Source organism: Panthera leo, chromosome C1 (assembly GCF_018350215.1).
Source record: "Panthera leo isolate Ple1 chromosome C1, P.leo_Ple1_pat1.1, whole genome shotgun sequence".
NCBI classification, from domain to species: Eukaryota; Metazoa; Chordata; class Mammalia; order Carnivora; family Felidae; genus Panthera; species Panthera leo.
Window position 1 is genome coordinate 55,947,532 of NC_056686.1, and position 144,179 is coordinate 56,091,710.

Here is a 144,179-nt window from a genome sequence, read left to right on the forward strand (position 1 = left end):
AAAACCGAAGTGCAATCTTATCTCTGATTCTTCGGCATCTCTCCTGGTTTTTAAGGCCCCAGGAGGTCACTGCCTGTGGATAATCTGCATGGTCCAGTTTCTTCAACTCTAATTGATCTAGACCAGCATGTTTAATGAAGCTAAATGTCTAATCTGCCCTTTATCAGTTTCTAGTCTCCTCTTTCTAATTCCTTGACAGAAAAGTTGGAGGAACAGCAGGAGCTGAGGAGTTCTGCTCTTTCTGCAATCTGTTGAAGCATCATAGTTAATTTACCTGATAATATATTGTCCTTGTGAGAGGTAATAGTTTAAGATTTGGGAAAAAGACTTCCCACCTGAGTGTCTATGTTTTGCATAGTCTTCTTACATTGTCTAGGACTGCTATGCTTAATTGTTTTAACAAAGAATTCCAAGGTCTGTTAGAATAGACACATTTGCTAAATTCTCATTCAGTTCAATTACTCTTCTGTAAAGTCAAGTTTAGATTCCACAAAGCCATAACCAAGGTTTGCCCCAAGAACCCAGGAAGAAATAAACGGCAATGTTGCAGATTCCAAACAAGGAAATGAAGGCAGAAGTCGCTACTGTCCAGGGGTCCTGAGCTCCAGGAAATCCAAATTCCAGAGGAAAAGGAATCCTAGTTTTCTCACTGAACTCTGCTCAATATTTACTAGGAAACTAGCTGCCATGCAAAACTAAAAATCCAGAAAAGACATATTTCTTGGAATGTAGAGGTGTGAGTAATCTCAGCCTTAGAGTAAGGAGTCAGAATATGTCTGACCTAAGGAAATAGGAGTGGAAAGATAGATTTGGATATATGGCTGCATCTGTGGAAATATATTAGTTCTGTACACTGAAAGCCAGAGGAGTGTGCAAAAAAGGGAAAAAGGAAAAAAATGCTTTCAGCCCCTAATGAGAAGAAGGGGCATGGGCTTGGTGTTGAGGTACCAGGGGTGAGAGAAAAGACAGTAAAATACCATCATTTTTCTACTCTCTTCTTTTGGAATAATAACCTTAAACTTAACATTGGTCACTGCAGTCAAAGTTTTATTATAGGAAACCAAGTATATGGCTCTGAAATTCTAGAATTCCTTGGTGCAGATTTTGCCTGGGAAGAATCCCAGCTAAAAACAACTAATGGTCACTCCCATAGCAATGCTCTGTATTTGAAATGTAGACACATCAATAATATATACATTCTTGAGTGGTTTATTAAAAGGCACTTAGAACTATTCATAAAGAGAAAATGCTAGTGTGAGGCAACATGCCCCAAGGGGAGTTAGGGGAGAGTGTTCCAGCAAGATGCTGAGTCTGCATGGGCAGGGCTGGCTGCAAGGAAACCCTAAGGGATCCCTGAAAGTATGTCTGGAAGATAGTGTCCTCAGGGATTCCTAGTCTCTGTGTGACCTCTGCAGCTTGACTGTACCAAAAGGGAGTGTGGAGGATAAAGATATCTCTCGGCAGCAAGTAAAACCCCAGGCCCAATGGCCTCCTGGCCTGGGACTCACACCTTGGAGCTGGGAAATTGGGCTGTGACTTGATTTCACCCCGAGGCAAATAGATCTAAACTTGATTCCAGAAACCTGGTGAATCTAGGAACTAATCACCAGATGTTCAACAATGCCAGATTTCAGGGCACAAAGTTCCGTGTTCCTCAGGCACTAAATGCCTGAGGCCTCTATACCCATGCAAACATATGCACACATGCACACACACACACATATACACACACATTATCACAAAGCAAACAAGCCTCACTCATTTCCTGATGCACCTTGGGTGAGGGAACATTTAATGCTCATGGCAAACCTATAAGGCAGATACTATTCTATTATCCACATTTTATACAGGAGTAAAATGGGACAGGTACACAATCTACCTAATCATAGGCACAATGCTGAGAGTGGCAGAACAGGGACTCGGACCTGGGTTTGCCTGACCCGAGGCCCAGGCTCTGAGGTGAGCACAATGCAGAAGAAGGTCCATCCCACAGTTTTGCAGAAAGTCAGCTCTAGAACCCAGCTCTCTGGGAGATGAATGAAATCATTGGTGGAAACAACCCTAAGGCCAAAGTGGTCCTGACAAGCCCTACAGCCTAGGCTCAAAGGGGGTTTTTATCAATCTGAAAATAGGTATAATAATGCTTATATGTACACAACACCTGTACACTTTAAAGCTGTTTGCTTTACATCCTCTCCTACGGTCCCACTGATAGCTCTGTGCTGTGGCTGAGGTAGGTATCTTATAGGGCAAGAGTGGCTTTTCAAACCTGACACTATATATTTGGACAGAGAAAACTCCAGATGGCCGGTTCCCAAATCATTTGAAAGGGGCATGTTCCCAGCTTCCTGGACGAGGAGCTGGTCTTTATTTTTCTTTTTTTCCGCTTCAAATTTTTATTTAAATTCCAGTTAGTCAACATATAGTGCAATATTGGTTTTAACAGTAGAATTTAGTGATTCATCACTTACATACAATAGCCAGTGCTCATGATAACATGTGCTCTCACGGAGGGCCCAATAGGCCCAGTCCTCCCTCCTCCCTCTAAGGCAGTGTACCCACCCACCTCTACCACTCAGCCCCACATGTTCTCTAGTCTAGACAAGGTTCCCCCCTCCCACTTCCTTCTCCACTATGATTGATTGGACCGAGGTGGGCAGTTAAGTTAAAGAGAAGTTAGCTGAACTCAAAAGTGTCCATCAATATACTGAACTGAGTCACTTAGAATCTCCCTTTTTGAGATTTTTATTTCACTGATACCTAAATTTTTATTTTATTTCATTTTAATTTAAATAGCCACACGGAATTAGTGGCTACCATATTGAACAGCTCAGGTCTATAGGCTTATCCTCTGGAGAAGGTAAAACAAGCCGAAGGGCTGGAAAATTGAGGGGAGAATTTTGTATCATGGGAATAATTAGCACACCCCAGAGGCTGTGAGTTCAGAGAAAAGCCAAAGGATTATAAAGAAAGGAAATGGTAATGTTTGAAGATATTCAAGCACTGATTGAGAGGCAGAGATGATTGTGAAGATCAGATAATTTCTGTCTTGAACATCTATACCAAAATCCCCATGTTAGCGGAATCCAGTAGTATTAAAAAGCATTCTGGAAAAAAAAAAAAGCATTCTGGCACTGTGGAAAACTATGTATGATGGAGTGCTTGCTACTATAAGACCATTACAACCTGATAAAACATACTTTTAATTTGATTTCCAGGCTTGCAGGAAGAGATCTAGGACTCTTCTGCTCCCACCCTGACACAGCAGCAAGTGATGAGTAAAGGTGAAAGCAGTTCACCCACAACTCACAGCAGTTGGCCCTGCTGGCAAATGCTGATGGTCAAACCACAGTCAAAAGCTAAGTAACAAGGTGGACAGATTAAGCCTGGGATTCTAGCAGGGGGCTGAAGTTTTTAATAGGTGGGTAGCACCCTCTGGCTCTGAGCAAAAGCAAATGCAAATCCTTGGTAGAGGAAAGCTTCCTCTCTTTGACTCTCTAGGATTTTCACTGATTAAGATGAAAAATATAACTATCAGCTTTCAGGAAAATATAACCAAACACATGAGTAGCCAAACCACTGTGAGAGAGAAGAGGAAGAAGAAATAAAGAACACCATAGTTAGATCTTGAAGGACTTTAAGTAGTGGAATAATCATATATAAGTGCAAAATAACTATGTATTGAATCCTTAAAGAAATAGAATATGAAGTTCTAGACATAAGCATGCAATGCCATAAAAAATTAAATGGAAGATTTGAAAAATAATTAAAGTTTATAAAGGAAAATTATTATTATTCAAATAAAACCCAGCGGGTGGGTTAAATAGAAGAAGAAAGACGTAGTGAAATGAAAAATAAGTTGAAGAAATTAAACAGGATGCATCCAAGGGAGAAATAGATGATAAATAAGATAGATTAATAAGCAATGATCATAGGTTCTAGATAAAGACAGCAGATTGAACACATACATCTAATTTTATTCCTTTCCCTAAACCCATTAAAACTATAGCAAAATGATTTTTCAAAATGATATAAACCCACAAAGATGAGCAGAACATGAGAAAAGATAATAGCAACAAACTTTTGGAAAATGGAAGGCAGATGAACAAGGGACAGTAAACTTATTAGAACGAAGAAAGCCAAATCCTAAATTGGTGGTGAGGAAAGTACAGGATCAACCTGATTTTCTGGTAAAACAAACAAAAGGAAGGTAGAAGCAAGGATATAATAGAGAAATTAGTATAATAAGAGACAAAAACACAATACAGAAAAACTACCAAAACAATACAGAAAAACTACCAAAGTCTTTTAGAAGACTATAAAAATGAATTAATCTCTGGTAAGATTGAGAAGAGACAAGGTATTAATACATATGAACAAAGGGCATGTCCACAGATAAACAAAGGTTTTAAAAAGGTGGTAATAAAATCTTCTGAAGTATTTATACCCATACTTTCAAAGAAATAAAAACAAATTCTTGGAAAAATATTGCTTATAAAAGTAACTAAGGAAGAAATAGAAAATATAAATAGCCTTATTATTGTGAAATAAATTGAAGCAGTAGCCCAAAATCTTTCCGCAAAGAGAAGGTTCAGATGGTTTTATGGGCATATGATTATATCATTAAATGGAAACGCTAATGTCCAAAAAGAGCCAAGTTATGTTGAAGACAAACAGGATGAAGGAACGTGCATCACTTTCCAGACTGCATGACTTCCTCAACAGTTAAAGTAATTAAAGCGGGATAGCCAGGACAGTCAAATTGGTCTAAGAAACAGACTATAGAACAGAACTACATATATATGATAAGTTGCTAGATGAAGAAAGTGATGGTGTAGATCATGGGTGGACCATTCAATAAATGGTGCTAAGGTCACTGGCCATCCAATAGGGAAATTAATAAAAGTCAATCCTTATTCAGATATCCAAAAATTAACTTCTGATAGACTAAAATCTTAAATATGAAAAGTGAAGCTTAAAACTTTGAGAAGAAAATTTGAATATCTTTATAATAAACCTTGGGGTTTATCAAAAGACACATGAAGTACCCCTCCCAAAACTGATAAATTGACTGCATTGACACCACCAAAAGATGCCATAAAGAAAGTGAAAAATATCAAACATCTTGGTGGAAGATATTTGTAACAGATATAACAGATATAACTGCCAAGGATTTAACATCCAGATTGTATTTCTTAAAATTCTACCAATCAGTTAGGACAGCTCAGTAAAATATGGAAACAATACAAATAGGCATTTTACAGAAGAAACAATACAAATAGCAAATACACATATAAAAACATGCTTAACTTCAGTAATTGGGAAAATGAAAACTATGACCACTGGGATGCTATTTTACACACCAGATTACACACTATTGGGAAAAACTAATACAATAGCAAGTGTTTATGAGGATGTTGGCTAATGGGAACGTTTATACACAGCTAGTAGCAATGAAATTCGTACAATCACTTTGTAAAGTGATACCATATCGTAAAGTTGAAAACCTGCCTTTTCTATGAGCCATAACTCCATTCCTAAATGTGTACCTAGAGGCACTCTTGCATATGTGTGCCTGGAGACACGTCCAAGAGTGTGAAACGCATAGAGTGCAGCCATGTGACCAAGTCAAACGCATCTCACATGGTTTTGAATTCTAGAAAAAAGTACCTCATATAGCATATTATCTTTCTCTAATGTTTAAAACAAGCAAGATGAAACATTCATAAGTATGTGATAAAATATAAAAATAAAACAGAAGAACAGTAAACAACCAAATTCAGAAAGTGACGACCTGGAATGGGCCAAGAAAGTGTGGGGTAGGGCACCAGTACCTAGACAGATACAAAAACCACTGGTAATACTCTAATTCTTTTTTGTTGTTTTAATTAATTTTTTCTTTTTTTTTTTATGTTTATTTATTTTTGACACAGAGACAGAGTGCAAATGGGGGAGGGACAGAGAGAGGGAGACACAGAATCCAAAACAGGCTCCAGGCTCTTGAACTGTCTGCACAAATCTCGACAGGAGGCTCGAACTCTCTAACCGTGAGAACATGACCTGAGCCGAAGTCAGATGCTCAACCACAGAGCCATCCAGGCTCCCCGGTAATAGTCTAACTCTTAAATTGTTGGTGGGCTTTTATTTCATTTAATTGCTTATATAAACATTACATACGCATTTTTTATTATTAAGTATTACATACTAAAAAATGTTAAGGAGGAATATTTAAAGTTCTAATAATAACATTTTTTGGCTATAATTTATTACAGTTATTAATGCGAGGAGCACAGGAATCTGCAAAGGGCCTTTTCTGAGTTCTGTTTCTAGAGTTCACAGTGCATAAGTTTGAAGCCCATGACTGGTTGTGAGCCATGTAGCCTCCCCAGGTCACATGCTGGGTCCAGGTAGAGGCCCGGGGAGGAGGCATGTGGTCAAAAGCTCCGGGCTGGCCACTGGCACTGCCTGCCCTCTGCCTCACCTCCTTGACGAGCAAGAATGAATTTCCCCTTCTCACTGTAAGCACAGCCACGGGGCAAGGAGAGGGGAAGGTTCACCTAGTACTTATCAGCGGGGTGAACAAAGTGGTGAATTACTACCCAGCCTGAGAAGGTTGTGTGGGAGATGCGGGTCCGGCCCAGGGGAAAGAGAGGGCACAGCAGGACCACGTATGACCTTGGAAGTCAGGCCCAGCCTGCAGCCCCACTCATCTGTACTTATGGGCGCCCACCTCTCAAAACAGATGGCTACGGGCCAAAGCCAGGGACCTAACTGTTCTCTTTACCTTTTCTCTGTTTAGCTGTTGGGAGCTTGAGGGGACCATGGGTGAACTTGGATCAGTTGGCTCCACTATGTTCTGTGGTCTCAATTCACAGATCTAGATAGAGAATGAATAAGACTGGGGGGGAAAGAAAGGCAATCGTGGTGAGTGGGGAAAGCTGGTGAAAAGTGGTGCAGAGCAGGCAGCATGCACGCTAACCCTGCTTTGCATCTTCTTGTCCGTGAGAGGCTGGACACCTTACTACGCCTGTTTTCTCTTCTGTCAAGAGTGGGGACCAGTTGTTCTCATTTGGGGGTGATTCAACCCTCGGGAGAGGCCTTTGAAACCTGGAGGGGGAATTTTTTTGGTTGTCACCAAAATGCCAGCAGTACCCTTAATGGGAAGCATTGGTTCTTACAGCCCTTCAAGCCATCCGCATTTCTCTGTGTCATCTGCATCCGTGATATTCCCTGCTGCCAGCAGGGAAACTGTGGGGCACGTTCAAGTGTGTACATCTCCGTCCAACCCCTTGGGACAGTTAGTTGCTGGTCCTACCTTTACGACCCTGAGGGCTACAGATGCTCTGTTCTCATTTCCTGCTTGGGAGCTAAATCATTCTTTTCTTTTCTTTCTTTCTTTCTTTCTTTCTTTCTTTCTTTCTTTCTTTCTTTCTTTCATGTTTGAGAGAGAGACAGACAGAACACGACTGGGAGAAGGGCAAAGAGAGAGGAAGACACAGAATCTGAAGCAGGCCCTAGGCTCTGAGCTGTTAGCACAGAGCCCGATGCAGGGCTCGAACCCATGAACACTGAGATCATGACCTGAACCGAAGTCGGATGCTTAACAGACTGAGCCACGCAGGTGCCCAGGAGCTAAATCGTTCTTGAAGAAGATTTAGTTGAATTCAGTCGAAGAGGACAAGTACAGATACTACAGACCATGCTGGCTTGTTGGGTCAGTCGGCAGCAGAAGAAAACTGGTTTGCTCCAGTTCTAACTGCATTCTCAGAACACCTGTGTGAAGCTGAGCAGCGCCCTCCTTGGGACACACTGGGAATGCATATGACTGGCTATTTGAGAAAACACCAAGTGGCTGTGACTAGAGCCCATCAGACCACTGCCAGCCGATGCAGGTGCCTTAGTAAACACAGAGGAGTGAGAACTGGATTTCAGTGCTCTCTTGCTCCCTTGGCCAGGTGCTTTTGTGCAGTGCATGAGCTATACAACTATATTTAGTGGCCAGACCCTCTCATTCCCTCTCAATCTGGTGATCCACCCCTGGCTTCACTCAGGAGCCTCTCTGTGACTGCCTTGTGGCTGCCTGAACCTAACAGCACATACCTCCCAGACTCTAGTTCTAAAGAGATGGACCCAGGTGTCCAGCCCCTATGACCTGACATTCCAAGGTCCAATTTGCTTTTCTACCCAGCACACCCCTGACCTTCTTCTAAGCAGGGTAATTTAGTCCTTGCCTCCCAAATAATGCTTATGAAATTTCACCTTCACAGTCTCTCACACCCATTCTTGTGTTCCCCTGTTATCCAACTATTTGAAAGCTTGGCTCATTTTTGCTTCTCTGGGAAGCCTTTTGAGATTGCCCCAGCATAGGAGTCACTGAAAAGCACCCACTGCACCTCCCATTGGTCACTGGCTATATAGCTCATGCATTGGTAGCCTTGCTCCCCAAGAAGATTAGAAGTTCCTGGAAGGAAAGAACTGATTTGAGGGAGACTTGGCCTCCAGGCACACCTACTTAAGAATCTCAATGAGAGGGGCACCTGGTGGCCCAGTCGGTTGAGCATCCAGCTTGGGCTCAGGTCATGGTCTCGTGGCTCGTGAGTTCGAGCCCCAACATTAGGCCTTCTGCTGTCAGTGCAGAGCCCACTTCAGATCCTCTGTCACCCTCTCTGTCTGCTCTTCCCCCCATCAAAAAACATAAATAAACATTAACAAAAGAGAATCTCAATGAGCAGTTACCATGGCAACAAAGAGCTTCTCTTCCTATTCTCTCTGATCAAAACAAACAGACAGACAAATTGTTGAAGAGCAAGAAAATTGGCTCCCTGTCTGGACTGGCAATGAGGGCATCGGGACAAGGATAAGGCCAAATCTGAGAACCTAGTAAGTTGCCCATGGACTTGCCTTGGAATGCTTTGGTGCCATCTTAAAGAAAGTGCTTCTTTCTGGAGCCACTGGCCAGCCTGTGACACACCCTGAATGCCAACCCAGGAAGCACCCTCTCCGTGAGACTTGGAGACCACAAGGTCTGAGGCTCCCCTAACAAGAAAAGCAGCCCTGTCTTCACAGGCAGAGGCCTCACATAGAAGTTGGCTGAGTCAGATTTGCAAGTTTAAGAAAGACTTGCTTTGGGTGGTTTTCATAATCTTTGGTGAGTTTGCAGCAGTCTTGGACCTTAAGGACTCAGATCCACCACAGCTCAGCAGAGCAAATGTTTCAGAAAATGCTAGGAAAAGGGCAACTTTGCTAATTTCCCTTGCGATGCAATCATTGCGCTGGTGTTTCCTGACCATCTCTGTGATGCAGGCACAGTTCTAGCCTCTGGACACGCCGCTGGGAACAAAAGGGACAGAACTCCCTGTCCTCCCAAGCATCCACTCCAGCTCAGTATCCAGTTCACTTTTCACATGATCCAAGCACAGCAGACATTTGGACTGTGACAGGGATGTCACAGGAGTCCTGGGGAAGGGAATCAAGCAGACAGAACTTTCAGAAATTTTTCTCAAACGCCACTGTTCAAAGCTGTGGTCTGTGGACCGGCAGCATCAGCACCACCTGGGAGCGTGATAGACATGCAGAATCCCAGGCTCCTCCCAGACCTTCTAAAGCAGAAACTGCCTTTCGGAAACTGTACTTCAGTAAGCTTCCCAGGTGAACCATGTGCAGGTGAAGGTTTGGAAATATTGCCATAGAGCGCCAAGTCCCCTAAGCTGTCCCACAAACAAAAGAGAGCCGGATGGCCAAAGAAGTTTGAGAAGGAGCATACCCTGGCCCTCCCTTGCAGACTCAGAAAGCCGGCATGTGAAGGATGAGGATGTCCTCAGAAAAGAAACTTGCTTAAAACACCAATGCTTCTCAAACCTAATTGACAGCCCAATAACGACTCAACAAATGTAAGCATTTGATGGAACTAGTATCCTGTGAAATGCACCCTGGGAAAAACTGTATTGCCCCCCTGGCATTCATAGATTCAGTTTACTTGGTTTAAACAGTACCAGGTGGAATGAGTCTATAGCATGATAACTGGCAGCTTTGCCAAGGCACAAATTTGAATCATGCCCACCGGGCAAAGTTCTCAGTTCTGGGGGGCAGGCTAGGGGGATGGAAGGGACCCAGAGTCCGCTCCTTCATGTGGCTGGGTTCGTCTCTGCCATGACTGAGTGAATCTATGGCAATGCTTATGGGGTAATAACAACACAGAATCTCCATGAATACTGGCCACCCCATGAGAGATAAGCCTTCACTCTGATTTTGCTAGTTAACTTACTGTGAGGATATACAGGGGAAATACCGCATTCTAGAAGGCACATGCCATTTGGAGAAACTCAGGGGCAAATATAGCATTTCTTGTTTGTCACTGAGGGAATTTGAGAAGGTCCAGAGCCATATGTAGCCCACAGGCGTCAAGAATTCATGATGACGACGACAATGACGGTGATGATGATGATGATGATAGCTAACATTTATTGATAGTTCCTTACACGCCAAGCACTGTCTTAACTCATGTTTTCCTTATAGCAACCTAGGAGAGGAGCGCTGTTTTCATTTTACATATGAGGAAACAGAGCAACAGGGCTGGTTCCTCACTTTAATTCCTTTTATGCTGAATTGTGACTTCTCAGATCTAAGTGCCAAGTAACTGGTGGAGACCAAACCTGCCAGATGATGAAGTGGTGCCTCGTCCCCCCACCCCCTCATCCAGCTCCCCAAGAGCTGAGAACCTTGACCAGAGACCCACCCCAAGGTGAACATGATTCAAATTTGTGCCCCAGCCGAACTGCCAGTTACCATGCTATGGAGCTCATTCCTTCTGGAATAGTGTAAACCGAGAAAGTTGAATCTCCTTTGAGAAAAAGTCTCTCATGTTCCAATTTAAGGGTGCCATTTCAGTGGGCAAGTGTAGACTAGAGTGGCCTCAGTGGTGAGCCCAAGGCTGGGAGGAGATGCCAGGTTTGTTTGAGATTCTGCATTTCTATCATGCCGCTGGGCTATCCTGGAAGAGGACAGGGTGCTGGATTGCAGGTAGGATTGACCTTGCACTTGTAAGGCCTGGGCTGTAGTCCCAGCTCTGCCCCCCAGTGCTACATGGCCTCTGGTAAGCTTCCTCCCCTGGGACACAGTCCCTTCTCTTTAATGCTTGGATAAATGGTACTCTCCACCCCCACCCCCACATAAGGCTACCGAGAGCCTCTCACTAGCGTAGGGGACAGTCCTGGCACTTCATATTTCAACTCACTGCTTCCTAAGAGGTCCCTTCCGGGGCTCTCTTGGGCTTGTGGTGGCTCCACACTGCCAGATCTGCATCACGTGAGAACAGACCTACCCACCCCTCTCTCAGGGACACACAGATCTGTTGCCTCCAAATCACACCAATGGGTCAGACAAAACCCAGGGATAAATTCTCTCTGCTTCTTGGGATGATTCTTCAAGATCTCTAAGACCTAGAGGCGGGTCACTCAGTTTATATCGCTTCCCTTATTTTGGGACATAGTATAGAGTGGTGGTAATGGGGTCATCCAGGCACAGCTTTGAGTGTTGGCTGTGTAACCCCAGGCAAATGACATAACCTCTCTGAATTTCAGTGTACTCATCTCTAAGTTTTGTAAATAACAGTATCTATTTCATGGGGCTGCTGTGAGATGCTGGCACATAATCTGTGCTTCTTAAATGGCAGCTATCATTATTGCTGTTATTTGGACACTGGTGACAAGAGAGGATTCTGGGGTATACCATAACAGAATACTTTTAAAAACTGTCTTAAAAAGTCAACAAAATTTTTAATGAAATTAAAAAATATGTTCTTCTCTCCCTATAAAATTAATATTTTGTATGAGGTTGAGCACACAAGATTTAAAAAATAAACAAATAAAAATCAAGGGCTTCTAAAAATTCTAGGACTCCGGGGGCACCTCAGTGACTCAGTCGGTTAAGTGTCTGGCTCTTGATTTTGGCTCAGGTCATGATCTCATTGTTCATGAGTTCAAGCCCCGCACCAGGCTTCAAGCTCACAGCCTGAGGCCTGCTTGGGATTCTCCCTCTCTCTCTCTCTTCCCCTCCTCTGCTCATGCTGTCTTTCTCTCTCAAAATAAATAAATAAACTTTAAAAAAATAAAAAAAGATAAAAATTCTAGGACCCCTTCACACTTCCTGTGTTCTGTCACTTTCCACCCGCTCCCTCCTGGCAGCAGCTGCTGGCAGTTTACCGTTTACAGCAGCCCTCTCTGGAGACTGGCAGGTCTCCACCCCCCACGTGCAGGCAGGTCAGTAGATGCCAGCTTTCCCCGGAGCAGACCCGAAACCCTCTTGCTGTCTCTTTGCCCTGGAGATCTAGTCCAGGCAGGGAAGACTTTCTGGTTTCATCAGTAACTTCCAAATTGCCTCCTACTCTTAACGCTGAACTGCAGAAGCAAGAATCACAAAGACCTCAAGACAGGAGCAGCTGGTCAGAAATTCAGCTCCTCCTGTAGCTTCCTTGACCTTCCCATCCAAGGGCCAGCTTCTGGGAGGGAGGAGAATGGGGAAAACACCTAAAGACCCCTGCTGGGAGCACGCACTTGCCATGCGTTAATCTTCTCACAACTACCTGGGGTAAGGGACCGGCTTGAGGCTGCACAGTGGCAGAGATTGATGACTGGCTGAACCAGATGAGCAGAGCCGGTGTTTGCCATATAATAACGCCGTTGTCTATACAATATTTGGGGCAGGAAGGAAAGCCTAATTACTAGGACATAACAGTAAAGAGGATGTATGGAGTGGTTAAGAACAGGTCCTGGAGCCAGATGGATGGATTTAAATGAGGCTCAATTACTTCCAGCTCTGCGACCCCAGCTGAATCAGTCAACCTCTCTCTCTGCAGCAATTTCCTCATTGGCAAATGGGAAAGAGTCATACCTAACCCATGGGATTGATTTGAGGGTTAAAATGAGTTGATAAAACCAAGCAGTTAAAATACCTGGCACCTACATGGCCAGGACTCTAAACGTTAGATGTTATAACTGTTGTTACTGAATTAAATACTGTGAAGGTAGGAATCTTTGTCTATTTTGACCACTGGTCTGTTTTATTTTTTTTAATGTTTATTTATTTTGAGAGAAATGGAAAGTGTACATGTAGGTGCACGTGAGCAGGGGAAGGTCAGAGAGAGAGAGAGGATCCCAAGTAGGCTCCACACTAGCAGCACGGAGCCCAACCAGGGCTGGAACTCACAACCTGAGCCGAAATCCACAGTAGGACGCTTAACCGACTAAGCCACCCAGGCGTCCCCTGGTCTGTGTTAGAACGGTGTCTAGTACTTAATAGGAGCTCCATAAATATTTGTTGGGTAAATGATTATTATTGCCATCAGAAATATCGGTTTTTTGTAATGCAGACATTATTTATTTTGGCCAGCAGAGGTCAGCAAATAGCTATGACTGACACTGATTCTGGGAGAGGGTGGTTTTCAATGTCAACTTTGAAGGTTAATGGGACTGTCCTTCCTGAGCTGGCTGGCAGGTTAATAGGTCATTATTGCACCTATATGACCTGTATAGTCCCTACCCCTCTAACTCGCACTGTGTCAGTTGGAATGATTGGCAGAAATTTCAACTCACAACAAATTTTGGTGCAATTTTTTCTCACAGGCCCAACTTATTTTCAATTTCCTCCCCCACCCTCCGTCTCTTCTTTCCCTTCGTTGTCCTCTAAGGATCTGTTTCTCACACACACACTCCTCCGCATCAAGTAGAATACTGTGCACACTCCCAAATTTTTATCAGTATAATTGCAGCCTGTGCTCCAAACCATGCAATCTAGGGTGCATATCCTTATGCAGTAATTCTTCCCAACTAATGACGCTAAATGTGACATAATAAAAAAGAACATCCGATTTGATCAAACTCGACCCAGAGAGGTACTGTAACTTGGCTGAGGACGCACAACAATTAGTCGCAGAGTGAGAGGGCTAGCCAGGCAGGGCCTTGTGTTCTGCCCACCGCACCAGGTCACCACTTGGCTTTTTTTACCCACAGAGGAGGCTCAAGTAGTCCCTGGGTACTGTTCTAATCAATGCAGCTGTCAGCTTCTGGCCCCAGATGCTGTTGCCCTGGACAACAGCACAGAGGAGCAGATTGCTCTCCAGGGCAGCTCACTCAGAGGTCCAGGGACGGTGGGCAGGAGACCATCACTGCCTACTCACCACTCAGCTTGCTCAGCCTCTGCCTACAGCTCCCACATTTCCTCTGTGACCCAGAGCAAGTGGATCTTCCCCAGATGGTGCGTTTCCTTGGCACTGACAGGGCCCATACCGCCACAATCAAAGGTGCTTTTCTTGGGAGCCTCTGGGTAGCCCCTTGGATAGCAGAAGCCAGAATGCACTCCCCGCTGGCAGCCTCCAGCAACAGCCGGCAGGGGAATGGTTCCCCTGCGTCAGCCTCACGGCAGCTCCAGAGTCTCAGCTCCGGTGGCCCACGGCCATGGCCTCCCCATTTTAAGATCCTGCCTTTCCCAATTATTATCAAAAAACTTATGCCACGATACCTATTTGGAGAAAATATTGAATTGAGACTCCTACAGAAAACCGAATCTTCGTGAATTGATGAGTTGAAGAAAGAAAACTAAAAAGAAAAAAATTAAACCTAGAAAAAACAGGGGTAACCCACTCTATTACCTTGCATAGCTAGTGAAGCATTTCCATTGGGTCAGCATGTGAGGAATGGCAGCCAAACGTCAGGTGGGAAGATTTCATGTGGTGGCCACTTCTGTCTGTTCTTAGTCTCTCAAGAGTTCCTGAACTGGAGACATTCTGCTTAACTGGGAGTAAAGACCATCCCCACCTGGGCTCACCCAATGGAAAGAGCTGCTGGATACAGGAGCCACCTGAGGGAGCTCAGAAGAGCAATGACAGGTGTCTATGGGGCTGCAGAGCCAAAAACTGGGGTCTATTTACATTAGCACCCCCACATGGCGATGTCCAGTGGATTTGGATCAGGCACCCTATATTACTACAGGACATCATTGCACACAGCCTCCTTTATGATTCTTAGAATCAGGGCTGGTAAGGACTTCAGAGATTACCTAGGTCAAAGAGGGTGGTGGTGCTCGGCTGCCCTGGGAATCCCAGAGTAAAGTTGTAGGCCAAGCCAAGACCAGAATTCACTAAAAAGCAATAATATCCTGGAGCAGTTACATATTTCCCAGATTCCAAGGTCTGACTTTTGTCCTGAGGATTTGCTCAGTCGTAGCTGTCATCCTCCCTTTGGCCAGAGGAGGGCAGACACTTGCCATTGATGGAGGTAGAGAGCAGGCAGATATTTTTTTAGGCTGGAATAACATCTCCCTAATAAGGTCATTCTGCTCTAATGAGAATTCCAACTCAAAAGAAAATTCTTGATGCTTCTGCTACAAATATGCTACTCAAAAGACAGTGAGGTTCAGGGACTGAAAATCTCTTCTTAGTTCCAAATTAATCACTTACCTCTCAGAGCCTCATTCTTTTATTATCTACTATGTGACTCTGAAGAACTGATATTAGGGGGAAAATATGTAAATTATAAATTTCCTTATTACAGAACACACAAAAAGAAAGGGAGTTCAACAGCAATGGGATATGTGTTTATGTGTTGTGTCTGAAGCAGAGTGAGAGCTGGACGGGGGAGAGCGGTCCAAGCTGTTGGGAGGGTTTTCTGGTCGTGGATGAATATATTTCTAAATTCTGTGGCAGTTGAAACCAACCCATTTTGCACTTGGAAAGCACTTTACTACTTGCACTTACATTTCGAACTGTGCTTACTTTAAAACTTAAAGATGTGCCTTACCTATTGAATCCGTATAAGAAAAGTGAAATATCACAGGGATACATGTAAAGTCCAACAATTAAGTTGAAAAATGCTGCTGAATACACAAGAAGGTATTGGTGATATTTGTTTTTGAAACACCAAGTGTTTCAGTGGTTACGTGGTCACAAGAAGCAAAAAAGTAAGACGTAGATATTTTTAAAACACCTAGTGCCATTTTCTTAGGATGTCACACCCCAGTAGAAGTATTATTGGCACGCTAATCTGTGCCAAATACTGCAGTCTGAGTATCACATTTTGGAACAGTGAGGAATTAGAGTGCAGTTAACAGGCAAGTGGTCATAAGGGGAGGGTCGCGAAACCATGTCTGCAGAAAGAGCTTTGGAACTGAGACATGAACCTGGAGAAGTGCAGCCCAGTGTGGGAGAGGACCTATGGGAAGGGATTCAGTAAGAGGGTCAAAGCCACAAAGAAAAGGCTGGTCTCAATACTTAAGGGTCTTCTCAACAAGTAAAGCTAAGTGCATTGCTACAGACAGGCAGCTGCGTATACTGGACAGTTCAAGGAGTGCCTAGAAGACCCTTCTGATGTCCAGAGAAAAGGCACTGCTGATGTAGTCTTGGAAACCAAGTTATCTCTATACAACCAAATCAGTCATGTATCAAAATATGGTGGGTGAGAGCAAGCTTGCAGAAATCGGAATTGTTCTTGTAGCCCAGCAGGACGAAAGGACCTTGAAATACAGGGGACAGTGGTACAGTCCCATGAAAGTCAGTTTGCACCGGTAAGTTTGGCCAAATCAGGAGCACCAACATATCCTGAAAGGAGCAAAGGTGGCTTGAATCAAAAAAGGATAGGGGTCCTAAAGAATTCATGTTTCCACAGCAAACCGAGATTAGGATTAGCCAAGGTATGTTCACCAACCCTCCCCGATGGAATTCCCACATTATGCTAAGCACTTTTGAGGGAGCTGTATTTTCTTTGGAGGCTCAGGGATGATCCCTCAGACTTCTTGTGGTTGACATGTTATCCCTTTCTTCTGTTTCCTCTTTCAGCCGCTATGGTTACTGGACAATGGGATGATGGAGCCACAGAAGGTGTGTGTATGCTGCATTGTAAAAGATTGCGTGGGAATCGTAGTTTATTGAGATTCCCCAACATGACCGGTCAGTCTCTGAGAGCCTGATCAGTTTGAAAGAGTTGATAAAACATAGTTTCTAGAACTGCCAAGGTGTGAATGAGACCCAAGACCAATATTCCCTCTGAACTTCTTTCAACCTTCTCAAAGGTACCTGCCAGGGGTGTGACTTCAAGGGCCCCAGCAGATCTGAGAGATGCACCGAGGGACTCAGGCATCAGAACTGTTGCAGTGATTTACCTCAGTTCCGAGAAAGGTTAAAACTACCTGGAGGTCATGTAGGGAAGCACTTACTTCATTATTATGGACATTTTCTTCCTGGAAGGGAAAAATATAGGAACACCTAGTGAATACTCAGTGGGACTGAACTGATAAAACTGATTTTGTTTTCTCTATTAAACAGTAACTGTATTTTATTTGCTTGCTGAATGTTGGTGAATTTTCTTACTGTTTAAAACCAGATAATTGGAGAAGCTTATACTTCTTTTCTATAATACTCTTGAAAGCCACCTGCAAAATTCAGATCAACTTGTAAAACTGGTATACATGGCCAGTAAATAATTTTTTTCTCTAGGTTTCTAGTCCTTAATAAAGGCTTCTTCTCACTGCTTGAAGAGTTTCTTGAACTTCCACTGATGGAAAATGGTTGTGTTCAACCTGCATTCTTTTTTTAAATTTTTAAATGTTTATTTATTGTTGAGAGAGAGAGAAAGAGAGAGGGAGTGCAAGCAGAGGAAGGACAGAGAGAGAGAGACACAGAATCTGAAGCAGGCTCCAGGCTCTGAGCACTCAGCACAGAGCCTGATGCGGGGCTCGAACCCACGAACTGTAAGATCATGACCTGAGCCGAAGTCAGACGCTTAACCGACTGAGCCACCCAGGTGCCCCCAAACCTGCATTCTTGAAACTGAGACCTTCTTTAGTAAAACTCCAACACTCATTTCATGTTTGCAGAGGAGACAGAACACCCAGAGAGAGAGACAGGCTGCAAGTTTTTCTCTCCTTTGGACTTCAACTTTCTCCTCCAACATCCATCTGCTATTTCTCTCCTGTCTCAGGATGAAACCTTTCACTTTTTTGAAACTAACCCACGAACTTGTGTCCTTGATTCCAAATCTCTGAACTTCCTTGGGGCTTATGTTAGCTCATCGTCATCTTGACTTCATGGCTGGCTCTTAAGCTTCAGGTTTACAAACTCAGTCCAGTTCTCTCCTCAGACTAAAACATGCAAGCCCTCCCTTTATTCTGGTTCCTCTTGTGACAACAATCCTACCTCTTTCCTTCCCAAAATGACCACCTATTAATTCTGCTCCACCTCTAACCTGTGTCCTAACCATTTGAGAAAGTCACAGACATCCAAACACCAAATCCAACAGGTTTCGTTCCCTAAATGCTGTCAAATCTCAGGATTTCTAACTTCTTCCCCGGTGAATCTGGTTTTCTTTGGCTTTTTTGACAACTTGCATTTTTCTGGGTAATCCACCTCATTTCTTTCTTTCCTATATTAATGAAGCTGTGCCTGGTTCACCACTCTTGCCAGTTGTCTTCCCCAATGCTTTGATGCCCTGCCCCACCTGTACTTATTCCTGATGGTAATGACCGCCAAACCTCCTACCCCAGGTGGTCTGCTTCACCTTTCATTTCCAATGGTTGGCTTGTCAATTCTTCCAGAAGATGGCTTTTAAAACTCAGCCCAGGCAAATCCAAGCTCATCATCCTCATTTTGGCATCTTTTCTGTTTGTCCAGCTCAAAATGGATTCTCTGGAAACTAACCCCAATCCACAGGGTGAGCCACTAGCAGCTATTTGACTTGACTTCCTGAACACAGTTGATTGGCGAAAGGACAGTCACCTGCCTGAGGCAGAGCCACTCGCATACTCCCTCCTAGTTTTGCAGTGAGACAGAGACTTGGACTAGTTGTAAATGGTACAGCTTTAGGGGAAAGGTCCGTGAATTCCTAGTGCTTGGGTCTCTTAGAGCCGTCCCAGTTGCTCATCTTTCTGTTTAATACCACTTTTTCGTGGATCCATGAAATACTCTAGGAAAGTGCTAGTAAAGTCCTTCTTTTGGCTAAGGTTGCTAGAGTTGTCTTCTACTACTTATAGACCTTTAAGTAATAGACCCACAGACACATCTCTAGGTATCTCCAATTCCATCAAGGGCCCTACCATTCCCTCACACAGCAAGGGCTTGAGATTGGACTCTGCTCTCGACTTTTATAAGACTCTCATTCAGAACACTCAAACCATGTCAGTTTTATCTCCAAATAATTCCCTGCCTCTCCATGTCCTCTACTATCACCCTGGTTCTGGCCTTTGTGATCTCTTTGCTGGGCTTATCTAGCTTCTCCACACTCTGGTGTTCATTCTGATCTTACCACTTTTCTGCCTAAAACCTCAGGGTAGGGCTACAGCTCTTACCACAGCACTAAAAGCCCTTCCCATTGTGGCTCAAGGTGCATGGGGCTCATCTGCTATTTACTCCTTCTGTGGGCCAGCCAGGCCTGAGGACCAGCCTCATCCAAACATTCTCTGTTCTTCACATCCTCTAGGATTTTGGTACTGCTGTTCCCTCTGCCCTTTCACCTTGGTGAAATCTTACTCCTTGAAGGCCTATGTCCTTAGAAGATACTCTTCCTCCATCCTTTTGGAGAGGAGACCACTAGTCACATTTTATGTTCATCTTCCCTTCCAGACCACTAGGCACAAGTTACACTGAATTCCTGGCACCACAGTGGTTGATCAGAAAGTGCATGTTGAAGGCATTGGATCATACACCATCCCTTGTTTACCAGGACAGGAAAAGGCCTGGGAGAAGAGCCAAAGCCAAAGTATATTTCTTTCCATCACGGCTCAGCATGACTTTAGCCAAAATCAGGGTATGTTAAATGGACTGTGCCTCAGACCTGCAGGAGTGTGTGTCTGAAAAATACTCACAAAATTGTTTTTGGATTCCAGGAAGAACACATTTATATGGCTTAGAGTTTAAGAGACATTTCCATATACTTTAACTCATTTAATTGGCACCGCAAGCCCATGAAGCAGTTAAAGTTTATGAATTCCAGCTTGTAGGTGAGGGAACACCGAGGTCAGGTGGCTTCAACCAGGTCACATTGTTAATGAGAGACCTTTGACAGGAAACTGAGCCTTCTAACATCAGATCCAGTATCCTTTCTCTCTGCCATACCATGCTGTCTCTCGGAAGGCAGAGGTAAAATACAATGAAACAGGCTACTGGGGAAGTGAGAATAAGGTGGTGGGGGCAGCTGTCTGCTTGTATGTCCTAGAACTTTCCTTCCCCGCCCCTGTGGCCACTCACTGTCCCGCCGGGGTGGGGGAGTGGGGACAGTGGTTAACCACCCAGCACAGAAAATATTACCCTCTTTCCAGACACAGATACCATCCCCAAGCACTCTGATTTGGTGGCAAAATATTTTAATTTTTCATAAAGCTATTTCCCCACCCGTTCCCCACCCCATAGACTCAGCAGGGAAAAGAATCTGTGGGCATGTGTGCTGGTAGGGCAGGAGGGCGACGTGTGCATATACATATGTGCGTACATGTACAGGTTTATTTAAATGATCAGATCTACACTTTTGGAGGCTGCTGGAAGCATCTTATCAAAAGAAAACACATTTTAAGCAAGAGGTTAAAAAAGCTTTTCAGACCCAAAGGCCATTTAATACAGTAAATCCTACTTGGGTAGTTTAGCAAACATTTTTTTAAAACCCACATCCAACAGACTGGTTAGTATTGGATACACAGATTTGGTTTCAAAGCTGAAATGCCCCTGGCGTAACAGACCTTCTCATGAGATTCAGTTATTTTATATTATGCCATAAAAAATAGGGACACATATCTATCGACAACTTAAATATTAACTCAATAGGCTACTTGGTGATATAAATAGAAAAAAAAAAACACAAGTGGTCACAGACTAGGATTGAGAAGACTATGACATCAGCCTATCCTGGGCTGCAAAAATGTTAAAATCTATCCTAGAATCTAAAACAGGAAAAAGAGTCAAATAATTCCACTCCATATAGACCCCATCTGGCCCAAACCATCCCCCAAGGAAAACACCCCCAACACATGAGGTTTACTAACCACCTGCTACAGATGTTACTATGTCACTAATTAACAATGATCACAGAAAATGTGTCATATCAGAGGTTTTGTTATACACAATGCATTAGTGGCTGCAGGAATCCTCCTGTGAGAGCTACAGTCAGAAGGCAAGCTGACAAACGTCCATGCCGCGGATCCAAGAAGAAACCCCAGCTAAGAGCCTCAAGCATTCCTTTGCACCTGAGCTCTCTCTGGCACACTCCCCGCTCTAGTTAGAGGGGCTGGGATGTGGGGGACAGTCCCAGCCAGGTGCTGCAGCCTCTTACTCCTGGGCCTCTTTGCGGGTCAGCTTGTAGATCTCAGTGGGTCCGTCCACATGGGTGATGGTGGTGGTGAGCTGGAGTTCTTCCCCACTGTGGACACCCAGATCACCTGAAAGAGGGTTTTGGTGTTAGATGTGTTCAGGGAAGAAGAAAGACAGGATGCACCTCAGTAACAACTGCCCTGACCCCAGCCCTCTTTCACATCCTGAGCTTATAGAGACAACCAGGGCACCCACGCGTAGGGCTAACTCCTAACCTTTTTCCTCAAGACTCTGCAGTAGTTTCACAGCATTCTTCTCCCAGAGAAGAGATATGAATGATGGATGAGTCAGCATAATGCTTATTATCATTTGTAGTAATTATTAACATTTAATGAGAACTTACTTTGTACCCGACGCTATTTGCAATGTTTTATATGTAATCGCATTTAATCCTCACGAGAGCCAGCCCAGGTGAGCACTCTGATCATGGCAGCTTTACAGACGAGGAAACAGGGAGGGAAGTAAGGTAACTGCCCCAGGTAAAGGGGCAGACACATGACAGAGCCGGGAACTAGGCCAGGGAAGGAAAGTCTGACTCTAAGGTCTCTGCTGTGGGCTAAGCCAGCACCGCACGCCTCCCCAGTGATGGGGAGGGAGGCACGTACCCACTCCATGTGAGTAATTGACAAAGCAGCTACGCCACGTGAAGGGAAACAAGACCTGCCTATATTTACCAACAGATTGGGCAGGGAATACACGTAACACATTTAGAAACATTTAAGAGTTTTCTTCTCCAGGAAAAAAGTACCAGAAATGTGTTCTGAATTTTCTGCTGCCCCCAGGATTCCGTAGACAACACCAGTGTTTTGGACTCATCATCAGTGACAGAGGTGTTCCTCTGCTAAAATGGAATAATGTAGTGTTTTCTCCACCAGCAAGAAAAAGTAAGTTTCTGTAAATTAAAGTGTTCTCCTACCTGCCAGGACACAAATTAAATGAATGTATAATTGGCAAAGGGAAAATGGAAAACATCAGGACCTAACTGTTTAAGGACTGTTGTCTGAGGGGCATACACGTGGATTTGGGTATTTACAGAAAGGGGTGCTGGTTATGTCTGTGATTTTTATATTTATACCATGTACGCACGATTTCATATTTTGGGGAACTAAAATGTTTCCTAAATCAAACCACAGAATTAAATAAATAAGTGCTGTTTTCAACTGGGACTGAAACTTAGAAGCGACTTTGGCCCTACACTTACAGCTAATGTCTTATCACTAGTCTAAGAATTGCTGAGCATCAGTGAATCTCATGGTCTCAGAACCCCAGGAGTCACCCCACACACTGGTCCCACAGGCTGCATGGCACCTTTCACATGTGCCATATGTATTAGTTTTTCATTGTAGACCCATTTCCCAGCAGCTGTGCAGATCAATCGGTCTTATTAAATGCTAGTCTGTGACTCTCTACCTAAGAGACCCTACTTTCAGCAGCAGTCCTAAGCTGTTGCAGAGGACTGCTAATGGTTATTTGGGGCTACTGAGGTAAGGGTCCAATCCACAGGACTAGGGGCAGAGCAAGTAATAAAGGGGGTATCAGCCCAGCCTCCGGCACATCCAGCTTCATCGTCCTTTGGGCAAGGGCACAGACCAGTTGGGTGCAAAGGCTGCAGACGCTTTACACAGGGCCCCCTGGGGTCATGCTGAACCGTGATTTGTACAACAAGTATATTTCCCCAGGTCACTAGCTTGCATTCTCACTACTGCAACTTCTAGCCCACTTCTCAGCCTACCATAATGCAGAGGCCTCAAATTTCTTGGTCAAAACTAGTTCTTGATTTGCATATCTGGGTGAGCCATCAGAACTTCAAAGCCACTGTCAGATCTGCATGTCTGTGTGAGTGATCAAACTTTCAAAGAGAGCCCCGCCCACCCCGGTAAATGCATTAGCATCTCCTAGTGTTTACCTAAAGAATCCCTTTCACCAAAGACTTAAAAATAGACACTAGAATGTAATTCTACCGAGGTTTTGAACCCAAGATGCTAATTCTTTAAGCTTAGAATGTGATTCTAATTAGCATGTCCTAAAAAATGTATATGATTCTACAGATCACTTGAGCCAAAATAACTTTGGCTTCTTTATTTTTTTTAAACTTTTTTTAAATGTTTATTTTTGAGAGAGAGAGAGAGAGAGAGAGAGTGTGAAAGGGGGAAGAACAGAGAGAGAGAGACACACACACACACACACACACACAGAATCTGAAGCAGGCTCCAGGCTCTGAGCTGTTAGCACAGAGCCCAACGCAGGGCTCGAACCCATGAACCCTGAGACCATGACCTGAGCCAAAGTCGGATGCTTAACCAGTGGAGCCACCCAGGAGCCCCTGGCTTCTTTATTTTAATGAGTACCCATGTTATAGTGTTTTATCATGTACCTGACACTGTTCTAAATACTAATGTATTTAATCCTCATACCAGACCTTTGACAGAAATACTGTCATCATTCTCATTCTACTGATGAAAACACTGAGGCACAGAGAGGTTAAGTAACTTGCCCAAGGGCCAGATTAGTAAATTATGTGGGATTCAAACCAGAACAATAAGGCTCCAGAATCCAGGCTCTCAACCTTTAGGCTATGTTGATTCTTTTGTAAATATTCTAGTTTCCAACAGCCAAAGAGTCTGCCAGCAAAGTATGAGTCCACACGTAATGTGTTATGGTCATAAATATATACACGCAATAATCTGGATGAATTGTTCAGCATATTAATTTTACTTTTGCGTTTGATAAACAAGAATTTATAGTACACAATATCAGTGCACTGATAGTACGGAGAGTTGTTATTTATGAGTATTTATCGTATGCACTATTAGGGGCTCAGCATGCCCTGTATTTCTTTGTAAGACAGGAAGGAAGACACTGAGGCTCAAATAGGCGATTAGAGAAATTATTCTCTAATGTGGCCCAGTTTGCTCCTGGTAGAGCTGGGATGAGGACCCAGCCAGTGGGTCTCTGGCTAGAAAACTCTATGATTCACATGTGCTTTTATTGTACCCTGAAGGCTAACCCCGCCCCCCCTCCGCCTTAGGGAGTAAATGTGGGAATATGGCAGTAACATGGCAGGAATGGGGATCCCTCCATTCCCTCCAAATTCCATCAACTCCTACTTCTGCCAAGGTCTTGCTCCATCTGTTATTCTCCTTCTTTCTTGGCTCCTGCTACTCAGTGCACAAACATGCTCGGAGTCTCTTTCCATCTAAGACAAAAAAAAAAAAAAAAAAAAAAAAAAAGCCTTTCCGAAAATGCAGTATGTTACATACTTAGTGGGGAGGGGAAGAATAAAAGGGAAAAAAATACATTAAGAAAGGTAAAGAAAAGAATTCTTCAGTTTGCAGTAAGTCTCTTTCCCTGGTTATGGTGTCAGCTCCTCTCAGATAATTAACAAGGAGATGAAGGCTTGTTTGTGTCTAGCCGTTGCAAAATGAGACCAGTCTCTGGCATTGGATTTAATCACCGAGGACTATCAACAGATCCATATTTGTGATATTGCACCCACAGGTATGTAGCTGCTTGCTACTGGATTCTAACTGGCTGGAATGCATCCTGGGGACACACAAAGCTATATAAACTGCACTATAACGTGACAACAATAACCACAACTCCCTACGACTGGCTGCATTTTAATGCCCATCCCTTGCCTATCTGTGGCTACTTTAGTATAAAAGGAAGGAAAACTGCTAAGATAATTCCAAGATTATTTCACAGAATCTGGGAGACTACCAGTCTTAGAATATGAAAGGGGCTACTTAATTCTAGCCTCACAACCACCACTAAGGCAAATGAACACCCCATTACCCAGATCCAGAAGCCAGAAAGCTCCCATACCATGAGTTTATATTTCTTTAGGTCATACTCAGTACATACTGGAGCCAGGATTCCAAACGGCCTATGTCTACCTCCAAACCTTATGTTCTTTCTGTAACACTCTTGACTTCATTCTTTCTTGTGGAATTTTCTCTAGTCCCATACCTACTGACCTCCTATTCTTCAGAGCTAAGCTCAAAAGATAACTCTCTGTAATAAAGTCCAGGCTGGTTCATGGCAGAAGGAGAAAAACAATGAGGTGGTTTATAGCAAGCTTGGGATGAGCCATTCCCCACCCACCTCCAAAGTGCCTCCAGATACCAAGTTCTGGGCAATTGCAAGAGGGTGGACACAATAAAACCTAGAAGCTGTGAGTGAAATCTTAATGTTATAGGCTGAATTATACCCTCCCCAAATTTATGTGTTAAAGTCCTAATTCCCACCCACTACCTCAGAATGTGACTATATTTGGACATGGGGTCTTTAAAGAGGTAATTACGTTAAAATGAGGTCATTGGGGTGGGCTCTAATCCAATATGACCTATGTCCTCATACGAAAAGGAGATGAGGATACACATACACACAGAGTGAAGGCTACATTAAGACGTAGAGAGAAGATGGCCATCTACAAGCCAAGGAAAGAAACTGCAGAAGAAATCAATCCTGGGGATACCTTGAACTTGGACTTCTAGCCTTCAGAACTGTGAGAAAATAAATAAATCTCTATTGTTTAAGCCTCCTAGCCTGCAGTATTTGTAACAGCAGTCTTGCCAAACTGATACATTTAGGAAGCAGAAAGTTACTCCCCCAAAAGTAACTGAGGGAAACAGTGACTGAGGTACCTCCTATTATAGTGGAGTGATGGTAATTCTAAGCCCTGGAAAAAATGATCTACTTTGCCTGGGAAAGGAGAGATCAGGTCACTGGAGGGACAGCAACCTTGGGAGAGGCAGGAGACAGAAAGTGCCCAACTACAAATAACAGAGCAAGAGGTGCTAGGCTAATGATGGCTTGTGACCTGCTTGCGAACTTCATTAGAAAATGGGAAAAGGCTACTGAGACCCGCTTCCAAGTCTGAGCCCAGCCCTGGTGGTAAGACCATTTCCATCACTGCTCACAGACATCGAAAAGCCAGGCTAGCCATGGGTGGGTCATCTAACATGCAACCAAGGGGAAGGCCTCAATAAAAGGCAGCCACTGTCAGAGCCTCATGACTCAAACCAAACATTTACTGAGGCAACAAAAGCCAAAGCCACCTTTTCTGTGAAACAAGCAGCAGGAGACCTTAGAAGCCTCTGGCAGTAAAATTGACGCAGTGTGGTAGTGAGCTACCATGACATGGGACCTGGGGCTGCTGCTGTGGCTTCCAACAGAATGAGTGTGTCAGACAGAAGACATTTAGTGCGAATAGAAATAGAAAGGAACCGGTTGGCAATTAGAGTGTCTCCTGTTCCCTTCGTCATAGTCATCCAGTCAGGAATTCCGTTCCTCAGTTTTTTTCTAAAACCTCTGACAAGAATTCTATAGATGAAAGAACACAAAAATCAAAGCTATTATTAAGAATTGTCTGACTTTATAAGTAGCTCCAACTTTTTTTCCCACGTGAACTGATGTCTGAGAGGATTTGGACAGTTCGTCGTGTGTGCAGGACATCGATGCTGAACCCCTGGGAGATGCTGTCTTCATTCCAACCTAAGGTTAGCTGAGATCCATTCCTGCCTGGGAAGACATCCAGAATGATTCACAAATTGCTATTGGAAACAGGTAAAAAAGAACAACTTTAATGAAAAGGCAGCAGGAGCAGGGCAGAAAATGTGAATGGTCCTTGAAAGAGAGTTCTAAAATATCTCTGCTAAATTAAAAAAATTTACATATATGTTTGTATATGTGTATACATATATGTACACATACACATAAAATGTTTATATATAAACATATGTACATAGATACAGAGTCATATATATATGTATGTATATAAAATTGATCCATGTAAACATGTTGGTACCAGCAGCTATGGTAACCCATAGCTTCACATCCTTGCAAAAAGATGGAACCCATAGCTTCAGATCCTTGCAGCACCAGTGAGCTGCTAAAAACATGAGGGCATTCTGGCCTGGAGATGTTCTGCCATATCCCGAGTTTCAGGAGGCAGTCAAGGAAGCCTGGTCTCTCAGACAAGGCTACCAGCTCTCCATGAAAGCAGGAACTCTGTCTTAGTCACTCCTTTGGGCTTCATGTCACTCCATCTTATCAAACCTGACACACTGCTAAGTACTGAAGCACTGAGTGGTTCATTTCTAAGGGTCGCTTCCTGATGCACACAATAAAAGAGAAAATATATATATAAGAAAACAAGCTCTTTGGAAGCTGACCCTTTCTAGAACTTGCCATCTGCTTTGTTTCTGTCAGTCTATTCCTTGACCAAAAGGGAGAAACAAAATCTATGCTCTCTGCTTTCATTTCCTCCCTACCCACTCCCTCCTGACACTTGGCATCTCTTTCCACGTCCAAACAAAACAACCCCTCTCAATGTTCTTTCTCTTTCCTTATCCCCTTTGGCTGCATCAGAAACTGCCTGCCAACTTCCTGGAAAGGAGCTTTTTCCAGAGGTCTCTCCAGGATCCGTCTCACGAAGGCAAAAAACACCACAAACCTGGGATTCATTCTCCATAGCAAGAGAACTGAATTCTTGGCTCCAGACCTTAAAAGCAAGGTGGTGGGGGTGTGGGGGAGCCCAAGCCAACTTAAAAATAAAAACTTTCCACGAGAAAGGAAGAGGAGCAGGGGAAGGCTGGGGGAGGAGAAGGGATGTCATCCAGAGACCCAGAGAATTTTAAAATACAGAAGTTCATTTTCTAGGTTTCTGTGTGATATTCCAAACTAGCTCTTTCCAAGGAGCTTCAAAATTTTGGCAAATGCTCCATAGTTCCTAGGAGACATTGTGTGGTCTGGCAACAGATGAAGAGATGAAAAGTGAAAGAGGGTAGAGAAGGAAAATGATCAGAGAACCCAACATGGAAGACTCCCTTCCAAATGCACAAGGTCACAGTACCATGTGACCATGGGAAGGGAAGGGCACAACAAACTGCCAGGTGCTCATGGGCTGCTGTGAAGTCACAGCTGATCATGTCACCATCACAGAACTACTCAACTGTGTGACTTGTGTTTATGATCAGAACAGGGTCCCAAAAAAGTCTACCCACGAAACTGCTTGAAGAATGTTTTTCAACATGGATTCTATCGGCATTTGAGGCAGGGTAATTCTCTAGTACAAGGGACTGTTTTGCTCATTGAAGGATACTTAGCATCCCTAGAATCTGGCCACTAAATGCTAGTGGTATGTCCCAGTCGTAGTGACATCCAAAAAAAAAAAAAAAAAAAAAAATCAAAACAAAACCATGAATACTTCTGAACGCCAGTTGGCAAGGGATTTGGGGGATATGACCACCTGCTGAGAACTAGCTTTTGAACTTTTTGTGAAATTACAGGTCAAGCTGCCTTCAAACAAAAAAACTCTGATGGGGAACAGATCAAGTGCTATTCTCAACTGCAAGGTTTCAAGCCTCAGGGGGTGGCTGTTGTGCAGAGTAAGAAGTCCTAATGGGAGCTGCCTGACATCTGGCTTGCACATCAAGCCTCTGGCAGGCAGTCATCCTCCCACTGCAGGCTGGGCCATGGCTCTGGCCTCTCATGTACCTAAAAGTGCCGGGATGGGAAAATTCTCACCGGTGTTTGGAAACCCCTTACCTATGACAGAATCACCCTCTGGGCTGCCACCTTAGGACAGGAGGTGCTCTTCTGCTCCTTCTTTGCCAACGGGAAGGAAGAGAACCACAGAATTTTATGGTTCCAAAAGACTTTAAGAGATCACTTACAGTTGGGAGAATGGTAAGAGATCACTTACAGTTGGGAGAAATGGGGAGAGGTTAAGCAGTCTGCCACTCATAGCAAAAAACAACCATAATAGTTTACATAGAGCACCCTAGCACACAGTCAGAATTCAGTAACTATTGCCCATTAGTAGTATTATTCCAACTTCCCAGGAAGTCCAGCCACTGCTTTATGTGGTATTTCCCTGGAAGGGAGGAACTTCACCTACTGGGTTCCTGCTTAATATTCTCAAGTCACACACACGTCCATATGATTTCTGTCAAAGTCCAACAGGATGACCATGAAATGAAATCAAGATTCTTGTTCACAAGCCCAGAGTCCCTTCCTGCTGGTGTTATGAAGGTCCACTGTTTGAGAGGCCATGTGCCCCCATTTCCCACACTGAGTGTGACCAGCCAAGGAGGAGGGAGGAAGACCGGCCTGAAGGATGCTCTTGCACAGAAGCGGCAGGTATAGTACTGGAGGTGGATGGTGGTTGAGACTAGTCACTATTCCAACCCTCAGCACAGATGCCCTTCACTTCCCACATCATCTCCTCTCATGTCATCACCCCGTCCTTTTACCCCAACTCTCAAGATCATTGGCCCATCTGTGAAATATGAAAACTAATCTAGAACTCTTATTTCTGAAGCATTAATTCAATCAACACTTTCAAACCACCCTTAAGAACCTGTCCTTAGCTCTTAAGGAGTTAATATTCCAGCAGGAAAGGGAAGGCACAGGCAAACTCATCTATTACATTTATGCAGTGTCATATGAAATGTGTAATCATGTTCCCCCAGGCCTGTTCCTTAGAACACTAGTTCCAAACAAATACAGTGCCTGGAAAAAGGGGTCTGGGGCCAAACGGTTTAACAATTTGGAGGGGTATCTGGGTGGCTCAGTCGGTTAAATGTCCAAATCTTGATTTGGGCTCAGGTTGTGATCTCATGGTTCGTGAATTCAAGCCCCGCATTGGGCTCTGTGCTGACCAGTGTTAAGGCTGCTTGCAATCCTCTCTCTCCCTCTCTCTCTGCCCCAGCTCATTCCCTCTCTCTCTTTCTCTATCAAAATAAATAAACTTTATAAAAAAGTAATCTGGGGAAACACTATTCCTCCTACCCATTTAAAATGACTTACAGTAAAAATTAATGTACTAAAGGCATTAAGATGTTTTATTTTTTTTTATTTATTTTTTTTTCTGGGAGGATGTTTTAAATAAAAACCTCATTAATGCCAATTAAAAACCCAATGATTCTCAAATTGACTACTAAAACCTATCAACATCCTATGGCAACAATATTCTATTGAACATGGTTTGCTGATCTGCAACTGGAGTGATGAGGAATAGGTTTCAAGAAAAAGGAACCATTTTGAATGTGCCCAAAAGATGGGTAGGGTTTTATTAGGCCCAAATGGACATAGGATATGAATCCATTCATTCAACACACACATGGTAAGAACTTCTTATGAGCAAGACCCACCTGTGGTGCCATAGCACACATGCAGACCTTCAAGCCCTGATCTCTGCTCCAAGGCAGTGAAGGGCACTAGCTCTGATTTGAGAAAGAACACCTTATATTTGAGGAATAGCAAGTAAATGGCTAAGGTGAAGCAGGTGTGAAAAAGAGAAGGAAGAATAAGGGTGCAGCCAAACAGTGTAGGACTAAGTATTCAAAAAAAAAAAAAAGGAGCTCTTAGATCAGGTGTCACTTAGCAGGGCACCTATTCCAAGTTAAGAGCATGGCCTAGGCAGTGACAGTCATTTCCCTCTGTTATGGCTGGCAGAGAAACCCCAGGCAAGCCCTTCCTTTCTGTGGGCCTCAGTTTCATCACTTACAAAATAACCGGACTGGCTAAGTTCCCTAAGGCTCCTGGTAGCACCAACTGCCCTTAAGAAGAAGGCCATGGACACAGGTAGGTAAATAGCTATTGGTCTGGATGCAGGTCAACAAACAGTCTTGCAGAAGAATGAGCAGGAGAAAAAAATGAATCCAGCTCAATCTTCAAATCTCAGGACCTAGTTCCACTCTACATGATACCTTAAGATTTTGCCTCTCAAACTAGAAGAATAAATATGGCATAATCTCCAATAGTCAATTTTGCTCAAAAAAATTAAGGAAAGCAAATTTAAGTTTTATACTAAAACTGGCACATGTTTCAGGCTAGAATGCAGTATCCCTAATACTTAAAGATTAAGAAAGTAGAAGATGGGCACCTGGGTGGCTCAGTTGAGCATCCTACTTCAGCTCAGGTCATGATCTTGTGGTTCATGAGTTCAAGCCCATCATATAGGGCTCTCTGCTGTCAGCGCAGAGCCTGCTTCAGAGCCTTGGTCCCTCTCTCTCTCTGTCCCTCCCCTGCTTGTGCTCTCTCAAAAATAAATAAAACATTAAAAACAAAAAAAGAAGACGACTTAAAGAAATACCTGCCTTGTGCTGGCTTTTTATCTTATGGCTCTCCAGTCCCTGGGGGCACTCACTGACATTTGGAGGGAAAGTTTGCCTGGGGAACCCAGAGCCTTTGCTATGTGAGCCTTGTAGAGACTGAAGCCTATATCCTGAATACAGCTGTTCTAAAGAAACTGAAACTCACCATTGGACTGGTCTTCCCCGTAGTTCTTATGGGATGGTGCATATAGGAACATCAGAGCAAAGACATACAGGTTCCACATTCCATAGATGCCTGTGAAAAAGGCACTGTTCACTTGGACTGTGACGCCGCCCCACTTCCAGTGGCCTTCAGTCACCTATGGAAAAAGGACAGTGACATGCAATTAGAACCAAGAAGAAACATAACACCAAGACAGGAGCCAACCAACACAAAAACCAAATGCCTTCTAACCTCCAGGAAAACTAAAGGGCTGTGTAAGACTCCTTTTAAAACCTAAATCGTACCAGTATGGATTTAGGTTCACTGAGGGCTTACTGTGTGTCAGGTACAAAGTCAGTAGTTCTCACATTGGCTGTATATCAGAATCACCCAGAGAGTATCTCTTCCTTGAACAGCAGTACATAGTTATCCTTAATTTAAAGAAATTGTGTTTGGGGGTGCCTGGGTGGCTTGGTCGGATAAGTGTCTGACTTTGGCTCAGGTCATGATCTCATGGTCCGTGAGTTCGAGCCCCGTGTCGGGCTCTGTGCTGACAGCTCAGAGCCTGGAGCCTGTTTCAGATTCTGTGTCTCCCTCTCTCTCTGTTCCTCCCCTGTTCATGCTCTGTCTCTCTCTGTCTCAAAAGTAAATAAACGTTAAAAAAAAAAATTAAAAAAAAAAAAAAAGAAATTGTGTTTGAGTCTCACACTTATCCATAACTATAACTCCTCTTCTGTCTGTCTTCCCAGCTAGATGTAACGCCCTGTAGGCAGAAACCATTTCTGATTTGTTTACTGCCATACTCTCGGTGCCTGACACATCACAGTGGCTCAATGAAGACAAGCTGATTAAAGAAGCAAGTGAGTGAGAGTGAGTTGCTTTCCTTAGTGGGGCAGAGTGGGGAAGCAGAGAGACACAGGCTTGGGGTCAGAGATGGGGTTCAATGCAGACTTTACCACGCACTGTCTGCTTAATGTAAGTGAAGTTAAGATGAAGACTCTGAACTTCAATGACCTTAAGGGCAATATAAAAACTTGCAGGGTTACTGAGGAGAATTAAGTAAACATATTCCTAGAAATGTCCTGACACACAGTAAACACAATAAATCTTAGGTCTTACATTGTCACTCTATGTAAGTCACTCATGAAGGTAATTATGAAGCTTTCATATGCTTTATAATTCTACAAGAATGTTTTGAGGCTGGTTTTGTCTATGTTAATGACTTGATAATTGTTTTGAGGGCTGTCTGATGACATATGGATTACACTGAGAACTGTCAACAGAACTGTTGACCCGAGTGACTAGACACTTGTGCCAGCTCTGAGATCAATGAAACGACTCTGACCACTTCTGCTTGCTACAGGAAATCTTAAATGGGAGTAAAAGAATACTGGACAAATGTTCCTGTGATAACTTAATGAGACTGCATTATGTAAACCATCTCTAGGAGACCCTTCTTGGAGCTAAAGTGTAAGATGGTAATCTATTCATTTGTATCTGATACAGATGGTATCTGTATTCATTTGACACCGTCTTTATAGCCCGCAACCCCAGGGGCCCCAGGCATAATAAAGCTGTAAGTACAGGTGTTTCCTTTTGAAATACCTGGAGTGTCAGTTAATTAAGTTAACTGTAGACTTACCAGTTTTAGTTTGGCCTTGATGACACATAATTTTTCATTTTTGTGATGCATAAACCACCATTGCAAACTCTTATTTATTTTCAAAAATAATTCACTTGATATGATGTGCTCAGGAATATTTTTTGGCCAAGAAGAATTTCATAACCATTATTGATTTTAGAACAATGTACGAGCATTCAAGCTACTTAGGGCTGACTTTTCAGCAATGTCTCCAAATGTCACTCTTCTTACTTTAAAGAAGAATATCCTAACTTTATAAAAATTACAGTACTTAGGGCATACTTAAGATGATTTTTAGTGAATATAATGGAAGAGGAGAGGAAGTCTTAAGATAGTTCCTGGAAATATATGTACCTGCTGTCATAACAAAGAGAACCGTTCTGTGTGATGGAGGAGGGGAGGCTGGGATGGGAACTGTCGGTAAAATGGAGTAAGACAGTTCTGATTTTCTTCTACTCTGTTAAGGCGGCCGGTCCCTCAATAAGGGAAGGGCCTTTAAGAGACCCTACTTCCAATGACATACGCTGGGAATACTCAGTACTGAATTTTGCTGAAATGGATTCTTGTCAGGACTGGCATGACTGATCTCAAGAAAACAGTCACCTGTATTCCTGGTACACAATGGTACTCGACAGACAGACGGTTGTTGAATGAATATGGACAAAAGTACTGGCACGTGCAGGAATGCAAGTGCAAATCCATGGAAATGGAAAGGGAGGATAGAAACAGTCACTCTAAGAAAATATCAGATTGCAAAGTAAAGAGAAAATATTGCATTCCATAGTAAATAATGATACTTTTACTTAAAAGTAAGACGTCAATGGTAAGTGTTATTTCACTTAAATATTGCTAACACAGATATTAGCAAAGCTAAGACATTTTAAAATAATAACAAAGATAATGATAGTTGACATTTATTCAAAGCTAATATGTCAGGCACTACAGTAAGAATTTTACATGGAAGAGATCAGTCTTAATAACAGCTTTATGAGGTAGGCAGGTAATATTTCCACTCAACACATGGTAAACCATGCCATAGGGAGGTACGTTATCTCGCCCAAGATTGCTCAGCCAGAAAGTCATGGCTCTGACTCCAAAAGAAGGTATTCTTAACAGTAGGAATATTATTGTAAACAGGGGTGAGTGTGTTAAGTTGGCATATGAAGCCACTATTGCGGAAGACCAAACTTCCTTTGAAAACTCACTTAATTAACCATAATGCACATTATTATACACAGGTTCATATATTCAAATCCGTATAGTAATATATACGCACTATATATCCTAGACATAGTAATGTATGGTACAATAAGCTGGATATATATGCAAACTACAACTTTACAGTAGAACCACTGAAATGAGAATGCTCATACCACGAGGGGTACACAGGCGCTCAGGTGGCCTGAGGAGCCACAGCAGATTCGTGCCCCTGTCTCATGTCTGCTGTGAGACACATGCACCTTGTTTAGCATGGAGTTGCAGAATTACCCGTACCCATAATTTGTCATCTCTAAATGTATTATTTCCTGCTGAGGGCAAAGAGTTGAATTTGCATAAGTGAGCTGTATACACAGTGTCACTCGACTGTGTGTGCCTGCCCTTCTCCTCCCTCAATTATTCCTGCCTGAGACCTCCTGAGCTCTGAGCACATTCCCACCAACGTGAACCACAGTAAGCAGCCTCAACAGAGCAGGCAGGCCCTGTAAATCCAAAATCTTATTAACGCCAAGGCAGAGAGGTGACACTCACCCTCTTTTAACTTCTGGAGAAAAAAATCAGATAGCCCCCAGTGAAAAAAAAAAGAAAAGAAAAGAAAATCATCTTCCCCCTGCATAAGTCTTACTTCTAAAAGTCCCTGTTTTTCCTGATTTAACATTTGAACAATTTACTTTTGTGTGAAACCACCCAATTATACCCCTGGAGCCAAGTGAAGGTCAAATCCCTTTACACCCAGTAGTCTTGACAACCAACATTCCACTTAACAACAAGATTTCCAAATCCCAGACACAGGCTCTCTTACTGGAAACATTTCCTCCGTAAGTGACAGAATGAAGTGATCACACACACACACAAAAGAGCCGGGGACAGGCTCTCTGGGAGTTTGCTGCATGTGGCTTGACCTGAATGTCAGGCACCTGGGGGTCCCCTTAGTGAAGGTTGGTGACCTTCTTCCCTGCATTGCACTTCTGTTCCCTACTGTCCGCTACCTCTAAACGGAACGCCTCTTTCTTTTCCAGAGGGAAGGGGCTAAAATACCAGACTGTGATGTACCATCTCTCGGTTGCTATGACTGAGGCCATTAAAATGGCAGGCATTAAAAGACTGCCCCTCAGGACCCAGCTACAAAGCCTCAAGGTCACTGCATTCCACAGCTTCCTGTTAGCCCTTCATTCCTGGCCTCAGAGCTTCAATATCCTGGCGAGATCCCCTCGCATTATATTTCATGGGGCTTAAATGCAAGCTCTCTCAGCAAGCCCGAGAGTATAATGGGAGTTTTAATACATTCCTTTTACCTAAGGCTGGGATCTATTTCAAAAAGTTACCCAATAGGTTTTCTTTCAGGTGAGCTCATTGCTGAGACATTCCAAAATGACATTAAAAAATAAATCCTCTGATGACTATATTAGTACAGTACCTGGGACATTGAGAGTTATGCCTGAAAACGTCTTAGATATCTATAAATAAACCTTAAAAAAATAACCCAGCAGGAGGAATGTGAGGAGCTAATGGAATCCAAAAGAACTCGCTGCTACCCCCTTGGAGTAGAAATCCACTCCGGGCTGACTGTCGCGGCAGATATAAAAAGCCAGCCACAGGCTGGAGCTATGTTAGAAAATACTGGGGCAATGGAATATTAATCTTTTTCTCCAAAGAAAAGCCACAAACTCTGCTCCTTAGAAGAATTGGCCTACCTTGCTTTAAAAAGGTGCGCTATCTAACATACACAAGGCTAAATTCGGGAAACACATAGGTACCTCAAAGATCGGCCAGTTGTCCCTTCTTGACTTCAGGTGGAAGGGACCCTCTGCAGAGGCAGGAGGGTAAGTAGCATGGGGACTGTGGTGGTGTGGCTTCAGCTTTCTAAGGTGGCAGACACATGTTGTTAGGACCAAAAGTGCCCTTTCTTTCTGCCTCCCTGGGAACATATCTTGGGATTGCCTTTTATTCTTGAGTCCAGCTTAACTTGAGGCTCTTTTCCTCCAAGCACACCCTGCTCTCTCGGACTCCCCCAACTGGCCATATTAAGTACCACAGCGCGTTACCGCGGCACTGGAGGGCTGGACACTTTGGTCACACGAGGGAACTGGCCAAAGGATAAGTCAGGCCTCAGACACCCTTGTTTGAGTCTCTGCTGGTTGAATAAAAAACTCATTCAGAATTTGAAATATTTTTACTGCATTTGGAGTGGCGAGTGAAATTTCCAAGGCTTTATAAACAAACAGTCTGATACAAACACAGCACTGGTGTAGGTCACAGCAGATGTGGTAAGCTGAACTTACGAAGACAGATATGCATATTTGTTTTATTTTTTTTTTTCCACATTCACGTCAGCCTTCAACAGCAACACTAACACTGCCCAGTGGGCAGAGCCCACATGGCTCGAGGGGCTCCTAACTTGGGTCAGAGGCGCCCTTGGGTGTCCTTCCATAAAGTTCAAGAGGTCCATGAACCGGAATGAGAACAATTATATCTTTATTTTCACCCGTTTCTAACTGAAAGTTACCATTTCTTTCATTTATGAATGTAGAAAACAAGTTCCTGTTAATATTAGCACCACTGATAATTCTGCCACCAATAGAAATCATAATTTCGTATCAATCACAATTATAGATATAGATCTGTAATATCTGTAACATATATAATTGCAAATACCTATATATCTGATTCCCTTTGAAGTCCAAAGTTTTTATTTTACTCATTTAAAAACATTCCAAGAAGAAGCCCTCAGCCTCCACCAGGTTGCCCAAGGGGGTTGGTCTATGGCACAAAAAAAACACAGGGGCCCCTCTGAGGAAATAAGCTAGCAGAACAAGACAAATCTGCATCCTAAGGCTCTATCTTCACTACTTACATTCTCAGTTTGGGCCAAATACAGAGAGGACAGAACAGCTGGCAAAAAAAGAAAAGAAAAAGTCAAAAGGACTGGGTTCTGGTCCCTAACTTACTGAATGTCCTTTGGCACAATATTTACCCTTTTTTTTTTTTATTCACAAGAGCACAGCTATTCCTGCCCACGATGTGCCAGGCACTCTGCAAATTACTTTGCAAGCATTGCTGCCCGTGGTCCTTACAGCCACCTTTTGCAGAACATCCGTTCTACATATAAGAAAATTCAACCTTAGAACTGTGAAATAACCCATCCACAATCCTACCCGGCTGGAAAAGAGCACAAATGGGAAATGTCTCTAAGGCTATCGATTTCATGTCTTAGCAACTGGGATAGCAAAACTTACCCTACTTCCCCACAGGATTTTTGCGAAGCTCCAATGAATGACAGAAAGGTAGCATGTCAGATTTAAACAGTAGTTTCCACTTTCCAAAACCAGTTACCAATATTTAAACATTATTACCATTATTGAGGTCATCAAGAGAGCAAAAGTTTGAGTTTTGGAAATAACCAGCAGAAAGGTAAGATTCTATCAAGGGGACTTGTGAATTATATTTCATGTTTAAGTGGCAATATAATTACTGCAAAGAATGGCTGATGGACTGTAAAAGGATCTATGTTAATGCCAGATAAGGATCAAATCAAACTGATACTTGCTTATTGCTGTTCTGCTATAGGGCTTGAAAAGTGTATTCTCAACTAAATGAAATAAGTGCCCTTCCATCTGGCTGCAGGCTTTTAATTTATTCAGCAACTTCTTCTTTCCGTGAGGCTGTACTGAAAGGGAAAATTCCGTCCACCTCCGGCCAGGTGGAATGTCCCTTAAAAAACATGGTTTGAAGAGCTGCCCAGCATTATAGCCTCCCTGCTCCTTCCTCAGCAGCTCTCTAGAATTTTCTATGCAGAGTAGAGGCACCTCTCCAGCACATTCTCACCCTGACTGTTCAGGATCCACTTACCTGACTAACGATGAAGAAAATGACAGTCATAGCAGCACAGGCCAAGGTTATCAGCATGAGGAACTTGAACCTGAAAATCAGCCCCTGTTAGGAAGGAGAAAAAGAGTACCTTAACACTCTCCCAGCTGGTACCAATCCTTTTCTCAATATATAAATCTATAAAAAACTAATTTTAAAGAAATCTATAAAACCAAATCCCTAAGAGTGACTAGTAAAATAATTTCACACAGTAACATTTCTCCTGCAGAGGTGAATGTGGCTGAAAAATTTATTGGGCCAAATATTTCTTATGTTCTTATCTCTCATGAAACAGTGATACCAGAGCCTGGGAAATTATATTCACAGCACGTGGTGAGGCTGCTAATTTCCCTGCTAAGCTGGTTATGCTTCTCTGCAAGGGTTCAAAGTCACCAAATCCAAGTTTTCTGCGGTTGTAATAAAATTCTGCTCCAGTGAACAAAAAGAAATGTGCATATTAATCAACATGAAGTGGATTTGGTTGAATTTTCTCATGTGTCACTCCAGCTCTAGAGCCAGGCAAAGCTTCAGCAAGTGCCCAGGGTTTCCTGAGAGCAGGATTTAAGGGAACCTGTGTTTCAGGGAGAGACACCTCTTATTCAGGGGTGCTTAGTTGCAGATCCACTGCATATAAAAACCCTGGGGTTCTGCAGTTTCTGTTTCTTTTCACGGAGGAATTAGGCCCATGTCTCTCCAAGGACAGCCACTTAGGCATGAGTCCAAGGGATCCTTGAAAAATTAAGAATGTGTTGCTTGTATTAGAGATTAGAGGATGTTGAGTGTTTTCCCTTGAATGAGATGCATAACATATAAACAGAAATTACCGAATTCTATCTGATCACCTGCTGGATATTTTAGGGGAAATGTAGCCTCTTGGGAGTCTAAAAATCAGATCACCTGGGCTGAAGCCCAGTCTCAAGGCTGATTCTGCCCTAGTCAAATCTCCCATCTAGTATCACCCACATTCCACCCCAAAGCTGAAGAACCTGCTGAACAAGTTCACCCCTAGTGAGGACAGAAAGACATATATACCACAGAAAACTCCAAGATCCACGCAGGCCAGCTAGGTGTTTTTAGGGTCGGATTTAGCCTCTTATTTTGCCCAGAGCTCCTATATTACATGAGAACCTCTCGATGTGTATTTGAAATAAAGGCTTCTAATCTCCAGGTATAGGTGTGTGGTATGTGTTTACATATCAAGCAGGAGACACTGAGTAACCAGATCCTGCATGAGCCAAGAAATTTCCTCACCTCATAGTGCAGCCGCCGGACTTTGCTCATGGCTGGCAGGCTGGACTGCTTCCCACTGATGTTCCGAAACACCTGAAACACCATGAAGCACAGAAACAGGAAGTAGAGGCAGAGGCAGATGCCAGCCACAATGATGAAGGCCATCTGATGGTTTCCAGTAAAGGAAATGGCAGGCTAGCTGGGGACACAAGCATGTCTCAGCTCTGTTGGCAACAACACCCTCTGTCTCCAAATAGTTGGGCAATTTTCAGGAGGATAAAACATTAAAACTGGTATTCTAATGCCAGTGATAGAGATTTTCTGACACAGAAGTACAACAGAATGGAATGAACCAAATTGCTCTCTGAGGCAAGGAAGAAGAGGAATGGAGTCTTGCTTGTTAGAAATGCAGATTCCAGGGCCCACTTTAGACTTACTAAATCAGAATCTGCCTCTTAAGATCCCCAGGAGATATGTATGTACAATAAATTTGAAAAGCACTAAAATACTGGATATCAGTTGCAAATTACTGATCAGGTAGAATGCTGCATTAAAATCACCTGAAGTGTTAAAATGCAGCCCAGGTTTCACTGAAGATGTATGAAATCAGATTTTTCAAGAGCAGGGAAACCAAGAGCAGGGATCAAGTTTAAGAACCACTGGGCTAGTTAGTCCTTGGATTTTTATAAGAAGACTGAGACACCCTGGAATCAGGAAGTGATGGAGTGGGGGATGGAAGCAGCCACAGCAGCTAGAAGGGATGCTGAGCATGGGACCTAAGTCCTTGAAGTAAAACCAGGGAGGAAATTCTGTTTGCAATCTTCTGTTACTACAAGAAAAATCTTGTCAAATGGGACAGGAAGCAGAAGGACAGATGGCCAAATTGGGAGATGAGGGTGGGGGCAGTATATACGTTGAAACTGATCAGGGCAACCCTGAGACCTATCTTTAAAGCTCAACTTGAGAACCACCAAGGCTTGGGGTACACTGAGCTGGCTTGGGGGGCAGGTGACCTGAATGCAAGTCCTTTCTGCTCCAACTCTACCCCAAGTTGCATATTTTAAAAAATTTTAACAAGTATGAACTCAGCATGTATATTTCATTAAGTAATACATTTCATGAAGTTTCTCCTTCTTCCATAAAGCTAACAGTACCCTGGAATGAGGAAACCTGACATTTTATTTGCCTCCCTGGACCTCCATCATATCTGTACAATGAAAAGGTTGAAGTAGACTTAACATTATGAGTATTTCCCGTGTTGTGCAGCTCACATTTTGGAGAGGAAGGATGGGAGTCATGGTGAGATCAACTCTCTCATCTTTAAGGTAATGATACTACTGAATCAGTTTGCTCACAAAGTTCTTGTGACACTAAGAAGCCCAGATAAACATCATGGCCGAACAAAGCATTATTTACCAGCACGTGACAAGATATTATCCATCAGGAAATAATACAACTCCAGCCTTTCTCCCCACTCCAGAGGAGAGTCTTTTTCTCCCAAAGCTCTTGACATATTATTCAGGAAGATAAAATATTTAAATCCAGCATCCTAAAGGGGATAAGCTAAGACTGTCGCTTCTGCTTCATGAAGATGACTCAGACAGAGTTTACACCAACCAACCAGAAGCGTCAGCAACTCCCCTGGAACTAATCACCTTAGCCTTATCTCCATGCGGTCTCAGAAAGGAATGGCAGCAGCACGTACGCTGGCACACCAAGGTCACTGTGAGAAGTCGCGCACACAGATGACTTTGGAAACGGGCTCTCCCACAGGGGCCCAGATATGAGCCTCTGTGGCTGCAGGGAAAAGCTGGCCATGCCGGAGTCTGCGGTAAACAAGCATATAGATCATTTAGACAGGCTGTGGTAAGACTAGCAACTCTGATCCATCTGGTGTGAGGATGCACTGCAACTTCTTCATTTTGCCTCCTCTCACAGGGCTTAAAAGCAAGCATTCATTCTTCTTCTTATTTGCCTTAATTGCACCGTTATCATTGGTCTGAGGATCAAAGCTCTGGCTGAGCACACATGGAGAACATTAGCAGGACTTAGAAAATCATCTTGAGGGACCAGGTGGCTATGACAAGAAATGAAACCCTGAACCCAGCAAGGAAGGATACAGCCAGCTCTGTTCCAACATCTGTAGTCCAGATACTGTAGAAGGGATTCGTGAGTTGTACCCCTCTACAAAGAAAAACGATATGGAAAGACACAATTAATACAGAGGCAAAGGGGAACTTTCTTTTTACACATTCTTAGTTTCTCACAGCCAGAGGGGTGGGAGCTGTATTTAGACTAAGAAAGGCTGGCAGACTTAAAGAGAAACAGAGTCTGAAGGATAGGGCCAGCACAAACATCTTCCACCTATAAAGGGCTTTGTCTTTGATTTAATCCCAATCTTTATCTGAGGATGTGACCATGTCCAGTGCTTTCACCCCATAGGCTCCCGGCCACCCTTCCCCTCTTTGAATACCTCTAAAGGAGCTGGAGTGGACATAGGGATGCACATGTTAGCCCAGGACCCCACAGGCACCTGCTCACCTCTCACACATATCAAATATGAAGAGGCAGAAAGAGCCAACAGCAATTGGTCCAACTTGCTTCCAATACCCTGCTATGTGATTCCGCTCATGCTGATCCTGAGGAAAACCAAATTGAGAAATGAGACAGGAGAAAGCAAAGCACATCTATAGTTAAGTCAGTCATTCAAACACCTGTTGTATATCAAGCATCACGCTAGGCTCTAGGCAGAGGAGAATAAGACCAAAATCTTTGTTCCAAAGGAGCTCATTGTTATCAGCCCACCCATAGGGGCCCTCACAGCAATAGTAACAGGATGCTATGGGAACCCAAAGAAAGGTCTTGTACCCTCAGCAGTGGAAGATCTATGGTCTGTAAAAGGACTCATTCAGAGTTGAACTCCTATGTGACTAAACACTTGTGTTTGATCAGGTGGGTGGTGCCCAGAGGACAAAATAAAGACTCTAAGGCATTAAAATATGTCAAGAGATATATCAATATCTCTCATGGTTAGGATAATAGACATATATTCTCCCTGTCTTCATTAAAATCAAGAGTGGTTCCTCTTGAGAGATACAGAGAGATACCAAGAGACAGAGAATGAAGGAATATAAAGTGAGAAAACAGGGAAAGGCAGAAGACAAATTGTAGCAGTCAGGCTGGAGCCCAGGTGGGGACACTGCACACAACTCACTCTGGGCACTCCACCATGGCAGGCTGCGCTGCTCTTCCCGAGTCTCCTGTATCCTGTCCCTGCTGTGAGGGCTCATTCTCAGTGCATCACTGCTGGAGGGGCCCTTATGGCTACCCCAGCCGTAAGCTAACACCTCTCTCTCTTCTCACTGCTCTCCTACAAGGGCTGCAAGTCTTCAGAAGCAATGATCAAACCATTATGGGATTTAAAAACAGTCCGCTACTACGAAGCTGATTGTGCCTGACAGGAGGACCAAGCTCCAGCTGGCACATCACCTTAGCCACAACGTGATGACTGCACCATTCTTATTTTTATCCATGGTACCTTCAGTCCCGCCTGAAATATGATTTGATGTCTGTGCAAACTGAGACCAGGGAGGTAATAGGGGTTACTAGGCCACCTGATCAAGTTGCCAGTGGGAAAGAGCCAGGCCCACATTCACTGGGGGTTACCTTGGTCCTGGGGACAAGAAGAGCTGAAGTCAAAACAGAGGAAATGGTGGTAATTGTTGACATTTGTGTGTTTACTTTCTGTAAAAAATACATCATCTCATTTAAATCTCACAAAACTCTATGCTTTAGGCCTTTAAACTCCATCTTACAGACAAGAAACCTGAAATTCTGAGTGATTAAATCACTTGCCTAAGGCCACCTGGCTAGTTCGTAAGTGGTAGAGTAGGAATCTGAACCACTGGTCTGACTCCAGACACTTCCTTCTAGTCCCTTCCTTCGTCAGGAGGCTCTTACCATCATGTGCTCGCCACAGAAGATGATCCAGAAGGAGAGAAGCATCGCATAGAAGATGCCCTGTCGGATGTCACCAAACAGCAGCATCCAGGTCCAGTCAAATCCAATGGAAAACCACTCCACCGGGATGTTGATAAAAGTCATGGAAATCCCAAGGGCAAAGATAACTCTGATCATGAGAGAATATCAGGAAAACCACTTTATTCATCTGGGAGGCAGATTTTCAAAAAAAAAAAAACAAACAAAAAAAACCCCAGTTTTGGGAAATGAGATGTTTCATATTAGGACTGAAGCCATATGATCAGTTTCTTAGCTCTCATTTCTACAGAGATGCAAAATGTCTTATTTCGTTAGCACCACTGCAGAACGAAGGAGTGTTACATTAACATTTTCTATGTAATTGAACCCAACCTCCTTAATGCCCTGAACTTTATTTTGGTACCAAATCAGATTAAGAGCTTCCTACAATGTTTTCCCCCGCCTTTGCCTTCTTAAGCAGACCTCTTTGAACATAATTATCCCCGCTTACCTATTCAGGTAATCATTAACCTGATCATTAAGAACACTCATTATCATCATTATTATGATATCCTCAGCAACTATGAACGAGCATGATTGTTTCAATAATAAATCACTCCAAACAACATGAAATACTTGTTTTAGCTGTGTGTTCAGTTTTTATTTTGTTTTTTCCCTATTGTACTATTAATTGCCACTGCTCTATCAAGTTCATGCATTTTGTCACTGATTTATTCATACTTCCATTCATACCTATGAAATACAAGGGTTAATTAAGCACGGATGACATACCAAGCATTTTGTTAGGGCTAGAGATACCTAAGAGAGTAGCCCTCTTCTACTCAAGGAGATATATGTAGTGGCTGAGCCAAATAAAGTGTGACAAGTGATATGACAGAAGTGTGCACAGGCTGCCACACGGACTTCTAACTTTGACAGAGACAGAAACTGAGAAGAGCTGGGAGTCAAGACTGGGGAGGTGGAAGGACATTTCAAGCAAAGGGAAAAGCCTGGATGGAGGCACAGAAGCCTGGAACAGCCTGAAGCATTTGGGGATCTGCATGTAGCACATACCAGGAAACGACAGGACATGACACTAAATAAGGAAAAAACGAAACAAAACAAAACGAAAAAAGCTGAGTTCATGAAGAAACTTGCCTACCCCATCAGAGAACTTGAAATTTGTCTTAAAAGGACTGAGGATCCAATAAGAAGGTTAAACAGTGGAATGATATCATTCATTCATTCAACACATTTGTATTTATTGAGTTCCTACTATGTGCCAGTCACTATTCTAGATGCTGGGGATATAGTAGTAAACAACGTAGGCAAAGATCCTGCTCTAACGATGCTTGCATTCAGCAGGGGTGAGAGGATGGGTCTGGGAGGAAAGATAACAAATAAATATAGAATATAATGAAGAAAAATAAATCAAGGTAAGAAAATGAAGAAAGAAGGAATACTACTTTACATAAGGTGGAGAGGAAAAAGTCTCTAAGATAAGAGACATTATGACAGGGCCTGAAGAAAATGAGGAATTGGGCTACAGAGATATCTAGGAAAGAGCATTTCAGACGAAGAGAACAGCAGTGCAAAGGCCATGGGGTGGGAGCATACCAGGCATGTCTAAGCATCATCAAGGGGGATGGTGAATGGTAGAGAGGATTGGAGATGAAATCAGAGGATTTGAAATGAAAAGCCAACAGAGAGCTTTGAGCAGAGGAGTGACAAGATCTGATTTATACTTGAAAGTGAACACTGGCTGCTATGAGAATAGACTATAGGAAGGACAAGAGTGGAAGCAAGAAGAGCAATTGAGAGGCTATTTCTAGTCATCCAGGTGAGAAATGAGAAGTGAAAGTGAGTTAGACTATGGTGGTAGCAATGGATACGGTGAGATTTCCAGCTGGGTTGGACGAGGGGTGTGAAAAAAAGAAGTAAAGGATGACTCCTACTTCTCTAATCTGAGCAGCTGAAAGGATGGAGCTGCCATTTCCTTCAGTGGGGATGCCTAGGAGAGGGGCAAGTTTGATGCAGAGGAAATAAAATGTTGTTCTTTGCATGTGTTACATTTTTGTGCAAGTGAAGATGTTAAATAAACAGCTGGAATATTTGGGTTGAGGGCTGAGAGAGGCTGAGGTTGAGGATATAAATTAAGAGTCATCAGAGTGTAGGTGATTTTTAAGACCACAAGACTAGACGACATCACTCTGGGAACAGGCATAGCTAATAAAGAGAAGAGGTCCAAAGACTGAGCACTGGCTCCCAAGTTTAAGAGGTTGAAAAGATGGTTGGAAACAGCACTGGAGACAGTGATGATCAGCAAAGGAGGAGAATAACCATGAGAAGGGTGAAGAAGGCTCTGTGAAGAAAAAGGAAATGGCCAATTACATCGAATACTGGTGATGAGTCAAGTGAGAACTGAGAAGTGACCATTGGATTTAGAATGTGAAGCTCACTGGAGATCCTGTCAAGAGCAGTTTTATTGAGGGGTGGAATGGGCCCAAGAAAGAACAGGTGGAGGAGATATATGGACAAAATTTTTGAGGAGTTTTGATATGAAGAGGAGTAGAGAGACGGTGTGGTGGCTTCAGGGGGAAATAGGAAAATCAAGAGTTTTGTCTAAGAATGTGAAATGGTATAGTGTGTTTGTATGTTAATGGGAATAATCCAGCAGAAAGGAAAAGTCAGTAATGTGGGACAGAAAGGGGATATATCTACGAGCATATCATCTTTATGGAGGTGAGAGGGTTGGGCTTAGGAGCAAGGCAGTTTGTCCACAGTGACAGAGAGAAGTATCTGACTCAGACCACAGGAATGAAGAGGAAAGACAGAATAGAGAAACAGAAATGTGAGAGAGGTTTAATCCTTAGGATTTAATAATAAGTTGCATGTGAAAGCTGAAGGAGTAAAAAGAGTCCAGGATGATTCCTGGTCTAATCACCTGCCTAAGTACCACAATGACCACTTGAACTAAACCCCAGCAAAACCAGGACCATGGCAGGAAGATCTAGAATGCCAGTGTTCTTTAAGAGTGCTCTGAAATCAGTTCTTACTTTTCTAGAAGCACTGGGGGTCGGGACATCATAGTGATCCTCCTCCAATACCACACCATAATGATGAAGATGCTGGGCGTAAGGAAGGTCTTCATTGCAAACCACACCTTGGTGAAGCCTCCATTTTGATGGATTCCCTAGACAAAGACCAATCATAATTTTGAAGGGGACTATATCTTAGTGTTATTTCCTACCAGAAAACGCATTTTGGGGAGAAGTGAAAAGAGATCTTTTCTGCTGAACTTTCAAGATCAAGAGCTTTAATATTCATAGCATGTACCCTCTTCACCCTTCCCCTGCCCCTTCCTCAGGCACTGTAAGAAATCTAAATAAAAGGCAAAAAAAATGGACCCACTCTATACAAAGGGAATCACTAAGAGCATGATTAAAGATTTTTCTGTGAGACTTTTTTATTGAAAAATTGGAGCTATTTTAAGATAGCTCCCAAAATGTTGGGACAGTAAAATGTGTTAAGGTAAATCTATACAGTGGAATGCTACACAGTATTGCAAAGTATATTTATATTATATTCACAATATACTATTAAACAAAAAAAAAGCAAGGAACAAAGAAGTCAGTTGAGTATGATTTTTTTTTGTTTGGAAAAACTATATGCATGTATCTTTCTATCTGTATAGAAAAAGTCTGTAGGGATATATATATCAAAACCTCAACAGTGATTATCTCTCTAGATATTACGGGCAATTTTTATGTTATTTTTTGTGTTTACTTTTGCTTCCTAATTTTCTACAATAAATGTGCATTTCTTATGTGACTTTTTTAGATAAAAAAGACTCGGTCCATGTTCTATTTTTTTTTTTTCTTTTTTTGCCTGTTAAACAAATAAAATGGAAAGAACCTAAAAAACACCATTGCTACCTTTAACATTTGTGCTTGAAATAAACTTAAAAAAGAAAAAAGAAAGAAAAAAGAAAAGAAAGAGGAGGGTGGTGCCTGGGTGGCTCAGTTGGTTAAGCGTCTGACTTGGTTTTGGCTCAGGTCATGATCTCACAGTTTGTGAGTTTGAGCCCCACACAGGGTGCTGTGCTGACAGTGTGGAGCCTGTTTGGGATTCTCTTTCTCCCTCTCTGCCCCTCCACTGCTCTCCCTCTCAAAATAAATAAATAAACTTTAAAAAAAAGAAACATTTGTCCTTGCAAGGTGAGACATGTGAATAAAAATTACTTTTATCTTGGTATTATTACACAATCATGACCATTATAATAAAATCTTAAATGGGTACAATAACTGCATTACTTTCCATTGCTGTAATCTCTCATGTCAATTGAAATCTCAGCCATCATTTCTATTTCTCAGGTGATGCAATGGGCACACGGAGATCCCAAGGGTGAGATGGAGTTACTTTCCAACACACATGCTCACAAACCACCGTTCTGAGCCAGTGTTCTAATGTCACATGCTGCCTGGACCCAGTAGATTCACTTACCACCAACTGAATATCTTTTATTTCCCCAATTCCAACATTGATTTTCTTCTTCTCATTCACAGGCAGCCGGATGTTCAGAAGGTAGTACTTATGAGCAACAGACCCGATTTCCATAAAAGGAAGGACATCACATTCATAGTAACGACCCTCATACTCTGGGGTCTGGAAGAAGAGCAGAGCGTTTGAGACAGAATCACTATTTCCAACAGACTATGTCTAAATTGTCTTACCTTCGCCTCATATCACCAATGCTGAAAAGCTAATGCTTAAAGGTATACCTCAGAGCTACAGATAATAGGGCACACTGGAGGCATGGTATCCAATGGCTGCTCCCTCCACACCCGCCCCCCAAAAAAAGACCCAGCCACATTTGAAGTGGAACCAGAAAATTTTAGATAAAAAACAGAAATCTCCTCTCTTAGCAAACACTTTCTCAGTTCTTCAATCCGCATTAAGCTTCACATCAGAATAACCTGGTCTACCAGGCCTATAAAGGGCTTTTTATTTGCAGCACATCATGGAAGACCACTACTATTCCATGACTGTTGGCTGCATGGAACAGGCAACTTCTGAAATGTTCATCACACTCTTGGATGCCAAGAGTAATTTTCACGGCTTTTGCCTGAAGCTACAAGAAGGTGAAAATATCTTCTTTTTATTGATTTGATAGAAAAAGAAGCAAGTCAAGGAACACTTAGAATTTGGGGAAGACAGAAGGGATAAAAGGTAATAATGGGATTAGGTTGTCAGAGATGCCAACTTGGAATTTTCTGCCTCTGAAGCTTCCTAACTGCCCAAGAGGTTAGATGGCAGAAGGGAGCAGAAATTTTAATTAAGCCAAATTTAGCCCAATTTCTAGAAAAGCCTCTTGGACTTCCTGCCAATGATTGAAGAGCTACTGCTCAGAAAGCATGGTTGTGAGACATTAAAGAGTAGGGGTACAGGTTGCTTTTGAAAACTAAATTCTGCTCTACCTCACCAGGACTCCTGGCTATGTGGCCCTGCTGAGGGGTCAGGGTAGGGAGTAAATATGGGCATGTAGAGGCATCAGCTTTAGTAGCTAGGGACTTTTCCCTGATAAAAGAGATGAGTGTCTGCCATCGATGTAGGGTTTATATGCCAGCTTCAGTATTTTCCTGGTGTACACCTCTTAACCAAGTGATAGGGAAGACCTAATTCGTTGTTCCTAAGACTATATTCTCAGGACCAACATAATTTTTTTGTGTATCTTTAGAGTAAAAAGTCCAGTGGAGAAATCAGAAGGAAGACAACAAGTAATCCACAATCCGACTGGTGTATGAAGAGTCTCTCACCCTTTGGTGATCTTGGAGAATTCTTTATTGGACAGAGCTTAGAGTGCAATAAACAGAATTTTGTATAGAGACAGAGACAAAAGTAGAGGTACAGCAGGCTAATATCTGGCTTTTATGCTTCCACTCTTCCCTTCCTCACTCATAGCAGACATTACAAATCAATCATAATAGTTTTGCATCCCCTAAGGTTTGAAGGACTCTTTCAGAACTATTAGTTGACTAGACTTGGCTTATGAGATTTCAAACAATTCTTCTGTCGAAAGCTTTTTGCTTCTGTTCCAAACTTCAGTTGCAGACTGGATGATTCTTCTTATGTAGATTCCTTCTCTCCTCTCTACTCCTTTCCTTTACACTTATAAATCAGGGCAAGTATTGGGGCTCTGCAGGAACTACCCTCCTCAAATTTGGCCTCAGATTAATCCACATGGAAGAAGTTAATTGTCCTCTATGTTAACGGCAAGAAAGAATTTTCTTATGTGCTTTCCTTCAGGGTCTTGTTTTATTTCTAGAAATTGAGGTTTTGAGAGGGAAGGGAACAAAACTTACTTAGTCTATTGCCACTGACTTGATTGTATTTCTCGCCCAAGGTCCCAAAGTAGTAGCAGTACTGGGTTGGGGGACATAGGTCTTCCAAATCCAGCCTCTAACTCTGATGGGGAAGAGGACCCTCAAGTACAGCAGGGAGAAAACAGTGATGTTGCCCCAGACATGTACTGAGGCATGTGTCTGTGGTAGGGAAGGCACTGAACGTCACGTCAGGAGACTTCTATTCTAGCCCTGATCTGGCCCCCTGCTGGATTCCTTGAGAAGGTCATCTGCCTCATTCAGCCTCACTTTCCTCCTAAGTAAAACAAGATCTCCAGGGTTCCTTCTAATTCCCCATTCACGGTTCTCTCAGTGTCCTCCACTTCCTCGTCCTTATAGAGAGGGTAACACTACCACTTCATGAGACAAATTTACCTTCAACAAATTAGGCACATCAGATTCTGGGATCTTGGCCTGGCCTACCTGTCTCCGAGACAAATTCACTGTCTCCTGTTGGGAACTTATCCTTATGCACCAAGGTTCTGCCTCTGCCAGTATTTAGGACATTTAGGAAGAAAGGCACTCCCCCCTTCCTTTCCCCATCCCCCTCAGTCCTCCCCCAACTCCAGCATGAGACCGGCTAATTAGGACAAATTACAGCAGGTGGCAACTTGACTTTTTTTTTTTTCCCCAACTCACAATCCACCAGGGACTAAAAAGCTTTAAAGCAATTTCTCATTTAATCTTCAGACTCAAGACTAAATTTCACTGCAATCAAAAAGCAGAGATTTGATGATTCATTTCCTTCACACTTTTCAAGGTTTAATATCTTTCTTGAAAGGGATCAACACATCCTAAAGATAATTAAGCAGCCATCATTAAGAAGCAGTTCCAGGCTTCTTGATGACCTCCCCCTCACTCTGCTTCTCAGCGCCCTCCAAGTGTGTAAGTGAGGCAAGAAATGACTTTTCCATTTTCTGAGGATGAAATTCCATACCCCAAAGCTTCATATACTTTAGCTTAGATATCCAACCAGTCTCACCTCTGAAAGATGCAATCAACTTGCAGTGACAGAAAGGTTTTAATTAATTTTTCCCACTGCATATAAAGATTTGAAAATGTCAGATAGTCCTCTCTCCTGCTACCTCAGGTTTCTCTCTACCACTCATTTTCACCTACAGATTACCCCCAAGTACCTACCCCAAACAATTCCAGATGATTTTTTTAGGGGATGGTACTACATTTGGCAGACAGCAGAGGGTCTAGGGCAGTGACATTTAAACTTCATGAAACCGCAGGAGTTGAAATCCTGTTAAAACACAGATTCCTTGGTCCTATACCCTGAGATTTTGACTTACTAGGTTTTGGGTGTGAACCAGGCCTGGGAATCTGCATTTCCTACAAGCTCCGAGGTCATACTGGTGTTGCTGGTCCTCAGACCACACTTTCTGTAGTTCTGGTCTAGGGAACCTGGGGAAGGGAGAGTTCATAAATACCAGGTTCCCCTATATATAGGGTGTGTGGGTTGCCCACAACAGTCCTGGTGGCCCACCTGGTGAAACCTCCTCTTTCATTCCCAAACATATCCCAGAGAGGATACGAAATAATAAGGTCACCCTGCTTGTGTCCACCATCTCATTTAATCCTTCTAAAGAAACCCAAAGCAGCTATTATTATCCCACTTTGCAGATGAAAAAATTAAGCTTGGACAGATTAAGTACGTTTGCCTAAGTCCATGCAGTCAGTAAGTGATACAGCCTGAAACTGAAGCCAAGTGTGTTTTGTTCCAAATCCACACTTTTAACTAAATGGTAATACTATGAACCTGCCCTTCCCCATCTTACTCCTCTTCAGTGTAGGGTGGGCAGCTGGGGCATGATACCCAGAAGCTTCAACCTACCATTCCTACCATTCATTCCACAGGACACCCCATCTTTGCAGCGATAGCCAAAAGTGAGGCCAGGAAAGGCCAATGCTAGGAGAGAAGAAGTACTAAACTGATCGATGGAGCAGGTATTACAAAGCTGCCCAAGTCCTTTAAAAGCAACTGATCCGAAGATGCCAGATGACATAATCAAGAATGTGTTTCAGTGCTGTTGGGTCTCTCATGCACTTCACACAGAAAAAATGAGACAATTTCTGTACCCGAAGGGACATCAGAGGTCACCTAGCTGATGGTGCTCCATGTCAATACCCTTAAGGAATGTAACCATGAGTGACAATAACCATGGCTCCATTTCATCTTCACAGAAACTTTAGTCAGTACGGGCAGCGGAGTCAGAACCTGGGAAGGTGTGTGTGAGGACAGCACTTGGCAATGAAAAGGGCCCCTGGCTAACTGTGACCTGGTCCTTATACCATCAAATCCTACTATCCTTTGAGGGTCACTGAGTCAATCTTTGCATTTTCATTTATGAGGAATCATAAAATTAAAGGCCTTTGCCCAAAACAAAATGTCTCCTTATTTTCAATGCAGGAGAGTAACCTCCCTCCTGTGGGCAGTTGAAAGAGTCCTCCTGGATGAACCAGAGAAGGGAGAGCCTTAAAAATGGGTTAGAAGACCCAGGTCTCAAATGAAATTAGATTTCCTCCCTCAGGGCCTCTTTTTTGTATGTGGTATTCACTGGGATTTTTAGTCTTTGTACCTGCACATTAACTCTGGCAACAAAGGAATGCCTAAGAATCAGAGAAGCAGACACAAGCATTGATTCAATATGAACAGATTCTCACACCTCAAAATAACTTAGCAACATTCTTCAGACACTCTCAGTGCTTAAGAACCAAGGGTTTATTTGTATGGAGCGATTTCAGAGAAACAACCACATCACTTCAAACAGACATTCTTTCTTCTGTTCTTTCTTCCTGAACAGGGACATACAATCACCACATTGCCCTTTTCTCCACTAAGACAAAGGATGACGACTAACCTTTGTGGGTCATTCATACTAAAGAACATACCTGTCAGCTGTAAAGTAAATCTTTCCACATACCTGGAACCCAAATAAAAACCCTATCAACTTAGACACCAAGGCATCCTACCTTGGGGGATGTGAAGGTACATTTGAGTTTCCGGGGCACTCTCTCGTGGGCCATTTCAGTCCATTCAGCAAACATATCATCACGGTAAGCCAGGGAAACATCCATGGAAACTTCTGCATTTTCTTCTGCAAGAGAAAGGATGCACAATTCAGAAATGGCATCTGGGAAGGTATTTTGGAAACAGTTCAAAAATTCTCATAGGCTCTGCCATGGAAATGAAGACAAAACAATATATATTCATTTCTCTCAAACTCCAGATCCAAGTCTCCAAATCTGAAACTTAAAAGTCATAGGGTGAATGTTGAAGTTGGATGCTCGGTCCCTTCCTTAACCTCTCTGCCAAAGAGTCAAACAGCTTTCATGTAAACTCCTCCAGAGACAGGGGTCTAACTCTCTCTGAAGCAGCTCAAGTGGTCAGACTGTGACTCATGATCAGCACTTATCTTCCTGAGACTTGCAACACAGGTCCTAGGCCTGCCCAGAGGAGTTACATGGAATGTGAAGTCCTTCTTCCACAGAAGTGCCTTAGGTATCTGAAACCCATACTTCATCTGCCTGTGTTTTCTCTCCTATCTGATAAAAATAACCACCGCTCAGAGACATGATTTAAGTACGCTCTGTGCTGCCTTTGTAACACACTCTAGTCTCAAGGCGTCTTTCTTAAAATTACTTCCAAAGAAGTTCTCAAAAATGGGATCTTTTATTTCTCAAAAACTCAAAACCCCTTCTGCAAATGGAGGGGAAAGTTAATGTAAAAGATGAAGGGTTTTTCCAAAATTAAAGACTTATATATGCACAGATAAGAATATAATAATAAGCACATCATTGTGCAAATGAATATTCACATGTACTTCCATATCAGTAAGAACCATAAATGGGTTTAACTCACCACAGAACTCACTAAGGAGACGAGATGAATAAAAATTGCATCTACCCATTATGTCTGTCTTAAACTGTGCCGAGCAAGTTCAAGAACAGGAGAGTCTTAATTGGGGAAAAAAACCCGCACAGATCACATTTCCAAAATGATTGGAGAACCAGCTTTCACTGGCGTTATGAGATGGGGTTCAATTCTAGGCTCTAGAAACAGATGATAACTACTGTTTGGAAAATTAGGGCTTTCCATCCACTGGCCCAGTGTGACCTGAAGCCAATCTGACAATGTGAACCCCAAGTTCTCTGAAATCCAGAAAGAGAAAGAAAGAATGCAAGAAAGGAGGGATCTGAGGCCATCTGGATGTAGATGAAACCCTCAATGAACACCAGCGTCCTGCTACTTTCTTAGTACAATTTAAATCCTCAAACATGGTGAATTGGCCATTCCTATTTTCCTCCTCTCCCTCCTGAAATGCCACAGAACAAACAGTAAAGGAATTCAAAGGATATTAAATCACAAGGGGAAAAAGTGGTGATGACACGAGCAGATCAGAGATTGCAGCACTTTTAAAAAAAATGAAAGATACATGAAATAGAGCTTCCTGACAGCCAGAGAGAGGGGCACAGCCTAAACTGCAACAGAAGGGCTACTGTGGGAAAGTGAGCCATCATGTCCAGTAGACCCCCAAGGAGCTCAAAATTTGAAAACACCAGTGTTGCAGAAGACAGGTGAGGCATGGTGCTGACAACAGGGTAACTGGCTCAAAGTTTGTACACAAAATCATTGGATCTCCAGGTCTTCTATATCTGCCTGTCTCTGCACAGTTTGAGGAGAAACTCTGGACTTGGAGACACCAGGCAGTGCAGAGACTCAGGGCTGAAAACAGGGAAGTACAAGTCCCTACATAAGAAACTGTGCGATACCCAGCTTGACAGAAAAAATGCTTACAGCGTTTGTATGTCCTCTTGGTTGGGGCTCAAGCTGGCCACAGCTGCTCCTTGCTTGACAGCCTCAGTGGTCAACAGAATGAACTGGCCAGAGCTCTCACATTAGACACCAAGCTTTTTCATCCTTTTCATTTCTTTTTTTTTTTTCCTAAAGTTTATTTATTTACTTTGAAAAAGAGCACGAGCAAGTGGGGGAGGGGCGGAGAGGGAGGGAGACAGAATCCTAAGCAGACTCCACACTGACAATGCAGAGCCTGATGCAGGGCTCGAACCCACGAACTGTGAGATCATGACCTGAGCTGAAATCAAGAGTCGGACGCTTAGCCAACTGGGCCACCCAGGCGCCCCTACATCCTTTTCATTTCTAAAACTGGCATTAGCAATTGGGACTTTCAGCTATGTTGTGTTGAAAGAACACTTCCAGAACCACAGGACTCAAGAGTATAAATGTGAAAAGCTGTAAAAGAAGATATCAGTCCACACACTGGGCTTCTTGGGGCCCCAGGGTTCAGAGTAGCACTGGCCTTAGATATTGGCAGGAAGGGCCCTTAATTTGGGTCCAAATTTTAAAGGGCCCTACTGTCTGGCCCTCTTCTAACTATTCCCTTTCTCACAGGAAGAGAAACCCTCAAGTGAAAGGGACATGCCCACCGAGGGCCTAAACCCCTTACCCCTACTTTTAGAATATGCTTGGGGCTCCTGGGTGGCTCAGTCGGTTAAACAGCTGACTTCAGCTCAGGTCATGATCTCGTGCTCCATGGGTTCGAGCCCCGCATTGGGCTTTGTGCTGATGGCTCAGAGCCTGGAGCCTGCTTCAGATTCTATGTCTCTCCCTCTCTCTGCCCCTCTCATGCTCATGCTCTGTCTCTGTCTGTCTCTCAATAATAAATTTAAAAAGTTAAAAAAAAAATTAGAATATGCTCCAAGAACTCAGGAGCCCAGAATACCCTACCCTGATAGCTCTGAGCCTATCTCCATGGCCTTGGTGGGGGGGTCTTCCCCAGATCTGGCCTCCTAAGGGGTACTATACAACCACTTGCGCACCCCCTGGGCTCAGGACTGGTCAAAGGCTACTCTTTGTAGGATACAGTCAGAGATGGAGCAAGGAGGTTGGGGTGTCCATACACATAACACTCAAAGCTCCTTTTCTGTAGGGGATGGAGCCAGGGGTGGAAAGAAAAGGCATTTAGGGGCCCACAACTCCTTGGTCAGTCCCATTTTGGCACAGAATTCCAAGAAGTGGAAGAATCCGAAATTCAAACCTGGCTTTCCAGTGCATTATGAAGGCAAATGTTATAATCAGATAGAACTTAACTTGGCTTAACAATTTGTTGGCCTGATTTATCACTTTTAGGTATTTAGACATATGACAGCTATGCTTTCTTAGGCACTCTTGCCTTGGGCCCAAATGTTAGGGGTGAGCTTAATCAGAACAGGTGCCTCAGGGAGAGGGAAGGCCAGACAGACTCACCTCCTGGCCTTCTCCCAGCTTTAAGAGTTATTCCCATCTGTTGGGAATCCCTAAAGGAAAAACTGTTTTAAAGGACGCTGTTAAAAGCAAACAAATTTTAAACACTGCTTTCATGTCTGATTACTCTGTATTTAAGCCCATATGACTTCCGCGCTTTCATTTAAATGATATCATTTAATGTTCCCAACAAACTCTATGAAGTGGGGCACAGATATTTCCTTTTGATTAGTGAATTAGCTGAGGTCCTCAGGTATTAAGTAATTTGCCTGAAATCATACTGTTGTTGGTAATGGGAGGGAGACAACCATTTTCAAATTGCCTTAAAACACAATTATCTTTTTTTTACGTTGCTTAGAGAAGACTGACTACTTGGTATTAAAAGTAGCCCATCAAACTAGTCACAAAAGATGAATAAGTAAGTCTTCAGCAAAAACACAGGCTCTAGGCAGACACCCTCTCCTTGACGCCTGGCATCCATCCTGTGAGTAAGAGGTTAGAAATTTCCCAAGAATACATAGCTAGTAAATGACAGAGTTGGGACTTAAACCTGGGTCTGGGTCACCCCGAAACCCCACTACCCTCAACTACCTTTGTTGGTAGAAAACAGCAGACTTCAAAAGAAACCTAACAGGGGGCACATGGCTGGCTCAGTTGGCAGACGGTGTAACTCTTGATCTCAGGGTCCAGAGTTCAAGCCCCAAGTTGAGCGTAGAGCTTACTTTAAAAACAAACAAAATGAAACTTGACACCCGAATCAAGCACACTGCGGTAACTCAGGCTACTCAATGCTAACCAAACAGCCTTTGCAGCTTTCTACGGGAGAGAAATATGTAGTGCTTTGGAGGCCATGAGCATGGCTTGCAGCGTGTCTGGAATTCTTTCATCTGAGCTACACAGCGCCATTTCAGAAACCTGACTGGGGAAGTGTGACATGCCATAAGAACGTGATGTGACGTGACATGATGGAGCTGGAAGCCTGGGGCCAGCTAAGTTCATGTTGTAGTCTGCCCCTAACCACATGGGAGATCAGGGACAGGGTGGGTCTGGATGCGGCATTAAGCCCATCTGTTGGAGGCGGCCGCTTGTAGCTCCAGACCACAGCCATCGTGAAGCAGTACAGGTCAGTCTCACCAGACCTTCTGCTTTTTTCAAGACAAAGCAGAAATGCAAATTGTTACGAAACATCTCTCCATTTTTAAATGTCTGTAATTAATTCACTAAAAACAAAAACTAAGCTACAACAAAATGAAACTCTCTGTGCAGTTCAGCTAATGAAGGATCAGGTGATCTGGGTGATACTGTGGAGGTGACACTTTTCATACTGCCTTCACACCACCATTCTTTTCTTTCTGTTCCACCATCAAGTGAAGTTCTTTCTAAAACTTTCTATTACTGTTCACAAACTGTATCACATGTTTCGCCTTATCCTCACAATCACTTACTTCCTGTGCTGTCTGAGACAGGTGTCATCATTCCTGAGCTAGAGAAGTCAAGACTCCAAAAGCCCCACTTCTAGAAACATCAGAATCAAGCTTCTAGAGTTTCATGAACTGCAGTCCTATACCTTTTGGCTGTCTTTCATAGTGTACTTAAAAAAACAGAAACCACAGGGAGAATGGCAGGTTCAAGTGACCCTCTGACCTTCCCTTACTGGACTTCGTGATATCACCCCCTCGCACATATGCTCAGGCTTCTAACCCTGCTGGAACAGGACTTGTCTCTTAGGATTTTGTGACCATTAAGTTAGTTATCACATGGAAAAAAAAAATACTTAGAACACTTCAGAAAGCATGAAGGATTGGCTACTGTTTTTACCATTTTATTAGGGAACTGAAAATCTAATACCTACCTTTAATTCAACATCATTACCAGGTCTCAGGAACATCAAACTTCCCACTATGAACCCCTATCCAAACCTGGAACACAGAACTCAGAAACAGGAAAGCACTGGCCAGAGAAACCCAGCAAAGCTGTGAAGTCAGCCCCCTGAATCATTTTCTCTTCTGCCTCCAATGGACTCAGAAATAAAGTTCAGCTTTAATGACTATGTTGCATGTAATAAAACACCGGTTTCATGACTCCCGGGATACTGCGTGGGCAATACTGCCCCCCTTCCCCCAACACCCCCAGAGATAATGAAAGTGAAGAATCCAATTTGAACTCCCTGGGAGAATAGGCAGGAAGGCCAAGGCTACCCCTGGCACCTGGAGAACGATCCCTATAAAACGAGGACACTGGTTATACCTGTTCCATGGGGAAAAGTGGTAAGGTATCAATATAGGGCATTTGTAGATTTGAAACCCATGGTTTTCCACACCTATACCAAACCAGCAGCTTTGCTATTCTGTGGGCTGTCCAAGCTTCCCATTTCTCAAATGGCTTTGGAGACACATTTTAGTTGGGTGGAAAATTCATTTGGAATACTGGGAAAGGAGGTGTGGAAAGGCACTGTGGTTCTTCACATTTACTATTTTCATCCTGTTACGGGGGTGGTGCTCTGACATGAGGAAATCTGTACTCCATGGTTCTGTAGGTGCAGACTCAGACTGCAGAGTATTACTGCAGGTGGAAAGATCTATGCCTTTCCATATTGGGAAGCATTGACCAATCATATCCTTAGGAATCATGTTACCTTCTCAGTTAAACTGCCCTGCCCTGCCCTGCATGAGAAAAGCATTTGCCAATCAGTTTTCCAAAGACAAGAAGAAAGCCAGAGAGGAGAGCAAGTCCTTTGCATAAAGCAAGAAATGGTTGGGGAGACAAACAGGAAGAATCTGAGCACCACAGAATATCTAGGGCAGCTGTTTAACATTAAGAATGGATCCCAGTGGGGTGAAGCAATAAAAGATGAAGATTCATTGAGGAAGTGATCAGGATGCTTCTCATTTAGACTTCTTGAAATGGGCATTTTCCAGTCAAGATAGTAGAGCCTGTGGGCCAAAGAGATCTGTTTCGGAATTCTATCTTTACGTCTTTCTGGATGAGTGACCTTGAATGCGTCTCAGTTTGCACATGCAAAATAGAAATCATGGGACCTACTTCCCTAGGCTGTTGACAGGACCATTTGGTACACAAGTACTTAAAAATACTAGTTCCCCTTCCACCCTGGTTTAGGATGGTTGGGTTGACCAGTTACCAGGAAATAAAGGGGAGAAAGGGGAGGGCAAGTTACATTAAGAGGAAATAAAGAATTATATTATGGTTGTCAGAAGCTTTTAGGTTCCCTGAGAAACCTTGGTTTTCCTGGGCCTTTGCCCTGGGAAGAAATTAAAGAAATTTCAAAATGCTCACATGCACTCCCACATTCCATAGGAGAGCCGCCAGTCACCAGGGCCTGTTTGGGTAACCTCAGAAGGAGGCCGCACAGACCAGCCTCCTCCCAGCCTCCAGCAGACATATAATCTGGGGTTATTTATGCCAGCGTTCCTTCCCCAATCAAAAACTCTCTGACCTGGCTTGTATTTTCTTGACGCTTTCAATTAAGGAAATAACAAAACCAACCCTGTCCTACATCCATGGTTAAGCCAGGCAAAAATGGACTCAGCTAATTATAAATTTGGCCCTGGCTGTTTTCTTAAGATGCCCTACAGGCCTGGGTGTGCACAGTTATAAAAATGAATGAGTACAATTATTTTGCAAACCAGCCTAACAGTTTAGTTCACATTACCTCTGTCGTTTTTCTCCATCACGTCAAGCATTTGCATTCTGGAGAAGTATTTTCCGCGTGTAAGAAGCCATTTTGCTAAGCATTGTCAAAATGATCCCTTGCTATAATGTGAAGCACCTTCTCCTAGTTGAAGTAAGCAGTCTGAAATATGCAATGGGGGAAACGTTCCTCCCATCAGGCCTTTTGCAAAGTGACAACTCAGAAAACATCCACTTATCCCTACTGTACTGCTTAAAGGCTATACATTTGGAAAAGGAGCTGGGGATATAACTGTTTCATAAACGAATGAGTCTGAAGTACCACGGGATATAGTAAAACTACATCCATTGGTGTTTGCCAGGTTGTAGAGGGGCTCTCTTCTCACTTCACTTGCCCTGAGAGGTGTGTCACCAGCCCCTCTCAAGTTCAGATTTCCCTCCGGAGTTTCAAACCTGCAGGCTCACTTCCCACTGGAGGTCTCTACTTCCACGGTTCAGAAAGCCAAACAACCAAAGCTGGTACACAATCTGCTCATCAAGTCTTGCAGATTTATTCCCCTCTCTCTCCTCACAGTCACTCCTCTTGCTCAAGGCCACCATGCTCTCGGGCCTAAATAACTCAACCACATGCCCCATTCCTGTCTGTTCTCCACACTACAGCCAGGGAGATGACTTCTGAAATACTTTCAATGCCTTTACATGGTCCTCCTTAAAATGTTTAAAAGTTGAAACTCCTTGAGGCACCCTGGTGGCTCAGTCAGTTAAGTGTCTGACTTCAGTTCAGGTCATGATTTCATGGTTTGTGAGTTCGAGCCCCACATCAGGCTCTCTGCTGACAGTGCACAGCCTGCTTTGGATCCCCCGTCTCCCTTTCTCCGTCCCTCCCCTGCTTGTGAGTCCTCTCTCTCTCAAATAAATAAACATTTAAAACTAAAAATAAAATAAATAAAATAAGATCTGGAACTCCCTGAATGGCATAAAAGGCTAATTTCTGGCCCCTGGTTGGTATTCTAGGTTCATATTTTAGGAGTTCCTCCCTACTCCTGTCACCCAGGTGGCAGGTCACCTTGAGTGTAGCCCGCCACTCCGCCTCCAGCCTTGGAATATGGGTGACAGCCTGGAATTGTAGCCCACCTAGACCACTTGGTGCCTGTGCAATGGTGGGCAAGTCACCCAACTCTTCTATCTACAGATGAGGACAGCGGTAATGCCCATCTCCTACAGTTGGGACGATTAAATGAGATAATGTGCATGAATTGCTGAGCACGGCCCTGGCATACAGCGAACACTCAGTAAATGCTAGCTGCTATTCAAGGTTAACTACACTGGCTGTACTCAAGGTCCCTGCCAGCACCCCAAATTTTAAAAAGGTGTCGCCTCTGAGCAGATGAATTAGAAAAAGGTTCCTTTTATTCTGAGCTGAGGATAGCACTCTGCATCCCCACTCATGCCAGACTCCTGTTCATCTTCTAAAATTTGATAGACTTAATCCTGCCTTCCCTCACTCACTAAAACTTGATGAAGTGGCCCTCGCACCCTGTACATCCATCACTGTAACACTTACCCTCCTACAGTCCGACTACCTGACTATTTCTCTCCCTACCCACTTCCCACGAAGACGGAGAAGTTCCCGAAAGCCAGGGACTGCCTCAGTCTCTTTCACCACTCTTATCGCCCATGTCTTTACAGAACAGATATTCATTAAGTATCTGCCAAATTAACACCACCCTTCTTTCTCCAAATACTTCTATGACCCAAAATTTCTTCTGTTACTCCACCATTTCTATACCCCACATGTGTGGTTTATAGTTTGCTCTGTTTTGGTGGCATTCATTCTTTCCCCAGGGCCTGCTGCCCTTTTCCTACTCCCACACATATGCATACATGTACACATACACACACACACACCCCTCAGAAAGATTCCTCAAAGTTGGCCCAATGGTCCTACTGAAGAACAATATACCTGTTCCCCAGGGTGAAAGGAGAGCTTTTAAGGGAAGTCATCCTGAGGGAGGTAGTGTCTCCTTTCCCCATGTCTGTCTAAATTATAATATGGAGCTGCATAAATATTCTGCCTGAGAGGGCTAGTGGGGGCAAAGGAGGAAACAAGATGTAACCTCAGGGGCTAGAAACCAAAGAATTTCTCTGAGTTTAACGATTAGCAAAGCAATAAAAGGGTTGGCCTTTGAGGTCTATATCCCAAGTGTGTAGGGATAAGGGAATAGGTGGGATTACCTGCAAGAGATTCCAGAGAAGAAAACCTGTACAGCACTCACTGAGGTATAACATGTCATGTCTTTGGTAATCTACTCAAGCCTCCTTTGCCAAGTTGGAAAGGAAGTTCATGAGGAACTGAGAACCCATAATACCCGGTGCTGCCAAGAGGGAATCAATACACCTCTGAAACCCCTAATGCTAGGTAGACCATTCCATCCAATTCATTTTTTCCTTCCACCAAATATTTTTAAGCACCTGCTAGTTTCCATGCACAATAGTGGGGGATAAAAAAAAAAAAAAAAAGGACATAAAATGTGAAGTTTGCTCTTAATTGTTTACAGTAGCGTAGGGAAGCCAGGCATAAACACAAATAAGTATAATCACATGTGGTTAGTACTACATTAGAATATAAAGTATACCGTCAGTACAAAGATGTCAAGAGTGCTGGCTAGGGGGTCAAAGAATATAGCACAGAATACATAATCTTCCGGATAACCTCATCCATAAGAGGTGATGTTTAACTGTAGCTTACAGGATGAGTAAGAGTTCATTAGGTAATGAAGAGAAAGATTTACAGGCAGAGGGAACTGCATGAATAAAAAGCCATGGAAGCATAAACAATATCATGGAGTCAGAGAAATTGAGAAATCAACTAATTCAATATGGCAGAGAATGGGAGTGGAGAGAATGGGTAAGGCGGGCGAGCAGGAAGGGTCTGATGACAAAGGGAAGAAGCTTGCTCTGAATGCTGTAGCATTTTGTTTAGAAAGATGTTTACGAAAAGAGGCCCGGCAGCTGTGTGAGAGGGTGGGGACATTAGCATAGAGAGATCTAGAGAAAACTCAGGCCCACTGCACTGACACAGTTCTCAGCATACTTAAGATTACCTAATCTCGTAGAAACTATCACCAGAAGAACCATCCCTGTTTTCCAAGTAATCTGAATTCAACAATGAACCGATCTTTGCCTAAGAATGCTTGAGAAATCAGAACCATTCAAGCTGGCAAGAGTTAAAACACTGGAAAGCAAACATGGCAATAGCTCTTTCCCATTTGACCATAATCAACATAAATGCGGAGAGAAAATAAACTTGACAGCCAAGGGAGCAAAACACACAGTGGGCTTCTTTGCTTTCTCCCCAAGACACTGTCAACGTACACAGCATTTAGAATAGCTGATTTGATGGTTACAGAAATCTACCTGCTTCTTCCTCTCGCCCCCACCCCTTCTCTCCGAAAGCAATTAGAGAAGAGAGCTTCATTCACACTGAATCTAAAAATAGATGGCAGAGTTCACAGACTGACAGCTGCATTCTCATACAGTAACCAGGAAAGGAAAGGGATGGCTAATTTAACTTAACAACTTCCAAAACAAACAGGGCAGAAGTAGTCCAGGATAAAGAGAAAACACAAAGGTCAGCTCTTCAAAGAGCTGGAAGAGGAATGGGGTCACTTGGTGGCAGTTTATTAGTCCTCCCCAAATCCTGATGAAATCAGCTAAGTATTTTGCCCAGATCTGCCTAGAGTCCTTCAGACAAGAGCTCTGGCAGACAAAGCTGCTACAGGAATCCAAGCAAGATCAGGCAGAAGGGCCAAGACTTGCCCTCTTAACTTCTCCATGCATCACCTGGATACCCACAAGCTGAGTAAGTCACTACGTTTTCTGGATAAGATAAATGAACACATTCCCCACTCCTACCACCACATCTAAATCATACTGCCTAGCCTGGGGCAGAGAAAAAAAAAAGTTATCCAAGAAATTAACAAGGATCGCTAAGAGGGAAAAACCAGGTGTCTAAAAGGAGTGACCGTTTCTTTTCCTCTTCTGGGTCCTAAAATGTTTTAGTTTCTCTCCTCATTCTGGCCTCCCCAGGGAGGGGATTATGGTTGCGCTTCAAAGAAACAAGGGAATGCCTGTGGGCGGGAAGCAGATTCTCTGCAGCACCGGCTCTCAGGGGGGCTCCCAGCCAGCTAAATGTCGGAGCACTGTACCCCAGCATTCCCCTGCCGCACTGCCTCCATTGCCCTGGTGACTAAGCTGTTTCAACAGCTGTGTTATTGCTGGATTCAGGCCAGTGTTCTTCACACAGAGGATCTGTGTGGGGAATTCAGGATTTGGGGCTCTATTTGCAGATGAGGGCCTACCCTTGATCAATCAGCAAGGGCCTTCCCCAGACTCAGGCTCCAAACAGCAATGAGACGATATTGGGCTGCCTGCCACCCAGCCTTCCAGAAGATGGACAGACTCCTTACAGCACAAAGGGGCGGGGGGGGGGGGGGGGAGAAGGTGATGTGTCCATGACAGGGAGAGAGAAAGAGAAAGAAGGAAGCAAAATCAAAACCACCCTTGGTTGAGCCCCAGAAGACCTCCACTGCCCCTCCCTCAATATAAGACACCTGCAGGAACATGCTCCTTTTTCTTCTCTTTCCCTCCTGCCATCTCCCTCAGTCTCTCCTTTGAAATAACTTCTCTTGCCCTTCAGGTGTTGTTGGCACCCCCTTTGCCTCTACAACACAAAGTCTGGGCAGCCCGTGGCCTCCCTGCCTCTCATCACATCACTTACACTCATTTATGTTCCTATCACCTCTGAGGCAAGCCGGGCCTGCTGACTTGTTCCCTCACTACCCCAGCCTCTAGGTTCTTTGCTCAGCAGGCAGGCACTCCTTTACTAACTGCTGAACAAACCACCAAAGTCCTTTGCACAGAGGGGTGACCCTTATTTCCTGTGTGTGTGTGGGGGGGGGGGGCAACAATTTTCATTTCTAGTCCATTCCAGGATGCACCTAAGAGCTCTATATTAACCTGCTCTCTCTCCTAAGTTCTCATCAAGAGGAACTAGGCTATATTTTCTGATATTGAAGAGACCATGGAAATGGGAGTTTTTGCATAAAGAAGGTATTGTATTCTTTTTTAATTTTTTAATGTTTATTTATTTTTGAGAGAGAGAGAGAGGGACAGAGACAGAGACACAGCATGAGAGGCAGAGGGGCAGAGAGAGAAGGAGACACAGAATCCGAAGCAAGCTCCAGGCTCTGAGCTGTCAGCACAGAGCCCGACATGGGGTCCGAACTCACAGAGTACAAGATCATGACCTCAGCTGAAGTCAGAGGCTTAACTGACTGAGCCACCCAGGTGCCCCAAGAAGGTATCGTATTTTCAAAAGAAATAAAACAACGATTTTTAAAATCTCCAACTTTTGAGTGCCTACTCCATGCAGACATATTAAGATGTGTAAACATTTTCAGACACATACATGCCAGCCTGACACAGATGATTGATTATCTGCTGTCTCAACACGAGGAAAATGAGGCCTGTGATCATACTGCTAGAACGGGAGAGAGGCAAACTATGAACTCAAGTGTGCCTGACACCACAGCTCAAGTTGTTTGCCATTATGTCACAGATCAGTTGAGTTAGGAGCCCTGTTTCTTGGTCTAGGTAAAGCCAATTAATAGCTGTACCATTTGAGTATTTTATGCATCGTATTCTTTCATTAATTACTGAAGTTGGATCAAACTAAGGTCCATCTAGTTCTAACATTTCACGAATGCAGAAATCTAACACACCACCAGCTGCTGAGCTGCATTCTGCACTTGCGGCATTGTGGCAAAAACAAAGAACAATAAAACAATCCCTGCCCTCAGGCCACTTGTAAAGGCGTTAGAGTGACAAGGGATAAAAACTCCAGTCTGACGAATGTAAGAGTTAAACAGTAGCAAATACAAAAATCCCAGAGTACACAGCAGTACTTGAGAAACAACCATCCTAACTATAAAAGGACAATAGTACATTTCAACAGTGTTTGTCTCCCCTCACCCCAAAATATCTTTTTGCTGCCAGCAGGACTAGCCAGCTAGCAGAAGGGATTCCGTCTGTTTCACGGGAAAGCTTTGTTTCTGACAAGTTTCGTAAAGGAAAAAGTAGGCTAGAACAAGCTTTTTATTTCCAACCCACCTTTTCTTCGTTCCCATGAATGAGGAGGGGATACAAATGAAGGCAGGCAGCCAGGGAGAAAAATAATATGGCTGGTGGTTCCTGACCTCTTGGATTCCTGCCGTCAGAGAAGCCCGAGAGGCAACATTTAATTGTGGAAAAACCAGCCTTGCTCTTCTCTTATCTTTTTCCTCTGTGACTTAAACCCACAATTACTGGCAACCCCTAGATTCCGAGTCACTCAGCTGGTGGTGGCAGCGATGGCTGTGTCTGTAGCTGAAAAGCAAAAGGGGAGTCAGATTTTACCTGCCTCCGAAGGCAGCCAGCCTCGAGCGAGCAGCCCTAACCCAGCTTTACGACTTCTCCCATTAAAAAGTTCACAGATGCCCTCCCGTCGGGAATACCACCGTGTGAGAAGTCCAAATGGAAAAAAAAAAAAAAAAAGAAATGCGATTTCCAGCTGCTGCATAATACAAAGAACAAGCTACGAATCTCAAATCCTGAATTCCACATTTTATTTCAGCACTGGATACGTGATTTTAAATTCCTTTTCTTAAGGATCAAACTCCAAATTTCTTTGCCTGGCCATCAATGCAACTCACTAACTGCCCCCTCAGTCTTTTAGGAGCTTATCTTTTCTCTCCAATATGAATTCTTCTCCAGGCTAACAAATGGGCTCTCTGTCCTTCACATACATGTTCTTTCACAGCATTTCATGGTGGGAAAATAGGGATCTTGGCCCTGACTTCCTCACCTATTAACGAGGTGACCCTGGAGAAGTCACTGCCATAGTTTTAGTCTGCAGAGCTTTGAGAGGTTGTGTCCCATACACTTCTACTCTTATCTTAAATTATTATCCTATTCCAAAACATTTTAATTTATATGTTAACACACATTTACAGTCAAATGTAATTAAACCATGCCTTGTGGGCATATTCTCCTAAGGATGCTGAAAAGTTCCCACATCTTCTATTTTAGGGTGTTCTCCAATTTCTTAAGTACTGATCAACATGTAATTTGAAACTCATGGGGTCCACCAATATCATGAAGTTGGAGCTCTTACCTAAAGATTCATGGATAACCTCTGGGGGTTCAGTTGAAACATGAATACAAGATGTCTCAATGGGACTTATGCACATTTTTCTCTGAAGGTCAAGGTCCTTGATCCAAAGTTAAGAACCACTGTCCTGAAGTAATGAAAGGCCTATTGCCAGCAACCACCCAGGTCCTTGTATTGCACACTCAGCCCTGCTATCTTCCTTTCTGGACTTCTTCGTTCTCTCCAGAACTCACACTCCTTTCTGCTTGAGTCCAAGAATAATAAGAACTCAACTTTACTGAGCATTGACCATGTACCAAGCACTTACTATGTAAAAGCTGCATAAGTATTATGCTAGTTTCATCCTTAAAACAATCTTATAAGGGTGGCACTACAATTACACACCTCTATTTAATAGATGAAGAAAATGAAGTACAAGGAAGTTCATTAACTTATCAAAGGTGTCACAAAACTTATAAGTGTCAGGTCAAGAACTTAGCCCAAACACTCTGGTTTCCTAGAACAAAATTCAGCTACTCTTGGACTGTTTCTTTGCCATCATATATTAGTCACAAATTTCAACATCTCCTTGAAGATTCTACCCTTCAGGACTTGGTTAAAAAATTACCTTCTCAGTTAAGTTAATCATTTCCCCTTCTTTGTTTATGGAATACTCTAGGCACTTAGCACTGAACACATTGGTGTAATTTTTAATTTCTTTCTCTCTGCACTAGACTGAGCTCCTAATTAGTTATTTTGAGTACATCTTGAGTATTTACACAGCCTGGGGCTATGCTAAGTATGGAGACAAAAAGATGAACAAGATACAGTCCCTGCCTTCAAAATTCAGTCTTGTAGGATAGAGAGAAGTAACAAAGAAGGGCCATGAGGTTTTTTAAAACTGTAGTATAAAGGATAAGGACTTATCTTTGTATCTTAAATCCTAAGTCCAAAAAATGCCAGCACGTAGTAGAAGCCCAATAAATGACCACTCAATGAATGAAGGAAGTTGGGAAGAGGGACTCAGAAGCCGGACTGTTGAATTAAAAGATCGACCTTCCTTTTATGAAAACTCTTTGAGGTTATTTATACACTGACTCACCTAAAAACTGCTTCCTGTGTTGGTGTCTATGATACATTTTTTAATGTCAGACTAAAAATACACTTCCAGTACACCAACCCTGTCTGCCTACCCAAGGACTAGAAATGAACACAAGGTAAACACATAACAAAATAAAATACTAGAAAACTCACTCATGTCAACACTAAGCTCACCCACTAGCAAAGGGGCATCTTCAAAAATGGTTCATACTTGAGGGTCTGTGAAGTCACCTATTTATAATGCTGAAGGGATACTCATAAGATTTTTATAAAGCAAAAGAATCTTAAGTGAGTCATGGACTAGCAGCAAAAGAGAGCTGGAGTGATAGGACCTCAGGAGTCATCTGGTATAATTTCCTGTTCAGAACAGGGAGATGCTCCATAGCACTACAGACGGACTGGGGGTGGGGTCAAGGCACTGGACTCCAGAGATCATTTTTGCTTATAACCCCTCTATTTCTCAGCTGTAAGACTCTGAATATGTCAATTTCCTCACTCTGCCAGAGAGACCTGTTGATATGATCAGATGAAATAAAAGTAAAGTTGTGTTGATCAGAGAGGATTCGGTTGCAGGTAGCAGGATTTCACCCACACTAGGTAGGAAGAAATCAGCTGGAAGGAGCCTGGGTGGCTCAGTTAGTTAAGCATCCGACTTTGGCTTAGGTCATGATCTCACAGTTTGTGGGTTCGAGCACCGCACTGGGCTCAGTGCTGACAGCTCAGAGTGTGGAGCCTGCTTTGGATTCTGTGTTTCCCTCTCTCTCTGCCCCTCCCCAGCTCTCTCTCTCTCTCAAAAATAAATAAACATTAAAAAATTAAAAAAAAAAAAAAAAAAAAAGAAAAGAAATCAGCTGGATGGAGACAAGGGTATCTCAAGAAATTTGAGGGCAGAAAGTACTACCAAACCTGAGGGACTAGAACCAGGAAGAAAGTCATCTTTTGTAGTCGATTGTAATTATACCCCATAGACCTTCACCTCCACTTGTCTCTTTGCACCTGGTTTTCCCACTCTGTGGCTTCTTCATACATGTGGTGAATGATGGTTGTCCAGGGAGCCCTCAGGGCTTCTCATTTAGATGCCAGTAAAGGTCAGCCTAGAAATACTGAATCCCAATGTTGCACAAGAGAGAATCTGATTGCTCTCCTTAGGTCGAGGGCCCATCCTAATCCAATCAGCTGCGGCTGGGGGGCTGGTCGTGCGGCCAGCAGCCCACTTAGCTGGTGTGGTGGAAGCCCGCACTCTGAGGGACAGGAAATATGGTAGTTCTGCAAGAAAATGGTATGAAGCCAAAGCGAATGGCTGGCCACAAAGACAACCATCAGCACCACCCTGTGCAAAGTATCACTGTGGTCACCATTACGATTCTCTCTACTCCAATAAGCTTTTGCTTGATTACTACCAGTGTTAAGCTGCTCCATACTTCAAGAGACAACTTCAACTGTGTGGCAGCAACTTTTTTTTTAAGATGCTGGATTTAAATATTTTGAATATTTAAAAATTTAAGTTTAAATATTTAAATTAAAATAAATATAAAATTTCAATATTTTCAATCCTCCCCCAAACCTTACCTGTAAAGAAGATATAACCTTCTTTGTTAGGTTAGGTCTGAACTTCCCTTATGGCCATAATATGAATAACAGGTAAGGCAGGAAAGACAGATTCCTTGAACAATTATTTTAGGAAATAACCTCGACCAGAAAAATTTAAAAACCAGAACCTCCTCTTGCTCTAAAGAATTACTACTACCTCTCCAACTAACACTATTAGTACTAATTTACTAAAGCAAAAGAGGAACTGGAACCATATCTAGCCTCAGTGTGGAGACAATAGGTAGATATTAAGGGAATTTTTTTTTTTTTTTCAAATGTAGAGTCCCTGGCACTTTTGCAAGTAGAATTCTGCTTTGTTGAACAGAGGATTTTCCTTCCCCCATCTAACTTATTTTTGTTTTGAAAAGCATAATCCAGAAAATCGTTTTTCTTTATATTTTCTTAAGTCAACCAAAATTGAAGTATGATTCTGGGGAAAACAACCTCACATTAGCTATGTGATGACTGACTGGCATTTAAATACTGACAAGAATACCCAAAGTCAGAAGAGGAGGTTAAAAAAAAAAAAAGAAAAAAAAAACCAAACACCTTATATATAGTGGGGGTGCCATCAAGGAATCTGTTGCTGCTAGCTGCTTTGCTATTCACATTCTTCATTGATGTCACCAGGATTTATTTTAGTAACCAGGATATACTTGTTATGGATGCAAAGAGAATCTCCTCGTTTATATTCTAAACTCAGAGCAGGAAATCAGACACGTGGGTGATCTGCAGCTGTGGTACTATAAACAGATTCTAGACTGCACTACATTCGCTGAACTACAGATTGGGAGATCTAAGAGAGAAAAATAGAAAATGCACCATCTTAGAAAGACCAGTGCAACTTCTGTCCAAGAATATTTGGGTGCTGTTTGGTAGAAGGCTCACTGACCTGTATAAGTTGTGTACTTGTTGCTGTGTACCATCCACCTACCTACATGGTTGATGTACAACTAGGAGATCCTGCTTTGTATTCAGCCAGCTATGCTACAGTGGGCAAGTATCTCAGGGTGTAAGGTTTCTTCGTCCAGTAAATTAAAAGATTAGTCCTTTAACATTTTTGGGACAAGTACCCAACTTGAAAACTTGACAAAAGCCACAAACCCTCTTAGTCTAAAAATAGATACAATAAATATGACTGGAATTTTACACAGAATACCAGGGGGCTTCCCTGGCCCTTGAAGTCCACCCATAAGGCTTCTTGGTTGAAGATTATTAGACTAGCAGCATTTTACGTTCCTTGCAGTGCTCAAAGTCTGCAATCACACAGCTGAGGTTTAATAACAATTACTATAAATTATTCAAACCATAGATGAGTATGTTTTGTTATGACTAGAAACTAACCTGATACAATCTACTTTCCAATGTTAAAGTGACCCGCAAGCCAATGGATAACCGGAAGGAAATAGGAGGGACTGGATATACCAAACTATAAACATTAATTTAAAAATCATGGGAAGGTTTTAGAGGAGCCCAATTCTGTTTCTAGGCTGTATTTCTTCTCTTGGATATACATAACACAAAACCTTTGAGCCAGATAATGGAGATCCAGAGAGTTTATAGTGATGCTATCCAAGTAATGAGCTTACCAATAATCACACCCAAATAAAACAAAGTCACAGGTTCCCATGTTCCTGCCAATATAAACCTGTTCACAATGGTTAATTCCAAAGTTGTGGCTGAAGAGAGTCCCTCAAAGGGAAAGATAATCCATAAATGAAAGCAAACAAACACGATGTTCCTAATCTCTACTGTTCTGGTTAATCAACAAAATATATTCTTCTCCCGTGATTTTAGTTTCTTTCTATCCTAAGTCAGTAGGTAAGGCTGATTCATACTAGAAAATTCTAGGTTCTTGCCTTGGTTTTAAGGGGGCACAGAACTCCACATGAAGAAAGCCAACTGGTCACAGAAGCTCATCTCAAATATTGACAACCTCCCTATCTTTTACCCACCTCCTCAAGCCCCACCACATTTAAGTCTCCTGGACCTTTTTGATGTATTTTGAGCTTTTTCAGTTTATCTTTTTTGGGGAGGAGAGGGCAGAGGGAAAATCTGAAGTCATTTTTGTTCACACTGACTCTGAGTAAGGTAGGTAAAGAAATATAAAAGGTAACTGAAAAAATATTGATGACACCAGCCTGTAATAAAAATTATCCAATCAGAAATGTTTCTTAGAAACAGAGACTGTCACATGGTCATGACTCAAATACGGTCTCTTTTTGAAAGTAATGGGAGGGTAGAATTACATTTCTTCTCAGTAGTTGCTTCAACATATTTTGTTAAAAAAGACTATCTGATAAAGCACAGAACTCCAGCCGCATGAATACCATTTTACCAATGGCCTGGTTCCATCCATCATTAGCAGTTGTAGTTCTATGGCATATGGAATCCTCTCCCCCATTAAGCTCTCTTTGTGGAATCTTCCCAAAAGGCATCTGGAAACCTAGACTTAAGAACCAAGATTCTTGCTAATGGCTAAGAATGAGTTCACAGACTTTCTTCCTCCTATAAATTCACCCCTAATCATTCTGGATAACATGACTGTTTTTTACAGTCAACAGATTGTTCTTTTATTCTAATTGTCTTTGTGTGTGGTGTCTAACATTCCATAACAGGTGTACAAATGGAAGAGCACGGTCACTTTGTAAAAAGTGAAGCAGAACTCTCAGCTATTGAACTTGAAAACTGGGTAATATTATCATTCTAATTATTTTTTTTGACTAGAAATATGTTTTATAGAAATGTTTTCAGTTTGAGAGAAGAAAAATCACTTGTCAGTTACAGAAATAATTCCATCATTTCGTGCAGTCATTTACAGTAATGAAACAAGCAAATAAAACTTAACACTCGATCGCAGTGGCTCAAGGCAAGACAATGACTTCATTACCGAAGAACAGAATAGATGTGCTGGCTTTTCTTAACACACAGCATTTACCATTATTTCTTCAGTGTAAGGAATTTTCAAACCCCTTAACATTCTAGATTTAGTACTCGACACAGATCAATCTATCTTAAGGCTCTCTGCCAATGAATCTCGGTGCTTCTACTTCAACAGCCTGTGGATTTGAAAGCGTGGTAGATGCATGTCAAAAAAAAAAGTTTCTTTGATCTCTGCACCCAGGTTCCTCAAAAGAAGCCCCATGGAGAGTCTGAGGTTATGCTAAGTATGTGACTTGCAGTTGTAATCAGTAGAGTGAAATTCCTTTTAACAAGTGGGCACCATCTTAGCCAATCCAAACCTGTCTTTCACAAATGCATACAGAAATCGAGTGACTGATAATACACTTTAAAAAGAATGAGATACACCCACTTTAGAGGGTATTTTCAAATAACAGAATTTGGTGTCACAGACAATCTAAGCCCATCACACAGATAAGCATTCATTTTTTGCAGTGATTAACCATATATCCAGATACCAGATGTTTCACCTGACTTTTCTCTGACACCCTTTTGTATACTCATACTCTCTCCATTTCCTCTATGTGGTAGAAACTGAAGTCCTGTGTCCCTTACAACTCTACAGAAGCACCATGTTTGTGCCCTGACAAAGAGGTTAATTCCAAGGCTTTGAAAGGTTCAGAAAAAGTTAGCAACAACTCAATCACAGATTTTTGACAGATAGGTCTGCTAGGAATTTGTCATTGGTATTTCACTGAAAGGTCAATTATTCCTGTTTCCAAGCATCTATAGGTCTCTAGATTCCCTTGAATGGGACTCCCCTCCCCAGCTCTTACAGCGTATTGGGTTTTTTTTTTTAATTTTTTTTCTTTAATCTTTATTTTTGAGACAGAGGGAGACAGAGTGAGAGCGGGGAAGGGACAGAGAGAGAGGGAGACACAGAATCCAAAGCAGGCTCCAGGTTCCGAGCTGACAGCATAGAGCCTGATGCGGAGCTTGAACTCACAAACCATGAGATCAGGACCTGAGCCAAAGTCCCACTGAGCCACCCAGGCGCCCCCAGCCTGTTGTTTTAAAACTATCACCACTTCAAAGCTGAACCGCCTACTGCTTTCCATACTTATCACTGAAGGACAATTGTAGGTTGTAAAATGTTTATGTTTAAAAGGTGAAAAATAGGGGTTCTTTTAAAGTTGCTTTTTCAAACACGGATTACCTTTTTTACATAAGGTACATAGACTATCTTCTTCGTCAATAATCAAATATAATATACATTCTCTAACCACTTTTGTCACTATAAATTTCCCTAGAATGTCATCACTCCCCCCCCCAAGGCATCAATCTGATGAAATCTTAGAACTGATTACGTAATGACAAGCTCTTAAAGAGTAAGTCAATATTTTCCAGATTCTGAGGGTTTGTCAAGATCTCAAATTCTAGCTAAAACCAGTATCACCTTAAATGGAAAAGTCTGAAAAGAATATACATTTAATATCAAATGACTAAAAGTCATTTAAAATATATAATTCTTAGGGCATCTGGGTGGCTCAGTTGGTTGAATGACTGACTCTTGATTTCAGCTCAGGTCATGATACCACAGTCACGGTCATGGGATAGAACCCCTCATCGGGCTCCATGCTGAGTGTGGAGCCTGTTTAAGATATTCATATTCTCTCTTTCTCTCCCCACACCCCCCACACTCTCTCTTCCCCACTGGTGCTCTCCCTTTCAAATTAAAATACAATACATAATTCTTAGATTATTTTATCTGCTCAAAGACTCTTCAAAGGTATGTTTATTAGATAGAGAAAAATTTTACATATCAAATAGGTAAAATCTCTTATTTGAAATCTGGAACTCATTTCATCGACTGCCTAAGAAAGTTTAAAGAAAAAAATAGAATTGGTCCTGACTTCTCCTTACATTTGAGGTAATATTGTTACAGCTGAATCTCTGATAAGCAGGAAGCCATTCACATATAATAGGATCCTATTTACCACACCTCTGATCCCTTCTTTCTTGTCCTACTGCTTCTGCCAGAAAGGCATCCAAACTAATGATAAAATATAAAAAGTAGACAGCAGTCTCATGTGTTAACACAGGATCAGAGGAAAACATAGACCTCCAGCGTCTTATAAATATTATTACAATTAAAAATCTCTCTATAAGCAGACAAGTAATCACTATTTAATTGATGCCTTCCTCAGTGTCCATAAACAAAGGTATAGAGAATAAATGTAGGGAAAAAATATTCCCACAAACCTAACATGTAACCTTCTCATATTAAAGTTAACAGCTCTCACCTATAGCTACTGCCCCAAAAAAGTATTTTATTGACCTGGTTTTCTTGATGGCTCTACGGTGTCAGTTACTTTATACATTCATTGAAGGAGCTGTTAGTTGCTGATCTTAATTTTTTAGTCTGCCACCATCAGGTATGGGCCCTCATGTTACAAGAAATTTAACAATTTTTTTAAGAATCTTTAGTACAATCTTTTTTCTAGATGAAGATAAAATATATTTTGGAGGCAGAATACATACTTGAGAGAGAAAAAAAACAGAAGACGTTGAAATTCATTTACATATAGAAATGTTTAAAGCCTCACCACTGAAGGCATTTTTAATATTTAGGATTAGTATTTGCTGGGAAGTAATTCATTTGTGAAGTTGTTAACATATATATAATAGGTTCTGATCACCAAATAGGGTGTGTGTGTGTGTGTGTGTGTGTGTTTGTGTGTGTGTGTGTGCGCGCGCGTGTGTATTGGGAGTGGGTACTCCCATATCCAACAATTCTCTGACACCAGCAGAGTGTTCTACAACACAACTCAATTCTGACACTATCTAACTGGAGATGGCACCTAATCCCAAAGGGTAAGGGCTCAGTTCCACAGGGAACCTTCCGCTTTACATGCCAATCTCAGGCCCAGGGTGCTACCTGTACTTCTGACCAACTGGCTATAAAATTAGAGGTTCCCACAAAACCCTACTTGGGTTTAATCTGCTAGAGCAGTTCAAAGAATTCAGAAAACCCATTAACTCACTAGATTACCAATTTATTACAAAGGATATGAATCAACAGCCAGATCAGAGTTACATGGGGCAAGGTCCCTAGTGAAATTCCTTCTTGGGGGCGCCTGGGTGTCTCAGTGGGTTGAGTGTCCTACTTTGGTTCAGGTCATGATCTCATGGTTCATGAGTTCAAGTCCCGGCGCAGAGCTTGCTTCAGATTCTCTGTCTCTGTCTCTCTCTGCTCCTCCCAATCGCTCTCAAAAATAAACGAACATTTAAAAGAAAGAAAAGAAGGAAGGAAGGAAGGAAGGAAGGAAGGAAGGAAGGAAGGAAAGAAGGAAGGAAGGAAGGAATTCCTTGTTTCCTCATAAAGCTTGTGGCCCAGCAGGGTAGCATAGGAGGTGTTCTGGTTTCCCAACCTGGGAGCTCTCTGAAATCCCTTCCTTTGGGGTTTTTATGGAGGTCTCATTACATAGGCATGACTCATTAAATCTTTGGCTATTGGTGACTGAGTCGACCTTCAGCTCCTCTCCCCTCCCTGAAAATCAAGAGTTTTCATGCTTGGTTCCCCTGGCAACCAGCCCCCACCCTTAGTGCTTTCCAAAAGTCACCCCAGTATATAAGCCCAGTTGTGGTGGAAAGGGGCTTGTTATGAACAAGACACCCATTTCACCTTTATGGATTGATGCACCAAATATCATAACAAAAGATGCTCCCATTGTTCTTATCGCTCAGGAAATTCCAAGGGTTGTGGGAACTGTAAGCCAGGAACTGGATAAAGACCAAATATATATGAGAAGTATATTTTGGTGATCTGAATGACCAAATACACATTTCTTACAAATCACAGTGTCACAACATTGCATATTCCTCTCATTGTAGCACATATCTTTCTTTTTGGTAAGTCAAATGTTTCCCAAACACTGTCTTTCCCAACTCCTTAAAAGAACATGTTCTTGTTCAGTCTTGTATCTTTAGTACTTAGTGTTTAACATACGGTTGGGACATAATGAAGTCTGAATGAGTGAATGAATAAATGTGTTACACAAACAATGAAGAAGACAAATAGGCAAGAGAATGTGAACATGTGAAATACAAAATACACCACGGAATGCTTCAGGCTGTGCAAATCTGGACCTTCATATCAGCCATTCCTTCTAGCTTGAATGTTCTTTTATTTGTCCCCACCCTCACCCCCAACTCCTCATCTGGGTTTTCACTCTTTGACACTCACTTTAAATATCTATTTGCTCACTTCTACACACACACACGCATGTACATACACACATGTACGTGTGTGCCAAGGCAGTCTTCCCTTTCCACGTTCTAAAGACTTTTCTTTGTATTTCCACAGCCTCCTGTGCACACCGTGGTTGCAGCCCCTAGCACATCATACTAGAATGATTGTTTATTTGCTCATCATTGCCACTTGACTATAAACCCCTTAAAGGACAGTGTCTTCATCTGTATCCGTATCCATATGTCTAGCCATCAGCACAATGCCTAGTGGTAGTAGGCACTCCACAACAGTTTGAAATAATGGGTATGAGACTGAATGAATGGAAGAGGCTCTCTATTCTGGAAAGTCATCTTAGCATATCTTTTTGTTCCCAATAAGAGGCCAATCAAGCACATGTATTGGTAACTCCTGTAGAAAATGAAATTAATGATTAAATATTGAGATTATTGCCTATACAGGAAAATAAGAATTGGAAACAGTGATGCTTTAATCCATGGACATGCCTCAGGCAGAGAGGACTCCAACACACCTTTTCCTCTTTCCATCTCACCCTGGATCCTGTGTCAGTAAGAAATGTTTTCTTCCTAGGGGCACCTGGGTGGCTCAGTTGCTTAAGCACCCGACTTCGGCTCAGGTCATGATCTCAAGGTTTGTGAGTTTAAGCCCCAGCATCAGATCCTCTGTCCCCTCCCTCTCTGCATCTCCCTCGCTTGCACGCTCTCTCTCTCTCCCAAAAATAAATAAAACATTAAAAAAAAGTGTTTTCTTCCTTCTCAACTTAAGTTTCCCTATACTGTTTTCAGATGCCACACATAGATCTGTCTTCCAGAAATCATCCAGTAATCTCCTGCTCATGCAATGTGTATATGTCTCATGTCCTCAGAATCTTGAACCACAGCTGAGTAAGCTAAACACACACACACACACGCACACAACAAACAAACAAAAAAAACAAACAAACAAAACCCTAGTTTTATGGGAAAATGGGTGCTCATGGGTTGGCATTCCCATTTTGACAGGGATCTTGACTAATATGATGGCTTTTCTCAACATGGGACCTTTAAGAAATCCTCAAATCTCTCTGCTGGGATGAGTTCCTTCTTAACACTAGAAAGGTGAGAAAGCTTGGCGTTTAGGGCAAGACTTTGAAGCCAGGCTGCATGGGTTTGAATCCTAGCCCTTCTACTCTCTCACCTGACCTTAAGCAACCTCACTGATGCCCAAGGTTTCTATCTGTAAAATGAAATAATAAGACTTATCTCACAAAATTGCTAGGAATATGAAATGGATTAGTAAAAGTAGGATATTCAGAAGAGTGCCTAGCAAGTAGTCAGTAATTTTCTGCTATTAATATTTTCATTTTCTGTTATTAGAACTGGCTCTGAAAGAACCTGAAGGGAAAAATGTCGAAAGTAGTAAAGGGATAAGAGAGAACACTTACTGATTTGGTTGTTCAGCTTGAATGCAATGTCCAGCTGCAGGATAAACAGCATGAATTGGAACCAAGGACTCATCTCCATGGAGGGAAGGGGAATGTGGACAGAAAACACAATGTCATTGGCTTCAATTTCCCTTGGAATTGCTTCCTCGATGTCTCGGATCTTGTCGCATTGGTTGGATCCCCAAGGCATTAACCATTTTGTCTTGTGATGGTTTTTACGGACATCCACACATTTCACTGACATGTAGGACACTGCCGTCGTGGGCCCTGGAGCTGAAAAGAAAATGTTTTCTGATTTAGAAAAATCATCCACTGAAGTGCTCATTTTTTGGCTAACATTTGTCCCCAATTTTTATATCGCCTTCTATAATTGGGATCACTAATATCTAGGGATCCCCCAAATCCAGGTGAGGATCCTTCAGTGACCTCCACAGGTGTCATAAAGTATCTCTAAGAGCCTTCCCATTATGTCTTCAATCACCATCACTTTTATTGAAAGAATATATTTGTAACCACTTTGGTTCCGTTACTTCCTTACTCCAAACAAATGTCACAAAAATCAACTGTGCTTCAGTTTCCACAGGCCTCAGGGCTTGGAGGGTTCTGGGACTTCACAGAGCACAGTGTCTGAAGTCAGAAGTCCTGCGTCTGAAGCCTGGTTGAACAACTTACTGTCAGTTCATCTTGGGTAAATTGGTTAAATCTAGTGGTTTCAGGACACTCATCTGAGAAACAAGATGGTTAGTTTCTAAGATTGACCAAGACAGTAGGTTTCTAAGATTCTCCTTAGTTCTAACCCTGCTTTTGATCGAGAGAAAGAACTAGGTTGACCTCAGGCCCTCACTTAGTATGGTACCTATCAGAGGTAGAAACTGAAACACTGACTGCTACTTCAGAGATATAGAAAAGCCATGCTTTTGATCTGTGCATTTCAATAGACATCATCACACCTGAACTACGTAACATTAAAAAAAAACCAAAACACTGTTTTGTGATTGTAAAACAGTTAGGTGATTATAAAAGAAAATCTGTAAAATACAGAAATCTTAAAGTTCAAAACAACATTCACCCAAAATCCCACTAGAGGGAAGTAACACTGTTGGAAAAATATCAAAATACTGTCTTTTCTATGAGTGTGTAATTAGATAAAAAATTATAAACGAATTATAGGACTTTAAAATACATACATATTAACATATATTTCTATAAAACAGGATCACAACATACATAGGTTTGTAGCTTTTTCTTTTCATTCACTTAAAGAAGCAGAGTAGTTCAGTGGTGAGTACCACCAGCTCCAGGCCAACCTGCCTGGTGCCCCATCCTGATTCCCTAATTCCTACCTGTGTCACCACTCATTCACACTAAGAAATTTTTGGGTGAATTACTAAAGCTCTCTATGTGTATTTTTTCATCTCTTAAATGGCAATAACAATAGTATGTACTTCTGGGGCACTTGGGTGGCTCAGTCGGTTGGGCGTCCGACTTCAGCTCAGGTCACCATCTCGCAGTCTGTGAGTTCAAGCCCTGAGTCAGGCTCTGTGCTGACGGCTCAGAGCCCGGAGCCTGTTTTGGATTCTGTGTCTCCCTCTCTCTCTGCCCCTTCCCCGCTCATGCTCTGTCTCTCTCTCTCTCTCTCTCTCTCTCTCTGTCAAAAATAAATAAACATTAAAAAAAATGTTTTTAAAAACAATAATATGTACTTCTGTGAGTCACTGTATATATTAAAGGAGTTAACATGAAAAGTATGTACTGTGAACAGTGTTTGAGCACATGAAAAGTACAAAAATTAGCTATTACATTTTTATATGATTAAAAATTTTCAACCAGTGTTTGCAAAATAATCAGTCACATGATAACACCAAATTTAATTTCTCAAAATCCCCCTCGCTTATAAAGGTTGTCTGTAAATAATTATTTGCCTAATATTTTTTGCTAGTAACTTACCTTAACTTTCCCATCTGCTGTCTAAATTTGTTTATGGCATACTTAAATCTAGAGAAGTTCCAGATTTTATGTAGAATGTCTGTTTTGCTTTTTCTCATGATTTTGTGCTTAGACTTTCTTTATATCCAAATTCAATGAACAGCCACATTTATTAATTTCTAGTTATTTTTTTTACAATTTCTTTTTTTCTTAAGTATTTAAATAGTTGGTCCATATGAAATTTGTTTTGATGTAAAAGATGAAGTGAGGTTCTAAGTTTTATTTTTTCTAAATATTTAAATTATTCTTTACTGAACAGACTCTCCTTTCTTGTTGGTTTAGGATACCGCCTTTATCTCATGTAAACCAAACAGAGGTTTTTGGGAAATCTGCTCTATTTCATGTATTGGACTGTCACATCATGGCTCAATACAACATTGTTTTGAATCCAATAAAATGATGGTTTGTATCAGTATCTGGTAGGGTAAATCCCCTCCACAAATCCATTCAAGTTTATCCTTTTTATCCTTTCGCTGGGATTTGACTGAAATTGCATTAAATCTACAAATGAATGTGGACAGAATTGGCATCCTTTTTCAACATTTAGTTTTCCTATCCAAGAACAATGATTGCTTCTCCATTAACTAGAGTTCATGTTTATATTTCTTTGAAAATTTTCACAGTTTTCATCATGTGGGTCCTGGTATTACAATATATTTTAAAAATGTATTTATAAAACTTATCTCTGGAAATGAGCAGGGAAAGGAAAACATTATAAATTATGCAAGTTTAAATGTCTAATTCTGTGCATATTATAATTGGCATACTGTACTTTCAGACCTTTTAGGAGCAGAAATCATTTCTTTTGTAATAGAGATCAGATAACACCTAGAGAAATATGTAAAGCAAGAGGAAAGTCACTTAGGAGGCAAAAGAGTACATTATTAATATTTGCCCTGCTTCTAATGCTCAAATACATATTTTTCTATCCCTAAATATCTGTCCTAATGGTAAATTTTGAGTACTAAAATGTTATGTTTGCAGAGAGTTGGGGCAATGTCCACTAAAACTTACCCAGAAACACAGCACAACTGAACTCTAGCTGAAAGTCTTTCAGTACACCACAGAAGCACCACAAATCCATGCAAGGGAAGGTTTTCTTTAAAACCCAAAGCTGTGGGGCGCCTGGGTGGCTCAATTGGTTAAGCGTCCGACTTCAGCTCAGGTCACGATCTCGCGGTCCATGAGTTCGAGGCCCAAGTCGGGCTCTGGGCTGATGGCTTAGAGCCTGGAGCCTGCTTCTGATTCTGTGTCTCCCTCTCTCTCTGCCCCTCCCCTGTTCATGCTCTGTCTCTCTCTGTCTCAAAAAATAAAAATGTTTAAAAAAAAATTAAAAAAAAATAAAAAATAAAACCCAAAGCTGTATCACGAAGACATTTTACATGTAATCCACCTAAAGTCAGACTTCTAGCTTATTAGAAATATGAATCAATCAAACTTTGGTTATGCTGACTCAGCCAAATAGCCCTCTGACATTAGAAAAACTAAATGGCACATTTAACTGAATGCTTAATGTGGCTGGAGAAATAAACATGGAGACAAAAGTCATGAATTCTATTTTTGGCTAACATACTCAAACTGACTATTTGCTGCAGAAAATAGTTACTACATTTTAAAACTTCGATTCTTCTAAAATGAACCTAACCTTTTTTAATTTCTTCCCTCCCCCCCCCACTTTGAAAAACAAGTCTCTCCCTCCTTAGACCAAAATGAAAAATAACTAGCTGAGTTCCTCAGCTAAGCTCCAAAACCACATTCCAAACTTAATAACAGAGAAGCTGAACACTTTACGGGCACAAAGGCTGCATTTTTAATGGACACAGTGAACGCCTGCCTTTGTAGCGGCCTGAATTATTTTCATTCTTTCATTAGTCTAGTGTATCTTGCATAAAGAAAAAAAATCCCAGGAATACTAATATTTTCATAAATCTCATGGCAATGAACTTGGAGAAGCCTCAAGTGCATCTCAAGTTATACTATGGGAATCACAAATATTTTTCTACACATGAATAAATAAATAAATAAATTGTGAGACTAGTCTCTAGTCTCAAAAACCTTTTACATGCCTTAAATACCTAAAGATAATTCAACATCTTCAATTTTTCCAATAGTGCTCAAAACACAAAATATTTGTATTGTTTGAGAAAGTAAAAAAGACATTCTGATATTCAAACATGGACAGTTCATGTTCTCGCAATAATATATTTACAACTTAGGACAATCTCCTACAACAGTTAAAAGTGAATTCCCAGGTGTTTCTTTAGGTAGAAAGCCTATCAGAGAACTAAAAACAAAGATAATACCTAATAGAAAGTGTTTTCACTAGCTACAGACAAAATTGTGACTACATGCATCGTAAAACAGTGTCTAAAATTTAAAAAAAGTTTACTTTCTGTCTTTAAATAAAAAAAAAAGAAGTATGAAGGATATTACTGTAAGAGAAAAGAATAAAATGGAAGATGTTGAAATTATCTGCAACCTTTGAAGAAGCCACAATCAACTAACAGGTATATGTAACGAAGGCCCTACTTAGTCACTAGCGTGGTTTAAGGATTAATAGAGTTTGTATATTTAAGAAGGGGCTGGATGGATTCAGGTCAACAAACTGAGTCATGTTTGCTCAGGTGAAAGCTAAAAATAACCACTCCTCAGTATTCCTAGGATAGTAATGCAATATCACCCAGCTGCCTCAGCACACATTATAAATGTCCCCTCTACCCATCCATAGCATTTACTTGCGGAGAAAAAAAATGGGCCAAAAGCTACTTTAACATCAGGGCAATTTAGTAGTCAGAGCAATCTGGCCAAAAGTGAATTTGCCCAGGCACTGTGGATTGGTTAACTCGTGGTAGCTTAAGACCGCATTTAGATCATGCAAAGAAGTCATAAAACCACAAGTTATTCATTGAAAACTCTGACCTGTTTTGAGTTCAGCTCCGTTTACTATGTCAAACATGGGCCATTTTTTCTTTCCTTATCTGGACTTCAACAGCCAGTATTTTTGGCCTCCTCCACCTCTCTGCTACAGTACAGGAATTGTGAAATGTGATACTATATGACATTTAATTTTAAAGGGATATGAAATCAATAAGACTTCTAACTCGAGGTGGTGAAAAACTGCACAAACTCATCTTGAAGCTTCTTTGAAAATTCAGTGGCTCTTCAATTAACATAAATTACAAAGGTTCATACTACATTCACCAAATATGTCTTAAGTACCTACTTTGCACTAGGTACTCTTCGATGCTACAGTGAACCCAATAGACATCAGCTTTCCAGCCATGTGAAATGTACAAATGATGGGGTTATCGGGCAATAAATAATTCACAGTAAAAAGTAATTATAATTTCGGATGCTACATTTATCCTGACATTACCTGAGAAAGGGCAACAGAAAGATACTTGGGAGGTAAGAGAAATGAATTCGCTAGAATGAGGTAAAAATTCCAGTCATCATTACAACATAACCTTGAGTAAAAATGTAAGTGAACAATGACTAAACCTGTACTCCTTTTGGAACAATATTCATTGACTCCAGCCAGCTTCCTGTTATAGCATCTCAAATGGCTGTCCAGTTTACAAATTACCATCTAGCCAACCACTACCGCTATCATGCTCAAAGTTGAGTCAACATCAAATCATTAGCCCCTACTCCCTCCAGAACCTGTCATTAAAGAGTTGGACAGAGATACAAGACTTAGTTGGCTCCTAGAAAAGTTAAAATAAAATTAAAACAACATGCTAACATGACACATGGTCTCCGTTTAAGCCAGCACAGACTATTTCTTTCTTTGCTTTATTACAAGTAAAGAAGGTTCCTTTAGCAATTACCTAGGAATATCATTATTATGCGGGCATTGTGCTAACTAAAGATAGAGTCAAATGACAGTCCCAGACCCCGAGTTGCTCACAGTTGAGTGTGGGAGGCTGAGAAGTTGGCAGAGAAGTACATCCTGATTGAAACTTGCTCGGACGGAGGTTTGCGCAGGATGCACCAGCAGTAAAGAGGGGTGGGGCTGGCGGTACTACTTCAGGAGGCCTGGACTTAGCCTTGAAAGAGAGCACGTGTCAGTTGGCCAGAGGGAAAAGGGGGACAGCCGAGTGGGGAAGACACTGGAGAAGAGCTTGTGCCAGATCACAGGATATCTAGCATATGACAGTAAGTTCTGCAGATGTCTGAGTTTGAGTCTTAAAATTTATAAAGAGATCATTTGATAGTTGAAAATGTAGTATCAGCCTAACTTTGTGTGCTTCCTCTAATTAGCGGCATCCTTCTACTAGGGTGCTTCGGCTTCTGCTCCCTACCAGCTCTGCTCCACTCTACAGAGCGATGTAAGGAAGAATAAAGAAAGATCCACAAATAGCAGAGAGTTTGTATTTAGGGGGCTCTTTCCTTCTGAGACACCATCTCTGTCCTGTAGGTAGCCACGAGGCTAGCCATGAACTCTCCTGGAAAGAAAAGGAGGAGGGTGGTGGGGAGGGAATGGAGAAGGTCTGCCTTCTATCCTGGCAACTGGGCCTTCAAGGAGCTCCTTTGAAGTCTAGATCACCTAAACCAGAGGAAGAATATATTCCTGCAACAAAGGTGATATTTAAAGATTAATCTGCTTTGGGCTATAAGGGGAAGCAATGTGCAGAACAGACCAGTTAAAAGGGTAAGTCATGGGGCACCTGGGTGGCACAGTCGGTTAAGCATCTGACTCTTGATCTCAATTCAGGTCATGCTCTCACAGTTCACGAGTTCGAGCCCTGCATTGGGCTCTGGGCTGATGGTGCAGAGCCTTCTTGGGATTCTGTCTCTCCTTCTCTCTGCCCCTTCCCCGCTTGTTCTCTCTCAGGCTCTCTCTCAAAATAAGTAAATAAACTTAAAAAAAAAAGAAAGAAAGAAAGAAAGAAAGAAAACTGCATGTAAAAACAAGGTAAGTTATGTTTATGAACATTAATAATCAGAACTCCTCAGTTTGAAAAAGTAATGATTTTAGGTAAAAATGGTCAAATGTATTTAAGAAATATTTCAGAGAATTTTACTTTCACCATAGCAATTAGCTGACAGAAATGAAAACAAAACTATACACCCTGATTTAAACAATGTAGACATAATTGCTAACAGATACCTTCTTCTAGTGACTCAAGGAGGTTGCTCTAACTCTTGAAATCTAGTGACAGTTAAAAATCTGCTGTCATGATCTTCACACCCATAAAAATACAAATGCTTGGTTTATTTATCTGTGTTTTATAATGTCATGTATTTATTTTCTACCTCATTCCTAAAAGATTTTGGATATTAGAAAATAGAAAGTAGATATTAGACTTAATTTAAAAAATCTTTTTAAATGTTTGTTTCTTTAAAAAAATTTTTTAATGTTTATTTTTGAGAGAGAGAGAGAGAGAGAGAGAGAGAGTGGGGGAGGGGCAGAGAGAGAGAGGGAGACGCAGAATCTGAAGCAGGCTCCAGGTTCTGAGCTGTCAGCACAGAGCCCGATGTGGGGCTCAAAACTCATGAACCGTGAGATCATGATCTGAGCCAAAGTTGGACGCTTAATGGCCTGAGCCACCCAGGCACCCCAATGTTTATTTATTTTTGAGGGAGTGAGAGAGACAGAGCGTGAGCAGGGCAAGGGCAGAGAGAGAGAGAGAGAGAGAGCAAGAGAGAGAGAGAGAGCACGCTCAGGCAAGAGAAACACAGAATCCATAGCAGGCTCCAGGCTCCAAGCTGTCAGCACAGAGCCTGAAGCAGGGCTCAAACCCATGAACTGTGAGAGCATGACCTAAGCCGAAGTGGGACGTTTAACCAATTGAGCCACACAAGTGCCCCAAGACTTTATTTTTTTTTAATGTTTAACCGTGAGATCATGACCTGAGCTGAAATCAAGAGTCAAATGCTTAACTGAGCCACCCAGGCACCCCTAGACTTTATTTTAAAAGAAGAATTGAGGCTGATTTAAAAGGAGAGGATTAATGTTGGGGGCACACTAAGAATTACTTGGCTGCAGTCCATATCTAGAAAAGTAGAGAACAAAAGCAGTAGCTGGATAATGTAAGCCTCCACAACGTTCACCTGAGCTACAAAGCTAAAGGTAGCTAAAAACTACTTTTCCCTTTGTAATGTAGAGGAATTTCTACTGTTTCACAATGAAATGGATTTATGATTCATTAAATATCAGACACTCAAATTGCTTCTATACTTTGCCTATCTGAATATCTATGTTTGCCTTAATGAGAACTTATATGAAATGTATTGGGTATTCGGGCCCTTGGATAACTCCAGGGAGTGTTGAGGATTTTTTTGATGTGCCTCAAGGAGAGGAGCAGAAAAGAAAGGAAAAGGAACATAGGTGGCAGAAACCAAGGAGACCAGATAAATTTCTGTTATTTGTACAAGTACAGTTTTTATTCAAAGGCCCCCAAAAGCACTTATTTAACCTAAAAGAAACTTCAGCTAAATTTAGAAATTAGCTTTTAAATGTGTTAAATTGAGTTCCCTCAGAGATTCTGTCTCCCTTTCTCAAGCTCAAAAACCTCCTGCTTTATTTCTAGTTAAAAGGAAACATGTGGGGTAGGTATACTGTACAAACGAAGTAGCCAGATCATATTATCTGGTTGAGTTGGGAGGTTTTTAGACGACTAGCAATTCTTTGAGCCAATTCTGCTTACCGTTCCCTCCAGGTCAGTTCCTAAAAAGATTTCTTAGTATCTGCTACAGCAGGTATCCAAGTTGTAGAATGTCCCATTATAATGACAGTTTCAAAAGTTTTAGCTAAAGAAAGTGTAAATACTTGTGTTAAACTGACTTAGTGCCTCGGAATTAACTGACTCAGTCTGTTAATTCCTCTACTGAAATTGCTCTGAAGTTATAATGGTCAGGACATTCACTCCACTTCTGCCACTGACTTTGAAAATGAAATTCTCCTATATTTCAACCATACCAAATAAATCTCACTAGATTATTAAGTGAAATATTATTTCACAATTCAATCTCAATTACTGGGCAGCTGAAAGTGAGTCTAGAGGGCCAAGACCTGGAGAGGTGATTTTCTGAATTATCCTAGCTATGCCCTAGTGCATGTAATGGGGTATGCTAAGTGAAATGTAATTCGTTCTTGCCAGCAATTTTCAGTAAGTAGTTAATTATGCTAACATCTGTTCTAGGAAAGCTAAATTTTTAAACACAGCAGAACATTCCTCTAAACTACTACCACCAAAACACACAAACACACATACACACACACCACACAGCCAAGCTGCATGCAAAGTAATTTGTACCGCACGCACAAAAGTCAAGCACTTACTAATAGGTCCCTACCACGTAAACTCACGCATAAATGACACAGCCATTTTGACGGCAAAGTTTCAGAAATTACAGCACATGCTCGTGTAATTCATTCTGATAAAAAAATATTGAAAAATATTATATGTTTTACATCTCAGGCTGATGAGGATTTTAAATGCTTGGCCTGCAAACTCCATTGTTCTGGAGCCAAAGATGTAACAGCTTTGAAGAATAGAAGAATTACTCTATATTTGTCAGAACCTACGCGGCAAGCAAGCAGCACCACTTGGCTTCCATTATTTGCCTGGCTTGGATCCCGTGGAAATGAGGAACGTTGGAACCAAGAGGAAAAAAATTAGAGTGCTTTGGGACACAGAGCCAAACTCTTACATAGTATCTGAAATGCTGTGGTAAACATGAGATTACTTTAGGCTCAAGACTGGTGTAGTTTTGGCTTGGGGGGGGGGCAGTTAAAAATTTTTATGAAAAAAATAAAATGCACATAAACAGCCTGGCACGAAAGGGTACATAAAATCTGTTGACCATTAGACATGCTAATTGGGAGAGAAATCCCAAACCCTGAATTCAGATTAAAAACCTGACCCCCACCTTTAACATCTAGCAGCAAAGAAAAACTAAATCACTTCAATGTAAGTACATCAAATTACTTTTTCTAACCTCTGTCTGTGAAAAATGCCTGCAATTACTATTTCTCCATCACTCCAGAAATACTCAAAACAGTAAAAATTAAATGCACATGAAGTAAACACAAAAGACCTCCACAGAAAAACCAAATGGCTCATCTGTTGATGTTATTGCTCACTGCTCGGCTAACCAGTCATCTGGGCTGAATTTTTGAGTTTGTGCCAGTGCTTCAAAATCAGCCACCTTTTAGCCAAAAGGCTGTGGAATGTAGCCAAGACCACCTATGGAAAGTGAATTATAGCATCTTATAATTTACTACCTTGGCTATGATCTCATAAACCCAGCATGGAGGATGAACCAGCTCTTGTATGGGAAATCTCTGAGCCCTGGGAGGGGCCCCCAAAGCTGCTCTGGCAGAGCTGCAGCCGTAGGGGTGACAAAAAGGTGGGCAACCGGCCCCACTTCATGAGCAAGCTCACCACCGGCACATTTTGGCATTAAAATTTTAGGGTTAGGAAAGCCCCAAATTAAACATGGTAGGAGAAACAGCTGCTTTGTTCTGGAGTACCTGTCACACTCTATAAATTTCACACAGTTGTTACTTATAATTGATTATTCATAAATCACAGATATTCTCCTTTTGTCAATATTGTCACAAACACTAACACAAACACTAACTAATATGTGGACTGCACATTACATCGTACAAAGCACTTTTCACATGCTTGGGTCATCAAATCTTCACAGTAAACAGATAAATCATTACAATGACCCCTACCGCACAGGAGAAGATTGATGGGTTGTGTCCCACCAGCAAGCGGCAGAGCTCAGACTAAAACCACCAACGCTCCTTCCACTACATCACATTGCCTCTCCATTGCTCGATTATTAGCTCACACTATTAATTAGCTCTCTCAAATTACCTGAGGGGTAATGTGTAGAGCAAAGAGATGGATGAGAAAGACTGACTGGGGCCATCGGGAACTTGCTGAAGCTCCACCAACAAGACACTACCCAGCGCTGGACTGGGCACCACATAAAGGGAACCATCAGGATAGCTCATTTGGGAGACTCAGTCAGTGACAAAGTACCTCCAGAGAGTACCATAAAGGCGTGGTGGAAAGAAGCTCCCAAAAAGCACAGACAGAAACTAATGGCTACTCTCCCATAACTTACTTGGGTTCAGATTCTAGGCTAGAATTTCAGCCTAGAGAAAATCCAACTCAGGAACACATGACAGAGCTGCCATGGATGACTCTATGACAGATCTTGTAGGCAGAATAAGGGCCAAGGATACAAGTTAGAGGTAGGCTAGACAATTTGGGTAAGCAAACAATGGCACAACTTGACTCAGGAAAGGGCAAGTTCTCCATCCATGGAAACATTCAGGAAGTCACCAAATAGATAAAAGCCTGAACTAACGAAGGTTTTCTCAGTGACACCAAAATGATAAAGTCTCCCATTCACACATGTGAAATACTAGGGAATGGAGGCTGTACGGCCCAATAGAAAGCTTCATGCAATTTACTGATTTGTTTTTCTCTCTATTCTGTTGTTCAGAACAATGCAAAGCAATTAAAAAAACAAAAGGGGGCACTGGCATTCTGAAGGGTCAGAACTTCAGTGCTGGATAGTACAAGCTAAGGTCAACAAGGGTTATTAATGGCTTTATCTGGAATTTCACAAATGCCAGGAATAATCCCTGATTATTCAAAGAAAAGGTAAGACCTTAGAACTTCTGAATTCCCTAGAATTGAAGGCAGAGAGGTAAATTTTAAGGGTAAACTGCAAATTTAACAGTCATACTCTTAGGAAATGTTGGGTTTTTTAAAAGCCCTGAAATAACAAAATTAAGTAAAATCACCACACGACTGTTAAATATTTTAATATTTTCATTAGTTCTAGGTTCTATCTCAAGTGCCACCTCCTTCATTCAATCTGTTAAATGCCTATAATGTGCCAGCACCTGAGGCCTTCACCAATATCCCTCCAGTAACAAATGATCCTTACTTCCTCTGATGCCAAGATCATCTGGTTTATGTCCTTATTATAGCATTCCACTTTATTTGCAAACATATCTTCTGAACCCTACAGAATTACAAGCTCCTGAGAGGAGGGACCACATTTTTGCTCCTTGTGACACCAAGCATAGAGATTTGAACATGTGCATCCTCCAAACCTGAATTAAAGGGTCTTTTTGTCATAACAAACACATTAACATTAAATTATGCTGATTTAGGGGCACCTGGTTGGCTCAGTAGACAGAGCACATGACTCTTGATCTCAGGGTTGTAAGTTCGAGCCCCACATTTGGTATAGAGATTACTAAAAAGACATTAACTTAAAAAAACCCAAACAAATAACAACAACAACAACAAAATGAACTTTTCCTAAACTGAAATACTATCATCCCAGTCCACAGGAAAGAAAGTAAATTTACACATCAAAAGAATGTGTATGAGACAGACAACAGGCAAGCAAAAACATGGTAATTTCTTAGTAAAAAATTTTTTTGAGTTTATTTTTTGAGAGAAAGACAGCATGAGTGGGGGCAGGGCAGAGAGAGAGGGGGAGAGAGAGAGAGAGAGAGAGAGAAAGAGAGACAGAGAGAGAGACAGAGAGAGAGAGAGAATCCCAAGTAGGCTCCACACTGCCAGTGTGGAGCCTGACGTGGGACTCGAACTCACGAAACTGTGAGATCATGACCTGAGAGTTGGACACTTACCAAGACAAACCGAGAGTTGGACACTTAACCGACTGAGCCACCCAGGAGCCCTGAAAAACATGGTAATTTCTGAAAAATTTCTCCCAAAGGGATTATAGCCAACATTAAAACTGTGGGAGCATGTTTAGGCAACTACTCTCAAGCATCTTTTCTGAAAACTGAGGTTCTCAAAAGTAGGACTAACTTATTTGAGTGATTTATCCTATTTGAGTACTGCCCTATAAGATCAATGCCTGCATGCTAGAAAGAAAACTGAGGACAAAATGAGATAAAATGTTCATACCTTTGCCTTAAATGTATAGAATTCATGGCTGCATATTTGAAGATTTAATAGCAAAATCTATATTCTTAAGAACACACAGAGGGAAAATTCTGGCCATTAATATCCTCCAAACAAGTCTTATTAGAGAGAAAAGCAAACACCCCTTCTAAAGGCATCAAATCCTACTTTTGAGGTCAAATCTACAAAATAGGCCCAGACAGAAATTTGGGCAAAACTCAGCTACACGAACGGTTTATTTACCCAGCATCTCTAAAGGCATTTTTCTCACCAGTCTAATGAATTATATATGGAAGTTCCCAAAGAACTAGCAAAGAAAAACAATGGAAGACCCGGTGTGAAAGAACTGTGGAGCATGGGATGGGTACCAGACTTTTTGAGACGACACACAGGAATTCTGAATGGTGACAGGTAGATGCAATCGTGAGTAGGAAGGAAGCACTATTCAGGAGGAAGAATTTACAGACCCTATTGATCCGTGTGGGATGTGAGTGAGAAAGAGAAGTCAAGGATGTTCCCACGTTTCTTGCATGGGTAGCAGATGGATGGTAATGTTATTTGCTAGGAAAGGAATCAAAGGAAAACAAATCCTGTCACAGGTAGAATATGTAGAAGCTGACATCTTGTTACAGAAAACAGCTCAGTTTAGAGGGGGCCAGAGGGAAGGGGTTACAGATAAAAGGTCAAATACGTGAATGATTGAGATTTGGAAGAGAAATTAGATTTATCCTAGGTAGTCCCAAAGTTGCAGGTTCTAAGGAAGGAAATCTGAGATCAGTAAAATCTGAGGATCCTAAGGTCACCAGTTGAAGACAATGAACAGCCCACACCTGTGTGCATACAGGTGTTCCTGCCGGTAACACTTGGTGAGTGCAAAGCGTGCAGAGAACATTAGAGCACTAGATGGGGAGGAAAAAACAGCCTGTAGGGCTTTCTTCAGCATTAACATTCCATGACACCCCTTCACACATTTACCGTTCCAGTTCGGGGCCACAAACTCGTCTGCTATTCCTGAACTACTGCAGATTTGAGAAGAAATTTGGCAGAATGAATTATCCCACGAAGCAGGATTGCTGAGTTCTAGTGCTGGATATATGACTAACCAGGCAAATTATTTGATCAACACTGGGTCCCAGTTCTCTCAACTGTGAAAGGTGGTATTTTAACTGTTAGTCACTTCTGACTTAGAAATTCCATGAGTCTTATGGGAATTTCTATACTCTATGTTATGGCAAAAGTCATTCTTTTAAGGTTAAAACATATCCTTTTAAATTAGGGTCAATTTATATGCCAAGAGTAGAGGCTGCCAAGCCTTGTCCATCTAGGCCCCTTGTCCCCTCATTTCCTTTGGATGTTCACATCTGTTAGAGGAAGAGACCTTAATCATCCTACTCTGTTCTTTTGCTGTTAGGGGTCAGAAGGGTCTCTGGGTGTTTTCTATCTTCCAACTACTGGTGAGACCACTGAACTGAGCTAGAAAGCAAGGGCAAACAAGGTCCAACTGTAAAACTTCATATTGATGTATTCAGCATGATGAAATGTATCTCCATAATATAAACCATGGGAAGGTGGGTCCAATCCAATCATAATGAAATTGTTTAGTGGATGAAAAAGCAAAACTCCATTCCAGCTTCCAGCCAGTGGCCCGTACACTCACAGTATACTACAACACAAAGACATTCCAATACAATGAAATAATCTGGAGCATGTCCAACCTCTATTTTTCAGGATGATAGAAATAAGCTCACCAGAGCTGGGTCTATTATTCAGAAGAAATGGAAGTTGTGGCACACACTGCCCTAAGCCAAAAGATCATTGACAAAATTTGCTAATGAGACATCAACTCCTAACATTCATTCGAATTTTCCATTTAAACTGTTGGATTCTTAATATATTTCAAAATTTACCCAGATTACTCTTTACACAAAACTACTCCACAGGAGAAAAACAATGATCACAATGCAGCAAGGGAACTGCTTTTACAGGAAGGTTCTTTATGTTGCTGAAGAAACATGAAATATTCTACAAGATCAGAATAAGAGAAGTTAAAAGCAAAAGTTGTCAATGCAAAAACAAAAACAAAAAACCCCAAAACCAACCAACCAAACAAACAAACAAAACAAGCAAAACTTGGATTCAAATCCCAGTTCTATTACTTACTAGCAATTCAGTTGGGGAACTTACAGAGCTTTACAGAATGCCAGTTTCCTTTTTGTAAAATTTTACTAGGAGTTCCCACCCCATAGATTTCTTGTGAGGATAAAATAATTAATAGGAAGAGCCTATTTCAGCACCTTGCACATAGTGAGGACTTAAATGTTAACTTGGGAATAACAATGCTGTCGACAGATGGAGAAGAATAATCTGGTGGGAGATGGCACATACTGCCCGTTCTCTAGCCTGTCATCTTCCCCTGAGGGATGTATTAACCAACATTTAGAGAACTAGAAGGTCTGGATCTTGGGTCATTAAAAACAGAGGTTCTCCTTGTCACTCAGTGACTGGCCCCAACTCAGAGATGATTCCATAAAGAACTTTAACTTGTATGTTTCAGATGTCATTCCCTGAGAAATACCCTAGGAGTATTGTTGTTTGAGGGAGCACAAAATTAGCCCTTAGTTTTCTACAAAGTGAAATGGGACTATAACACCTTTTCTCCACAGTTATTTTTATAAACTGTTTTATTTTTATAAACAGTTATTATTATAAAATAATTATAGCCAGAAATGTTAACACATCTTCTCTACTCCTTCCCCTCTTCCCTATCTTCCCTACAGATACAGAGAATACTTTTTGCCTGTTCTGTTGCACACCCTCACCTGCCCCTGCCCCCATGAGAGTTCAGCTGTCACTAGATGGACTCTCTGGGTTTTCATGATACACAATCAAGAGAAAGGGGCCAGTAGAAGAAATAGGCTTAGGCTGGAGAAGCAGTTTTATCAGAGGCGAATCAGTCTTTTAGAGATTTTAGAAGAGAGGCTAGAAGCATCAAAGTGGATGGGAAAGGAAAGGGGAATTTCACCATGTTTTGGCAGTAGAAATAAAGAACTGAAGTTATTACATTATATTAAACTTACTTCTGTTGGTTGTCCATTTCTGTGACAGAATGACTACTTCAAGACTAGACCAATCAGGTCATTCATGTCTTTAGTAGGGTCAGCATAAGAAAAGAAGATAACAGGCACAAAAACCTCATATAAACCTTTGGCAGGATTTATTTAACTAGCACATGACATTGGGAAGCTGGAAAGGATTGACATCTTAGAAAGGCACATTAGGATGGTGGGGCTAGACTAAATGAGGTTAGAGCTATAGCTACACTAGTCATCATCTTATTTCAGTATTTTGTCTGAAGCCGGGGCTCCTCGTCATCAGACAGTTACACCTGCCAATTCCTTCTTAGTATTCCTGGATGTCTTGCTCCTGTCCTTCTATCTCAGGGTTTCTCAACCTAGGCACTACTGACATTTGGGGTTGGATAACTCGGGGCCATCTTGTGCACTGCAGGCTGCTGTGCATTGTAGGATGCTAGCTGTTCGTACCACTAGTTGCTAGTAGCATTTTCCCTCCTCCCCCAGCAAGTCATGAAAATCAAAACTGTCTCCAGACATTGCCAAATATCCCCTTGTGGACAAAATTGCTCTTAGTTGAGAACCCCTGTTTTATCCCAATCACCCAGGCTTAGAAGAAATATTTATACCTCACAAGCCATTCTGTGACACTCCCTTTTCAGAATTTGCGACTACAGGGATATCAAGTTCTCAACCACTGCAGTTGCCTACCTGCTGGACTGTCTGCATCAGGCTGTCATCTACAAAATATAAATTATTACAACAGCTACTATTTGTTGGAAATTTCTTATGTACCTCATATTGGGCTAGGGGATTTAACTTGATTGATTTTCATTCTTATACAGAAGTGGTAGATATAATCTCCACTTAGAGATAAGTAAAATGAGGCTCTGAAATGTAAATAACTCATCCAAGGTCACAGCCAGTAAGCAACTGAACTGGGGTTTGAACCTAAACTCATCTGAGCCCACAGTCTTTCTTTGTCTCATGCCACACTATGTCTCTTAGTGAGAAAAACCAATGCAGAGAGATATTTGGGAAATGCATTTGGTATAAGGTATAGGAGTTAATATGGTGAGGCCAGTGCACAGAGAATTGCAAACCTCAAGGTTGTCTGCAATAAGCTGACCACCAGAAATATAAATTCTTTTGTTCTAAGGACATTAGCATGTTGACTTCTAAATTACAGATTTTCTACTGAAAACAGGAAAATGGTGGTTTCCTCTAAAGTAGAAACAACAAGCAGTAGCTGGTTGCCATAGTAGCTGAGATCATCTTGACTGGGAATACAATCACCAAAGAGGGACAGCAAGTATGGTAAGGAGTCTACACCAAAGGTTTTTCACCTAGAAAACGGAAAGTCAACAGACAGAAATGGTAATCATTTTCAGTGATTTCAAAGACGACTGTCTAACAGAAGGGAAGCACATGTTCTAGATTATTTCAAAAGGAAAATCCAGGATTTGTGAGTGGAAATTACGACGTGGTAATGGAAACCAGCTTTCCACTAAATGATAAGAAAGAACATTGAACCATCATAGTGTTTCAACTGGACCAAAAAATTAAACATGCTGTCTAAAGAACAGCTAACTCATCACTGGAATGGGAGGGTGATGGAGGGAGGCCATCCCTGTTGGGAGACCCCAGTGTGGGTGAGGCTGGACTAGACAAATTCCCAGGCCCCTTACAAAACAAGAATCTGTTTCTATGAAGAACCGTGAAATAGACAATTCCTGTTGAAAACACACAAACAGCACATAGGGGCAGTGGAGTCTCCACTGGGCAGAAAGCATCAGTAGTAGCTTATCACCATAATAGGAGAGGTAAACTCCAATCATGCCTGGGAAGAAAATATTTAGGTGAGATCAGATCAGACTTTGTGGGGGATTTTTCTCCTTCTGCTCTAAACAGATAACCAAGGGATAGGGGGTATTGGGGGTAAAAAAGAAAAATAGACCAAGGATCAGGCAGCTTTTTCTTCTTCCAACCCTAAAACATTGTGGTGCCTCTTTCTTGGAAATTACAGCCACTTCTCACTATTTTGGTTTCAAATTTCCATTTAAAGAAAATAGGCAAGGGGTGCCTGGGTGGCTCAGTCAGCTAAGCATCCAACCCTTGATTTGGGCTCAGGTCATGATCTCACGGTTCCACGAGATCAAGCCCCCTTTTGGTTTCTTCACTGGCAGTGCAGAGCCTGCTTGAATACTCTGTCTCTGTCTTTGTTTCTCTCTCTCTCTCTCAAAAATAAATAAATAAACTTAAAAAAAAAAAGAAAATAGGCAAACACACAGTTAGGGGATAGCTAGAGTTATCGTTGATCAGCTGTCTCGTAAAACACTAATATTGTCTTTGGTTTCACTGCCCTTGATTCACCCTCAACCAACAATTCATTATAAAACATCTAACCACTAGAGTCAGGGAATGGAGAGAGGACAGGGCTAACCTCAAACTTTCCTCTTGGAAAATCAACCACATTATAAATTTGCAGGACGTGTCTTGGAAAATTAAATTGTTACAAAGTCAACCTCTGTTAAGGCACACAACTTCCCTTATAAAAGAAAGGTGCTGAAAGCATAACAGGTTTAAAAAAATTATTCTGATTCATCTTTGCATATTAAATATGAATAATACTTAAGAGAATGTTCCCTATCTCTTCATCTCCAGGGCACTCAAAGCATTTACAGTCTCATTATTTTACACAATGCTGGTTAAGTGGATACCAAAGATTACTATCCTTCTTTGATTTCTAAGAAAGCAACTATAGAAAGATTAAACAAGTAAGTTGTCCAAGGTTCCTTGGTAAATTGAGATGCTTGAAGTTTTCCATTCAGTGCTTATTTTAGGGACTTAGTACTAAAAAGTGATTGGATCTTGTAAACTCATCAAAACCGCCAAGTCTTACCCATCTCTTCCACATTTCTCACACACACATGAAATTTTCATCATCTAAGCACAAAGGTGCCACCATGTAGATTTTGGACAAGGGTATCCTACCAGACCAGTGCCATGACTGCAGGAAACTTGGCCCACACCTGAATTGGTTTTTCAATCAGAACTGACCCACTCCTTTATCAAGTGAAGTTGATTCTGCCTGGCTGTGTCTGGGAAATTTTTAACCCCTCAATTAGCTATAACAATTGGTCTAACTCAGACGAGACAGAAGACAAAATAATAGTGGGCTGAAAAAAATGCCTCCACCATTCTGATTACAAAGGAGGCATGATTAACGAAGTTTCCTTTGTGTCCAAGCTCCATTCTGAAAGCCAGAGAAAGAGCTTTCCACTCGCTTTGTTGACTGCTGAGTCTTTACCTACTTGTCTCATCACCCACACAATCTGTTCATAGCCCAGAGAGACAATCCAGCCAGTCTGTGGAGAGTTCCTAAAACATTCATGTCGTGAAAGCAGACAGGATGAACAGGACCTCATCTCAACAAAGGATGATGGGACATTCAGCAAAAGAGTTCACAAAGGAAAATACCGACGGAAGGCCCTGGTGAATGGACCTGCCCACAATGTCTAACATAATGCCTGTCCTTATGGGTATTTGTAAACCTTCTGGTCAATTTACAACCACCTCCAGGTTTTATCCCCCAAACTCCATTGCTTTTAGAATAAAGGTTTTGGGTTCTTTTTTTAATACAATTAACAAGTTAAGGAAGTCCAAAACACTGCTTTAAGGATCCTCCGGTCTCTAAGATCTTTAAACATAAAAACAAAAGTGAGACAAAGATTCTTGTTCCAACTCAACCACCTCAGTAGTTGAGATCACGTGTATAAAACACTTTGCATATTCCGGGCATACAGTAAATGTTCAATTAATATTTCTTTTTGTAATATGCTGTTCTGTTTTACTAACAATATTCTTAGATATATGTCCTGCATACTTAAATCAACTAAAACACTGCCACTTTGTTTTTGGTGCATTACAAAAGATAAGTACCATCTTCATCTTCTTATACATCACTGTCATGGATCCCACAGATCTATGGTCGGTTACAGATGGGATCCTAAAAGCAAACCTTGTCTCACAGCTGGCGAGTGGTCAATTCCCAGACTCGTTCATTTCACATCCAGTGATTTCTTTCCATAACACCACAGATGAACAGATTATCATGTTTTGTGCCTCCTTACATTCCTCAGAATTCAGCAAAGCACTAAAATAGACCTTAATCACCATCTAAACAAATTTCTAATCTGTAGGTACCCTAAAGATTCTGAGGATTTACTGAGGATTTTCTAATAAAAAGGAAAGAAACGGGTGGAAAGGCCAACATATTTGGCTTTATAAAGACATGTTTCTATTTGCCAAGGGAAAGCATTACCATGTCCAATTAGCAAATAATAAAGGTAAGAAGAAGCATGGGGATTGAGTGATAAGTCTATGGAGGCAAAAGAAGCCAGAGTTAGATCTCTTGATACTCTGTTCATACCTTTTTCTATTAAGCTCATTTTTAATTTAGTGCCTTAAACGAGGTGAGTCTTGTTGTGGATTATGCACATAAAGTTGTGTTTCAAATGACCACCCAGACTTCAAAGGCCCAGGTCAAACTCTCTAGTTCTTCAAAAAAAAACAAAAACAAAAAACAAACCTTTTTATCTGATCTAAAAAATGCTTAGAACACACTCTATTTCACCCAACTTTGACCTTAATGACAAACTGTCTAATGTTATTGATCCTGTCTCTCCAATCAAATTTATGTTGCTCGAAGGCAAGAGCCACGTGTGCACTTCCTTCTGTTAGCCCATCACTAAACCAGTTCAGGGACTACAGTAACATGCTGGCTCATTCTTTGTTCTGCTTCACAGACTCTGGGATGTCCTAAAGAAACCTCAAGCCATTGTAACATCTACTCAAGTTTCCCAACCATCCCCAGAAATACTGCTCTGCTTGGGCAGTCATTAAAGCTTTTCCTATGCCTTCAAGAACCTCATTTTATCTGCTGGGACATCCTGTTGCCATCCATTTCACACAGACATCCAGCTCAGCAGGAGCATGTGTTGCAATGAGCTTCACTTCAAAGCCAACAGCCTGGCCAAGTTCCAGGAAGTGTCACTAATGATCTTCACCAGCCACTTGATGCTCCAACAGTGGTACAATACACACACACACACACACACACACACACACACACACCCCATTTCCTCTACCACTCTGGTTGGACGAGCTATGCCTCACAAAGGTTGGTTCCATACCTGATTTTATTTTTTATTGTTACAGAAGACTTATTCCATGAAACATGAGCAAACTCTCAAGATACACCTTATGCAATATAGTAATAGTTTCCATCAACCTATCTTTAAACCAAGACACAGAAAGTACATCAGTCTGGAGTCTTGGCTGTAAGAGAAATGGAAATCTTGCTCAAAGTTGCTTTAGCAAAAATTAAATTAATCAATTAGCAAGCTGAAGCTGAAAATGTCCAGAGATAGAATAGTCTTTAGATAGTGGTTGTTTTGAGAAATCAAATTATGTGAACAGATCTTGCTTCTCTACAGTCACTGAATTCTACCTTATATTTTATTAGCTTCATTCTCAGGCTTCATTAGAAAGACTCCCAACAGTTCTAGGCTCATATTATCTGGATTGAAGTTCAGTAGGAAAAAGAGAAGACATCTCTTTGTGGCATCCAACAAGCTTCAGAATCCACTGTGAATAGACTAACTTGAGCCACGTGTTCATTATGGCTTGGTTAACTGATCTTTTTCCTTGGCATAATCAAGGTCAACCCTGTGGTAAATCTTAAGAAGGAGGTACGGAGTGCCTAGATCAGAGTGAAACTTCACCTGTGAAGTTTATAAGATGAAGATTCTTTTCAACCACAGATGCAGTGTGGAGAGGAATGAGTGCAACAAGGAAACTCAGGGTCCTTCCATCAACAGAAGTAGGCTGAACCATCCTCCCCAATAAGTCTTCCTTCCTTCTCTAATCTCTAAGAAGTTATATTACAGGGATAGAAATAAATGAAGGAAGTAACCAGGCAGGTCACAAAAGAATAGCCAGAAAGCATAAGAAAAGAGATTCATCCTTACCAATACTCAAAGACACATAAATTAAAAGACATTCTTGGCACATTAGAATTTTTTTCTAAATAAAAACAATGCCCAGTACTGGCTAAGATGCAGGGAGATGGACACTTCCAGATTTGACTAATGGGTGATATGGTGATTATCACTGATCTGTGAAAGGCAAGTTGGCAGTCTCAATCAAAATCTTTAAAAATAAGCGTGCCTTCTGGGGTGCCTGGATGGCTCAGTAAGTTAAATGTCTCACTTCGGCTCAGGTCATGATCTCACAGTTCGTGGTTTTGAGCTCCGCATTGGGCTCTGTGCTGACAGCTCAGAGCCTGGAGCCTGATTTGGATTCCCTCTCTCTCTCTCTCACTCTCTCTCTCTCTCTCTCTCTCTGCCCCTCCCCTGCTTGTGCGGTCTCTCTCTCGCTCTCTCTCTCAAAAATAAATAAATAAACAATTTAAAAAATGACCATGCCTTTTGACCTAAGATAAATTCACAGAAGTGAAGTTTCTAAGGAAATAATTAAGGGTATGAATAAGAATTTAACTACAAGGAAGTCTTCCCCAGTATTGCTAATATACAGTCCCCACACTGGAAATACCATCTGTGTCCACCAATAGGAAATTGGGTAACTTCATTATGGTACATCCATTCCAACAGATATCAAAGCAACATCAAAAATGGCCTTTTGCTGCATATTTACTAGCAGGACATAAATAAGGGAGGAAGGCAGACAGAAGTGTTAATGCAGTGAATGACCACACCATAGCACCATTCACTAGTTAAACCTCGTAAATTAGTTTCACTCTCATCTAGGCACTCCGTACCTCCTTCTTAAGATTTACCACAGGGTTGACCCTGATTATGCCAAGGAAAAAGATCAAAACATCTGAATACTCTGAGTAGGCTGAAATTTGTTGTTCCTTCAAACAGAGATTCCTTCTATATTTGTTTAATAGTTGTTTATGGGAGCAACTGTTACACCAGGTAAGGTGAAGAAGATGGACCACTGATGGCGTTGATTTTTCTTGGCGACACCTCAAAAAGCAATGCTTGGCTAATATACGGTGACTTCTATGACAATTAAACTTCATATAGAAATAATAGCAATAGCAATTAAACTTCAAATCCCCAGAGTAATTCCACCACAAACAAATCTCACCAAGTCAAACTTTCTCAAACAAAACTCACCACAAACACAGCTATTCTCCCTCTAAGTTTCCATAACTTTAAAATGTGACTATCCCTGGTGAACCAGCAGCCTATCTTGGAGTACCACTGGTAAGGTCAAGTGAGATGATGTCTATGCAAGTGCTTTGAAGACGGATAAAAGCACCATCCAAATGTGAGGTTGTAAGAGTATAAATTCATCACCTACATTTGACATATATTCAGCAAAACACCTGAGAGTCCATGTCAAGCCTCTGGCTCTACCACCGACTTTATGTTCTTTTCCCATAGTCATCTGTGAAAAACAGATGTTGGCCTGCAAAGTCTCCCTGCAACAGAAGGACAGGGCCTTCTCTACTTTCAGATCGCCCAGAGTGATCACAAAACTATGGTGTTTCTAACTGTTGAAACTGAGGTAATGAAATAATGGAGAGAAATGCCAAAGATAATCCAAGAAGCAGACAGGCTTGCCTGGTATCGATGGGAGCCTGCAATGGAAAAGGGCAGCAGCATGAACAAGTACAGGGGTTAATGGTTTTCGTACTATCTCATTCAAGCCACAGCAATTAAAAATCCCAGAAGATGTAAACTTCTGAGAGTGAGAATTCTTTTAGAATTAGCACACAGTACTAATACTAGCAATATGTTATAGCGCTCCAAATATCGTCCCAAAGGAAATCACTGCTTTAAAACAAAAACAAAAAAAACTTGTTTCTTGGTAGCGCTGTGCCTCTGTACTAGAGACGTACATAGTGTTTCTTCTACAGTCTCTTTCCCATTTTGAAGAACGGTAAAAGTTTTAAATAAAGCATGGATGGATCAATAATAAGTGCACTGAAGTTCTTAAATGCCCTTCTTTTTAAACCTCTACCGCAATTACATCCCTCCCTTGAGGATATTTACAATCCTCTATGACACATGCTCTGTACCTTCTTGGTTCAAGGAAAACACACCTACAGCATTTCAAATTAACTACTGACCCTTACTCTCACACTATAAACAAACCCTTTTCAAAATCTCAATTGCATTGTGTCCACATTGATTAAAGCTTGAAGCCTGGTGACCTCATGTGGTGTTAACTTCTCCCATGCACCAACAGCATTCTGCCTTTCTACTCAATTACCCCCTTTGGTGCCAGAGGATCGCTACCCAATGAACATACACAATGGACTTCTGCTTCATTACACTAATCAACAGCAGGATAGAAATAAGCAGAAGAGGAATAAACAAGCTAATTTATCATGAGGACAGAGCAAGCTTTCACCAGTCTCGCCACGGAAAACTTCAGTGGTTAACGGGAATATCAATAGTCTGGGGGAGATGTTTATGATCTTACAGATTATAGACAGAGCCAAAACAGAATTGCAGTCATTAAAGAATTTTGAAGATTAGCAGGTGTGAGCAACATGCACATGGAACCCATCCATGCCTTAAAACTCTGGGGTCCTACATAAAACCTACTTAATAATTATTTGGGGAAGTACAACCCAGGGCTTTGGATAATGTGGACTGACACCCTGGTAATTTGCCCCAAGTGTTCGACCTAACTGTGGGGCCTCTCTTATTCATCTTTGACAAGGTGGTCAGGAGGGACCCAACCTCTTTGTGAGAAGGATCTGGATGCCCCCCCCCCCTTCATTAGGCATGGCAAGGGCGCAGCGGCTGATTGAATTAACAACTTCGGAGGGCTTCAGTCCCAGTTCCCAGACATTAGCACCATCATCCAGAACAAATTAAAAGTCTCACAGCAATTAAGCAGATTTTGAAAATGAATTTCCCATGGTTCAATGGTTCAACAAGCAATCTTGAGTTAAGTATCAGAGGAAAGTTTAGAAGGAGGAGAGGAGGAGCTGACTGCTGCATTTCCAAAGTAAACATACAATTGGTGGAGATGTAAACAATAAACTTTTCAGCCTCTGCTAAGTAGGCTTTTATACTTTTTTATATAAAATTGGCGATGTTCAGTCACAGGAAGTGAAAGAATAAAAAATTAGCATGGAACTGTATTAAAATGATGGATGTCAGGAGGTTTTTTTTCTTTGTTTTTAATACCTTTCACATCATTGTATTCTTGTTCAAAAACATAAATAAATTGGGAGATAACAAAAGCACATGTACATTTTAAATGTACACACACAACATAAACCTGACTCTAGAAGCATCTACATCTCTCTGAACCAGGATGGCCAAGTTCGGAGCAGGCAGAAAACCTTCTATGCGAGCCTCCCAAAGGACCATGGGTGATTCAACAACAGAAACTTCCTCCTGGGTTAAAAGAATAACATCGATAGTAAAAGAGTACCTAGCATAAACAGTACCTAGCACATGGTAAGGGTCTACCATGTGCCGGGCACTTTTCACTTTCTTATCTCATTTCATCTTTTCACTTATTGTGTCATTTAACTCTCAGAAACGTCAAGAGGTGAGCATTACTGCTCCCATTTTACCAATTTGAGAGACAAGGAAACTTAGGCTCTAAGAGGCAGTAATTTCCTCAGGGCCACAGAGGCAGCATGTGGAAGAGCTGAGATATGCATCCAGTGCTCCCAACCCCAGTTCTTTCTTATGTTTAGAATAGTAAACTCCGGTTGCCAGTGGGGTTTTACCCAGTCTTTACAGTCCTGGATGGGGCCATAGAAAAAAAAAAGTATCATTATTTTAGAGGGAGTACAGGATGACATCATGACCAGCTGAGGAGGCACTCCTGGCCGCCTTTCTTTCAAGCCCCTAACATTCTCCCAAAGCCACCGCCTCCCTCCCCCCCTTACTCGAAGCTGCTCTGCACAGCCTCCCCTCGCAATACTCCCTCCTCTAAGAGAAGTCCAAGTCCGGCTTCCGCGTGGCTTTCTCCTTGGCTTTTGCTTCCTTCCCTCTCAGTTTACATCTGCTCCCTAAATCTCTCTTCCCATCTTCACCTGCTCCACTAGCCAGTCAACAGGCTCAGTTCCTCTTTGCCCGCAGGCACACATTCAGCTCAGGGCGGCTCAGTACCCTTCAGGAGCCTGGAGGACCTCGTGGAGGAATTCATTCCCACACACCAGTCCGCCAGCCGAACACAATGGCCCGCAGAGGTGGTTACTGGAATGTATTAGGCTTTCTTGTCAAGGGCAGTCAGTTAGAAAAGCCGACATAATAAATATATTACTGATCTCTACGAAGAGGCGCAAGTAACACCTGCAAATTTTTTTTTTTAATGTTTTTATTTGTTTTTGAGACAGAGAGAGACAGAGCATGAGCAAGGGAGGGGCAGGGAGAGAGAGAGAGACACAGAATCCGAAGCAGGCTCCAGGAGCTGTCAGCACAGAGCCTGACGCAGGGCTCGAACTTAAGGACTTTGAGATCATGACCTGAGCTGAATTCCGACGCTTAACCGACTGAGCCACCCAGGCGCCCCTACTTCTACAAAATTCTTAGGAGGAAAGCTCTGAAAGATGAATTTCCCGTCTTTAAAAATTTATAAAAAATAAAACAAACTACATGGTCTTCTGAAAGAAGCCCCTAAAAACCAGCCCTCATGGAGCAGAAGAAACACATTTACTTCTTAAAGACAATAAAATGCAAAACTGCCACTATCATTCAGTATTCTCATTTGAATATTCAAAGTCTGGAAATACAGATAGTAGTGTGTGTTCCCTTCCTCCCAGCAAACTTTATCAACCAGTAAGGGCAAGCAGTCACAGTCAATTTTCTACCCTTATGGCCAAGTAAAGACCAAATACATAGATTAGACATAATAGTAATCAGTGTAACCACAGGCTAGGGCAATGAAACACTCCACTAGTGGTCAGGACATTTCATTCAAAGCTTATTGTGTCACTGTGACTTCTCTAGGCCTTAGTTTCCACAATATAATAGGTGAAGGTCCCTTTCCAGAACTCCAAAAATTATACACTTTTATAAATGGAAGCATACAAACCATGAAGGTGGCACCATCTTTTAAGTTCAAGTGAATAATAAGAAACCTTTCTCTCATTTAAATTATAAGAGAGTAGTTTGGACTATAATGTTAAAGTCTTAGGGCAGACCTTAAAGTTGGAGCATTTTAGCTACTTCTGCAGTAAGTCCAAAGGCAAGGCATTTCTTTCTTCTAGAAGTTTTTCTGGTCACCTATATTGCACTACCCTGTTGTAACCAGTCAAGAGAAAAATAAGCAGGGGCACTTGGGTGGCTTAGTCAGGTAAGCGTCCGACTCTTGATATCAGCTCAGGTCATGACCTCACAGTTCATGAGATCAAGCCCCATTTCGGAATCTGGGCTGACAGCGCAGAGCCTGCTTAAGCTTCTCTCTCCCCTTCTTTCTCTGCCCCTCCCCTGCATGCTCTCTTTCTCTTCTCAAAATAAATAAACTTTGAAAAAAAAGATGAAGGCAAGCAAATTAGATATTCCTTGCTCTCATGCAGCTTACAGTCTTACAGAGGTTATATTTTTATCTTTACTTTTTGTTCATAATTTCTTATGAAATAGCATTATAATTCTAGCTAATGTGTCAGAAGTAGTTAATATTTTATAAGAAAAAGAATCATTTTTTTCCTCGAAGCTTGACTTTCAAAGGTCTTTGTCATTTACGTTATATCTAGAAGCAAAAAAAATTCCCAACGGATAACGACTTCAATTTTATAATTTAAAACAGAACAACTGGGATTCACTTTGCAGCAAGCATGGATGGAATCCAGATCTCTTCCATGTATTGAGTAATATCCATTTAAAAGTCTTGCTACCTGGGCTTATCCATGCTGTAAAGAGTCGTGAAAACTCATCCAGCATTTTAAAAGCAAAATTTAAGATTCAAATTAAACCTTGGTGAAAACTATCACTAACTGGATCAAAAGTTAATCACTCTAATTCACCAAATGGGTAAATGACATGCTTCTTAAATTGTTGGGCAGCATGCATTGTGCCTAATAGGCTATCAAGCAGGGTTGCTGGGTTTTAATTTTATATAATCCACTAAGAAGCAGAAATGACCTGCTATGATCCTAACCAGACAGAGGATGACAAGAAAGAAAGAAAGAAAGAAAGAAAGAAAGAAAGAAAGAAAGAAAGAAAGAAGAGAGAGAGAAAAAGAAAGAAAGAGAATCTTGAGAAGTTAATTAGTGACAACTTGTAAATAAGGGAAATAGTTAACATATATGGATTGATCCAACACATATATATAGGTAACTTATGTTCTCTCATTAAACCCTACAACCTTTCTATGAAGGGGAAAGTTTTATTTATTTATTTAAGTAAGCTCTACACCCAGTGTGGGACTTACACACACTATCCTGAGATCAAGAGTTACACACTCTACTGATTGAGCTAGCCTGGTGTCCTTTAGATGAGGAAATTGAGGCTCACAGCATATAAATGGCTTGTCCAAGTTACAAAGCAAGTTTGATAATAAACCAGATCACACCCATTGATTAAACATAAAACTACAGGCCATCAGTTAGAAATCTGATCACTTTGAATGGAAGGATCAGTACATTTATCAAAAACAGAAACAGCATAAGGAAAACCTGGAACCAACACCATGTTGTTTATAGTGTTTCCTAGAAATGCCATAAGAAGCCCAAGTCCTCAAAGGAAATTTTCAAAATTATTGCAGCATTTCTGCTTAGCCAGGAGACTTACTCTACAATGAGACAGAGGACTTCCCTGGATGGAGCTGGTATCTGTACCTAACCCAAGTCCCCCAGGAAAAAGTATTGTCTCAAATATATACTCATGAAGATTTTGTTCAAATCCCACACATACTGCTGATCCTTCTCCCAAACTATATTTTCTTTCTTTCCCTTTTTTAACAGGTGGGTGAGGTAGGGAGGAGGGGGAAGGGAGGGATTCTTCTGACACCTAGAAAAAAAGAAACATGCCAATTGAAAGGTGACCTTAAGTGTCCTTTTAGTTTAAAAATCTTGTGTCTACAAATTATCCTGTTTCTTTCTCTTTCATCAACTATTATCCAGAAATATCATGTTCTCAGAGCGCAAAACTCTCTTCTGTTTGGGCATGTTGAAAGAATGGTGCCAGGGATTTAACACCAGCTCTCTGCAAACTTTGTAAAATGAAGAGAAAGAGTGACTCAAAGGATGTCTAAGGTCCCAGGGTTGCCAGTCACAGCCACGCCCCACACCACCCCCACTTCTGAAGAAGCTGATTCCTTCCAAGCTTATAGAGGTGTGTTCTATAAATGACAGCGAGGCCCATGGCACAGTCTTTTCAAACCCTCAGTAAAATTCTTATCTACAACTTCCCTGGGCCCAGGCAAGCTGGGGCTAAAGTTGGAGCCCATTTTACACAAGCCAGAACTAGCTCAACAGAACAGAGAAAAGAAAGGAATGTGGGGCCGTGTCTTTTCCACATTTAAGGCATTCCGTTCTCGGGCGAGTTACAACCTAAATGAGAGCAGATAAAATCTATAAGAACCCAGAATGAAAAAGAACAGGGCCTCAAAAAGGCATGATTTGCCTTGAGAAAGGGCTGGATTTAATAAAATGTGGAATCCAACTTTTTGGTTGTGATCACCTAAAGGCAAGCATGTTAAACAGAGACATAAAAGTTAAGATTTGAAGCAAGAATATACAATGGGAAAAGGACGGTCTCTTCAGTAAATGGGAAAACTGGACAGCCACGTGCAAAGGAATGAAATTAGATTACTATCCTACACCACGCACAAAAATAAACTCAAGATGGATTAAAGACTTGAATGTACAACCTGAAACCATAAAACTCTTAGAAGAAAATATAGTTGGTAAGCTCCTTGACATTGATCTTGGCAATGATTTTTTGGATCTGACTTCAAAGGCAAGGGCAACAAAAGCAAAAATAAACAAGTGGAGCTACATCAAACTAAAAAGCTTCTGTGCAGCAAAGGAAACCATCAACAAAATGAAAAGGAAATCTACTGAATTATTTGCAAAACATATATCCAAAAAGAGGTTAATATCCAAAATACACGAAGAACTCAGGGCACCTAACTTAGTCAGTAGAGCATGTGACTCTTGATCTCAGAGTTGTCAGTTCGAGCCCCACATTCGGTTCCATGCAGGGAATGGTGCCTACTTAAAAAAAAAAATCTTAAAATAACCCCAGAACTCATACAACTCAACAACATCAGCAACAACACACACACACACTTACACAGATACACACACAAAATAATCTGATTTTAAAATGAGCAGAGAACCATTTGAATAGGCACTTTTCTAAAGAAGACATACAGATGGCTAACAGACACATGAAAAGATGTTCAACATAACTAATCATCACAGAGGTGCAAATCAAAACCACAGTGAGATATCACTGCACACCTGTTAGAATGGCTAGTATCAAAAAGACAAGAAATAACAAGCGCTGGCAAAGATGTGGAATAAAGAGAACCCTTGTGCACTGTTACAATGTAAGTTAGGGCAGCCACTCTGTAAAACAGTGGAAAACCTATGAACGTTCCTCAAACTATTAAAAATTAAATGACCATATGATCCAGTAATTCCACTTCTGAGTATTTATCCAAAGAAAATGAAAACACTAATTCAAAAAAATATATTCACCCCCATAATCATTGCAGCATTATTTACAATAGTCAAGATATGGAAACATTCTAAGTGTCCACTGATAGATGAATGGATAAAAAGGTGTGGTGTATATACACAATGGAATACTGCTGAGCCATAAAGAGTGAGGTCTTGCCATTTGCAACAACACAGGTGGATCTTGAATGTATTATGCTAAGTAAAATACGTCAGACAAAGACAAATACCGTATGATTTCATTTATACATATACATGGCATCTAAATTCCAAAACCAATGAACAAACAAAACAGAACTAACAGACACAGAGAATAGACTGGTAGTTACCAGAGGGGAAGGTGATAGGGGCTAGGCAAAACTGATGAAAAAGTTCAAGTGGTACAAACTCCCAGTTCTAAAATGAAGCATGGGGATGTAATTAGTGTGCAGCATGGTGACTACAGTCAATAATATTGTATTGCATATTTGAAAGTTGCTAAAAGAGTAAATTTTAAAAGTTCTCATCACTGGGGCACCTGGGTGGCTCAGCTGGTTAAGTGTCCAACTCTTGACTTTGGCTCTGGTCATCATCTCATGGTTCATGGGTTTGAGCCCCACATCAGGCTGTGTGCTGATGATATGGAGCCTGCTTGGGATACTTTCTCTCCCCCTCTCTCTGCCCCTCCTTCTATTCACACTGATGCTCTCTCTCTCTCTCTCTCAAAAAAAAATTTTTTTTTAAAGTTCTCATCACAAGACAAAACTATTTTGTAACTTTGTGTGGTAACCAGACTTATTGTGGTTATTTCACAGGGCATACAAATATTGAACCATTATGTTACACCTGAAACTAATATGATGTAGGTTAAATACACCTCAATTAAAAAGTCCATATTCATTCCCACTAACGCAGAGGATGCAGAAAACACACAGTGCTTTGTGATTCTGCTTACTTTCAACAAAAAGGCAGGAGTAAGAATTTACAATATAACCCTTGTACCCCTAGAATCACGAAAATATGGATGGCAATTATAACATCATGGGGCTCTCAACCCTATTTTCCCAATTTGAATTTTCTGCTTGCAATTACCTTCAGAGTCAAGAGGTGGCAGAGATGAAGAATGAACAATTTTGTTCTCTTTTGTATGCAAAAAGACCAAAAACATAGGGCATGTCACTTCCCCCAAACTCACTACAACTTCAGAATTACACCTGCCACAAACATTCCCTGAAAGCACAAAAGTTAGTCACAGACTTTAGACAAGGGAGCCTCAGATTGATTAAGTCTTAAAACTAAACACAAGGACAGTACTTTGATTGGATTAGTAAGGGCCATAGTCTTGGGTTGTTGTTGTCTTTTGTTTTATTGTTGTTGTTTTTTTTAAGTTTACTTTATTTTGAGAGAAAGAGAGAGAGAGAGAGAGAGAGTGTGTGCGCAGGGGAGGGGCAGAGAAACAGGGAGAGAGAGAATCACAAGCAATCTTCTTGCTGTCAGCACAGAGCCAGACCGGGCTGGAACTCATGAACCATGAGATCTTGAACTGATCAAGAGCCAGAGGCTTAACCCACTGAGCCACCCAGGCACCCCCGTTTTGTTTTGTTTTTAATTTATGTTTCAAATGTACAACATTTTTCAAGTAAGAGTTAGGGCATGTAGCATACTCAGCAAGCAAGGAAGGAATTTAGTTGTTTTAAATTCTGTGGTGTTCTTAAAAATTCACACACAACAGCGTAACACTGGGGCGCCCGAGTAGCAGTCAGTGAAGCATCTGACTCGGTTTTGGCTCCAGTCATGATCTGACTTAGAGCCCCATGTTGGGTTCTGCGTTGTTGTGGAGCCTGCCTGGGATTCTCTCCCTCTCTCCCTGCCTCTCCTACTCGCACCCTATAACTCTCTCTCTGAAAATAAAGAAAATAAACGTTAAAAAAAATTAAAAAACAAAAGAACAGCATAACGCTACATGTAATTCTATTGCTAAGAATATTAAGTATACAGATATTAAGAGGGAGGGACTAAGAGGGAGAAGACGTTAAAGTTATTGCTGTTTTATTTTCGAGTAACAGAAAAGTCAATAGAACTGTAAGAACCACAAGGTGGGAATTTTCTGCTCATTAGCTCTATGGCCTTCCAATGATCTTCACGCTGAAACTCAGAAGCACAGTGCTGATGAGCATTTGAATCTGAGTCCAAGCCATGGCTCAGCCTCCAACTGTATAGACCGAGTCCCTTCCTTTTCCTGGGACTCTGATTCCTCTTCCAAGGAGGTAGGACAAGATGGTCTCCAAGACCCTTTTTAAAATTTAATAGCAAAAGCCCCACAGCTTCCATTCAGGCCAAATATACATCAATATATACAGATAAAGTGGACCCAACAAGTGGCACTCATGGCAAGTAATAAGAGCACACAGCTTTAGAGCAGAACCAATGATCATATCAGCGTATAAAGTAACGATGCCACCAAGGGGGGCTACTGAGGTATGGAATGCCTCGCCTGTATCCCAGGGTCCCAGAATCCTGGGCGTTCTTCCTTTGTCCTGATGCTACCTACTACACTCCTGCATCTCTCTGCTACCAGTGAATTTTGGTAACAAATCGTGCCAACTGTTGTGCACTTAGAAAATGGCTTACTAAATCTCTACTAAAATTGTGTATAAACCAGGGGCACCTGGATGGCTCAGTTGGTTAAGCATCTGACTCCTGATCCTGGCTCAGGTTATGACATGGTTTGTGAGTTCAGGCCCTGCGTCAGGCTCTGCGCTGGTGATGCAGAACCTGCTTAGGATTCTCTCTCACTCCCTCTCTTTCTGACCCTCTAGTGCTCTCTCTCTTTCTCTCCCAAAACAAATAAACTTAAAGAAAAAAAAAAGGCAGGGACAGCTGGCTGGCTCAGTGGGTGGACCATGCAACTCTTCATCTTGGGGTTGTTTGTATGAGACCCACATTTCCAGTTGGGAGTACAGATTACTTAAATATTTTTTTAAACTGTGTATAAAGTAAAGTAAAAGTAATGAACAGACCTCGAGTCAAAGCACATCACGGTTGAGGAGGGAGATGCCAAGGGGCTTTTGTGACTTGAGATCATTGAGACCACAGGTGGGTTCTGCAGTTCCAGTCAGGTTTCTCTCCACCGTGTGATACTGCCTTAAAATCAGGAGGTCTCTCTTTGGGAGGGGCTCAGCCAGGGCTAAAGCAGCAGTTTAGTTGCCCCCCCTCCAACCAGTTCTCAAGAGCTTAGCCTTATTAATCTGGGGTTTGCAAAGAAACTGAGCCAGCCATTTACAGATCCATTACCTTCTTTCTAATGAAAAATCATAACACTTTGCCAAAACAAATGTAATAACTTGGCATCTTCTTTCAATTACCTCTGCTTTCTTGGAAACGTGTATTTGTGGATAAAGCTGCTGAGTTAACCCAGGGAATTAACCAGAAGTTTAAGAAGGCCCTATAATTCCTAGGGGCTAGTGAAGAAAGAACACCTCTTTACCTGGAAATGTTAACAGAATGGAGTAGGAAGGAAAAAGAGGGAGCATAAAATTGCCCTTGGAGGCCCAGGACTTTAAAAGTCAGAGGAGACAGAAACACTAGCTCAGTATGCGGGAAGTGGGTGGTATCGGAAAAAGGTTTTGGAAATCCAAATACAAGCTGTGTCCCAAAGAGATGGCCTTGTATGTCTATAAAGGCCTTAGTTTTTCTTTCCTGAGTTCATATTCTACCCCCATCTTCCTTCCCCTCACCTGTAGTCAATAGCTATATTCAGGATCTATTCTGTATGCTAAGTCCAGGCAGCCTTCCGGTTGGAAGGTTGGTTCAGGAGGTTGGTTATTGTGACACATTTTCAGTAACAATTTTCAGTTCCTCTTTGCTATGTGTAATAATTTCTCTTTGGAGGGAGCTGAGGTGTTATTTTCTCAGGCCTGCACCCTCACCCCCGCCCCCAGCATGGCCTGCAAGCACTGGTCAACATTTACAGTGGCTGCTGTATTCAAAATCAGGATCATCTGTTTAGGAAGTAACCAAGACAATGATTATTAGTACCCGTGCAGTGACGGGAGTATGTGGTTTTGGAAAGAGGCAGAAACAGAAAAAGGGGAAACTAAGCTTCCATCTTCTATTAAACCTGTGTAGAGTCAATTTTATCACACTCCGCACCTTGTTTCCTATAGGAATTAAAGGTACAATAGGAGAGGGGCGCCTGGGTGGCTCTGTCGGTTAAGCGTCCGACTTCGGCTCAGGTCACGATCTCACGGTCCGTGAGTTCGAGCCCCACGTCGGGCTCTGTGCTGACAGCTCAGAGCCTGGATCCTGTGTCTCCCGCTCTCTCTGACCCTCCCCCGTTCATGCTCTGTCTCTCTCTGTCTCAAAAATAAACAAACGTTAAAAAAAAAATTAAACAAAAAAAAAGGTACAATAGGAGAGTGGCATTAGACTTACAATATCTTTTAGAATTCAGTCAAAGATCATGCACTTGAGTGCCTGCCCTCTACTTTACTACCTCTGTCACCTCTGAAAAGTTCCTTAAATGAGCATCTAATCTATCTGAAAACTGGAGAAAGCATCTGCTTCTCTAGGTTGCTATGATCATTAAACGAATCAATACAAGTAAAATACTTTTTCCACTGCCACCCAATAAATCCTCAAAAAGCAACAAATCATAATAAACCAAATCCCTCACTACTGGTCTGATGACAATCTGATTATTACTTTTGCTCCCATATAAAATTTAATTAGAGGTAGAACATGGGGGAAGCGGGGAAAAGAGGTAGCAGTAAAAGGTGAAAAGGTGAGCCTAAGAATTTTTGTGTTCTAAAACATGAGTTGCTCTTTTCTGCTATTTAGCAATCCTTTTAGATTAGCCCTATTATGAGAATGGTAATTGCAAAACATTTCATCATCAGTTTGAAAATGCCAACACCTCAAGTTCCTCTCCACTCCCATCCCCCTCCCTATCCAGACACGTTCTCTCAGAAATGTCCACCTCTGGCACATCCGTGTATTCTATTAGGCTACCATCACAACACCCCAGAGAAGACACAAGACATAAATGAAACAGACATGATCATTTCACGCACGTCTTGATGTTCCCGTCTCTTTTCATCTGTTACAGCCTCTATCAAAATTGAGAGCAGTAAATCTTTGAATAGACAAAGTCTATCAGCAGTTTTCCCAAAGAACAAAATGTACCTATTCATGGTGTCAGCATGGAAACCTCTAGTTTGAAATGCTCTCATTATTATGCATGGGTGTGTACACAAACAGAAATTATCCTTTGGGGAACAGAATTTTCAACTCTGAGTAAAAGGCTCTTCTTTCAACTGCTTGACCATCACTGCCAATCCACACCCTCGAAAATCCTCTCCAACCACAGCTGATTTCCTTCTCTCTGCTTCCTTTGGAAAAGTCCAGACATATATAACTACATAACTATGTTAAAACCACTAACCTGAGAAAATAAAATCGACTAATCTTCCTTAAAGTGGCAGAACTCAAACGCTTTTATGGATAATGAACTTGGCTGCTCAGCCAAATGGATGATTCACACAATTATAGGAACTAGTTAGAACCTGTAAGAAATTGGTCAGATGGGCATAGGCAGACTTCTCCAAAGGTGTCCTCCCATAGCCTTGGCCAGGCAGTTATGTAAAGCTGAACTCCATTTCATTCACCATATTTGATTTTTTTCCATTTGCTACGTTACCTAATGATTAAAATGAGACAGCAGTTGCATTTGTAATGTTACTCATCATCTTTCTGGCTTTAAACCACATTTATTCAATCTTAAAAGTCAAGGCTTTGAGAGGTGGGGGCAGGATAACCTGATGGTGGAGGACTGTGGCTCTGATGTCAGATCCACTGGAGCCCATTCAGAACTTTGACCCTGACTAGCTAGGTAATCCCAAATTACTTACATGTAAAATAGGTACACCACCACCAATCTGGCAAGGCTTTGCATGGATTAAATTAGATAAATGTGCACTGTGTGCCAGACCTTAACTAATGTTGAACATCTGTTAAATTATTTTAGTAATAAATTTATTTCAAGATGAAATATTAATAAAATTATTTGATAGTATAATTAACAGTGTTTCTCATTTCATGTGTTCTCAGATTCCCAGTAAGTGAGAATTATCTTGATGCTACAAACGTCATCACAGGAAATCCTTTGCTGGTGGACTTGGATTAAGAAGGGCTCTCTTCTACCTCTAGCTCTCCTAGGTTACTCAGACTTCAAGTTCCCTCTTTCCTAACCCCCAATCAGCACTGCAGCCCTATCCTGGGCACACAGCAGGCTCAAATCAATATTTTACATGTTAGGTATGAACTCTACCTAAGAACTTTCATACAATCTCAAATTCCAAATCTCCATAGAAACACCTTTATGAGGAAGATAAGGTAAGATTCTTTCCTCAGTCTATATGGATTAAAAAAAAAATTTTTTAATGCCAAATTATTGCGAAATGTCAACTAGCTAGGAAAGGCTTTGAGTCTAGATCTGAGTTCCAGGCAGGAGATTTGAAAACCTTACAAAGCCATACTCTGCATGATTATCTCAAGGAAATGTTTCTCACTTTGAATAAGAAAAAGGGAAAGTACCAAAAGAAGGCCAGACAGGCTCTATGGAAGGATTAGATGAAAGCTTGGTTTGAGATTGTTAGAACAAGCATTATTTTGTTGTAATAACCAAGTAGGTAGTTAAGTTTAAAAGTAAAGTAATGTAATATCAGCTATAAAAAATTTCCCACCTTTTACAAGAAGAATTTTTGAGATTGCACAGTACTCCTACAAACCACATTAGACACTCGGGTAGTTTAACAAAGAAAAAAAAATGACATGGTTCAGTCAGATACGAAATTTTACAAAATAAAAAAGGAGAATCAAATACAGAAAGTAATGTGGGCTAACATCAACCAAAAGCCAAGTGATTAGTTCTTTTTGAGATTTTCACCAGACACCCAAACACTGCAGGGTTACTGGCATCACATTATTAAAATATGCTAAAATATAATAAATACCACGAGCTTAAAACCTAATGTACTGGGAAGCAAACCTTTACATGCTCCGCCTAGCCTTTACATTAATTCTGCGTAATTTTATTTCTTAAAATCCTTGAACTTCCAAATAATAGCAGAAACAAAAATTCACAAGAATGGATCACAAACAAGATTATCAATAGTTCCCATTTAAATAGTAGTAGCACAATAATATGGGTTATATCACTGAAAAGCAGTAGAGAAGTCCATGTAAAAATTAAGTGATTATATATGCTTATATGTACACATAACATTCTCAGCATTAAAAAACAAAACAAAAAAGACTACTGGTATGGTAAGCTTTTCAAAGAAAGCAATTCTCCCTGAAGATACAATATTGGCAATTTGTTGATACTTCTTTGGAGTTTAAGTTTGGAATATTCTCATTTATGCTATGCTTAAAACAATGCAATCATTTTTTATTCATTCAGTTCTGATCTTCATACTCTTAACAGTTTTAGAACAGGTGGGAACAGTGACCTGCTTTTTTCAACCATTATATCCCCCAGACATGACTAATTTGAAGCTGAGCAAATTGCACATAATGGGCCAGGGATTCAAGTTCACAATTTTTAGTAGGCTGCACTCTTGTTTCAGGGCACATGGTTCTCCTTCCCTTCCCCCCTTCCACCACCCCTGCAGCTGCCTCTCCATGAACTAAATTCACCAAACATGAAATCAAAGGGAAATTATTTTTTGCATTTTCTGCAGGCTTATTTTCAAGGAGGATAAAGATTAGGCTACATCTTTAAAAATATTTTCTTTTCCTTTAGGGGTTCTTAAGTTTTTAAATACATTCTAAATTCTAAAGAAGCTAGCTACTTAAGAAACCTTCTCAACACATAAGAAAACAATAAGATGCATCATTTTATACTGGTTCAAAGTTTTTATAAAAGCATGGCATAATTCAGCGACATTTTAAATACCCCAAATTCCACCTTATAAAATATTGTGTTCTAGAGCCTTTTTACAAAATACCATTAAAGGTTTGCAGTATATAGACACTGGCACAAGAAAAACTAACAAACAAAACAAGCAGGAAACAAAACAAAAACTTGGTTCTCGAAAGGCCATTGGGGTAGGGAAGTGTGTAAGCTGGCTAAACCAAAACCCAATCCCTCCTATTTGCTTTTTATCTGATGTCTAAATTTCCCCCACCAATTCTAGAAGGCTGCAACCAAATGCCAGTGTAAAAACAGCATATAAAATTCTGCAAGTATTGAAACATTCGTACAATTTTGTAACTAGAGACTGAACTCATTGATCTACCAATGAAGAAAATGAAACTTGTTGGTTAACTGATTTGGTCACTTTGGGGTGCATGGTTTGTCATGACTGTTTGGTGGAGGGGGGAATGGATGGTTGTTTTTGTTTTGTATATACGTGTATGGAGTACTTTTATAATCAGGAACTTTGCCATTCAGAGCCTCCCCTTTCTAGGTTGCCATGTTTCCTTTCATGGGAACCAACAATGATCAAAAAGAAATGTAAATTATGTTGATATCACTTTCTCAATTAGCCTCTGCAGACGCATTAAAAAGAAGTGAAGTCATCCCCCCATCTCACACACACACTCAACACACACACACATACACACACACACACACACACACACACACACACACACACCCCTGACTTCCTACTTATCAGTGGAGTACTCTTCTCACTGAGAAGAGCGGAGAAGAGGTTTCTGAACTTTACTTCAACTTTCCAGCCTACAAACTGCTTCAACTACTGATTCCACTTGCCACTTTGTTGAAGTTCCAGGCTTTGCTCGGTTTCACCTGCTTTTCATTTTAGGGAAGTCTGGTGGGAAAACACTGCACTTACCTTTTGTTGATATTTATTTCCCATTTGGGGGTCTTGTAGTGTACCCAAGTTCCTTGATTTGTTTAACAGCAAAAACAAACAAACAAACATAAATACTGTCTAAACAGTTGAGACAAAGGCTAAGTCACTATTTAGTGTTTAAGGTGAACTGAATCTGATCTTTGCAGTCTACTATGGCCAGAGCAGGGGACATCGTCTTGGCAACTGAGGAAGGAGGGGAGCTAAGGAGTAAACTTACACAACTCCCCCCCCAAGAAGTGTTATAGATGTTTTTTCTTTTCCAAGGAAATTGGAACTGCAACAGTTTACCTATTGAGAAGAATCTAGTTGGAGTTAGGACCTATCACTAACTTTTTGCGATGATTATCGAGTATGGTCACCAACCAAATTCTCTGGGCAAAACAACTCCTGGCACCACTTACTCTAGTCAAACCCCTTTGAATATAAAACTGTTCTGATCCTACAGCAACGTTAATGTCCAGCAGCCACTCACCAGTGTCTTTGCACCTTTGCTCCACAGTACTAAGATCCCAGAAATTATACTAGTTCCGGAAGCGCCCTAAGAAACCCACAACAGTGGATAATGGGCTCTTCGAGGCTAGGAGATCAGCTTCTTAGGAAAAGAAAAAGAAACCCACACCAACAAACACCAGGGAACTATGTGTAATGGTTCGCTGCTTGTGCAAAAACCTCAAAGAGGATGAAGGTCAGACAGGGATAATAGGCCAATTTAATTCTGAAAGCACAAGGTGCAAGAAATTTTAATTATGGTCTGCCACTGAAATCACACAAGATCCAATGGCATCTAACTGCAACTGCTCATCAAGGGAGACAAGAGGTGTAATTGTAACCGCTGCATAATCACTGTGAGGGCACAGGGAAGGCTGCCTTCAGCTCCCAGCAGAGAATGTATTAAGAGCCTCGAAAAATCCAATACAGGGAAACATGGAGATTGTACGTAGCCAAACAGGAGCTCTTAACAGGAAAGCCAAACCCCGTTGTGTGTGTGCGCGCGCGCGTGTATGTGTTTGAGAGGTGAGGGTTCCAGGAACAAAAAGATTAAGCTGTTTGGCCCAAATTGAGAATATGGGCTTGTAAAACTCCGAACCCCTTTCTGCTTTGTGGATACATACGCAGAGAGAAAGGCATGATTTCCTCCAGAAATTTCTGCCTCGGTGAAGCTTCACCCACTCTCCTTTGTTTAAAACAATTAGCTTGGATGTTACAGTGATTTACAGAACCAGACTCCCTTTAATTTGTTCGCATCAAACCCGAGTCTGGAGACAAAACGGCACACACAGGGCTCGAGGTGCCCAAGCCTGTGCGGCTCTCACCACCACGCCGACGACGGCGCCCGCGCGGCGCTGACTCTCGCAAAGGGACGGGCGGAGAAAGCCCCTCCGCGGACTCTCCACTCCGCAAAGTTTCGCAGGTCCGCGAAGAAAGCAAAACCACCCCATCCGCGCCCGTTGCAAAGTTGGCACTGAAGTTTGTACCGGGATGTCCTAAATCCCAAGGGGGAAGGGGACGCGAGTGTGCGGCGAGGCTGGAGGAGGGATGAAGAAGGAGAGACAGCCAAGAGGGAGTTTTTCCGAGTGGAAGATCCGTGAGACCATCTTCTTCACTCGGAAGCCTGTTTGGCTCCCAGAGGTCCGGGCCGCGCTCGCCAGGGGAGGCGCCGTCGCCGGGGGCCGGAGAGCTGTCACCTGCGGGGAGCCGCGGCGGGGGCGGGAGGCGGGAGGCGCTCTGCTAGGCGCCCTGGGAGGACTGGGGGCTTCAGAATCCCCAGCTCTGCGGGCTCTGAGAAGTGGGGGAGGGGAGATTCGCGAGAGGGCAGGAGGCCAAGAGCAACACCTTACGGATACGCTTTTCCGTTCCGACCTCTCCAACTTCCCGCAGCGCCAGCCAAGGACTTTCTCCCACCGCACCCCACGGCATCTCGCCTCCGGGCCCACCTCGCAGACCCGTCCGCGGCCGCGGCGGGGGGTGGGGGTGGGGGGATGCGGTGAGGAAGCAGCGGGCGCGAAGGCTGGGACCCCAAAACGCAAACTCTCACCCCCTAGCTGAGACGACCAAATGGGTTTACACAGGCAACGATCACAGCCCTGTAGCAGGACTCCGGGTTAGCGCCGGGCGCAGTTCCCTGACTCTTCTGTTGTTCCCAATAAAGTCGATTACGTTGCCCTCCGGGAGCTGATTGGGAGGGAACGGAGAGGAAAAGGGGGGAACGCGGGAAAAAGCGGGGGGAGCAGCAATCAACTTTGTAACCCAGCGCTTCCTCGCGCGATCCGTCGCCATGCTTAAGATTCCCACCCCCGCCACCCCCCTCCTTCCTTTCAAGTGGATACTGAAACTAGGCCAAAACTTTTTCCCCTCCTTTTCTCTTAGCCACTAGACTGGATTGTGCCCCACGGAGCCCCATGGAGCTCTGCTTTCTTAAGCACAATAGCCGGACTAATTAGATCATAGAAGCAAGGCAGTGATACTGTAACAAGTAGCCCGAGAGGCAAAGAGGGAAGGGGCCCGAAAAGAGAGAAAGGGGGAAAAGTTTGCAGCTCTCGCACTTACCAATCAAGCCTCCCACCAGAAAGGCGATGATTTGGAACACGAGCAGAATCCCACCAACAATGCACAGCTTCTTGGTGCTCATGTTTTCTATAATTGCCCCAGCCATTTTTGCGCCCCCCTTTTTCTTTCCTCCTTGAAATAAATGTTTTAGGGTGTGCTATTTGCCCCCTCTCCTCTCAGGCTCCCTCCTCCCTCGCCTCCTTTCTGGGCGCTGCAAAACTTCAGGGGTGCGGGAGCGCGGCGAGGATGGGACCGGGACGCACGGCGCCCGCACGGATTCCCCCGGCGCAGCCGGCTCGGGCTCCCCCAATGCCCGGAGCTGTGATTGTGGCCGCTCCGCCGCCTGTGGACGCTTAAAGGAGCAGGGAAGCGGATCACATGACGCTGCCTGCCTCCCTCCCTTTCTTCCTCCCTCCCTCTCGCGCTTCCTCCCTCCCTCCCTCCCTCTCTCTCTTCCTCTCCCCGTTGCCCGCCTGTGCGGGGCTCCGAGCTCCGGAGGGTGCTGGCGTCCCGACCCCGGTCTGTCTGGCAGCCTGTCCCGCCTGGGGCTGGTGTCGTTTGGGGGTTGATGTTGTTGTTAAGTGGGTTCCCCCTACCCCGCCTCTCACGTTTCCTTTTCTGGTGCGAGATTTAAATCACCCATGGACAGCTTTGCAGACCTTTAACTTACGCGTTGACTTTAGGAAACGGGCCCCACCCGCAACTGCTAGAACTCTCTTTGGGAAAGAGAAGAATTTTTTAAAGGGACCTAAAGATGCTTAAGTCAAAGCACAGAGATGCAGAATAGTCTTCGGCTTCCTTCGACCTGGTCCCAGCCTTAGTTATTGGGCATATACACAGCTAAATTTCCTCCGCTGCACCCCTGGAGGAATCCTGTGCTCCAGCCAAGTCAGACCACTGTTCATTATCCCCCATTCCATGAGTTTCCAGAGCCTTGATCCTGGCCCTTAAATATATATATTCTACTCCGTCGGAGTTTTAAACCTCATTTAAAAACCAGCTCGTCACCTAAGTTTCCAAATCACCTCCGTGTAGTATTTCCGTGAACTAAACCCCTACAACTCGTGTTTACATTCTTAGCTCCTATTGTGAGGACCTGTGTGTACATGTTTGTCTCCACAGAGCTGTAAACTCCTGGGGGATAGGGACCGAGTTTTATTCATCTTTGAACCCCACCCCCACCCCCCGTGGTGCCTAACAAAATTCTAGGTCTTGTAGGTCCTCCATAAACTTTTGTGGAATGAATAAATGAATGTGAAAGCAAGCCCACGGTTTGCATTTCAAAAGCCTGAAAGAGACCTTATTTGATTTAGATGGTACACTTATTTAGTTGCAATGTTTGTTGTCTCTTTGTGAGGATATATTTATATTTACACTTAACTTCTAGAGGAGAAGGAAGCTGAGACTCGTCAGAGATTTCCTGTTCTATCAAGCCTAAATTCCTGGACCTGGTTTTTCCATGTTCCATAAATAGGTCACTTGATCAGCACAACTCATTTGCCCAACAGACCCTTGGTTTGGTCACCCCCCACTCCTACACAAACAAGGTTTCTACCACCCACCGTTCCTTAGACACCTGGCTTCTTGTCCCTTCCCTCTATCCACAGCCTCTTTATGCCAAGGGAATACCCCAAATCCTCTCTTCTCTGCTCTATTTTTGAACTTGCATTGCCCTTATGGAAGATACCATGCAGATTACACTTAATAGAAGTATTCATTTCTAGTCTCCAGCTAGACTAGATACTCCTCAAGGACGGGTACCATACTTTATGTATTGAAAACCCATCTCCTTGCAGTCTAACAGTTCTTAAGAGTTCTGGGGATATAGTTGCTATTTATCCATTCATTCCTTCAACCTTTTAACCAGTAGGGCTCACATATTGAGCCCTTAACCTGTTCCAGGCTTTCTGTTTTAAGCCCTTGAGGATACCAAGGTATGAAGACACTCCTGTCCTGGAGGAGCCCACATCCAGCTGTTATTCACTGAATAGGGATTAATGACCTTTACTTTGGAGAACACCAGATCAGATGGGAAGCAGCACACAGAATCGCTGTCAACAGCAGTGGTCAGAAGTGTTTGGTACCAAACACAGAGAGACCAGTGTGGGATATTTGCCTTCCTTCTTTACCTTTTCAGAGCTTACATCACTTTTCTTCCCCTTGACTGGAGTAGGTCCCAGGGCACCATAAAAAGAAGTAGGAATGCCTTTCTCACCTCTGCTACTAGTTAACTCCACATTCTGTGTTCTTATCTCAGCAAGCTACCAACTTCCACACATTTGGATAATAATGATGCCTTTGGGTTCGAATTTCTTTTTAATACCAAGGAATTTTTTTTAATTAAGGTTGATAGGATTCACTATCAAGATTTACTCTCCATTTGATATTAAGTTTCTCTGTTTAAGAAGACAGAAATGGTATTCTATGAACTTCAAATATGAAGTGGAGCCACAAGAATGTTGAATTGGTTTATCGTCATCCCCCCTTATCCAGGGTTTAGTTTTCTGTGGTTTCAGTTACCTGCAGTCAACTGCAGTCTGATGGTCTGAAAGTAGATGATCCTTCTGACCTATTGTCAGAAGGTCAATAAGTAGCCTAATGCTACAACACAATGCCTTTGTCATTCACTTCACTTCCTGTCAACACAAAGGCATTTTATCATCTCTTGTCATCACAAGAAGGCTGAGTACAGTACAATAAGGTATTTTGAGAGACTACATTCGCATAGCTTTAATTACAGTATATTGTTATAATTGTTTTATTCTATTGTTAGTTATTGTTGTTAATCTCCTACTGTACCCAACTTTATCATAGGTATATACACATAGGATAAGACATAGTATATACAGGGTTTGGTATTATCTGCGATTCCAGGCATCCACTGGGGATCATGGAACATACATCCCCCAGAGAAGGGAGTGTACTATATTTGTTTAACATTAGCAAGCTCCTTCAGTCATTTTTCCTTTTTTTAAAAAAAAATTTAATGTTTATTTATTTTTGAGACACAGGGAGAGAGAGAGAGAGAGACAGAACATGAGTGGGGTAGGGCAGAGAGAGAGAGAGAGACACACACAGAATCTGAAGCAGGCTCCAGGCTCTGAGCTGTCTGCACAGAGCCTGACATGGGGCTCGAACCCACGAACCGTGAGATCATGACCTGAGGCAATGTCGGCCGCTTAACCCACTGAGTCACCCAGGTGACCCTCCTCAAGTCATTTTTCTGTTAACTGCTACAACACACTCTACTCCCTTGGTTCACAAGTGCATCTCTTTAGAGTAACTGGTCTCACTTCTTTGGTACCAGTTTCCCCATCTGAAAATGAGATTATTGGAATAAAATACTGTTTCCCCACAAGGGTGGTCCCCTATTTTTAAAGGACACTTATTAGATGACCATTTTAATTAAAAAGAAATATTTCTGGGGCACCTGGGTGGCTCAGTGAGTTGAGCGTCTGACTTCAGCTCAGGTCATGATCTCATGGCTCATGAGTTTGAGCTCTATGTCAGGCTCCGTGCTGACAGCTCAGAGCCTGGAGCCTGCTTTGGATTCTGTGTCTCACTCTCTCTCTCTCTCTCTGCCCCTCCCCTGCTCGCACTCTGTCACTCTCTCTCTCTCTCTCAAAAATAAACAAACATTAAAATTTTTTTTTTTAATATTTCTAATTGCTAATCAATGCTTCTAACTCTCATGAGATGACCAATATTACCAAACTGTGTGTGGAACAGACATTTTCAGTATTTATCACCATGAGCTGCTTCAAGAAAAATTTATAATTTCTATGATATCTTTTTAAAAATTTAAAATGACTGTCAGATCCTTATTTTCCAAGGGAATAACACACACAAGTTGAAAAGATCATGAGTGTTTGAGTTGTCTGGGTTTGGAATGGAGCTTACACCCCAGCTCTGCCCCTTGCTTGTTATGTGTGATTATGGGCCACTACAGTTACCTAGCACTCCGAAGCTTAGCTTTCTTGTCTCTAAAATGCAAATAATCGGGGCACCAGGGTGGCTCAGTTGTTAAGCGGCCGACTTCGGCTCAGGTCATGATCTTGCAGTCTGTGAGTTCGAGCCCCGCATTGGGCTCTGTGCTGACAGCTCAGAGCCTGGAGCCTGTTTCAGATTCTGTGTCTCCCTCTCTCTGACCCTCCCCCTTTCATGCTCTGTCTCTCTCTGTCTCAAAAAGTAAATAAACGTTAAAAATAAATAAATAAATAAAAGTAAATAAATAAAATGCAGATAATGGCAACATCTGCCTCATGGTATTCTTGCAAGACATGGTGATGATGATTATACTGAAGAACCCTTAAGGGAAACCGATAACCTTGCATTAAAAACTAGTAAAACTGATCATTAATTGGTTCTTCCTCAGCTCTAAAATGTTACCACATTATCATTATTTTTCGAGGCATATTTTAGGAACAGTGTGAGAGATTAACTCTACTTGAGAAGGGCTTTAGAAAGGTTAACATCTAGTATGGAACTCTGAACAACAGTAGGTAAAATTGAAACATAGAAACATTCTATTCTAAAAAATACTTTCAATCACCAGTAAAGCACTTGTTGTGGGTCCTGAGGTAGATCGTCCCAGACACTGGATAATCCAAGAGTGCAATCCAACTTTTCCAACAGCATTGGATCATTCCAATTCTATTTCACTAGACTTTAAGTTGGAGATCCTGATTTATCCATCATTTTATTTGAAGGGTTTGTCTTATGGAAGAATATACTGATGTTCAAGGCATATTTATTGAAAGGATGAATGAATAAATGGATGAATAAATGAGTAAGTGAAGGTAGATTAACTGCCACCAGCCCTGCCCCCACCCCCCAAATTCCTATATAGCATATACTGACAAATTCCTATCTGGCATATGTAACCTGGGCTGTAGTTTTCACATATATCTATATATATGCTGTATTGTCACCCTGGTTTGCAAGCCGCTTAAACACAAGGAAAGTGTGACCAGAGCCTTTGTCTCTCTTACAGCCCCAGCACTGCACCTTGCACAGAGGAGGACTCAGTTCCTGGAGCTGAGAAAGCCCACTTTGGAAGCCAAGGGCAGCATTCCATTATTGTCATTGAAATAAATGTAATGCAGAGATCTAAAAGAATTGCATATACCTACTCAAACACCTAATTTACTTCCCAGAGGGACCTAACAAGAGTAATAATCCCACTCCAGTCTTCTCATTCTCATAAATAGCTTTTACCCATAAATGGCATCCCCGGGGCTCTTCTGTTGTTGGCATTTTCTTGTAGTTAGTGCCTGTGAATGTGAGCAGGCACTTTGGGTTCCTACTCTATTATTCAGTGTCACTTTTCACTCAGTATACATACATGAATATATATATATACATATATATATATATATATATATATATATATGTATATATATATATTCACAGCTTCTTTCAAAATCCTTTTCTTCCCCCACCCCCAACCATCCTTCCCTTCTTTCTCTGTGATCCCCATTGTCTTATTTTGTATGTAAATACAAGAGCTTTTCTACCACCTCCTTTCACACGCTAATCTTGGTTAGGAACTGTTCAGAACCCAGAGCTTAGAAGACCAGTACATTAAGGTGATCTTTTTTGATGAAATAGTTTAATAAATACCCCACAACTGCCTCCCTTTTTACACATCAGCACCCAGCTTTACATCTTTTCTTTGACATTCCGCATACATTTCAGACATTAGGTTTATTCAATCACAGCTTTAAATCTTACGGTTGTGTAAATAAATAAGAGAATTACTTAGCTTTCTGAGGCTTACTCTTCTTATTTCTTAAAACAAAAGAAGATGCTAATACTAACTTCATAGGCTGTGGTAAGCATTAAACGTATGTTACAAAGTGCCTAGGTCAGAGCCTGACACAGAGTGGGCACTCAATGAATATTTTGCATGTTATAAGGGAGAAGGTTTCTGTTCCCAAATAGAAAAAAAAAAAGAACTATAAAACCCTTAATTATTGTCTCTTATGAAATTGCTTTTTGAACCCAGGCAACTTGGAAGGGCAAAGTAAAAAAAAACTTTATAGGTTTCCAGAGGCCTCTGGTGGGAGGCAGCTGACAACTTGAAGTAGTCAGCCAGGCCCCCGTTGTTTCCCAGGCTTGAAAGAGACTGCTGCAGAGGGCTGGGATGTGCCAGTGTTTAAACCTCCAAGATCACATGTGCTTGGTTCCTGGAGAAGAGGTAGGGAAAAGTCTTTCTCTCTTTGCCAGTTTCCTTAGTGTAGGCCTTATGGGGTCTGTGCTGAATGCTTCTGTCCCACCCACCTTGCCCTCATGACTGTGCTCCCTCGCCATTTCGCCATGTACTTCGTCCTGCTCACAAGTACCTCTCCATCTGCTTTTTCCCATGGAGAGTGGCAGTGGGAGGAGAGTCTGGCCAGGCCAAGATACACCTCCTTGGACAATGATCCAGTGATGTGTAGATAACACTCAGCACCAGAGCATAGAGTTGGCACATAAGTTTTGTTAAATGAGTAAATGATGAAGGAACACGTTATGGTCCCCAGCTATCTACGGGTTCAGAAAGGAAGGCCCTGCACAGATGGCCAATGGCAGGAAGAAGGGCTGAGACTTAATCTCAGCCCAAGCACTTTGCTAAATGCTTTACATGTGTTATCTCTATCAATCTACACCACAATCCTGTGAGGTAGGTACTACGTTTATCATTTTAAAGAGAGGAAAGCTGGTTCAGAGAAGTTATGGAATATTCCCTTGGCCACACGGCTACTACACTGGGAAGCTGAGATTCTAAGGTAGCTACAACACAACATTCATTCATTCAGTCACCACATATGTATTGACCTCTTTGAGTGCCAGAAACAGATCTAGAGGCTGGGGAAGAGCAGTGGGCCCAACAGAGGCCTTGCGCTCATGCAGCCTACGTTAGAAAGCCCACTTCAGAGCCTTGGTTCTTATTTCCTTTTATGTCAGTCATGCCCTTTGAACTCACCAAAGGAAAGAAACCTACAGACTTGTGGAAGTGAGGAGAAATGGAATCCTAGGTGTGCACAAGGGCCTCACCTCATGTTTCCCTCAGGAGACATTCATTCAGAAGCCCCTTTTCCTGCCAGTTCGGAGACAGGCACTGTTGCAGCGTTTTTTGCTGCTCCTTTGTTCATACATCCAGCTCTGTTTTCTTCCTCAGCACCTCACTCCCACTCAGATCAAACTCCCTCCAATTAAGCCTTAATCTTTGCAATCCATTCTTTGGTAGTATTTGCCATTAAGGCTTTTCCAAGCTGAAGATCAATTTTCAAGTCAAATGACTCATGAAAGTAATTAAGCATAATTTCAGTGTTTTGAGGACATTCTTCAAGAATACATGCTAGCAAAAGACATTCAGGTTATCAGAAGATTCAGTGTACAGAATTAGTTGTGGCTTTAGCTAACCTGCAAATTGATTCCTAAAGTACTTTTGTTTGGTTATTTATTTTGTCATCATGTAAGTCCCTAACAAAGACCCTCTTGGCCAAGGATTTGAAGTTGCTTGATCAATATTATTCACCTTAATGTAAAAATGTATGAGGGTAAAAATTCCCAATTTCTGACATGTGTCTTCCTTTTCTAAGAACTCTGGAGCCTGAATGACTTGATGATGTTTTCTTTCATTTCTTTCGTAAATATTTATTACATGTTTACCATATGCCAGGTATCTGGCAAGTGCTGGGATACAAATACAAAAAAGGCAGATAGGCTCTCGCTCTCACAAAACTTCTCATGGCAGGTGTGTGTGCATGATGCAACAGCTGTATTAGCCAAGAGAGTCGGTCCTAAAGAATCCCTGGTGTAGGAGGCAAGGAGGAGACCTCAGGTGGAGAAAGAGAAAGGACAGCAGGTGCTCTCCTTGGCTTAGTGCACAAGGTCCTCCACACTCTGGAGTCAGCACAGTATGGCAGAGAGAAGCATGGGCTCTGGAGCCAGACTACCTGTGGTCTGAGTCCTGACTTTGCCACTTACTAGTTGTATGTCTAGGCTAGCTAGGGTAACTTTTTTTGGTCACTCTGTGCCCTCATCTGTAAAATGGGAATAATAATTCTCTCCCCAGGGGTGCCTGGCTGGCTCAGTCAGTAGAGCAAGTGACTCTTGATCTCAGGGTGGTGAGTTCAAGCCCCATGTTGGGCATAGAGCTACTTAAAAAATAATAATAATAAATTTTTAAAAATAAAAAAATACTCTCCCCAGGGCACCTGGGTGGTTTAGTCAGTTGAGTGTCTGACCCTTTCTTTTTTATATTTATTTACTTTGGAGAGAGAGAGAGAAAAAAAGAGAGAGAAAGAGAGAGAGAGAGAGCAGGTGAAGGGTGGAGAGAGGGAGACACAGAATCCACAGCAGGCTCTAGGTTCCGAGCTGTCAGCACAGAGCCTGACGTGGGGCTCAAACTCATGGAGTGCAAGATCATGACCTGAGTCAAAGTCGGATGCTCAACCAACTGAGCCACCTAGGTGCACCTGAGTGCTTGACTCTTGATTTTGGCTGGGGTGTGATCTCACAGTTTTTGAGTTCAAGCCCCACATGGGGCTCTGTGCTGACAGTGTGGAGCCTGCTTGGGATTCTCTCTTTCTCCCTCTCTCTCAGCCCCTCCCCTGCTTGTATCTCTCTCTCAAAATAAATATATAAACATTTGGGGCCCCTGGGTGGTTCAGTCGGTTAAGCATCTGACTTCAGCTCAGGTCATGATCTCATGGTTCATGGGTTCGAGCCCCACATCAGACTCTGCACTGAACGGCTCAGAGCCTAGAGCCAGTTTTGGATTCTGTGTCTCCCTCTCTCTCTGCCTCCTCCCTGCTCATGCTCTCTCTCTCTCTCTCTCTCTCTCTCAAAATTAATAAAACATTTTAAAAAGATTTTAAAAATAAACATTAAAAAATTAAAAAAATACTTTCCCCATATGTGATTGTTATAAATATTAAATGGGATAATTTGTGTTAAGTATTTAAAATAGTGTCTTGAGGGGACTGGGTGCCTCAGTTGAGCATCCAACCCTTGATCTCAGCTCAGGTCTTGATCTCAGGGTCATGAGTTCAAGCCCCGCATTGGGTTCCACGCTGCATGTGAAGCCTACTTAAAAATATATATTTTCCCCTCTCCTGCCACTCCCACAAGGGCACTGTGGGTTTTGTTCACATTACACATCTTGATAAATCCCCCAAATTTATCTACATATGAGTAATTATTACTATTATTATTCATTAGTAATTTATTGAGCCTCTCCTGTGTGCTAGGTGTTGCTGCATGATTATTGAAGGCAGTGTGAGAAGCAAGGATAAGGATCAAACAGACCTGGTGGAACTGTGGGACCTTGGTCACATAGCTCAACCTCTTTGAGCCTCAGCTAAGCCACCTGTAAATGTGGAGATAATGGCATCTTCACAGAAGCTGTGGTGAGGATTGAATACATTCAATGCATAAAGTGCTTATCAAGGTGCCAGGCATTTGATAAGCCCTCAATAATGAGGAACTAGAGGAGGAGGCAGAGGGTAATCTTACCGGTGGCTGCCATTATTTAGTCAGAAAACTGAGGTTCAAGACCTTCAGTCCTTGTTTTCCTGTTCTGCTCTGTTCAGGGGCTCTTTCTCCCATGACAGTGTATTGTCCTCAACCCCACTTTCCTGTAATCCTGTTGACAGCTCTCTCTCCTTGAACAACCCTGCTGTTACATAGAAAGAACGGGATGGTAAGCCTCAGGACTGCCTGTTGAAACTTTGTCTTTCAAGTATCACACATACTTTGAGATACTTTTTTGATCCTTTTTCCTCCTAAGCAGATACAGTATCTACCTTGGGTAAACCCTTATATAGCTAGGTCTGTTGTGTCCCTTTACACATGCTACCCCAATACTGCAGTCATTTGGGGATTTGTCTTATCTATTCCCGTAGGTCACAAAATTTTTAAGATAAAAAGGCTGTTGTACTCAGAAGTGTTTTTATTTAATTCTAGTGGAATCCTTGGCTTTGCAGCAATTCTCTTAGAGCTTTCTACCTCCAGATTTTTGCCTCTTCACCTTCTTCTCAAAACAGATGTTCTATTTTACTGGGTAGGTCAGGAGAACGAGCCATCAGATATAAACACTCCAACCTGATTAATATTTTCCTATGCCTGATCTCCAAGGAAACAATGAACGACCTCTTGGGCAAAGTATATACCTTTACTTAAGCACATCCACCTGTCCTTATGCTCTTAGAGCTATTTTAGAGAGCTGCCCAGCATAGCCTAATAGCTAAGGGCGTATGTCCTGTTTAGCCCCTGCCAGAGTAAGAACGGGGATTGTAAGAGTTAGCACATGAAAAGTACTTACCAGGTAAAGCACTTAGCACATGGTACACACTCAGTAAATGTTAGCTATTATTATTAATGATCTTCTATCAGCTTCTATAACTTGCTTCTTTAATGACATCCTTTCATATCTTTCCTCAATCTTACTTTCAAATCTTCTCCAACCTAAAAAATATCCTTCTCAGCTCTGCATTCTCCTTAATTCATAATCTTCACAAACTTCTTTCCTTTAATTGTAAATCGAATTTCTGAAAATAACACTTCACATTTGCTGGCTCTATAATCTCACCTCCCATTCCCTTCGTGACCCCCTGCAGACAATCTAGATTCCAGACCCAACATTCCATTGGCTCTGCTCTGACAAAGATCACCAGTGACCTCTTTGGTGTTCATCCTATTTGATGTCTCTGAAATTTAACACATCCTTTGGGAAACAGTCTCACCTCCTCAGCTTCAAAAAATCTGCTCTTTCAGTTCCCCTACTTCTCTAACATCCCCTTTGCTCTCTCTCATTGGTTCCATTTCTTCTGCCCACTCTCTGAAAGTTAATTTTCCTCACCATTCTCTCCTTTACCTCATCCCTTCCCAGAGTGTCTATGAGCAAATCTGTATCTTCAGCTCTGACCTCTTGCCTCAACTTTAGACTCAAAGAGCCTATGCTTCCTAGACATCTCTGCCTAGACAAACTATACTCACATCCAAATCAAGCAGATGCCTTCCCTATCTCAGTTAACTGCCCAACTCTCCAACCAGTCACCCAAGTTGCACACCTCAAGGCCATCCTTGATTCATTACCCACACATCCAATCAGTTATCCAGACCAGATTCTACCTCTTTTTTTTTTTTTTTTAATTTTTTTTTTTTTCAACGTTTATTTTATTTTTTGGGACAGAGAGAGACAGAGCATGAACGGGGGAGGGACAGAGAGAGAGGGAGACACAGAATCGGAAACAGGCTCCAGGCTCTGAGCCATCAGCCCAGAGCCTGACGCGGGGCTCGAACTCACGGACCGTGAGATCGTGACCTGGCTGAAGTCGGACGCTTAACCGACTGCACCACCCAGGCGCCCCAGATTCTACCTCTTTTATACATGAGCTAGCCTCTCCTCTCCACCCTCCCACCTCTCTGCAAGTCCAGACCCTCATCGTCTTTCCAACTTGGACTTATTGAAGACCTTCCCTATCAACTCTCCAATCTCTAGTTTCTTACTATAGATAATCCAGTCGGCATACAGTCTCCAAAGTGTGATCATTATAAAATACAGATCTGTTTTCTTCACTTTCTGAATATAACTCTGCAATATCTTCCTATTGCCTACAAATAAAGCCGATGGATAAAGTCCACATACAGTAAAATCTAACTGAATACTCTAAGATCTTGCTACTTTAGATTATTTCTTATTCTTGGACTTACCAAGACATTTATCTGTACATTATTGTGTATAATTCACAGTCTAGCTCATGTATTTCTCCTTATAACATAATCACTGGAATAGGCCAGTTGACCTAAGGTAGTTTCACCAAGCTATGATTCTGTGGTATTCCTCCCCTACGTAACCTATTCCAAAGTGCTGGCTATCCTGAGACCCAAGTGGAAACCTAGAAATCATCCTAGACTTCTCTTTTATAACCATGATCAACAGATGCTGAGAATATCATCTGCCCAGCCTCATAAATAATACATCATCATAATAATACCAAACACTTATATTTACAGTGTAACGGGCACTGTTCCAAACGAGATGGATGGATGGATAGATACATACATACATAGAGACATGGATACATTGATACATAGATGCATAGATACATAGAATATAACACATAACTAAAATAGAATAATAAAAAATATGTACTTCAAATGGTACTTACAACAGGTAACTTTGCAGTATGAAAGTGAGGATCTCTTTATTCATTCCACCTTCCACCCATTCAGCAAACATTTATTGAACACCTACTGTATGCAAGACATTAAATACTTCCAAAAATGTTTCTTCTCTCAAGAAAATAAAAATCTAGAAAATAGAAAGGACATTAAAGCTAACAAATACAATGAAGTGTGACATGTAGGATTGCACAGAGGTTAAAAGAACAAATTCAAGACCCAGACAGACTTTGTTCAAAGCCTAGTTTTGCCACGTGACTTTAGGAAATTTATTTAAACTATTTGTGCTGTATTCTTTTTCATAGTACCTATATCATATGATTGATGCCAAGACTTTAAGTTTTTTTTTTTTTTTATGTTTATTTTTGACAGAGAGAGAGAGAGAGAGAGAGAGAGACAGAGCATGAGCGGGGGAGGGGCAGAGAGAGAGGGAGACACAGAATCTGAAACAGGCTCCAGGCTCTGAGCTGTCAGCACAAAGCCCGACGCGGGGCTCGAACTCACAGACCACGAGATCATGACCTGAGCCGAAGTCGGACGCTCAACCGACTGAGCCACCCAGGCGCCCCAAGACTTTAAGTTTTAATGTAAATAAAGAACTCTGATCAGTGCCTCAAACATGGTAACACGAAGGGCAACTATAATGAATAGTAGCAGTTGTCATTGTCATGGGATTGACACATAAGGGTACATTGGCAACAGAAAGCTGGAAAAAGAGAGACTGATTTTTTATATTGGAGAAAAAGGAGTTCCGATAAGTCTTTAGAGAAAAACATAACTTCAGATAAGTTTTAGAAGGTGAGTAGGTAATCTCCAGGTAGACAAAAAAGGAAAATATAGATGGGCAAGGTTAAAATCAAGGGACAGTGACTTCTAAAGCTGATACATCCAGCTGAAGATGTGGCATGTCAGAATGTCTTCAGCATTTTGCTTTGGATACCTATGGCTATGGGAGGTAGGAACATAACAAGGGTGGATAAGTGATGTTCTTATTATGACTATAGATCTTTAAAAGCTATCATTTGAAACCATGTTTATTACTAGACAGAGAATAATAATAACACCTTCTCCTGTTTGTGTAGCACCAATTCTGTACAATTTTAAGATAATATCTCAGTAATCTTCACAACCTTGGAGGTCTGTCCAATTATAATTATCACTGTTTTTCATATGGGAAAGCAGAAGTACAAGGAGAGGAAAGCAGAAATCAAGGGCTACTCAGAAAGTTATTGGTGCATTTCTAGATCCAATAATTTTTTGCTCACCAAAGTGTCCAAAATAACAAGATCATACTAATTTCACACACACACAACCATTTCTCTCCTTGTCATGGAAACGTAGAGCAAAGTGCTGTAGCTTGACAAGGCTAGGGTGGAGTTCAAAAACAATCAGAATTTGTGATGAGCCATGTAGAAGATGGTGGATGAACTGTGAGACAGGTTTGTGATGACAAGTAGGTTGTGCTGGAGATAAGTTGGGTTGATTGCCAGAAGGAAACTTTATTTATTTGTTTGTTTGTTTGTTTGTTTGTTTAGACTGGTATATATGTAACTTACATACAGTAAACTATATAAATCACACATGTACACATTGATTAATTCCTACAAATGAATATTATACTTGTTTGCTACAGAAGCCATAATAAAATACCACAGAACAGACTGGGTGGCTTAAGCAACAGAAATTTATTTTCTCACAGTTCTGGAGGCTGGAAGTACAACATCAAGGTGCTGGCAGGATAGCAGTCCTCTGAGGCCTCTCTCCTGGCCTTCAGATAGCCACTCTCAGTTCCTCTTGACATGGTCTTCACTTTGTGTGCTTATACCCCTGGTGTCTCCTTGCCTTCATGTAAGGTCATCCATCATATTGGATTAGAGCCCCTTCCTAATGGTCTCTTTTAACTTAATCAACTCTTTTAAGACTTTATCTACAAATACAGGATTGCATGCGTCAATTGTGTAGGAATTGACATCTTCATACATTAAACTTTCCCATCAATAAGCATAGGATTTCTTCTATTGATTTGAATTTTCTTCAGATTCTTTCAGTCATATTTTGTAATTTTTAGGGAACAGGTCTCGCACATCTTTTGTTATATTTATTTCTAAACATTTGCTGTGAGCTCCTGAAAATCAGGAAGACCATGTGATATATCATATTCCAAGTATCTGGCATAATGCCTGGCATATAATAGGCACCAAGTAAATATTTGTTGAACAAAATGAATGACCAAATGAGTAAGTCACACATAAGTAATGATAATTTAAAATTTTTATGTTCTTGTTTGGTAGTGTTTTATATATTTATACACACACACACACACACACATATATAATTATACACACACACACATATATATATAATCTATTGTATATAGATTGTATAGTTTGTGTGTGTGTGTATATATATATATATATATATATATTTGTTTTTCTATATTGATCTTCTATCCAGTGACCTTGTAAAATTAATTTATTATAATTTATTTGTAGATTCTTTTCATTTTTCACATGAGCAATCGTCATATATAATGATAATTTTACTTCTTGCTCTCCAAATTTTATAGCTTTTATTTTGTTTTCTTGTCTTATTATAATGGCTAATTCCAGTGCAATGCTGAATTGAAAAGTCACCACCTATTATTTGGTATTTGTTTTGGAAATACTAGCCAATGCAATTGAATAAGAAAATAAAAATAAGGCAAGAAGGAAACAAACTTATAATTATTCGTAATTGATGTAATTGTAAACCTTAAAAATACAAATACTCCACGCTCGGCATGAAGCCTGCTTGAGATTCTTTCTCTCTCTTCCTCTGCCCTTCTCCCCCACTGGTGTGCTCTCTCTCGCTCAGAATAAATAAATAAATTCATTAAAATTAAAATAAAAAAATACAAACAACTCAAAAATTATTTCAAGATCTAAAAGAATTCATTAACATGGTAATCACAAATTTAATATAAAAGTCAAGTCAATTACTTTACTTTCAAATAATGATTGTCTCTCAGAAAATAGAATGGAAAGAAATGTTTCATTCACAATCACTATGAAGAGGTGAAATTCCATGAATGAATGTGATAAGAAAGCATAGAAATTTAAAAGTCCTCTGATGTATATATAAAAAAATTAAATAAATGTAAAGACATCCTTAATTTGGATAGAGGATTCAATATTTAGAATGACATCAGTTATCTTTGAATCAATCAAAGATATGAACAAGGCTTTTCGATTTTTTATTAATTTTTTTAATGTTTATTTATTTTTGAGAGAGAGGGAGAGAGGGAGAGAGAGAGAGCACAAGTAAAGAGAGAGGGAGACACAGAATTTGAAGTGGGCTCCAGGCTCTGAGCTGTCAGCAGAGAGTCCGACATGGGGCTCGAACCCACAAACTATGAGATCATGATCTGAGTCGAAGTTGGATGTTTAACTGACTGAGCCACCCAGACGCCCCAGGATTTTTTTTAAACTTAAACTAAATGATACTAAAATACATATAAAAATACATGTAAGAAGTGTGCCTGGGTGGCTCAGTTGGTTGAGCATCTGACTTTGGCTTGGGTCATGGTCTTATGGTTCATGAATTTGAGCCCTACATTGTTAGGTTCACTGCTGTCAGCTTGGAGCCTGCTTGGGATCCTCTCCACCCCTCCTGCACATGCTCTCTCTCCCTCAGAAATAAACGTTAAAAAAATACACATCAGAAAAAATTCTAAAAGAGAAGACTCATGAGGGAAATAATAGATAAAATATTTAAAACTGTTTCCCTGATCTTGGACTAGACAAACATATCAATGAGACAAATGAGAAAATCCATAAATCATCCTCATTATCAGAATTTAATAAATGATAAAAGTTACACTTTAGTAAATTAGGCAATATGAACTGTTGAATAAACAATGTTGGTAAGACTGGCCAAATGCTTAAAGAACATAAAGCTGAATTCTCTTCTTTTCCTTCCATACTAAAATATGAAAACAACAACAACAACATAAAATATATAGAAGAAAACATAGGATAATATTAGTTCACAAATAATTTTCGCATGGGAAAGACCTTTCTGAGTATTTTCAAAGACATCAAGGGGCACCTGGGTGGCTGAGTCGGTTGGGTGTCTGACTTCAGCTCAGGTCATGATTTCACAGTTTGTGGGTTCAATCCCCACATCGGGCTCTGTACTGACAGCTCAGAGCCTGGAACCTGCTTCGATTCTGTGTCTCCCTCTCTCTCTGCCCCTCCCCTGCTCACACTCTCTCTCTCAAAAATAAAAAAATGTATTAAAAAAAAAGAAAGACATCAAGCTTACAGGAAAAGTTAATATCTGAAGTTATATCGTAATATTTTAAATTTGTATCAATTTTAAAACTCTATGCAGTACAAAAGGGCAAAAGGAAAGACAAAAGCTGATTAAAAAAAATATTTGCCATACATATGACAAACCATCTTTAATATAGAAAACATTCTCACAAGTAAGTAAACAAAAGATAAGTAACTCAATAGAAAAAAATTGGTATGGGGTTCATGGAAAAAATATTTTAGACAATTAATGTGAGAAGAGATACCCAACCATATTAATGTTTTAAAGTGTACAAATTAAAACAAGAATAAACTGTCATATTTTCTGTACAATTAAAAAATTAAAAGATTAGGTAGGCTCAAGGCTGAAGGGAAATACGTATTTCTATGTATTGTCAATTGTATAAGTTATTACAAACCTTTTATAGAGAATTTATAAATATCTTTCCAAGTTACTAATGAGCATATCCTTTGATGTCCATTTTGACATTTTTCCTTCTCATATACCTGCAAAAGTTCTCAGATATATGTACAGGAATTTTACAAATTTGTTGTAGTATTGCTTTTAATAGTATTATGGGCTGAACTGTCTCCCCCAAATTCATGTGTTGAAGCCCTGAACCCCAGAATGTGATTGTATTTGGAGATAGGATGTTTAAAGAAGTGGCTAAATTGAGATGAGGCAGTTAAAGTGGCCTTAATCCAATCTGACTGATGTGCCGATAAGAAGAGATTAGAACAGAGAGGAAAGAGCACATGAAGACCAAGGGAGAGAACAGCCACCCACAACCCAAGGAGAGCTGCCTTAGAAGAACATGACCCTGTGAACACTTGGTCTCGGGCTTCTGACCCCAGCACTGTGGGAGAATAAATTTCTGTTGTTAAAGCCACCCGGTCTGTGGTATTGTGTTATGGTGGCCCTAGCAAAACAAATACAAATAGTAAAAGTGAAATATTTTCAATGGCTATAAAAGGAAGAAAATGTTACCAGTGGTTTTCTCCAGAAAGTAGGATTACAAAGTAGTAAGGCTAGAAGGCAGGGAAATTTTGCTTGACCTTGTACGTTTCCATTCTGTTAATTTTTAAAATATCGAACCTGTACTATTATTGTAATAAAATAGCCAATTTTTAAAAGCCATGGAAAGTTTGTGTTAATTGTGTGTGTGCGTCAGTTTTTAAAGTCCCAGAAAATCGCCAAGAAATCTTTGAAAACATAAAAAGTTTCTCTCGTTTTACTTATTTTTGACTTACTATTTCTTCATGATCTAGCTTGAAAAATAAATGCAATTCACTTTGAATCTTGTCTGGTTCAATTGCAAGTAATTCAGCAGTATTGTTTTCTATTGTTTTTCTTTCATACATCTCTGGATTTATTTAATCTTCTTCCAAAACTTGAGAAATAGTAATTTTGGCACATAAGAATTGCATTGGGGTATTTAGAAAAATGCCTCAACTTAAAGTTGAGTTTTTTTTTTTTCAAGAGGACATCAACCAACCTACTGTAACATGAAACAGGTAATAACCATGAAGTTATAATAACCCTCTCTTTTAATTACAATCTAGGCAAGAAGGGTTAGGGATAAGTATATAGTAGACAGCACTATTATTGGGCAATATTCTACTTTAAACATAAGTCCACGCCTCTACTTCATATCCCCTTAGAAACATGATTCTCAGGTAACTTAAGGAAATACAAAAAATAGTATAGTCGCTAATTATTATTTGGCCTTCGTGTAACTTGAGGCTAACATTGTTTTTTCTTTATTTGGGGAGCATATTATTGAAGTCTAAGTAACTGTCTCACTCTGGTTAAAAACATGATAGGATGCATTAGTTAATAAACGGAGAATGTGAAGTTTAATTAACAAACCTGAAATTGTTCAGATGTTCTTTAAGCAGAGATAACAGAGTAGGAGTGGATGAAATGTACTAACTGAATGGCAGGAATGCCCCTGGGGCTTAACTCCTTAAGCCTTTTCACAATTGGCTTGCATAGGTAAACCGGCTTCAGGGATGTGATAATCCAAATGAACAAGTGTTTTTCTTATGTGCCTCCTATGGGTCTGGAGCTTCTGTTAGGTCCTGTGGGGGCCGCAAAAGAAGTAGATGAAATGTGAAACAGCCAGGCGCTGTGGAGAACATTAGGGATCAGGTGCTAGCAGTAGCTTTGGCCTGCCGTGAGCACCAAGGAGGCCAGCCTTACTGCAGCACCTTGTCTCAGGAGTAGAAATCGCAAAGTAAATGGACAAGAGAGGAAACACTACATGACTGGTTTGAAATTTCAAAAACCACTATCTTGAAGGCTCATGTTTAGGAAACATTAGTTATTTATGTGTAACGTACTCATTCCTTTTGTTCAACAAATATTTACTTGGTGCCTATTATATGCCAGGCATTATGCCAGATACTTGGAAAATGATACATCACATGGGTTTCCAGATTTTCTGGAGCTCACAGATAAATGGCATTGACAGATAGTAAAGTAGTGACTAGGTTTTCCAAATTTTGAAAGATAGCTGGAGAAGTCCTATATTCATGTGCAAACAGGGACTTTTTAAATCCAGAGTGGGTTGTTGAGAAACTGAGCTTCTCTGTGTTTACAAAAATGTTTAGCCCAAGGTTAATAGAAAGGAGAAGAGAGTGAGAGCCATCTGGATTTGAGCCTCAATTCTGCACCTTCCTAGGTATGTGAATTTGATTAAAGTTTTAGAGTGTCTATGCTTGTTTCTTTATCTGAGGATAGCAAACTGAGGATCATAAAAGTGCCTAACTCACAGTCATTAAGAGGATTAAATTAGCTATAAAGGTGAAGTTTAAGCAGTATGTTATTTACAGTTGTGTATTTCAGACTTAAAGAAATATTATTGGCTTTCACATTCAAAAAGCAAACTGTAAAGTGAATTAATTACAATTAGGGTGCCTGGCTAGGTCAGTCAGTAGAGCATCTGACTCTTGATCTCAGGGTCGTGAGTTTGAGCCCCATGTTGGGTGTAGAGATCACTTAAATAAATAAAACTAAAAAAAAAAATAAAGTAAAAGAGGGGCGCCTGGGCGACTCACTGAGTTAAGCATCCGACCCTTGATTTCAGCTCAGGTCATTATCTCACAGTCTGAGTTTGAGCCCGCATCAGACTCTGCACTGACAGTGCAGATTCTCTCACCGTCTCTCTCTCTGCCTCTCTTGCGCTTGCATGCTCTCTCTTTTACTGTCTCTCTCCCTCTCTCTCTCTCTCTCTCTCTCTCAAAATAACTAAACTTTAAAAAAAGAAAACAAAACACCAAGTTCTCCCTTTCTTTCTCTCTCTCTGTCTCAAAATAAATAAATATTAGTTTAAAAATGTTTAAAAGGGGCACCTGAGTGGCTCAGTTGGTTAAGCATCGGATTCTTAATTTTATCTCAGGTCATGATCTCAAGGTTAGTGAGATCCAGGCCTACGTCTGCAGTGACAGCCTAGGTTCTGCAGTGACAGCCAGGAGCTTGCTTGGTATTCTCTCTCTCCCTCTCTTTCTGCTGCTCCCCCATTGTGATCTCTCTCACTCTCTCTCTCAAAATAAATAAACATTAATAAAATGAATACATGTTTAGGCATCAGTAGAATCTAGATGTGGTCATTTAACCAGTTGCAATGCAATTTCATTCATCTACTCAAGAGGGAATACAGATACATTCTGTTTGGCATAACATGGGGAAAAGCTTCCAATAGTTAAGTTTCCAGGTATCACAAAGCCCAGAAAAAGACCAATATCAGGCCCTATACTAAGTACATTACTGATCCACAATGTCTTAACTATGAATGTGAAATCCAAAAAGTTCTGAAAACCAAACTATCATGAGGTTATTTATAATATGTGTTTATCCCACTTAATGTGAATATATTTATATGTTTTACTGAAGACAAGGCAGCATGTATAATAGATTTGAGTACTTTACAGAAATAATTCACTTGCTTCCTCCTAAAAAATATTACCCTAACTTCGGACTTAGCCATACGACTTGCTTTGGGAACATGACTGGAGGTGATGAGAGCAGGGGAGCAGGGCAAGGGCTCTAAGTCACTTGTGGGATTTGAGTTTGGCTTGTCCCTGTGTCCCTTGTTCCTATGATTTGACATGAGGAAGCCTGCCCCAGGAAATTGCTGATCCAAGAAGAGTGAGAAGAAAGAGTGAGAGTAGTGAGAGAATAGCCTCTCCAAACTGCAATCTGGAAAAGACACAGCCAATCCTGGCTGAGCCCAGATGACCGGCAGCCTGAAGCAGTCATCCCTTCTGACCCACAGATCTATAAGTAAGAAAAACATACAATTGCTTTTGTAAGCCTTTGAGTTTGGGAGTGTTTTGTTAATGTGGAAATATTGAGGCAATAGCTGACTGACACAATGTATTTGATTTTGGACTGCTATTCCAACCTCTGTTGGAGGTATTGCATAACATACAGTATATAAACTATATTTCCTTTTGTAAACATGCTCTCTAAATTTTGAAACACACTTGGCCTTAGGGTTTTGAATAAGAAACTGTAGTTTTGCATTTTATATAATCATTATAACATGCCAATGAGATATTCCCATTTTACAGATGAAGAAACGGAGTCTCAGATGGGTTATATTAACTTGTTAAAGGTTTTATCACTAATAATTGGCAGAGCCAAGATTTGATTCCAGGATTCTGACACAGATCTATATTCTTCAACATTAGGCTATTCTGCTTTACATAGGTGGTATTAGTATCCAGTAAAATATACAAAACACACACAAAAAATGATTTTTATTGCGGTTACCCCTGTTATTTTTCCTGCTAATAAATTTCTAATAACTTCTAGCCTCAATTCTTAGGGAAAAAGTCATAAACATTTTGCATTTGTTGAGACAGTCAATAGAGGCTTTTCCCTTAACAGGTTGAAACATAAGCATTGAAATATAAGTTTGAAATAATCATTTTAATGGTGGAAATTAATTAAATCCCTGAAAGCTATCATGTTTTAACTATTTCTTGTCTAATTTTGCTGTACTTAACTGCTGATATTCAGAGTTCACAATAAACCAGTCATCTCTATCATGAGGGCAAATTTTGATTTCAGTCTCATTGACTGATTTCATAAATTATACTGAAGAAGATTGCTGTGATATTTCCTTTTGGGGATTTTAATTAACTAGTAGAGTTCCTCTGACTGATGTTAGTCATTAGTCAATCTTTTTTAGAAATTATCTGGTTGTTAAATATCAAAAGTAACAAATTGCCTTAATGGTTATATCACTATCAGAAATATGAACCTTCCTTGTTTAAAGAAAATGTGCCTAAGTCCTTGCTTCATTTCCTGGTCAGAATCAGGTGCCCAATTCTTTAACTAAAAGTTCATAAAATGATGGGGTGCCTGGGTAGCTCAGTCGGTTGAATGTCTGTCTTGATTTCGTCTCAGGTCATGATCCCAGGGTCCTGGGATCAAGCCCCACGTCGAGCTCTGCACTGAGCATAGAGCCTGCTTGAGATCCTCTCTCTCTCCCTCCTTCCCTCTCTCTCTCTCTCTCTCTCTCTCTCTCTCCCTCTGCCCCTCCCCTGCTCTCTCACTCTCTCTCTCTAAAATAAAAATAAAATAAAGTTCATAAAATGAGTATAACACAAAATTAAATCAAATTATGAATTTTAGCTTCCACTAGAGTTGATTCAGGCTCTTTCTAGGTCGAATAATTTGGCTCTTGTTACCTTCCTGAGACTTACTGCATAAGAGGAATATTCAATTTTGTGAAAGTAGGCTGACTTCAGAATTATGATATCTTGCCAACACAGATAGATTTCATCAAAAAATTCTAAGATTAATTGAATTGAACAGTAGAGGACAATGGCAAAATGAACAAATCCATTCTTACATTTCAGATTTCTTTGGAGCTTGGCAAAGCAGTGGGATCAACATTTTAGTACACATATTGGCATTGTAATGATAGAAGTGACTTTATAATATTTTATTTATTTTTCTAATTTAAAAATTCCAATTTTAGTAGTATACATTAGTCAAAAAAATGTTTGAAGTAAAAACAAAGCAATTGATCATCCACAATCTCACATCTAAAACATAACAAGTGAAGATTTCGGTGTATTTAGAAAAGTATCAATAAGAGAATAACTCATAATTTAAAATAAGCTTGACCTTGGGGTGCCAAGGTTGGGCATCCAATTCTTGATTTTGGCTTAGGTCATAACCTCATGGTTTGTGAGATCGAGCCCCAAGTTGGGCTCTCCACTGACAGTGAGGTGCCTGTTTGGGATTCTGTCTCTCCACTTTGCTGCCCCTCCCCCATGCATGCTTGCTCTCTCTCTCTCAAAATAAGTAAAAATAAACTTTAAAAATAGAATCAAATAAGCTTGACCTTTATTCTTCATTTATGTAAGCTATGCTTAGACTTGGAAGATTTAGTGACTTAAATAATTTATTGTTTGGATTTAGTCATTATAGAAATATGATGGAGTTCTCTGATCTTGTTTTCCCCATAATTTGGTTTCTACATGTCTATATATCTGGTTTCTATATGTATAAATGACAGAGAAGGAGTTTCTAAATTAACTGATTCCTCATGCTGTCTTTTCTTAGTGTCCTATGAATAGAGGATAAATTATTGGAGGCTAAGAAATGGGAAGAATTTCTAATGTTTGCTTGAAAAAGCTGGGAAATCTGGGGTGCTTGGGTGGCTCAGTTGGTTAAACATCTGACTTCAGTCTAGGTCATGACCTCACGGTTCATGGGTTCTAGCCCTATGTCAGGCTCTGGGCTGACAGCTTGGAGCCTGGAGCCTGCTTCGGATTCTGTGTCTCCCTCTCTATCTCTGCCCCTTCCCTGCTCATGCTCTGTGTGTCTCTCTCTCTCTCAAAAAGCTGAGAAATCTTAGTTTTATTAGTCACTGGCTTAAAATGTTTCAAAAACAACAATAACAATAACCCTAATAATGATTCACAAATCACTCTTTTCAAATACTTATCAATCAATATATACATATCTCTGTTTAGAGCTTTTCAAATTTAAACAGAAAATGTAGATTGAGGAATATCTCTGAGGGAATGAAAAGGATTAAATGTTTGTATTCTTTGGAAGACAAATATGTCCCCTGTGTCTGTAAGGAACAAGGGTTAGTACATTAATGACACCCACTGCTTTTGTTTGTTGGGTTTCTTTGCAGGGAGAGGAGCAGTGGAGGAGGGTGATTCATTTGTTTCTTTTATAAGCGACCCCAAACTATAAACAACAGAGCACCAAGACTCAAGGACAATTCTATGCAGTTTAGTTAACTTGTAAATGACATTTGTTTGGGGAGT

At 41.5% G+C, this 144,179-nt stretch overlaps 1 protein-coding gene across 4 annotated transcripts; it reads right to left on the bottom strand.

Moving 5' to 3' along the window:
• Positions 1-20,461: 20,461 nt before the first annotated feature.
• On the bottom strand, positions 20,462-120,771 carry WLS (Wnt ligand secretion mediator). Of its 4 annotated transcripts, none has more exons than XM_042952119.1 (12): positions 120,412-120,769; positions 78,336-78,608; positions 52,922-53,046; positions 48,045-48,206; positions 46,598-46,734; positions 43,524-43,692; positions 42,105-42,202; positions 41,684-41,747; positions 39,585-39,728; positions 38,316-38,399; positions 31,610-31,763; positions 20,462-21,408 (listed from the first exon to the last, which is right to left on the bottom strand). In XM_042952119.1, the coding sequence occupies exons 1-12, from the start codon at positions 120,515-120,517 to the stop codon at positions 21,299-21,301; spliced, it is 1,626 nt and encodes a 541-aa protein (XP_042808053.1). In that variant the 5' UTR covers positions 120,518-120,769; the 3' UTR covers positions 20,462-21,298. The 4 variants fall into 4 exon arrangements, with proteins under 4 accessions (XP_042808053.1, XP_042808054.1, XP_042808056.1 ...); XM_042952120.1 differs by lacking the exon at positions 120,412-120,769 and adding an exon at positions 81,336-81,479; XM_042952122.1 differs by lacking the exon at positions 20,462-21,408 and adding an exon at positions 21,419-21,592 and having other exon boundaries at positions 120,412-120,771.
• Between the last annotated feature and the right edge of the window lie 23,408 nt (positions 120,772-144,179).

Coding starts and splice junctions, on each gene's coding strand:
- WLS (XM_042952119.1), bottom strand. CDS start 120,517: ATGGCTGGGGCAATTATAGAAAACATGAGCACCAAGAAGCTGTGCATT. Junction 78,609..120,411: donor TCTGGTGGGAGGCTTGATTG/GTAAGTGCGAGA, acceptor TTTTCTTTTCAG/CTCCAGGGCCCACGACGGCA. Junction 41,748..42,104: donor ATATTTGATATGTGTGAGAG/GTGAGCAGGTGC, acceptor TTTTCTTTGTAG/AGGGGTACAACTCACGAATC.